The following is a 129,719-nucleotide window of genomic DNA, read 5'->3' as shown; positions in this document are numbered from 1 at the left end:
TGTGCCAGAGAGCATTCTAGGTGCTTCATGTGGATGGGCTCAATCTTGCCAGTCTCTGGGAGGCAAGGCACCATTTTACTAAGAAAAGTGGCATAGAGATGATAAGTAGCTTACAGAGCCAGCTAGCTAGTGAAGAGTGAGCCACAACTTGAATTCAGGACTCCCCTCAGTGCCTCAGGAGATACTAACAGTAGCAAGACTGGGCCCCTGCTTCCAGGAGTTGGCAACAAACCAGAGGCCCTTGCCTGCTCACTCCAGGGTTATGGTAAAAGTTTGGCAGTTTGACCTGCAATGTACTACTACATGACCTACCCAGGACATGTCTGCCTGGGTAGAATTGTCTGCTGAAACCCTTACCAGCATCAACGTCCTGCCCGTGGCACTCCGGTCAGCCCACGGGCTTAACCATTAACCAGTAAGCCCACTCTCCCAGCCCTACAAGGTTTTAATCACAAGCTCATTAGCACCTTGAGAGCTGCTGGCTTAATATGAATGGATACCACCCCTGTGTGGAGCTGGTGCCTGAATGTGGGAGCCTGGAAGTGCCCACCCCATTGTGCTGGCCATAATGCACTGCCTGCTCAGCCTTCCAGAAGGGCTGCTACACTTCCCAAGCACCTGCTGTGAGCAGGCCCTGCTGTCCCTGTTCTCCCAGTGAGGAAACAGGCACAAGAAGTGTCCTGCACAAGGTCCCATAGCTGCTAAATGGCCCAGGCAGTCTGACAGTAGAGTCTCTCTGTCTGGGTCACTATGATCTTATTATTTTAAGTGAAATCGATCTTTTCCCAAAAGTTTGCAATAACATCATAAAAATACGTTTTTCTCCAATTTCCACATTATAGAAAACTTAAAAAAATTCTTTTCCTAATTCTAAAAGTCATGTGTGCCCTTAGATGCAAACAAATTCTAAAAAGCATCCTGGCCCCTAGGCGTAGAAATGGACAGGGGTGTGAAGAGGCCTGGCGGTCAAGTAGTTAAGGAAATGACAATTTCAAGATTTCCACAAAGCTCCTTTATTGATAGCCCAGCAGGTGTTTCTTCCATTAAAACACTGAATATTAATGGAGCCCTTGATTTACATTCTAAGCTTGATTTACATGATGGTTTTGTTATGCACCAGCCTTTGTCCCCAAGTATTAATTCTGTTAAGTATTTCCCAGCCAGTTGCTTCTCCATCTCCCCAAGGAATGAGCAATGCAAATACAGCCTGTACCCCTTATTTTGCCAGTAACCCCATTTCATCAATTTATGGCAAGAAGTAATGTTGGCAAGTTCAGAAAGGAGAGGAATGTACACGGTTTGAATATTTCCGTCTTTCCTCTAGGGAGATGGAACCATTCTGCAGATGTTACTTAATTCTTGTTTGTGCCACTCCCCAGGAAAGTTGTGAAGCAACGTAACAAAAAAACAAAACCCAGGTCTCAGTGTGAACAGCAGAACCTGAGCTCCCAATGGATTATTTCCTAAGTCATCCTATGCAAGGCATCGTGGTTCCAGAGAGCACACTAGGGGTTAAGCTTTTCATATAAGTCAGCTCAGACAACCCAAGGTGTGGGTGCCATTATGAAAGCATCTCACAGATGAAGAAACTGAGATGCACAAAAGACAAGTTGTTCGTCTATGATCATATACCTGCTAAGTGGAAAACTGATTCTCTATTCAAGGTCCTAATCTTTCCACCAAATTATACTGCCCCTGGCTACTGCAAGAAATACTAAGTCATCAAGACACCTGGGTTTCAGTTCAGCTGGATGTTAAGCAAATCACTGTGCTCCTTGTATGTGTCTTCCTTGGAAAATGGGTATCTCTTTCAAACCTAAAGGCTCCTGTAGCTCAAAGGCTGACTCAACCAGTCGTCACTCCTGGCAACAAGATTGACCTGAGGTAGCCTAATTCAGGAGATGCGGCACCTGGTCTGCAATCAGGCAGTTTTGCCAGTCAGATGGGTTGCAGCAGGTTAATTCCCACTGCAGGCTTGTCTCCCATCTGTGAAGTGAGGGCTGGACAAGCAGGCCGCAAGCTCTCCTGTTCTACAGTTCCATGATTCTACCTTACCCTCAAATCATTCCATATCATACACATTTATGACAGTTTTAAATTAATTAGTTCTCTATTCCCTGAAGCTGGTTTTTAGAAGTGCTTATTCTTACATTAGGCTAGCCTTCCATAAAGTATGCTTATGAAGCACAAATTTAAATTTAAAAAAATATTTAAAGTGCTCATTTGTACGTAATTCTAATTTCTCTACTTCAGGCTAAGTTGATCAGACATACATAATCCATTTTACTTACTGGAATCATCTTGCCCAGGCAGAGGCCACGCAATATAGTGAGACAGGCACAGATTTTGGTCAGTACCCAGATTCTAGCTCTGATACATAATAGCTGTGCATTCTTAAATTGCTTAAATGGAGCTTCCAGTTTCATCTGTAAAATGAGGATTTCACAGCACTTACCTTGCACAGTTTTAAGATCTGAACATGGTATATATAAGTGCTGAAAGCAGAGAGCTCATGTCAACCTGATAATGCACAACTGAGATGACTCAAACGTTCATCCCTGCAATGTGGGCTCAGAGGACACTCCACAAAGTTGGCAAATTAGAATTATCTGGGGAATTTTAAAACTGCTGACGCCCAGGCCATACCCCAGAACAGAACCTCGGGGTGGGACCCAGGGGATTCCACTGTGCACCCAAGAGTAAGATCCTTGTCTTACAACCCAGCCTCTCTAGGTTTGCTCTCTGAATCCCGTCTCCTGGCCTGAATGCTGGCCCAGAGCCCAGCGGTAGCCTGGGAGTCATTAGGGCCTGGCGTCTACATTCATTAGGAACCCTGATGGTGTGTGCTGAGGGTGAGGTTACTCTGGCAGAATCAGCGGTCACAAGCTGCTGGGAAGCTGTTTGGCAGGCAGAACAACAGGCCAAGACAACACTTCAGTGCACTAGGAGTCAGCCTAGGACCCAGGCTCAGGGAGCTGACCGTCAATGACAAGAGGCTGGCAGCCAAACAGTGAGCTGTGTGCGCCCAGTGAGAAGGGTGTCGGTGCTAGTAGGAGAGCACAGGGGATGCCAAAGACAGAAACCATTGCCAGGAGCTGCCGAGCATGTTTCAGGAGGTGATGGCTTTGAGCTTAGCCCTGAAAGATTCTCCTTAGGTATGGACAAGCCGTGACACCAGGGGCCGAGGATGGAGAAGCTGATCCTGCTCCTGGGGGAAGGAGCAATGAAAACTCAAGCTTGCTGCCAGTTCTCCCTAGCACTCAGGCAGTGACCTTCTACTAATAATTCACCTTCATCATGCATGGCTCTAGGATCCAACTCTGCAGCCAGGACGAAGTCACTGTAGCACTGGAAGCCTGCAGACACTTGACGGAAGAAATGGTATAACACGCATTTTCCAGTCACCCAATTTTTTCTTTTTCCAGTGGAGAAGTAGAAAAAGGAGAGTTTCCAGGCAAGAAGCTGCTGCACTGTTAACTTGGCAGGTGTTACCACTGTTTCCAAACCTCACCCCAACAGTCTGACTTTATTCAATCAATATAACATGATCTCAGTGCCAGACCAACTCAAGAGGGAGAGCCACGTCTCTGGACATGGTTTGGGGGCCATTAGCTAATTGTTTTAACTTTCTGGGTAGGTTAAACGATGGAGGATGAGAGGAACCAGATCTGCCTGTCATAAACCTCTTGAGGAACCAGCCAGTCAGCTGTGAGGACTTTACAGATCTAGTTCCATTTTCTCATGTCACAGATGGGGAAACTTGAAGGCCCCAGCAGGGGAGGGGTCATGTCCAAGTCACTGGTGACTCAGTGGCAGCCAGGTGTCCTGATTCTTGTCCCCAGACCCTCAGCCCACTTCTCAAAGGAGGACTGGCCGGCTGCCTCTCTGGACTGAATGCAGCAAGAGGCCCAAGGTCAGACTGCTGCAGCTGGGAGGGCGTCGGCCATCAGGAGGCCCCCCCAACCTACATGTGGTGTAGGAAACTGCTGAGAGAAGGGAAGTGACTCTCCTGAGGGCCAAGATGACAACTTGGCTCCTTCTAGCCACTACCTCCAAACAGAAGCTTCCACAGTGGAATATGAAAGATAGGGTATGTGGCGGCACGGCCAGCCCAGACAAAGGGATCAAGGTAACAACTTTAAATACAGTAGTCCGAACAAATGACTACAACTCGCTTTCCTAACATGGTCTGACCTTCCACAAGCTGCTCTGTTTCTGGGGATACCAGCTCCGGAGAGCAGTATAGGAAAGGCAGCATTTCAGTGAACACCAAGGCTGTGAGATGCAGTGGGAGGGGTCCAGGGGGTGGTTAGACAACCTGCACTTGGCTCAGTAATTCCAGGACTCCTTCTCTGGTGAGGAAGACCACCTCTCCGGTATTCTGGCACCAAACCTCAAAATGTGCAGGGTCGTCCAGGGCCCTCTTGGCTGCAATGATCACAAAGGGGTAGCCCAACTTGTTGGCGTCTTTCAGTCTGTTTCCAATGGTCAGATGGGTCCTGTCATCCAGCAGCACCTCCCCTTGGAGCTGTGGCACCGCCTCTGTGATGTGGTTGTAAAGATGCCCTGCGAGCTCTGCAGCCGCCTCCTCCTTACTGCCCTTCTTGGGGGGGATGAGGCAGACTTGGTAAGGGGCCAGGAGGCCAGGCCAGCGGACGCAGTCTTCTGTAGAGAGAACTTCAATGGCAGCGGCCAAGATCCGCGTCACGCCCAAGCCATAACACCCCATTTCAGCCAGGGACGGCTTGCCATGGACATTGATGAACTGGGCATTGAAAATAGAGGAGTACTTGGTGCCCAGGTAAAACGTGTGCCCTACCTCAATGCCTTTGGTTTCGGTCAGTGGCCCCTGGCAAGCGGGGCAGTTTGTCCGTGACGAGTCCAGAGTCTCCATGTTGGCAGAGAAGTGGCAGCTGGGACAGACTACAAGTCGGTCCTCTCCGACGTCCACCGGCAGCTGGAACTCGTGGGACACCATGCCCCCGATGCTCCCCACGTCGGCCTGGACCTTGATGCATCGCAGCCCCAGCCTGTTGAACAGACTGCTGTAGGCATCACACACCAGGCTGTAGGTCAGCTGGGCGGCCTCAGGGGAGGAGTCGAAGGTGTACATGTCCTTCATGTAAAACTCTCGGCCACGGAGAAGACCAAAGCGGGGTCTGGGCTCATCCCGAAACTTCCTCGTCACCTGGTACAGCAGGAATGGGAGCTGCTTGTAGGACAGTGTCTTCTGGGAGGCGACCAGGGCTGTAATGGCTTCCTCATGGGTTGGTCCTAAGCAGTATTCCTTGCCGTGTCTGTCTCTAAGTCTCAGCAGCTCCCTGCCCATTGAGTCCCACCGCTTGGTGGCTCGCCAGAGCTCTGCTGGGCTGAGGCTGGGCATGTTGACCTTCTGTCCCCCGATGGTCTGCATCTCCTGATCTATCACTCGCACCAGCTTCTCCATGGCGCGGACAGTGTAAGGCAGGAGGTGGTAACATCCGGGGCTTGCCGGGTGGATGAGGCCCATCTGCAGCATCAGCCGCTGGCTCTTACAGGTCAGGTCGCCAGATCTGCCCTCGAGAGAGAGCACCTGGTCTTCCCGAAGTTTCTGGGGCTGGAACATGCGGGACAGCATCAAGCGCTTCCCTCTCCCGGGGGCACAGTGGTGAAACCTCTGAGGAGCATACTGTGAGAGCTGATGGCTGCAGGTGGCCAGGGCGGGCAGTGCTCTGCATCTTGTCAGCAGCCCTTCCATGACACCCTGGCACAGGGAGGCACTTGTGCCTGAAGAAAAACGAGTTGAGTAGAAATACGTGTTAACTGTGATCTGACACCCTGCAGCAGTCAGCACAGATCGGCCTCCAATAAAACTTCTATGACAGCCACCAATTTTGCAGATGCAAAAGGATATAAACTCTTTCAAGGTTCTTGATTTATACTGCCAAACTTGGTGAGTACCCCTAATCATCAGCACATCCCACGGAACAAAAGCTCTCCGGCAGTATGCTGAGAACAGGTTACTAATTCCCCTCAGCTCTGGGAAGCTCAAATCCCCCAGGTGCTTTCCTCCAACTTTCAGCAGCCTCAGTCCTTCAGCTGGTCCCCTTCAACTTCCAGGAGCTTCAACAACTTCCCCTGGGCACTGTACAAATATTATCATTTCCTTTATGGCCCATGACCTGAAGACAGTTGGGAGGCATGGCCACAGAGCCCTAGTGTGCCTGCGAGGAAAAATGGAGGCCCTGGAGGCAGGACACATGTGGCTCACACATGGAGCCATCACTTAAAGTCCCACCTCAGGCCCGCGGCTCAAGCCAGAAACTCCTTCACCCTTGTCTCCTCCTCAAGCAAATGAGTCTGTCTCCAAGACTTCTCTCAAGTCGACCCCTCACATTACAGTGGCCCAGTAGTTGTGAAATTTCAGCAAGCGTCAGGTCACCTGGAAAGCTTGTGGGGCCTCATCGCCAGAAATTCTAAGTCAGTAGGTCTGAGGTGTGGGCAGAGAACTTGTATTTCTCACAAGTTACGGGTCACAAAGACCCGAGGCACACACAAGGAAGTCCTGCCATTTCACAATGGAGGAAACAAGACTAAGAAACAAAAATTATTCAAGAGTTTATGTGATTGTGGCCCCGCCCCAATCTAGGGACGGGATGCAAGTGGAAAAACTGACACCAGAGTCCTCGGTCTCCGCGCCCAGAACCGAGCCCGCTCTTCTTCCGCAGTGTCCCGCCCGTCCCTCAGCCCTCACTGTTACCCCATTCACCAACCGTAGTCCCATGGAACGTTGCCCACGAAGACACCGCCACACAAACCACCGCGCCTGCGCCAGAGGCGTGCCAGCACAAGCCCGCCCCTTACCCTTCCCACCAATCACAAAGCCGCGCTCTCGGGGCCTGGTCCCACCCCACTCTAGACTCCAGCGAAAGGTATGCCGGAAACTTAGCCAAGGAGAGAGAACGCGCTCGTTGATTGGCCTAGGCCGCAATAAGTAAATCACCGTCCGGGAAGTGCCCTCTAGGATTGAGGGAGGTGTAACTCTATGATCAACGCCGAGCCGGGTAGGTTTTGGAGTCTGGTGTTCGCGCGCTAGATCCCAGGGCCCGCCTCTGTGTTGGAATGAGAGAACCGAACTGCTGGGGAGTGTGTAACCATAACAATGGGCAATGCGGCTTCGAATCTGTCCTAAGATTTTACAGGCTTTCAATTTAAAATGTTAAATAATTGAAATAAGGCATTCTATTTAGTCTTAACGACACTAAGTCAAACTTCCACGAAATATTTTTGAGCAGCTACCATGTACCAAAAGACCCTAATGCTGGGAAAGATTGAAGGCAGGAGGAGGACGAGATGGTTGGATGGCATCACTGACTCAGTGGACATGAGTTTGAGCAAGCTCCAGGAGATGGCAAAGGATAGGGAAGCCTGGCGTGCTGCAGTCCATGGGGTCGCAAAGAGTAGGACACGACTGAGTGACTGAAGAACAGCAACCAGGTACCAGCCCCTTGTAGAAACTAGGAATAGTAAACGAAGTAGACAAAGTTCCCTGCCTTCAGTGTGGTTTACATTCTAGTCAATTATCCAATACGGTGAATTTTAAGGGGCGGTCAAAGAACTCAGGGATCAAGACCAGTGGTTTTTTAATGCAATTACCTTTTATTTTTCAAATTTTTATTGGTATGTAGTTGATTTACAATGTTGTGTTAGTTTTGATGTACAGCAAAGTGAATCAATTATACACATACATATATCCACTCTTTTTTAGATTGTTTTCCCATATAGTTCATTTACAGAGTATTGAGTAGAGTTCTCTGTGCTATGTGGTAGTTCCTTACTAGTTATCTGCTTTACACATAGTCGCTCAGTCTTGTCCAACGCTTTGCAACTCCGTGGACTGTAGCCCACCAGGCTCCTCTGTCCATGGAATTCTCCAGGCAAGAATACTGGAGTGGGTAGCCATTCCCTTCTCCAGGGGATTTTCCCAACTCAGGGATCAAACCCAGTCTCCTGCATTGCACACAGATTCTTTATCATCTGAGCCACCAGGGAAACCCATGGACTGGTGGGCTACAGTCCATGGGGTCACAAAGAGGCAGACAGACTTAACGACTCACACTTTCTCTTTCAGTTTATATATAGTAGTATGTCAATCCCTGAATTTTTAAAATTAATGTAAAAACTCCATGATAAATTATAACAATTTTGTATAAAGACAGGACCCAATAGTCAGATGGTTTTAAATGCTATGGAGAAAAACTAATTAGAGAAGGGAAAGGGTTGGAGGTCGAGTGGTTACTATTCAAAACAGAAGGATCAGGAAAAGTCTGGGGGAGAAGGTGACATTTTAGCAAAGACCTGAAGGAGCTGAGAGAGACTTGCAGATATCTGGGAGAAAAGTGCTTCAGACACAGGGAGCAATAAGTGCAAATGCCCTGAGGTGGGAGTTGCATATCATATAACTCTATCTAACTTATAATTGTTACAGTTTATTCAGAGCCTGAAAGATACCAGACCCAGTGCAAGACACTGGTGGTTCTGATACTGACCCCAAGAAGCTCTCAGCCCACCAGGATCTGCCAGGAACAACACTGTGTGATCAGTGCTACAATAGGGCTGAGAACAGTCCTGTGGGAACACAGGAAGGAAGGCTTCCCTGAGGAGGTGAGCTTCAAACCGAGCCTAAAGGATGGGTGAGGTTTGGCAGCACAAGAATGGCAGTGAGAGTGAAGAGGAATGTCCAGGACACTCCCAGGCACTGAATCAGGAATGATGAGCTGTTGTGAGGGGAGCCCTGAGTGTGGTAGGGTTTACATGTTCAATTTTCTACAGCTCCCAATACAGCGCCTGATACACAAACCAAAGCAGTTGTTCTTAACTTTGAACTGGGAATCACTGTGTGCCCCCAGTCCCAGCCCCAAGATGCTGGCCAGTACTTATAGTCCCCCACGATCCTAACATGAAGCTGGGGCTAGATCTGCTAATGTAGAGGAAGGACATCAGACACACTGGTGCTGGGGCAGGAGGATGGTAGACACATGTCATCATCCGGGTCTTACAACTGAGGAAAATACTGCTTGATGAGTTCCACAACTGGCATCTGCTCACATGCTAGAAGCCGGGCAGACCTGGGCTGGACCTGAGCTCTTTTGTGTGAAGAGCGTCACTTGGCCTCTGCAGCCTAGCACTGTGCTCTGGGCTTTCCCAAGGAATGCAGTCCCAAAGGCTTTAGTGGGGCAACTGTCCCCGCACTCTTCCCTGGGGGCAGAAGGCAAATAATCTTTAGTATATTTTGGGATCTAAAGTAGCCTTATAATTCTTCCTGCTCTCCATGCACTTTATTACATCCCTTCCAATCCTAGAAAAGCCAGGCATCGTCCTCTGCACCCTGAGGTGTTAATTATTTCTCAATTAGCTCTTCCCGGTTGTATAGCCTCGTGGTGTGGAGAGGCCTAATGAGTTGCCGTGTTTATACACCTCCACGTCTTCAGAGCACTTTACCAATGGTAACTAATTAATGCTCACGACCCCCTTGGGAGGCAGGCCGAGAACTGCCGCCTTTTACTGGGAATTTGCAGGAGGCTCTGCAGCCAGGAGCTGCAGGTCCACTCTAGCTGGCTGTGGTCAGAGTAGATTTACTCCCCATTGAGAAAGTCCAGGGTGGTGGAGACCAGAATATAGCCCTCTCGCTGCTAGCCACCTCGTGGGTGACATCTCAATCGATTGATTGATCAGTCATTTATTGAGTGCCTTGATTTACAGAGCCCATTCATGGTTACAACCTCACAAGTTCCCTAAAAGAGAGAGAGAGAGAAATTCATTCATTCATTCATTGTCATCCACAACAAAGCAAAAGTCAGGTGCCTTGGTGCCCCACAGCCATAAGCTTAAGACGCATCGTAAGCTTAGTAGTTTCCACTGGCCACTGGTCAGACTGGGAATCCCTTGCAGGCAGGCACAGGTCTGGCTCTTTTCTGGATCCTTACCTCTAAGCAGAAGGCCTGGCCATGTTGGGTTCAGCAAGAGGTTTTGCTTTTCGCTTGTTTTAATATATCAATCAGTATATGAGTGGATGGTTTGTCTACTTGGGGTCAGAGCTCCTCTTAGGACATGCTGAGTTGTCTCAGCAGCCACAGTGCTCACAGCCTGGCACAGAGAAGGGCTCCTAGTGTGTGCTGAATGAACAAGGATGGCTGAGTTCATGGTGAACTCCCTGACCTCAACTTACTCCTAACCTCCTGGAGGTGTCTCAAAGTGAAGGTCACAGCAGACTGTGGTAAGAAGCTGTGAAGAAGGGAGAGCAAGATGCTGGGAGGGGAGCACTGCAAGGAGGGGTGGAATCCAGGAGGGCTTTGCAGAGGAGGGGAAGAGAAATTAGACTTAAACAATAACTAGGAGTTTTGCAGGTTAAAAAGTAGCAGAGGGTGAATAGGAAGACAGTTCTATTCAGAGGGGCAGCAGGTCACACTGCTGTAAGGAAAAAGGCTTCAAGATAGTTCTGGCTGGAGTATAGAGCACCCCCAGGTGTCAGGGAAGCACAGCTGGAAAGGCAGTGGGCACCACTGTGTCAGGGCTTGCTGGAACAGACTGTGGTTCTTATCTTGAGGCTGCTGAAATTGTTTCTGTGAAGAATGCCCCCACCAACGTACACGCATCTGTTTTGAGGCTTAACCCGAAACAGCTCCTCCTCTGAGAAAAATGCCTGGACATTTTGCATTGCACTCTAGAGCATGTATTTGTTATAACTTGAAAACAAGAGTAATCGTCACTTCAGAAAGATGGCCGCCTCCTCTGCTGAGAGCGCTGACCAGTGTGAGAGGCAGGCTTGTGGGTAATGGAAGGGTTTTATACCAGAGAAGAACGTGGTCAGTTGTGTTTCTTTGCCTGAGTGAGGTGTGAACTGAGATGGGAGGAGGGGGATGGAGAAAGAGGCCAGATGGGAGACTCCTGTAATGGCCCAGACTGATGAGGGGAGAGGAGGAGACAGACTCCAGAGAGCCACTGGGACAGGCCACTTGTTGGACTCCTGAACCCACCCCCTAACCTGTTAGCCCAGACTGGCCCAGACAGACTAGACTGGAGGTGGGAACGTGGCCTTGCCTGGGAATGCTGCCCAGCCAATTCCCAGCCTTGAGACCTTGGGCCGGTTGCTTCCTGGTTTCTTCAGTAAAACAGAGCACCATGTGAAGCTGTTGTGACAGGCCCTTGAGAGACGTGACTGAAAGTATCTGGTTCAGCCTTCAATCACTCCGACTCTCAGGACTGCAGCTGCCCTTGCCCACCGTGAGGAGACAGCCACCGTTCTTCTGCCCCCGCTGACCACTGTGTGGAACACCAACGCCCTTCTGTCTACAGGGACCTCGTCCCCCTGGGCTCAGAGTGCCCACTTGTTCATTTGCTCAGTGTCCAAGTCTTGGATGATTAGACATTAGAAGGGAGCTGAGAAAGTGGGCCTCGTTTTTTAAATCGAGATTCCTCAGAATGGAAGTGTGGCACCAATTGTCATCATCATCATCACTGTTCATTATGTACCAAGAACAGTATTAGACACTTTACACCTGTATGTGATTAAATCCTTACGATAAAACCCCCAGAGGTATAATTATCACTGTTATGTCCATTTTGCAGATGAGACAACCAAAGCTTGGAAAGGTTGGTTGGCTTGTGCATGGTCAACACAATTAGTAACAGGGAGAGAAAGGATTAATCTCCAGGTCTGTCTGATGCACAGCCTCATCTCCCTACTCAGAGCCTCCAATGGCAACTTGTTTGTAACAAATATACAGTTCAAGTTGTGGAGCAGTTACCCAAATAGACCCTTTCTGTCTGACTGGATACCCTCTGCTGGAGGCTCACTCTTTGGGGACCGTCTCAAATGGTATCCTGGTATCCTCTTGAGGAACCCGCCCTCGAAGCCTCCTCTAGCAGGGCCTCTCCACCTCCCTTTTTTTTAAAAATTTATTTATTTAACTGCATTGGGTCTTTGCTGTGGCACACAGGATCTTCAGTTGCAGCATGTGGAATCTATCTCCCTGACTAAGGATCGAACCCAGGCCCCCTGCACTGGACCACCATGGAAGTCCCACCTCCCCCTCTCTTGAGACCATTCAGATTTTTTCCTGACTCTCCTCTGACCTACTCTCCCTCTCTGGTGTGTCATAGCTGAGTGTGTATATGTGGTGGGCAAATAGAGCTGAATGCAAATGCTCGCTTTGTCACCCACTTACAATAAGCCTGGGGGTGAGATACTCAATGTCCCTGAGGATCAGGTGCCTTCATCCTGAAGATAGTGATGATATGTCCATGGAGTTGTGATGAAGACACAAGGAGTTAGCCCAGGTACAGGGCTTAGCACAGTGCCTGGTGAGTATCAGGGTTCAATAATGTTTGCTGTTATTACAATTATTCTTTAAAATTTGTATTTACTTATTTACCGCTGTGCTCGTTCTTTGTTGCCGTGCGTGGACTACTCTCTAGATGTGTTACACGGGCTTCGCGTTGCAGTGGCCTTTCTTGCTGTGGAGCACGGACTCTAGGGATGCAGGCTTCGGGAGTTATGGCGTGTGGGCTCAGTAGTTGTGACGCATGGGCTCAGTTGCCCCTTGGTATGTGGAATCCTCCTAGACCAGGCATCGAACTTGCATCCCCTACATTGGCAGGTGGATTTTTAACCACTGGGCCAACTCAGAAGTCCTATTATTAGGATTATTTTTAATGATGAAAGTGCCCTGACTAGCACAAGGCCTGGCACACAGTTGGTCCTGTAGCACATACAAAACACTTGTCTCCTCACCCCCATAGGCTGCAAGCTCCCAGAGAGGAGGACCTATTTCTTGTTCATCTATTAGTCCCTCTCGTAGTAAATCTGATTACTATGTAGAAAGGCTTTGTACATGGTAAAACTCAATTTTTCTCCACATTGTAATTCTCAGTACATATTTGTTGAATTAATGTCTTTCTGAATGATTGCTTCCGTTCATAAGAAAGCCTTGCTAAAAGTGCAATGAAACAGAATCTCAGCAATAGTTAATCTGTCAGTCAACAAGTCCCTTCTGAGCCCTTGCTTTGGGGTTAACACTACACAGCACTGGAAGGCTGGGACACGGTATAGATGCCCCAAGACAGAGAGAATGATCACATTTGTGAATTCCAAGGATGACTCCAGCAGTTTACCTGGTCACTTTCATCCAGAAGGATGACAGTAACTGAGTTCCTTCCAACAAGCCTTTGCCAACTCCTAACAAGGAGTTGTTAGGTGTGAGTGGACCAGGTGGAGTTTACACCCTCCAAGACTGGTGGCTTAGAGAGAGCAAGGCCGTGTCTAGAGGCAGATAGAGCTGGGCTTGCTTTCCAGGGCCAGCATTTACTGGCTGTGTGACCTGGGACAAAGGACTTGACCTTTCTGGGTTTTAGCTGCCTAAAATGGGGTCAGTAACCTCTTTGAAATGCTATGAAGAGTAAACGAACAGCACTTTAAAATAACTATGTAAATGGAAAGCTCTGTCTTAATAATAGAAATATCTTCAGATCATTTTTTTGTAAGATTAAATGTGTAATGAGGTGATAACTTTTAAATATTAAATGAGATTATGTATGTAAAGCCTGTGAAGGGCACATGGTAACTAACGCTTGGTATAGGATGAACTATTGTTAATACTCCAGAGTGGCCCTCCGTCTGCTGCTCCACTACCCAGAGGCTCCTCCCTGCCATGTCCACATGGCTTACTCCTTCACCTGCTTCAGGTCTTTGCTCAAATGTCATGTTCACAGCCAGGACCTCCTGACACCCTAATTTTCACCACAATTCCCACCCCTGCTGGCAAGCGCTCCTGATACTCTCTCTCTCCCTTTGTTTTTTCTCCATAGCATTTATCATCATTTAACATACTAAATATCTAGTTTTGGGTTCATTGTGTTAGATTTCCCGCCTTTGGCCCCTGACTACCCCAGTGGAGTGGAGGAGGCAGTGATCTTTGTTTGTTTTGTTCGCTGCAGCAGCCCCAGTGCCTATTCCACGGGGCACCAAACTTTTTCTGCAAAGGGCCAGATAGTAAATACTGTTTACTGTTACTGTTTACTGTGTTTTACAGGCCATATGGTCTCTGTCACAAATACTCAACTCTGCTGTTATAACAAGACAGCAGCCATCAGTTCAGTTCAGTCAGTTCAGCCGCTCAGTCGTGTCTGATTCTTTGAGACCCCATGAATCACAACACACCAGGCCCCGCTGTCCATCACCAACTCCCGGAGTTCACTGAGACTCACATCCATCGAGTCAGTGATGCCATCCAGCCATCTCATCCTCTGTCGTCCCCTTCTCCTCCTGCCCCCAATCCCTCCCAGCATCAGAGTCTTTTCCAATGAGTCAACTCTTTGCATGAGGTGGCCAAAGTACTGGAGTTTCAGCTTTAGCATCATTCCTTCCAAAGAACACCCAGGGCTGATCTCCTTTAGGATGAACAGGTTGGATCTCCTTGCAGTCCAAGGGCTCTCAAGAGTCTTCTCCAACACCACAGTTCAAAAGCATCAATTCTTCGGACCGCAGCCATAAACATACGCAAATAAATGAGCACAGCTGTGTTTCAATAAAACTTTATTTACAAAAACAGGCAGTGGGCCTAATTTGGCCTATGGACCATAGTTTGCCAACCCCTGGCCTAGATCACCATCTGGCACATTATAAATGCTCAATAAAGATTTTATGAATGAATGAATGATCATTAATTAATGTTAATAAATGAATATTTACTTAAAAGTGAATTAAGTTAATGAATAATGTGCATAAGACACCTGGTATAAGGCATAGTACTCAAGAAACACTTATTTCTTCCTATTTTATTTATTTTTAAAATTTTTATCTATTTTTTAATTGAAGGATAATTGCTTTACAGAAATTTGTTGGTTTGTGCCAAATATCAACATGAATCAGCCATAGGTACACATATGTCCCCTCCTTCTTGAACCACCTTCCCATCTCCCTCCTCCTTCCTATTTTATACTTAATAAATACTACAAGGCAGGCCATGGTGTATTTATTAGAGGCACAAAGAAGGTGCCATGCGAGTACTTGGAGGTGGCAGAGTCTTCCTCTTGGGATGAGGAAAGGCTTCAAGGGCATCTAAAGCTTGCCCCCCACCCCTGAAGCAGGTCCCAAGTGAAAGATCTGAGGGCACACGGGGCTTCCCTGGTAGCTCAGCTGGTAAAGAATCCGCCTGCAATGCAGGAGACCCCAGTTCAATTCCTGGGTCGGGAAGCTCCACTGGAGAAGGGATAGGCTACCCACTCCAGTATTCTTGGGCGTCCTTGGTGGCTCAGCTGGTAAAGAATCTGCCTGCAGTGTGGGAGACCTGGGTTCAATCCCTGGGTTGGGAAGATTCCCTGGAGAAGGGAAAGGCTACCCACTCCAGTATTCTGGCCTGGAGAATTCCATTGACTGTATAGTCTGTATAGTCCATGGGATTGCAAAGAGTCAGACACAATTGAGCAACTTTCACTTGTACTTACTAGTTTATTTGGGAGATGATCTCAGGAAACACTGAGAAGAGAGTAGGGAAGTGAGAAGAAAGAGCTTGAAATGAATACAGACTGTGATAAAAAATGAACAGCTTACTTCTATGGGCCACTGGGCCTTAATCTCACATTCCTCCAAATTATCCTATCCCCCCACCCACCCCGGCTTATGAGGCTTAGGTATTTATGCAATTCCCATGCCCCGCTGGTTGAAAGCTACTCCCGGGGTGTCAGCTACCCAGTGCTTCCAGACAGGTGGAGAGTGTCAGGAGCTTGCAGTAGGATGACCTTACTGGGTACCTGGTGGGTGAGCAGAGAGGGGACACTGAAGTAATACATGAGCTAGTATTGGAAGATAAACACACAGACTTGTTTAAGATACTATTTCAGATCTTTGATGGCCACAGTTCAGTTTAGTCGCTCAGTCACATCCGACTCTTTGCGACCCCAGGGACTGCAGCACACCAGGCCTCCCCGTCCATCACCAACTCCCGGAGTTTACTCAAACTTATGTCCATTGAGTCAGGGATGCCATCCACCCATCTCATCCTCTGTCGTCCCCTTCTCCTCCTGCCTTCAATCTTTCCCAGCATCAGGGTCTTTTCCAATGAGTAATCCTATCAGGGACAGTTGCTAATAGCTGTTCCAGCAGATAGACTGAGAGCATCTTCTGTCCTTTGCACCCAATTGGAAAACTCTCTGGGAAGGACTCTGATTGGCCCAACCTTGGTCACGGCAGCGTTTGCAGTCAGGGGTGGGGTATTATGGTTGAGTGGTTAGTAGCCCAGGAAGGAGAGGTGCTACTCCCAGCAGGGAGGCACACTGGGCAGATGATGGAGGTAATCGCTCTCCACCACAGTAGGGGTTCTTCTATTGGTTTCTTTGACTTTGTGGATTACAAATAAAACTCACAGAAGACCTGCAATTTAATGAAACAATTTACATGCTAAGATAGAACAAGTCCCAGCATAGAGCTATTGACTAGTTTGGAAACAAACATGAAAAGTGCATTCAGTTTTTTTTTAAGTGTGCAGTTAATAGAGCAACATATGTGATAGAAGAGAAAAAGTAATCTAAACTCAAAACAGTTAAAAAGTCATTCATTAGTACTCTTTAGCCTGCCTGCCTTGAGGGACCTCAGGAAAGTTATTGAACCTCTCTGAACCTCAGTTTCTTCATCTGTAAAATGCAGGCAGTGCTAATACATAGCTCCTGGGCTTGGGAAGGTTAAAATGAGGTGAGGTGTGTGAAACATGAGCCATGGGGACTGGCCAATGGAGAGTTCTCAGTAAATAATAGTTTTGATGATGACAAGGACAACTTTAAAATGTTATAAAAAATTATTTATTTATTATAATTGGAGGCTAATTACTTTACAACATTGTGGTGGTTTTTGCCATTCATTGACATGAATCAGCCACAGGGAACAACTTTTTTTTTAACCTCCCTGTGGGAACCTTCTGCACTCAAATTGTTCTTCTGTGGCCACCTAGAGGCCAGCCGGAGCTTTTCCACAGCTCCGCAAGTTTTTACTCACCACTGGTGGCTCAGATGGTAAAGAATCCTCCTGCAACGCAGAAGATGTGGGTTCAATCCCTGGGTCAGGAAGATTCCCCTGGAGGAGAGCATGGCTGCCCACTCCAGTATTCTTGCCTGGAGGATTCTTGGACAGAGGAACCTGGCGAACTTCAGTCCATAGGGTCACAAAGAGTTGGTCACAACTGAAGCGACTGAGCAAGCTCTCTAAGAACCCGCCCCTCCCACCTCTGCTCCTCCTACCTCTGCTCCTCGTCATCTCCAAACTAGAGAGGTCACATCCCAGACAGACCTGGTGTACAGGAACGGTGCAGGTAGGTGGAACACAGTGACCAGAGACAAGAAGCAGGCAATGGGGGCCAGAACTACCAACGACGTGCAACCTGGAGGGGTTGCCTGTGGGAGGAGCTGGGGTGGGAGGGAGCAGGCGGTGTCCTTCACCCCATCAGCAAACCTTGCCAGTAACTTCGGCCCTATGGAGCCAGAGCTAGAGCCAGGGAGGGTTTCTTGCTGGAAGCATGCCCACGATGCTGGGGATCTGTTTCCATCTGCTCATTTTACTGCTGAGTTGTAAAGTGCTAAATGTCATTATCCTCCCCTTCCTTAAACAAGAAAAAAGTTAACAGCCTGAGAAAAGGAGATATTTCACTTCATTTGGCATCCAGCCACCATCATCCACACAGGGTGTTCCCTCGGGGCTTGATTAAGGTTGGGAGAAGCCCTGTTCTGTTCTGCTTTCAACTGCTAGCACCGCTCTGTGTCAGCTCCAGGCTGGGCACCGGCGGCTGGAGGCAGGTCAGAGCTGTGCCTGGCTGCCAGGAGAATAGGCAGCTCCCACCCTCTGAACACCTCAAACACCTTACAGAGAGAATGGGGGCAAGAGCAAAGTGACTTGTTCAAGGTCACAGACTGCTTTTTAGCATCTGCTCCTGGTTCGATTCCTGGGTCGGGAAGCTCCACTGGAGAAGGGATAGGCTACCCACTCCAGTATTCTTGGGCTTCCCTTGTGGCTCAGTTGGTAAAGAATCAGCCTGCAATGCAGGAGACCTGGGTTCAATCCCTGGGTTGGGAAGATCCCCTGGAGAAGGGAAAAGCTACCCACTCCAGTATTCTGGCCTAGAGAATTCCATGGACTGTATAGTCCATGGGGTCGCAAAGAGCTGGACACAACTGAGCGACTTTCACTTTCACTGTGTGGTGAAGGTGAAACTTGAATCAAGACATACAAATTACATAAAATAAGGGTTCAACGCAATAGAAAGACAAACTCAGAAGACTTAAAAAAAATGGACTGATGCCTTCAAGAGGTAGTGATCTGCCTGTCTACCAGAGGCATGCAAGTGGTTTAGATACTCTCTCAGAACACTCACTGTTGAGAGGAGTTCTGATTTAGATGGAGAGGCTGGAAGAGGTGATGGCTGAGATTATTTTCAATGTTGAGCTTCTAGAAACCTATAACTGAAAAATCTCACCTGTTTTCATGATCTTAAACATGCCTTGCTCATACTGACTCACAGGAGTTTCCAGCATCTGATGTTGGCTGCTAGACACAGAGGAAGGAATGGGCAGGCAGCACAAGGTGCGATTCATCTTCATTACTCTGATTATGGGGTCATTAAGGCTTTTACTCTGCAGTGCTCCCCTAAGGAGTGCCTGCTGCTTCAGCTACGTGACAGACAGTTGTCCTCCCAGCCGCCCAGTAGGCAGGGGTGTTTCACAGGACTTGAAGCTGTAATTGAATAAAGATCACCCACCCACTAGCCTCCCACTACAAGCCAGAGCTGTGATCCCAGGTGCCTGCTAGGCCTGGCCTCTGCAGTGCCTTGCTGAAGAGGGGTGGCCAAGGCCAGGTCCTGAGCCCCAGGGATAGCCACCCTCTCCTCCCCACTGGGCTGGGGGAAAGGCCACTAACACAGAATGAACGTGCCCAGGGTGGAGGGTGGGACACACCTCTAGTTTACACCTCCGAGAGCATCACATTGGGTCTTCCACAGTCCCCACTGTGGCCCACAAGGCCCTGCACGACCCACTCTACATACTCCAGACTTTGAGCTCCCCGAAGGCGTGGGCAGGAGCTAGTCTGCTCTCCACTTAGCCCCAGAGCCTGGAGCTATGCTTGGCGCTTAACCAGTGCTTGATAAATGTTAAGTGAGTGACTCGAAGGCCTATAGTCTTTCTGAACTTGACAGAAGTAAACTTGACAAAGGAGGCAGCCCAAAGGGCAGAGGTCACTGGCCCGAGAGTCTGGAGGTGGGGTTCAAGTTAGTATCTGTCATTGATTCATGGTTTGACCTTGGACAACTCCTTGCTCCCTTGCCTCAGTTTCCTTATCTGGGCCTCGGCTTCCTGGCCACAAATTTGGGGATTTTGCCTAAAGCTGGAGAGGAGGTGGAAGGAAAGCCCATGCTTTCTCCTTGAGCTCTAGCCTGCAAAGGTCCCTAGGGGGTAGTCTTGGTCCCATCCTCAGCCCTTGTGGACCTGGTGATGGAGTCACCTGTTTGGGACTGAGGTAGCCACGTCCCTGCTGTGAGTTTACTCAGTACAGTAACCCAAACTGAGCCTCTCTTATGTGCCAAGCTCAGTGCAGGGCCATGGGGCTGGATCAGATGTGGCCCTTGTTGAACAGAACCAGAGTCGAATGGGGACAACAGACATGGTGAGATCATTATGGTGCAAGGATAAAGCAATGTAAGCAATGCAGTGAGATACAATGCCCTGAGAGTATACACAAAACGGAGTGGCGGATGAGAGCTGCAGGATTTGGCAAGACTTCCTGGAAGAGGCAGGTTTGAACTGAGCGCTAGAGATAAAAATGATAGGAAGACAAGTCAGTGGAGGAATAGGATGTACAAAGATACAGAAGTAAGGCAGTTTGTGAGCAGGGAGACTAGTACACTGTGGGGAGGGAGCAGGGTGGTGACAGGTTGTGTTGGTGATCCCAGGCCCAACTCTAGACCACTCATGACACACCTCCCAGGAAGGGCTGTGTCCCAGGAAGCAGCATACAACGGGGTAAGTCTGGTTCAAAGCCTGGCTCTTCCCATGCTTATCTGCGACCTTGTTCAGTGTCTCTGTGTTCTCATCTGTAAAATGATGATTGCAATGCCTACTCTTCAGGACTGGCGAGAGAACTGAATGAGTTTATGTGTATGAAGTGCCTTGCACATAGGAGGCAGTCCTGGAAGTGGGGTTTCTTTTCTCTTTTCGGCTTTTGGCTAGTATGCAGATACTCCTGACAAAAGCTCTAGTGGGTATTTGTTAGTCATTTATATGATTAATGTGAATGAGATTACCAGAAAGAAAGTTTATTGAAGAGTTTTGGCAGGAGGAAGAGGCAATGGAGGGAGAAATGCATAACCTTGGGGACAGGAAAAGCAAGAAAGAAAACAAACTGGGAAGCCTGGGGGAGGCAACAAACCTCACCAGCTTCCCAGCTTTACCAGCAAACCACTTTGAATTCAGTTTGACTGTCTGGGAAGTAGGAGAAGAAAGAGATGGGTTCCTGTCTTCCCTGGTGGCTCAGTTGGTAAAGAATAGGCCTGCAATGCAGGAGACCCAGGTTCGATCCCTGGGTTGGGAAGATCTCCTGGAGAAGGAAATGGCAATCCATTCCAGTATTCTTGCCTGGAAAATCCTATGGACAGAGGAGCCTGGTGGACTACAATCCATGGGGTTGCAAGAATCAGACATGACTGAGCGACTAAACCACCACCATCTGTCCTAGGGAAGGTCACAGGTCACTGTCACGGGTAGACAAGGGATGCGGGAGAAGTGGGCAGGCTGCGTGTGCTGCCTGTTGTCCAGTCACCTCCCGGACTCTGCTGCAACGGAGAGGAAGGAAGGAGGGAAAGGAAGTCTTCATGAGTCCTGGGATGGAACTCAGAGGCCTTGGGTGGCCTTACTTTCCAGATTTCACAGGAACCTGGAATGACAGTATTATGCCAATGGATATCACCCAGAGGGCCCTGGGTGACAGGCGACACATAAACACTTAATGCTTCAGTGTTATCAGTTTATTAGTAGTTTTCCAAACCTGAAGAATGCTGTAAGTAAGTTGGAGGGACAGGATGAGGAGGCTAGGGAGTGTGACTCTGAGCAAGCCTCTTCCCTTCCAGGGCTCTCAGTCTTCCCAGAAAGAGAGATCTCTAGGGACCACACTTCTCAGTCTGTTCTGCATCTATCACTGGGGACATGAGAACTAAGGCAGGGGTGCTGGCCTACCCCTGGTACTGTCTAAGTGTCAGGAAAATGAGTGAAGCAGCGAGTAAAACTTTTTTTTTTTTAAGTGGGGGAAGGAAATGCAAAATAAATCACAAACCATTATGGACCGGTGTGGGGGTGGGGTGTCTTGCCACTGCGATTACATACAACCAACAGTCTTGTAGTCTGGAAAGAACTTGGTTTTTTAGAGTTTTAAGTTAAATTAGCAATGGCAACCCACTCCAGTACTCTTGCCTGGAGAATCCTATGGGCAGAGGAGCCTGGTAGGCTGCACTCCATGGGGTTTCGAAGAGTCTGACTTGACTGAGCAACTTCACTTTCACTTTTCACTTTTATGCTTTGCAGAAGGAAATGGCAACCCACTCCAGGGTTCTTGCCTGGAGAATCCCAGGGACGGGGGAGCCTGGTGGGCTGCCGTCTATGGGGTCGCACAGAGTCGGACACGACTGAAATGACAGCAGCAGCAGCTCTTGTTAGTAAGACCATAAGAATCTAGCTTGATGGTTCCCAGATTTGCTAACAATCAAAGCTGAAGTCTTTGACAATAAAATTCTACATCTATGATTCTATAACTTCGATTTCAAGAGTGTAAAATTCCAAGATTTTCTTCAGTGTCTGGTAGAAGGTTTGAGACTGGGCACAGGGGGCACTTCCTTGAGTGGGGCCCTTACATTCCCCAAAGAATAGAGAAGTCAAGGGAAGATTCTACCAATGGGCCTTATTTCAGGGAGTTTGAGGGTCTTTCAGACCAAGTTGGCCAAGAATGAGGCCTGCTGGAAGACTGTTAAGAGGGCAGGAAAGAGCGCTGAGCAGCCAGGTGTAGGCTGCGGCCCTGCCCTTATCTGGCAGCTGTGCCCTCTGCTCTAGCCACGACTTCTCCCACTGCCAGACCTGAGACCCACTCCAGTAGAGGAGGCCTTATTATAAGGATAGAGCGTGGCTCACGGGAGTCCAGTAACAGGCTCCTGGGTACTAGAGCACCTGCCCAAATGGAGGCAATTATCTTCTGCATCTCTTGGGAGACGCCATGTTACTTTTCTGCATATTTGCACAATTTGGGCCTTCCCATTGGCAGTTTCCCACTGGCCCCTCGCGTCTGCCCCCAGCCTCCCTTGTTCTCCTGGATCAGGCTCTTTTGCCTCCGTGTACACGTCCAACTGTCCTTGTGTCTCAAGGTCCCCATTCCAACTCCCGGAAGAGTCTGATGGGCTCCACTTACCCGCCAGCCTATGGCACAGCGAGCCGGTTTCCAGCGCCTGGACCAGGTCCAACCATCTCCGAGCGGTGGGGAGAGGGGGAAGACTCAGGGACCCTCAGACGGAGAACGCGCGGCGGTCCCGCAGGGACCTCGCGCCCTCGCCCTTCCGCTCCATGGTCTCGAAGAGCAGCCGCACCAGCGCCGGCCGTCCCTGGGCCACCAAGGCCCGGGCCAGCCCCAGCACCTCGTCCGTGTGCGCGCGCCACACGCGCTGCAGCTCCTGCCGCAGGCGCGCCGCCGGGTACTTGTCCTGGGCGCGCCGCAGCCACACGTCCACCTCTCGGCCCACCTCGCCGTCGCTGAGCTGCGCCTGGCTCCACTGCGCCAGCAGCGCCTCGAGCAGGCAGCCGAAGCCCTCCGCGTGGCTGCAGCCCGCGTCGTCCAGCTCCACGGCGCGCTTGAAGCAAGCCGCCGCGTTGGCCTCCTCGCCCTTGATGCGCAGGCACTTGCCGCGCAGCAGCTGCAGCTCCGGCAGCGTGGCGCCCAGCTCCGACTCGCCGGCCTTGGCCAGGAAGACCAGCGCCTGGTTCAGCGCTGCCTCGTCCACCGCCAGCAGCTCCTGCACGGCGTCCACGCCCATGTAGTAGTAGACCTGGGGTGGGGGCGGCGGCGTGAGCCTTCCTCCCCGGCTCTCTCGCTGCTCCCCCTTCATTCCAGTCTCACTACTTACTGTTTTAAAAATTCCATGCATTCATTCCCACCCTCCCCGCCTTCAACAATTATTCATCGCAAAGTTTGGTCTCCCTCTCCTAGAGAAGGAGACAGTGCTCTCTCTGATTCCAGCTCCAGCCCCACGAATCTCGGCCATATAACCTTGAGCGGGACCCTCTCAGGGCCGCAGTTTTCTCTCACAAAAGATATTGTAATCTCTCGGTGATTATTCCCTGGGCACAGAAGGAATCAGAATAATGGCCCACGCTTTCCGAGCTCTTAGAAAGAACTGGGCCCTGTTCTGAATGCTGTTGGTGCATCACCACCTATAACCCTCCCTGTAGCTGTAGGAGGCAGGTACTACAGGCAGGTTATCAGGCACAAGGATGCCCCCGTATGCTTCTGTGTCCTCAGTGCCCTGGCGTGACATAGAGTTAATAGTTTTTGTTTAGTAAGCCACTGACTACCCAAGCCAAGAGGCTGCCTTACCTGGCCGATGTCCAGGTAGGTCTTGAGGCCTGGGCACACCTTGACCACTTCCTCGAGGTCAGCCTTGGCGCAGGCCAGGTGGTTCCTGTCAGGCATGCCCCCAAGCCCCAGCTTGCCTCGCTCCAGGTCGTGCAGGTAGGCTCTGATGTGGATCTGCCCAGAGAGAGTCAGCTGAGGGAAGATGCTCCAAGCCAGGACCCCTGCCCTCCTTGCTGTTGTCCATAAAGCCTGTGTTTTTTCCCTCGACAGCAACTCAGGGAGTTTCTGTGGTGCAGTTGAAAGCCCCTGAGACTGGGACTCAGAAGTGCTGGATCCTGGTCCTGTGCCAGCTTGGACCAGCCTCTTTCTGGGCATTAGTTCCCCTCTCTGTGCAATAAAGGGGGTTGGATGAAGTAAGAGCCATTCATTCATTCTCTCACTCATTCATTCAACAAATATGTCCTGAGTGCCCACCATATACCAGGCCCTGTGCTAGGTACTGGAGTGCAGTGGTGATAAGACAGATGAAGTCCCTGCCCTGGCAGAACTTAACATTCTAGTAGGGATGATGATCATAAACAAGTAAACGGTACCACTTCAAGTGGTGACGAGTACAATGAAAAAATAAACAGGTGATGGGATACAGCTGACTAGGGGAGGGAGTTATTTGAGATGGGATGGCAGCACCGATTTTGTGAGGGTCTGTGTAAGCAAGTAGTGTGGGAAGAATGGCAGGTGGCCCCAGCTTACAAGCATCAAATTACAAATGATTCTAGACCCTTGCTTTCATCACCACTTCCTCCTTTTCCCCCCACATCTGTTTGGAGCATTTAGAAAATCTAGAGGTTCGGGAGAGGTAGGGAAGAGGTGGAGAAAGAGCAAGTAAGAAAAAGGGGTTGTTGTCATTGAAGGTATTAATACTTTATAGCCATCAGTAGGCTCTGGTTCTAAGGTAGCTTTAAGGTGGGGGTGGGGTGGGGGTGGGAATCTTTGGCTTTGGAGCCAGTTGAACTTGGCTGAATTCCAGCCCTTCCTCCCCTTCATTTACATGACCTCTGTGAGCCTCATTTTCCACATCTGAAAAATCAGTACACTAAGATCTTCCTTGGAGAGTTACCGTGACAATGGAGAGAACATGTTCTAGCCGGGACCTAGCAATGGTGGGTGCTCAGTTTATTCACTCATTCAAAAGATCGTCAGGAGCCTGCTATGTGCCAGGTACTGTTCTAGGATATATAGTTGAGAGCAAAATGGCAAATTCCCTGCCCTCGTGGAGCATGTATTTTACCTGGAGGGTGGGGGGAGAGAAATAAACATAAACCAGAAAATAGTATGTTAGGGAATGATAAATGCTAAGAAGAAAAAATAAACCAGCACAGGAGGACACGATGTGCTGGTGAGAGGCTGGCATTTTCAGGAGGATGGCTGCTAGCAGCTACCTTTTCAAGCCCTCAGTGAAGTGAGGGAGGAAGCCAATGGGACATCTGGGAGAAGAGCCTTCTAGGCAGAGACCCTAACTAGTAACTGCTGGCAACATGATTATGTCATCAGGACCAAGACCCAGGGAGCAGATTTGCCCTCATGTCCCATGAAAGGTAATAGAGAAGGCTGTTTAGCCTGGAGCAATGTAAACTCAGAGGTCCAGATCTCTGCCCCCAAGCAGTGCATTCTGTGGGGACTCCTGAGGGCAGATCTGAGACCAGTGTGGGGAAGCCAGAGGCAGGCAGCTCTTGGTTAAATTAGTAATCTGCGGAGCTGAATGACCATAGTGGACTGCCTTAAGAGACAGTGAGCCAGTTAAAAATATACCTAATAATAGTAATCAACCACTTATGAACTCTTACTATGTGCTCAGTACTGAGTTTTACACACAGAATCTAATTTAAGCCTCATAACAACTCTGTGAGGCAGGTACAATTACCTTCAGCCTGTTTATAGATGAAGAAAGTGGGGCTCGGAATTTAGGCAAGAGTGTAAGTGATGATGTGGGATTTGAACCAAGGCTAGCTGTGTTGAGAGCCAGAGCTGTGCTTTACGACATTAGATTTCCTCCAGTATACCCTCTGCCTTCTACGAGCACCTCTCATACTCCTGGCATCTGCTTTAGATGTGACCTCACTTAGTCTTCTGACAACCTGTTAACACAGATGTTATGATCCGTATCTTCCAGGTTTGGGAATGTAGGTTTGGAGCGGTAAGTGGCTCACTTGTCCCAGGTCCCACAGTGATAAATGGAGAGGCCAGAATTCCACCCAGGTCAGTCTGACTGCCCGAGGTGCTAATCAGAGAGGGGGCTGGTAGGTAGCTGGCCAGGTCATTGTAGAAGGGATGAGCAGTGGGTGGTAAGCTCCTTCATTCTCTACCTTGATAATCTTAGAGAACACAAACTGCGAGCCTTGAAGACACCTAAGCGCCCTTCTACCATGAAGGCACCCTGACCTCTGGGCTCTGGCCACGGAGCCTTGGCCCTTGCTCTCTGATTCTCAATGGCAGAATGAGGCAGAGCTGCAGGCTGACTCACCTTGGCCCTCGTGCAGTATGCCTGCCAGTTGAGCTCTGGATCTCGTAGGACGTCCAGGGCCATGTTGCAGGTGCCAATGGCCATGTCCTGCTTTCCGAGGAAGTGGAAGATTTTGGCTAGGCGATTAAGGATGGGAAGTTGGTCCTTGGCAATCTCGATGGCCTGAGTAAGGGACAAGGGTTAGAGCAAACCATCTGTCTGGCTGTTTGCTAGAACTGGAATGTCATCTCTCAGTAGGGCCATATCACCCCAAAATTTTCATCCACCTTCCAGCTCTAAGTGCAATCATATCATGGGGCCCAACACTTTGGGGTACAACTCATTGACACTCAACTCCCAAGAGCCTAACTCACTGCCATGCTCTCTGCCATTTTCATGGACATGTCCGGTGAATCCCTCCAGACCCCAGGTCAACCCCTCTCACTCAGACATATCAATGTGTGCTCCCTCATTTTTCCAGGACAGGTGGGAAGAGGGGCCAGAATCAGCCTCTACATCCCCCAAACTCACACAGTGTTTCTACCCGGGCCACAGCACTTGCCCCAATCCTAGTACAGTTACCGACAGCTCCTGCCTTGTGTTTGTTGCTGCCCCTGAGATAGTGAACTCCTGCAGGGCAAGGGCCCCATCTCTCCGCCTCTGTGCTTGGCACAGAGTAGGTTCCCAAGGAGGGTCAAAGGCAGTGTGTTAAATCAGACACAACTCTTGGAGCACACGTGAACTAGAGTTTATGCTCCACTCTGTTCTGAGATCTCTCACCAAGAAACTGCTCATCACCCATCAGCCAACACTGTGACCTGCCCCAGGGCATCATGCTGACTGTACAGGGGGATGAGAATCACAGGGTCCCTGTCCTCCAGGAAAATCTTAAAAAACTGAGCTCAGTGCGAAAATTGCCACCGAAACAAGGTATCAAGAATAAGGCTTGAACAGCACTTTAAAGTTTACGATAGACAGTTTCATCTACTACCTTCTTTGAGCCTCTAAATATCCTAGAAGGTGGACAGATCACATAATCAACATATAAGGAGGTTCAGGGATGGAAGTGACTTGTTTTAGGGTCACAGGCCCTGTGAGCAGAGCTGGCATCTACACTGTGCCAAGCTCATTTTCTCTCCACTGTGCCATGGGGCTGCAAAGGGGAAAAGCCTGAGGGTTCAGTTCAGTTCAGTTGCTCAGTTGTGTCTGACTCTTTGCAATCCCATGGACTGCAGCATGCCAGGCTTCCCTGTCCATCACCAACTCCCGGAGCTTGCTCAAACTCATGTCCATCGAGTTGGTGATGCCATCCAACCATCTCATTCTCTGTCGTCCTCTTCCCCTCCTGCCTTCAATCTTTCCCAGCATCAGGGTCTTTTCCAATGAGTCAGTTCTTTGCACCAGGAAGCCAAAGCATTAGAAAATTGCAACTAGCTTAGAAGATAGGCCTGGAAAATGGGGTAGGCCAGACCAGGTGTCGGAGAAGGCAATGGCACCCGACTCCAGTACTCTTGCCTGGAAAATCCCATGGATGGAGGAGCCCGGTAGGCTGCAGTCCGTGGGGTCGCTAAGAGTCAGACACGACTGAGCGACTTCACTTTCACTTTCCACTTTCATGCATTGGAGAAGGAAATGGCAACCCACTCCAGTGTTCTTGCCTGGAGAATCCCAGGGACGGGGGAGCCTGGTGGGCCACCGTCTATGGGGTCGCACAGAGCCAGACACAACTGAAGCAATTTAGCAGCAGCAGCAGCAGACCAGGTGTTGGGAGGGTCTGACTCACTTTGCTTTTGTTTGGGATGGAGAGAAAGGTGTGGTGTAAGGGCACTTCCTGAGCAGGGCGGGGAAGTAGGGAGAAACCCGGAGAAGCAGTTGGTTCCAGGGAGAGGAGGCTGGGGTGTCAGGCTTTGTCCAGGTTTGGAGGGTGATTGTAACCAGGGGCACATACCTTGCCAAAGCAGTCCAGGGGATCGGTTCCCGAAAACCCGCAGTCATGGACACCCATGGGCGTGGTGGAGAAGGTGTCCTTCCTCTCCAGCAGCATTCCAAGGTAGCACCAGGCCAGAGCTAGGGGGCGGGGGGAGAGGCGTCTCAGGGAGTAGCATGTGGGGAAGGGGAGAGCAGGCAGGGGCCAGCACCACCCAGGTGTCAGCCCTGGGAGGACAAGGTCAGGGGCAGGGGCAGAAATCACTGCGGGCCACCCAGAGAGAAAGACAAACAAAGGAGGGCAGAGGGGACTTGCGAGTGAAGGGGGAACGATTCCAGTGCTTGTTTTGTGTTTTCTACATCCCCTAGGGGCCCTCACGGAGGGTGCCTTCTGCTGTCTGACCCCAGCTCTCCCCCAGCTCTGGTCCCTGTGTGACAGTGACCCCTCCCTCCCGTCTCCAGAAGGGCCTTCATTCCCCCACCACAAAACGGGGATAAGAGGCTGAAATGGGGAGAGCTCTGTCTCTCACACTGGGTTGCAGACAGGCCTGGACATGTGCCCTTGGAGTGATGTGCAGGCGCATATTCGCTGGGTGACGGGTGTGAGCTCCTTGAGGGGAACAGGGAGTGGAGGGGACAGGCTGAGGGGGAGAGAAACAGAACGAGAGGCGGGGACAGTGACAAGACTGGGAGGGCTGCTGATGCGTGTAGGGAGAGCCCACCCCCTTCCCACTCCCCGCTGCCGCCCCCATGAGCCCGACCTCGGGGGTGGGGGTCTGAGGACTTGAGGACTTGCTGCAGCAGGGCCAGTGTGCGGTTGAAGGCTGGCAGCCTCTTCTGCTCCTTGCTGCCCAGCTCCAGGAATATGCCATCTAACCTGTGCCCGAGAAGGGGATGTGGCTGATCAGGACCCTCCCAGTGGTTCCCAGGTTGCCTCGAGTCCTCCCCAGGGTAGTGGCAGGGAGGGGAACTTGGAGCACCCTTGCCATGGAGATTTCCCCCCTGGGTTCCAGGCCCCACTTTTCCCCCTCGTCCCTCCCCACCATCCCATCCCCACCCCCAGCCTGACCTGATGAAGAGCGTTGCCATGGTGAAGTACCAGCCCCTTTTCTCCTCCATTGGGATCTAGGGAAGCAGAGAATGGCTTGTGCTGCTGCTATTGAGGCACTGGGGACATTGTTCATAGAGTCCCATGCTTTCCCTGAACCCCAAGAAGCAGCAAGTACACTCTTGATCATAATCCTGCCTGGTTCTGCCACTGGCTGGCTGGGTGAGCCTGGGCAAGTCACTTCACTTCTCTGACTACAGAGAATTTGACAAGATGACCTGAGTGAATGCCCCAAGCAAGGGGCCCATCACAGAGCAGGGACGGGATCCATTTCCTCCCCTCCCCTCCCCTAGGCTCCTGATCCCCCCACCGCAAGGCCCATACTCCACTGGTCACCTTCTCTCTTCCCCGCCATCTACCTGCATCTCCTCTTTGGCCCCATCTCTCGCCTTCCACCTTCCTGAGAAGCCCCTTTGGGCATGTGAGTGAGTTCAGCTGAAGCCCAGGAAGCCCCCCCCCAACCCACCAAACTTATTTCCCATTATTATTCTTGCCAACTTTGCTGTGCATTTAGACTGACTTGGGCACCAGATAAAATATTTATGCCGTTATTTATGGGAGTAGCTGCTCCTGCCTCTGGAAGGAATTTTAATGAAAACCAATAAAACCCCCAGTGCATATCAGCAGCTCTGCCTCAGGCTCTGGCCCCTCCCTCCAGATTCATCTCCCGTGGTTGATTTCCAGGCTCCATTCTGCACTCCCCACCCCCCACCCACCATGGCCTTCTCAGCTTAGGGTCCCATTATGCCTCCACCCCCCACCCTCAGTAGTCAGAACCAAGTCTTCAGTCAAGCCAGCATTTCTGGGTATCTGTGGTGTGAGGCCCTGTGTTGGGTGCTTATGGGCTGTGGCACTGAATGGGACCCGCACCCTGGATGGATCACAACCTGCCTGGGAAGACAGACTCAGGCATGAATAATAGGGCTTGAAGGGGCACCTGCCATGTGCCAGGATCTGACACCCATCATCTCAATCTCACAACCCTAAGAGGTAGGCATCACTCCCACTTTACCAAGGCACAGATTGAGGCTCAGAGAGGTAGAATGACTTGCCCAAGGTCACACAGCATGCAAGTGTCAGAGCTGGAATTTGAACCCCATTTGTTAGTCTCCAAAGCCCTTGCTCCTCTCATCACACTGGCTTACCAATAGCTATAATATGAAGCAGAGTTTGATCAAGACCAAGAGGTGGATCTAGACAAATGGAGCAGGAGGGGGATGCCATTTCCAGTCAGAAGACTCAGAAGGTCTCACAGAGGGCTCAGATAGTAAAGAATCTGCCTGCAATGCAGGAGACCCAGGTTCAATCCTGGATTGGGAAGATCCCCTGGAGAAGCGAATAGCAACCCATTCCGGTGTTCTTGCCTGGAGAATTCCATGGCCAGATGAGCCTGACCAGCTATAGTCCATGGAATCGCAAAGAGTTGAACGCGACTGAGTGACTAACACACACCACACACACACACACACACACATACACACACAGGGTGGGCTGTAAGGTGGGTCTTGAATTGGAGTGGTATTTCAGAGGGTGGGGTGGGGCACAAGGGCATTTCAGATGGAGGCTCAGCCTGGACATGTGTGAGCAGTTGAGGAGCATGAAGCACAGTGAGTAAGAATGGAGGCAGTGGGGAGCTAATGCTGGCAACTTAGGCTGTGGCTGTTCTGGGGTGGCCTGTTCAGAGGAAGAGAGGAAGGGGGACCTGTGAGTAAATCCCAGTGAGCTGTGTGACTGCTCATAGGAGAGAGGTGTGAGCCCAGGCCCAAGCCAGGTCTGGTGGGAAAGCCAGACTAAGACACAATGAGCAGAAGGGATACCAGGGGCTGTGGGAGGACGTTTCCTATATGATCCAGGGGGACCCCCAAGGCTTCCAAAGGAGGGCATGCTGGAGCAGGATTCTCAGGGACAAGTAGGAACCACCAAGGTGGATATAGCGAGAGAGGACATCAGATGGAGGGCACATTTGTGCACAAGCTCAGAGATGAGTGAGCAGGTGTGTCAGGGGCTGCATGCAGCCTGGAGTGACCAGCATCCCAGTTATAAGGGGCAAAGGGAGGAGCCAGCAGGGGGACATCAGGAGGGGCCCCCAAATGCCAGGCTCAGAACCTGGAAGTCATCTGCAAGGCAATGGGGAGTCATAGCAAAGGTTTGAGCTGGGGAGTACCAGGATCCCATGTGTTTTTACATCCACATCACCTTGGAAAGTTACCCTGTTACTTATGTGGGAATATGTGTATGGGGGTTTTGGCTGGGAACAGGGCTGTCTGGAAGGGAGAGCAGCAGGTCTAAGGATTAAGGGGCATCCATGAGAGCTCAGTGGAGAACACTGACCAAAGCAAAAAGCTGGGATAGGCTGCTGGATAAACTTAACCTGCTGTACCTACATAGGACCTGGGACATGGGAAGGGGACTCAGGTTCATAGGCCAAGCTGGCCAAGGACCTTGGCACAAGGTCAGCACCTGTCCACATGAAGGACCAAAGCACGTGTGCTTCAGGCTCCCTGGCTGCCTGTGGGTATGATCCCATGACCTCTGGTTTCATGCCCACTTTGAGGTTGGCTAGGCTGAGTCATGGAGACACAGAACCCGCTCCCCTTTTGAGGCTCCTGACAAGGAAACATGACCATAGAGACAGCAGTTGTACTAGACAAGGAGAGGGCTGCAGTGCCCAGAGCAGAGGCTCAGTGGCTAACAGGCCTGGCCACAAGAGGAGGGTGGCCCTGGGTGGATGTGTTACCCCTTAGAGGCTATATCCCTATCTGCAAAAGGGCACTGTGAGGCAGTGCCCAGCCTTCCACAAATATCCATAAATATCTGCCCCCTTTCTCCTGGTTTGGGTTAGAGACGTGCAGGGTTAGGAGTGTCTGGGAGGCTTCTTTGCCCTATTTCACTTCTAGATGGAGCGTTGAGGTCTCAGGCTCTGGCATACAGTCATTCTGCCTTACCCACTTTCTAACAGCCCCACCACCACCACTGTGCTCCTGGGGCTTCAGATGCCCCGTAGGGTCCACAGGTTCCCAAGGTTGAAGAGCAATGTGCTATTCTCAGGCTCTGCCTGGGTCATAGCCACCCTCTTGTTTGGTATTCAAGATGCAAGAAATTAAGTTATGTGTCCAAATCACACAGTTAATAAATGACAGAGTTGGGACATAAACTCATGCCTTCATAGTTCTAGCCCCAATGCCCGTCAACAGCACTCAGTTGTTTTGATCTATCCCGTTATTATATCCCTGAGACCACAAAGGTGAAGCAGCTTGCTCAGGGTGACACACTGGTTACCATCAAGACTCGAAACCCAGTGGTTTCACCACCATTCTGATAGTCTTTAAGCCTGGTAATAGTTTGCACTAAGTAAGCAATACTACCATCTAGTGGCAGACTGCCTGAATTGCCGGGGCAACTCCTGAATGTTAACTCTCTTCCCTTCTACTTGAAGACTAAAACTGATTTTCAGAGAAGTAGCTAGCTGAGTGACATCTCTCTGATAAATTCCAAATGGAGCCCCTCCTCAGATCCCACTCAAGGTACCATTTGAAGGAGGGCTTATAGGGTTGCAAATTAGAAGTGGAGTTAATGGTATAAACAGGCCTGGCTTGAGGCCTCCCTGTGCTTGGGTTCCAACCTTCCATCCCTAGTACAGAGAGAGACCATTCACTCTGCTGTGCAATTCTGGTCCTAAAATGAGCTGTCTCTTTAAAAATCCTTCTGGTTGTAACTGAAGCAGCAGCTGAAGCTGTTACCAAGGGCAACCTGGCAAGCCATGGTGCGTTAAATTAAATTAAACAGGCCTCTGACTGCCCCCCGCCTCCCCTCCTGAAGAAGGGAGGGGGTGTTCTTCCTCTCTCCTGGAGAATGAAGTTGCTGTGAAACCTCTGATGGCTGCAAGGAATTCACTTCCAGAGTTGATGGCTCCCAGAGGCAATATATTTGGAGGCAGCCCCCTGGAAGGGGGCTGACAGGACCTCTGCCAGGAGAAGAATGTTGACTGGGGGCCGCCCCGGGTGAGCTGGGGCAGGACACCCCACCCTTTCTGTTGTTCATCCTCATCAGAACCCCGTGGGCTGGGGGCTCCAGGGTCTACAGGGGGTGCTGGCCAGTAGGAGAGTCCGCCCAGGCTTCAAGCTGGACGGGCTCAAGTTTGGTGGCTGCTCCGTGGCAGACCGGTGGGAGGGGACGCAGCAGGGCCCCAGCTCCAGCGCTGCCCTGCAGTAGCTGGGTAGATCCTGGTACTAGCTGAGGGTGAGAGTGAGGCACAGGCAAGGCTTCTCAGGACGTTTCCCAGCTCCGCTGAGGCCCTCGCCAATATTTCCCTCACTTTAGAGATGGGCTCACAGAGGCGGAGTCTCCTGATATTTCATGCCAGGTCTCCCTCTTCAAATTCCTGTTGTTACCCCCAACACCTCGCTGCAACTCTGTATGGTGCTTACCGTTTACAAAGTGCACTCATTGCAGATGCCAAGTGATCCTCAGAAAGCCCTGTGTGGAATGTAAAGTGGGTCATCATCACCCTGTTAGTACATATAGGAACACTGAGGTAAGATGATGTCCTCAAAGACACACGACTAGTGTGACAGCCTGGACTGAAACCTGGAAATGCTGGTTTTTTTGCTATATGAATAAAAGTGCATTTTATTGAGCACTTACTATAAACGAGGCACATAATTTACATGGGTTATCAAGAATTATACAATTATCCCGATTTTACAGAAGAGGCACCTGTGGCCCTAAGTGGCCCTGCTAGACGGTAGCAGACCTGGGAACCCAGCAGCTTAGCCCCAGAGTCCCTGCACCTAACTACTCCAGATGCTGCTGCTGCTGCTGCTAAGTCCCTTCAGTCGTGTCTGACTCTGTGCGACCCTATAGACGGCAGCCCACCAGGCTCCCCTGTCCCTGGGATTCTCCAGGCAAGAACACTGGAGTGGGGTGCCATTGCCTTCTCCAAACTACCCCAGATGAGTGGTTCTCAAAGTGGGGTCTCGTGACAGTAGCATCAGCATCACCTGGGAACTTGATAGAAACACTGTACGAGACTCTCGCACTGTGGAGAGCGGAGGGAAAATGGCAGGCTAACGTATCTCTTTTTAACAGAGCCGAAGGATCAGCAGTTGTGATCCACAGGGTAGCCTGAAGATCCATGCTGCCACAGCTGGGTGGGTAATCGACAAAGGTGGGTGATCTGGCAGAACCTATAGTGAATATCAGGGTTAGGATGAGACCCTACAGAGCAGGTGTGTGCTAACTTGGCAGATACAAGGATGGGTCTCAGATGGCTAGTCCGTTTACTTCAAAAGGTGACCCTCAAACAAGGAAATGGGCTCAGCTGGTAAAGAATCCGCCTGCAATGCGGGAGACCTGGGTTCGATCCCTGGGTTGGGAAAATCCCCTGGAGAAGGGCAAGGCTACCCACTTCAGAATTCTGTACAGTCCATGGGGTTGCAGAGTCGGACACGACTGAGCGACTTTCACTTTAGCTACTTTAGGGGATTTCAGCAGAAGCTCTCTTAATATGCCAATGGCTTATTAATCTACATGTGTCTGCACAGGCTCTCTGTGTGTGCACAGGCTCTGTGTGTGTGCACGTGTGCTCAGTTGCGTTCAGTTCTTTGTGACCATTGATTCTGAAGGAAAATGTCTGCCTTGCAGTTCAAACTTTGCCCCTGAGGACTTTGTAATCTGTGTTTCAGAGTCAGTTCCTGAGAGCTGACTAATTCTCTTTCAAGGGAGGGGCAATGAGAAGGAGGAAAGAGAATGAATATTTCTCGACCATTGACTGTCCACTGGGCACTTCCGTGCACTGTGGCCCTGAACCTGCAAAGCAGACTGAGAAGGTGGAACACATCCTCCTCCTTTTACTGGTGAGGAGAGAGAGACTACGAGAAGAGCTGCAGCCAGCCCCACAGGTCAGGGGGAAAGTACCAAGATTCAAGTTCAGATCTGCCTCCCTCCAGCGCCCCTGTTCTTTCCACCTCATCACACGGACCCTGTGGAGGCTGATGCTGCAGAAATAAAAGTCACCAGGTGGAAGGCCTCAGAAATAAGCTCTTCCTGCTCAACTGGAATGTCCTCAGTGATGACACAGAGCAAGCCTCTGGGCTCTGCACGCGGAGCCCCACCCCACCCCACCTGGCTCCCATGGGGGCCTGCCCCAGAAAGGCAGGGCAGGTGAGGTTCCTACTCACCCAGCTCCTGCCTCAGTGGGGGTAAACAGAGGGCTGGGATGGGAGTTGCCCCCCACTGCCTCTACCTCCCCCAGAGTTCCTGGAAAGCCTACTGGCCCAGCCTGGGCCTCAGTTTCCACGTCTACAAGCGGGGATGATGCACTGGTCTTGCCTCTCACAGGTGTGTGGGTGAGAGTGGTCCAGCGTGACTGGGCAGAGGGGGCTGGGGGCTGGGTGCTGAGCCATGGAGGTGAGCTACCTGTTCAGCCCTGACTGGGTTCCCTGCATGGTCTTCATGGATTTTAAGATCAGAGCAGATGGACGGTAGCTCCCCATTGTCACCCCCTTTCTGGTCCTAGATCCAGAGCCATTTCTTTAGTCCCTGGTCCCTAGAGAAAAGGGGCTCTGTCTAGTCCCAGGTCCAAACCCGACTCTGGCGCTGGGTGGATCTGACGAAGTCTCCTGCCCTCTGTGGTAATAACAGTGATGCCTGCATTTTCTCAGCTCCTCCTGTGAGTCTGGGCTGTGTGCGCCCTTAACACACTTCTGTCTTTCCTCCTATAAAGAAGGCAGTTGGGTCAGAAGATGCTAAAGGCAGCTTTGGCTCTGGGGTCCTGTATCAATGAGGAGGGGAGAACCAGTTTTCCAGATGGCCAGAAACAGAGGGAATGAAGCCAGCAGCAAACTCAGAAAGTGCTGTTATGGCACCGAGGCCATTAGAAGGCTGGGACCAGAGCTCGGGAAAACTGTCCCTCAGCCAAGGCTTTGTGTTGGAGAGACCTGAGTCCATTTCCAGCCAGCCACTTATGACTGTGTGCCCTTGAGCAAGTTCCTACACATCCTGGAGCCTCAGTTTGCTCATCTGTAGAATGGCGTTAGTAACAGTTCTGATTCCCCAGCATTTCTAGGAGGTGCAAGTGAGATCATCTGTGAAGAGCACACGAGTGCACAGTCTCTAGCTCATTGTCCAGTGTCAGTCATCCAGCTCCTTTTCTAGCGGAACCCAATCAAATCACTCAGATTTGTGGAGCCATGAATGTATGTATACGTGTGTGTGTGTGCGTGTGCACGCGTGTGCCTGCGTGTTTGCAAGCACCGTGGGAGGAGAAACCCTGCCCATGATCTCAAAAGTTGGAGATCAACTCTGAAGTCCTCAAAGCACCATTCCTGACGTTCCCCAAGCTGTGGTTTCCTCCCCCTCTGTGTGTTTATGTGTTTTCTTCTGCCAGGAGGTTTGTTTCTTCCCCCACCTCTTGCTCTCAAAGCCCTTCCTGTCCCTGAAATCAGCCTGGCCACCACTTCAGTCCAGTGACGGAGGAGGACTTTCCTACCTCGCACAGCCACTCAGGCAGGGCTAAGTCAGGAAACCAAATCCTGAGCCCTGGCTCCCAGTGGGGTCTTCTCCCAATTTCATTGTTCTTTTCCCAAAGCTGGCTCTGGGCAGAGTTGAGGGCAAGCTCAGGGGCAGGAGGAAGCCTGAGGAGGCAGAGAGGAGGGTGGGTGCTCACTTAGAAGGAGTCTTGGCTGACCCATCAGGGGTTGAGGATGAGCAGGCCACATCCAGCCAGGCTTGCTGGGGCTGGCCTTCCCTCTGCGACCCCGTTACCTCCTCCCACACCCCCCGTCAGGCTGGTACCACTGTCTCCATTTCACAGAGGGAGACACGGACACTTAGAGAGGTTGCACAGCCGGCCCAGGTCACTCAGGGTGTCCTGCAGCTGGCAGACTGTGGGATCCCAGCAGTGCCTCTGTGTGCACAGTGGGCCCAGTCGCCAGGGTCTTGGGCAGCTGCATTGCTGCGGGGGGATGACTGGGAGAGTGGGAAGGGAGGCTGGGGGAGACAGGGATGTGGGGAGAAGAAATCTATTGAGAGGGCAGCTCCTTGAGGAGTTCTCTGGTCCTGGCCTCCCTGATGGTGGCAGAGGTGTGTGTGTGTATCTCCCTGATGGCGGCAGAGGGGTGTGTGTGTGTGTGTGTGTGTGTGTGTGCCTCCCTGATGGTGGCAGAGGGGTGTGTGTGTATCTCCCTGATGGCGGCAGAGGGGGGTGTGTGTGTGTGTGCGTCTTCCTGATGGTGGCAGAGGGGTGTGTGTGTGTGTGCCTCCCTGATGGTAGAAGAGGGGTGTGTGTGTGTGTGTGTGCGTGTGCCTCCCTGATGGTGGCAGGGTGTGTGTGTGTGTGTGTGTGCGTCTTCCTGATGGTGGCAGAGGGGTGTGTGTGTGTATGTGTGTGTGGGTGTGTGCATACCAGGGACCCTGGATGTTGACCAGCAGTGACCTCTTGGCCCTTCCTGCTAGGTCCCAACCCGCTGGGTGCGGCGACAGTGTGGAATGCCCACACCTTTGTTTGTGAGGCTGGCTGTTGGGCCTCCCAGCACCGGCTCCGTCCTGCCCGCCCCAGCTGGCCAGGTGAAATCTGGATGGCCTGTGTGTCACCTTGAGCCTGTTCTGTCCTCTGTGCGACAGACAATCACAGCACCCAGCAGCAGTGTGTGTGTGAGGTTTGATGTGCTAAAATGAAATGTGCTAATGAACGTAAAACTCAGCTCCGCGCTGGTTCCTATTACACCCAGAGCCAGCCCTGGTCCAGAAGCAGGGATGAAAGCTCTGCATGAGCGTGTGTATGTGCATGTGGGTGAGTGTGTGAAGCCACCAATATTCTAGGAAAAGGGGGAGGAACTCACATAACCGAGTCAGCTTGGGACAGAGATTTTGTTTTCAGAGAAAAATAAGTTTGTTACCTTATTTTAGAAAAATAATAGGAATTTTAAGACTAAAAAACCAAATTAAATTTATCAACAGTCACAAATTCCTCTTAGGTCCAACCCTGTGCCAGACGCTGGGAGGCAGATAGAGACAGAAGGCTCACCCTCTTGGGGGCAAGAGAGAAACTGCTTGGTGATGAGTCAGAGGCTGAGAACAGCTCTCCTGTGGAGCAAAGCCCAGGGCCGTGGGGGCCCTGGATGGGGCGGGCAGGCAAGGGGCTGGGCCCCACCGTGATCTGCACTCCACCTGGAGCCCTGCGTAGTCTCTTTCTTACTCCTCACAGCAACCCTGTGAGATGATGTTAGAATCCCAGCTTGCAGATAAGGAAACTGAGGCTCAGAGAAGTGAAGTGACTTGCCCTTAACCACCTGGTAAAGGAGGAAGAATTTAAACTCTATCTGTCTAACTCCAAAGGGTTTGCTCTTAATACCTCTCAGCCTCAAGACTCCACCAAGAAACCATCTAGGACTGTGTGGAGGGCTGACGGGGGAGGAATGATGGATAAAACAATCTGCCTCATCATATTTTTGTAACTTGAAGATGAGGAAAGAGAGGGAACGAAGGGCTGAGAGGGAAGTCATAGACACCCACTCGCACACGGATACGCTGCTTGTTTTTGGATTATGGGCTGAATTACTAACTTTTATAACGTTTTCTCTTGTAATTTTAGTTAGCAGATGAGCAGCTGTCATTGATTCTTTGGCTGACCTTTATTCTTTGAGGTCTGGGGGTCTCCTCCCTGCCTGGGATAGTCCCAGCCCCCTCAGGATGAGGAACCTCTTAGAGCCGCTGTACTGGGCAGGTGGGACCCCCCGTCACGGCTCCTGTGGGTGGCAACCCTCTCAGTGATGGGTTCCTCAGCTGCTGCTCCACTGTCCCTGCTTCTTCGCCAGCCCAGTGCTGACTTCACCTCTGCCCTCATCCTGCCTACCCCCTACCTGCACATATGGCAACCCTAGGTTTCCAGGAGGCAGCCCTGGCGGGGGGCTCCCCTCCCCACCCCACTGGCTATCTGCACTATCCTTATTGCACCCCACTTCTCCAACTTCTCCAGAAAGAGCAAAGGCTTTGGAATCAGACAGAGTGGCGTGAACCCAACTGCCCCTTACTAGCTCTGTAGTCTTGGGCAGGTTACTTAGCCTTGCTATGCCTCAGTTCCCACACCTGTAGAATGGGATCAGAGGGATCTTGTGAGGACTAAGATGAAATTCGCAAGGCACCCGGAGAAGAATATTCTTCTGCATGCTGAATGTGCTGAATATTCAAGCAGAATATTCATGAATATTAATTATTGTGTGAAAGTGTGCATTGTACGAAGGAAGGCTTCAACATGGAGGTGAAATTTGAGCTGGGTTTTGATGAATGGAGCTTGCTTTCTAGGCAAAGAGAACAGTTCCTGCGTTGGGAGGTGTGAAATAGCACAGCATGTTTGGAGAAGTATGAGTAGTTTAGAGTCCCTGGGAAGTAAGAGTAGGGATTCCCTGGCAGTCCAGGGGTTAGGACTTGGTGCTTTTTCTGCAGGGGCTCTGGGTTCAATCTCTGGTCTGGGAACTAACCTCCGACAAGCATGGCAGCCAAGGGGAGGGCGGGGACAGGAAATGCAGCTGAGGAGGGCAGGAATCAGGCTTCAGAGTCCATATCAGCAGGGCCACACTCTCCTCCCCCTGGGAAGCTTCCAGCCACCCTCTTTCCAGGCCTCACCCTGTGCTCCAGTTCAGCTGTCACCAAAGGACCTTTGCACATACCACGCCCCTGCCAGGAGTGCCCCCCCCACCGCCCCAGATTCCTGCCAGGACACTCCTGCTTCTTCCCGAAGCCTCCCCCAGTCACCTGTACTGAAAGGAACTGTGCCCTCTCTGAAGCTCAGTTATTGTCACTCTATGCCCAGGACCTCAACTTGCCAGGTCCCCATTGATTCCAACACAGGTCTTGATGTCCCCAAAGTGGATTTCCCTTGTAATCCTCTGGCGGGGGGTGCGGGCGGTGTCCTGTTTTTGGTTCAGAAACTATGGTCTCTGGTGTACAGAGATGGAAATACCAGATCACCTGACCTGCCCCTTGAGAAATCTGTATGCAGGTCAGGAAGCAACAGTTAGAACTGGACATGGAACAACACGTCCAGACTGGTTCCAAATAGGGAAAGCAGTACATCAAGGCTGTATATTGTCACCCTGCTTATTTAACTTTTACGCAGAGGACATCATGAGAAATGCTGGGCTGGAGGAAGCACAAACTGGAATCAAGATTGCGAGAAGAAATATCAATAACCTCAGATATGCAGATGACACCACCCTTATGGCAGAAAGCCAAGAAGAACTAGAGAGCCTCTTGATGAAAGTGAAAGAGGAGAGTGAAAAAGTTGGCTTAAAACTCAGCATTCAGAAAACGAAGATCACGGCATCTGGTCCCATCACTTCATCGCAAATAGATGGGGAAACAATGGAAACAGTGACAGACTTTATTTTCTTGGGCTCCAAAATCACTGCAGATGGTGACTGCAGCCATGAAATTAAAAGACGCTTGCTCCTTGGAAGGAAAGTTATGACCAACCTAGACAGCATACTAAAAAGCAGAGACATTACTTTGTCAACAAAGGTCCATCTAGTCAAAGCTATGGTTTTTCCAGTAGTCATGTATGGATGTGAGAGTTGGACTATAAAGAAAGCTGAGTGCTGAAGAACTGATGCTTTTGAACTGTGGTGTTAGAGAAGATTCTTGAAGAGTCCCTTGGACTGCAAGGAGACCCAACCAGTCCATCCTAAAGGAAATCAGTCCTGAATACTCATTGGAAGGACTGATGCTGAGGCTGAAACTCCAATATTTTGGCCACCTGATGCAAAGAACTGACTCACTTGAAAAGACCTTGATGCTGGGAAATATTGAAGGCAGGGGGAGAAGGGGACGACAGAGGATGAGATGGGTGGATGGCATCACTGACTCAATGGGCATGAATTTGAATAAACTCTGGGAGTTGGCTATGGACAGGGAGGCCTGGCATGCTGCAGTCCATGGGGTCACAAAAAGTCGGACACAACTGATCAACTGAACTGAACTGAACTGGTGTACAGAGCTGAGAGACAATTGTCACCTGGCACAGGCTATGCAATAAATATCTGTGACCTCAGCCAGTCATAGACACATCTGACTCATCCCTTTGCACCACTCCCCTAGAGACGGGACTCCAAGAGGTCTAGTTAATGAAGGAACAAATGTTTGCTCCTCCCTTTGTCCATGAGCTTCTGAAAGGCAGGAGTTCTTAAAGATAGGGCCTGGCACACAGTAGGTGCTCAATAAATGTTAGGCTGAGCATGTGCCTCTCAGACTTGTCCATAATTTACCAGTTTATGGGCACCTTTACCCCATGATTTGATTGGATAACCACAGTAAACTATTGTTTAATGTTTATAAAGCAGACATGAGGCCAGAGATGAAAAGTGACTTGTCCAAAGTCACACAGCAAAATAATAAGAGCTGGGTGCTTTAACTCAAGCCTTCTGCTCTAACTATACAAAATCATCATTGTCTTCCTGATTGTGACTATTTCTTGAGCATCTGCTCTGTGTAGATAGTTTATAAGCACACGCATGTGTGCGTGTTAAGTTGCTTCAGTCGTGTCCGACTCTTTGCAAACCTTTGGACTGTAGCCCACCAGACTCCTCTGTCCATGAGATTCTCCAGGCAAGAATATTGGAGTGGGTTACCATGCCCTCCTCCAGGGGATCTTCCTGACCCAGGGATGGAACCGGTGTCTCTTATGTCTCCTGCATTGGAAGGTGGGTTCTTTACCACTAGAGCCACCTGGAAAGCCTATTTATAAGCATGATCTCTCCTAATCCTCAGATGATGAAATGGAGGGAGGACTCCAAATCCCCAACTGTCTCCTGGGATTGATGGGGGCTGACCACAGCCACTCTGTGCAGACCTGGGGAGCTGCCACTGGGCCAGGCACAAGGATACGGCACAGGGCCTGGCAGCCACCTCCCACCTGAAGACATTAGTTCCCTCCCTGAAGCATTGGGCAGGGCCCCGATTGCCATTCTCGCTGGCGGTCCCTAAAGAGGAGGGTGTGAACACACCATGGTGGGGCAGACCAGCAGCAGGGAGGGAGGAGTCAGCCTTTATTCCATTTCTATGCCCAAACCTCTGCCTCCCTCCCCACTTCCTCCGGGACGCCTTCCTCCAGTGAGCCCCCTCCTGAGAGCAGGAAGGAACCTTGGAGACCATCCAGTGCCCCCTTCCCACTCCCCTTTCGCAGTGGGGAAACTGCAGCCCAGACAGGAGAAGGCCCCAAGGTGGGTGGCTGCAGCTGAGATGAGAACCCAGGCCTCCTGGTCCCCAGTCCAGGGCTCTTCAGGCCCCATTCTGAGACTGTGACCACAGTCAACATATACCGAGCTGGCCAAGTCTTCCCTGGAGAGCAGCTGACATTCAGGGCCTCAGACTCAGGCTTTAAAACAGATCTGGGGTCGTCTGTGATCCTGCTGTCCCTGTGCAAGCTCTATTCTAGGTGCTTTCCAAACATCAGCTCTTAGTTATGACATCTACCAAATGATGATGTCTCCATTTTACAGATGAGGAATCCTAGGATACAAGTACCATTATTATCCCCACTTCATAGAATGGGAAGCCCAGTGATGCTAAGGACCAATTAGAGGTGAGAGCATGAAGGACTGGGATTGGGACCTGGATTGTCTGACTCAGCGCCTACCGTCTTAACCTCCACCCTGCGCTACTCCCTTTAAGTCAAGCCCGTGCCTCCCACATAGCACTCCCTGAGGTCTTAACTCCACATTTCCTCTTAAGCTTTGGTGGAAAATGTTCCAAGGGGGTGTGCAGAGGCCTTGTGAATGCAGCCATCCTACTCATGTGAAAGCTTGTTGTCATTTAACTATCACAAACCTAAACCATGATAAAAAAAAAAAAAAAGTCATCATTACCAACTCAATCCTGCCTGTGCTATGCCTTCAAGGAAAAGTCACGGTACCTCTCTGAACTGTGGTTTCCTCTTCTGTAACAGAAGGATAAGGCCCTCTATATCAGTGTCAGCCATCTAATGCAAGCAGCCTTTGGGATGGCCCCCAGTGATCCTCATCACCTGGTATTCATGTCCCTGTGTAACCCCCTCTCTTTGCATGGGGGCTGGACCTAATGACTTGCTTCTAATGAAGGGAAAACTGATGGGATATCCATGAGAGAAGGACCTGTGGGAGGTCTCTGACCAATAGCCAGTGAGGAATTGAATTCTGCCAACAGCCAAGTGTGTGAACTTGGAAGGAGATCCCCTCAGCTCCCCCAGGCTGAGCAAGCCTTCAGATGAGACTGCAGCCTAGAGGCACCTACTGAACCATGCCTAGGTTCTTGAGCACACACACTCTGAGACCATCAGTGCTTGTTGTTTTCAAGCTGCTAAATTTCAAAGGATGTTTGTTATACAACAATGGGTAACTCATATACCCAGGATTTGTCTGTTTAGTGCCAGGCCTACGCCACACGGACGTTCACTCAAGAAAGCGCTGCTGTGTCCAGGTACCATGCCAGGTACTGAGTTTACAGACAGACATCTCTACTCTCAAAACCTCAAGGTTGAGCTGGGGAGACAGACTTGTAAACGGACAGTGTGAGCAACATTGTAGGAGCCCCAAGGATGTCCTAACCCAGCCTGGTGAAGTCAGTGGAGGGGATGTCTGAGAATAAGGAGAACCTTCCAGGCAAGGGTGGAGCAAAGGGCACTTCAGAAAGAGGCTGAAGACGTGCCAAGGTGGGCTGTAAGGAGACCTGGCCCACAGGAAGCAAGGGCAAAAGCTTGACTGGAAGGGGGAACATAGAAGAGGGAAGGCAGACAGCAAGATCACAGAGGCTCTCCAGTGCCCACCAGAGAGCCTGAGACTTATCTGCTAGGCAGTGGGGAGTCACTGGGCGTTGTAAGCGGCTGAGGGATGTGACCAGAAAGGTTGAGCAACATGAACACTGGCAGCAGGGTTGGGGCAGAAGGGTCAGGGCAGAAACCCAGGCAGGATGATGGCGACCATATTGGTACAGGCAGGGAATGATGGAGGATGGGCTGGCGGAGGGAGGCATTAGAGGAGTGGATAGGCCACGGGTATATGAGGAGGTGGGATGGACGGAATCTGGGGTCTGAGTGGATGGGGATGGTGGGTGAGGAGGAGAAAGGAGTCAAGAATGCTGCCAGTTTCTGGCAGGATGCAGAGCTGTGCCTTATAGAGAGGTGGGTGCACACAGATGCAGGGATAGGTACTTGGAGGAACAAGACGACAGGGGTGAGTTGGTGTGCTGAGTTTGCGGTACTGCCAGCAAAGAAACCTAGGCAGGCTAACCGGCTGGAATGTGGGTCCACTCCCTAGTCCAGCAGAGAAAAGCTACAAGCCCAGTCTGGGACTCAAGACGGGAGAGGCACACTGGAATGGTGTTCCGGAAGCCAGCGGGCCGGGGCCAGGGGAGAGTGTGGGGCCATGGGCGTCCCTGTGGACGTTAGGGGCCGCGACCCCAGCCAGCCCTCCTAACCTGGAGACGTCACCTACCTGCTGCGCGTAGCTCAGCGCCTTGTCGTAGAGCGCGATGCCAGCCTCCAGCACGCGAGCTCGCTCCTCCGGGCTGGCGCAGCCCACGTCGAAGCCGTGCGCGTAGCCCTGCTCCGCCAGGCAGCGCGCGGCGCGGAGCTGGGGGTCCTCGGCTGCCCCGCGGTCCCCCGCCAGGCCCATGAGGCTGGCCAGCTGCCCGGCGCACGCCTCCTCCTCTTCCTCCTGCCCCAGCCGCCCGTACACGTGCGCCAGATTGGCCCAGGCATTGAGGTTACCCGGATCCTCGCGGGCCACCTCGAGGAAGCGCTCGCGGGCCTCCTCCAGCTCCTCCAGGTAGAAGGCGAAGGCTCCCAGGAGGTGGCGCACGGCGGGGCGCTGCGGAGCGGATGCCAGCTCCAGCTCCTGCCGCAGTCCCTCCCGCTGCAGCTTCAGGTCCCGGGCGCGGAGCGAGACCGGCGAGCGCGGCTCGAAGTTCAGCTGCATCTCCAGGTGGAAGTGGCCCGGGAGGTAGTCCAGGTCGTCGATGAGGGCGTCCAGGTCCTCGGCCGCGACCTCGGGCTCCGCCATGGCTGCCCGGCGGCTCCCCGGGCCTGGCCCCCAAGGCTGCAGTGGAGGGGGGCGCCCCTCTAGCGAGCCCGGCGCGGAAGGCGCGGGTCAGCTCGCAGAAGCCTGGGGCACAGCCACCTCCCATCCCCGGCGCCGCCCGCCGGTGGGTGGGTCAGAGCCACTCAGGAGCGCCCTGTGGGTGTTTCCGCTTTCGCTGCTCAGCGGCTTTTAGACGCCTGCATTGCACAACCAGGTGTGCCTGATACACTGATGTAGTGCCAAATGCGGGGCGTGTAACGCCCAGTACCTGGCAAAAGGTGTGCTTTTACTCTCTCTGCTCAGCAGATGAGAAAAAGTGAAGCTCAGACGAGAAAAGTACTTGCCCAGGTCACAGAACTGGGTGTGCCCAAGCAGGCCTGGAACCCAGTCTGCTGAACCCCAAGCCAGTCCCTTCCTCCGTGAGCACTCCTCCACCCTGCGTGAGTTCACCTAGTCAGGCCTGGCCCTTCCAGTCAGCACCAAAGCTGCCCTCACTCCTGTAGCTGTCCCAGTTCCTCAAAGCTCCTCAGTGTTTGCTTTACCTGTCCCCTTCTGCAGATCTTCCTTAGCTGTTATTCATCAGGCCTCCCCACTTGGGATTTCTCTGCCTCCTCTCTGCCCTGCAGTGGGGCCCCAGTGGAAAGACAGGGATTCCTGTGCTGCTTTTAATCCCTGATACCGTGTGAATGGGGCTTCCCTTGTGGCTCAGAGGTAAAGAATCTGCCTGCAATGCAGGAGTCGGAGGAGATGCAGGTTCGATCCCTAGTTCGGGAAGATCCCCTGGAGGAGGGCATGGCAACTCACTCCGATATTCTTGCTTGGAGAATTCCATGGACAGAGGAGCCTGGTGGGCTACAGTCCATAGGGACGCAAAGAGTTGGACACAACTGAAGTGACTTAGCACAGTGTGTGAATGAGTGACGCATCCAATGTGTGAATGAGTCTCTAGATTTTTTCACACTTTATTCTTCCCTCATCTGTGACATGAAGGTGATATTCCCTCCCCCAAGACCAGGGTAGATATCTGGGTAAACTTTGTAAATGTCACTCTGGATAGCTACCAGCTCCCACTCATTCTGCACTCTGGGTTTTCTTGCTCTTGCCAGTGTTCCCCCAGGCCTGGCATTAGCCCCTGTCCTCTAATAGAAGGGCTATGCTCCCTGCCTCAAAGCTGCTAGTCCTCCAGGACTTGGATTTTTCAGGTCTGAACTTCTGAGTTCCTCCTACCCTTCATTTCTTCTGGGGCTGGGCTCCTAAGACCCTGTTACTTTATCTTCATGAAAAAAACTGATCAGCATTTTCAGAAGGGGAAATAGAGCCAATTTGTAAACTTGGAAAAAAATATTTGACTTGAGCAATAAAATGGCAAATTAAAACAGCATTCTGGAGATATTTTCCACCCATAATTTAAAATGTGAAATTTAATGATCTTAATGAAAAGTTGTTACTATAAATTGCTGGTGATCATGAGGTGAAACGTGGGCTCCTGCTCTGCTTGGGAAGATCAGAGATGGATTCCTGGGGTGTTTGACTTTTCCCCCCTCTTTTCATTGTCATAAAATTACCATTTTAACCATTACATAAAATTTACCATTTTAACCATTTTTAACTGTACAGTCAGTAGCACTAAGTATAGTCACATTGTGCAACCATCACTACCATCCACCTCCAGAACTTTTTCATCTTCCCAAACTGAAACTTTGATTCCATTAAACAACTCCCTATACCCGCTTCCTCAGCCTAGCAACCATCATTCTAGTTTCTATGAATTTGACTACTTTATAGTAGTCAAACTGACATAACTCAGGGTTCATCCATGTTGTAACTGCGTCAAAATTACCTTCCTTTTTAAGGCTGAATCATATTCCTTTGTATGTATATATTATATTTTGTTTATCCACTTGTCCATCAATGGCTATTTGGGTGGTTTCCACATTTTAGCTCTTGGGAATAATGTTGCTATGATCATGGGTGCACACATATCTTTTTGAGTCCCTGCTTTCACTTCTTTTGGGTATATGCCCAGAAGTGAAATTGCTGGGTCGTATGGTAATTCTATGTTTATTTTTCAGAAAAGCTGCTATACTTTTTTTCCCCCATGGAGCTTCACCATTTTATATTCTCACCAACAATGCACACAGGTTTCAATTTCTCTATATCCTCACCAACATTCGTACTTTGTCTCTGTTTTTGCTTGTTTGTTTTATAATGGCCATTCTAATCGGTGGCTTTGGCATTGGATCTGACTCTGAGAAGATGAATAGGAGGTGAATGGGGAGGGTAGTTTGCTGGTGCATTTCAGCAGCAGCAAAGGCACATGAAAAGGCTAGAGCTTTGCCAGGGCCAGGTATGCCTAGGGACAGAGCATGGGAAAGAGACAGCAGCGGATGAGGACTGAAGGCAGCAGCCACAGCCCCGTCTCAGAGGCCTGAATCCTCTGGCTCAGAAGCTTGACTCACTTTGTTGACATAACTTATGGCACCGGAGGATGGGTTAGAAACTCTAGCACACTTTACTTATAAGCTTTGTATCTACTGTGTGATGCTCACTAGATGTGACCAGGACAAGTTACTCTCTCTGGCTGATCCTCAGTTTCCTCTTCTGTTCCATATGGGTTGGAGAGGATTGCGATTGTACCTACAAGAGAGAGTTAATTGCTGTGATCAGGAAAGTGCTGTGATGGGGATGCTTTGGGCTGACTGGAGCCAGCTGCCTTGCTGCACCGCTGACTCACCCTGGCCTGCTCTGGCCTGCCTGGCAGCCAGAACTCCCAGCCCAATGGACCTTGGCTTATATCCTGTGGCTTCTCCTCCATGAGTCCCAGAGCCAAGGTGCTTAGGCTGGGAGAGAAAGAAAGTAACCCCAGGAAGGCTGGGCCCAAGAACACCTGAGCAGCCCTGGGTCTGGTTGCAGGGCCTCCCCAGCTCATAGAATGTGGTAGTGGACACAGCCACTTGTCACTCATTCCTCAAAACAGCTCCTCCAGAATGTTGCAGTCACATGTCACAGACAAGGAAATTGAAGCCAGGGTAACTCGTCCGAGGCCACCAGTTAGGAAGCAGCAGGGCTAGGATTTGAAAGCGATTCTCTGAGGATTTATGCATTTCTGGGAAGTTGGATTAGATTCATTTATTTGTTCACTAGTCATTCAAAAAATATTTGCTAAGCACATTCTCTGTGCCACATACTGCACCAGCAGTGAAGGACACACAGTCTCTGCCCCGGGCCTTCTGTAAGGTCCCTTTCCAAGGGCTAGGAATGACCTCTTATTATGCTTCTGCTATGGAGCGTACCTAAATGGCTCATTTAATCTTTATAGCAGTCTGGAGACACAGAGATTACTGGCTTTATTTTAAAGGTAAGAAAGGTGAGAAGCGGAAGAGGAAGTGACTTGCTCAAGATTGCACGTTGGGAAGGGGCAAAGTCAATGCTTGGATGACCTGGGGTGGCTGTCCTGTGTGTGTTCCTGAGTACTGATGCCTCCGACCTTCAGCTCAGCAGGGCAGCACGGATGCTCCAAGTGCTGTGGTCATGTGCCCGCCCAGCTTGGGGCCTGTGAGTCCAGATCATGGATTAAATGCTATATTGGGATGGCAAAAGGGTGTTGGGTGGGGCCTGGAAGGAGACCCACTGATCTGGTAATCCACTTCCACCACAGACTGGATGCAGGACCCCTAGGAAAGTTCTGTTTCTGGTTTCAGTCTTGTTTTCATCAAATGGTATATGACTCTTTGCCCTGCCTCAGCCTAAAACCCTTGGGAGGATCAAAGGCGATCACAGGAGATGATATTAGACAGTCTGTAGCATGACCCCAGGCCCTGGTGGAAGGTAAGGGAGGTTGAGAGGAGAGAGCTGATCATGCCTTAGGGGGGGCACATAACCTCAGTTCTTTTCTTTACCAAGCAAGATATACACACTCTTTAATGTTGAGTTTGAAATTCTTCTCCTCCAGGAAGAAATTCTTCTCCTCCTCCTCCTTCCCCAACCTACCCACCACCTGCAGTCTGGGTCAGAGACCTCCCTATCTTCTGGACCTGATCACACTGTGCAGTCACTGTTTCCCTCCACTAGACTGTCTGAGAAGGGGCCACATCTGGGTCCCAGACACCGTGCACATTGTCTGGCCAGAGTGGGTGTCATGGTGGGGGTAGGGTGGGTAATGGGGAGGAACAGAGTCCTGACTCCATCCCTGAAACACCTCCCCCAGCACCGATTTCATTCCTACCTTCCACGCTCTGGCTCCCTTTGCCTGTTCCCTCTTTCTCCTTCTCCTCACAGAGTGGAGAAGGAATGGGAGGCCCTTTGCCTAAGTCAAGACCTCCCCTGTGGGTCTCACTGGTCCCAACAGCATAAGGTGAACATTAAGAGGCCTTTGCTCTCCATCAGGCCCGGTGCAGGGTACTGGCATAAAGCAGGAAATCAGAATCAGTTCCTCAATTTATGGGGCTTCCCTGATGGCTCAGATGGTAAAGCGTTTGCCTGCAACGCGGGAGACCAGGGTTCCATCCCTGGGTCGGGAAGATTCCCCTGGAGAAGGAAATGGTAACCCACTCCAGTATTCTTGCCTGGGAAATTCCATGGACGGAGAAGCCTGGTAGGCTACAGTTGATGGGGTCGCAAAGAGTCGGCTGAGCGACTTCACTTTATTTCCTCAACAAATGACTCTAAAACTCTACCAAATGGCATCCATATTAACCACCATGAGCGGCCATTAAATCTACCGGGCTCGCCTGGAGGAAGGATGTCTGGCAAGGCAGCAGTGAAAATGTGCAGAGCCCAGTGGAAAAGTCGGGAACCTCGCGGGCGTGCCTGCCGGGGCGCTGCGCGGGCAAAGACGCAACACACACAGCACACGGGTTCTGGCGGATCACAAATCACAAGGCCTGGGTTGCCGTGGCAGCGGTGGCTGCAGTCGGCGGCCAGCTCGCGAGGCTGGCGCCGCGGAGGAGTCCCACGGCCCGAGTCCTGCGAGGACTTCGCCGCGAGGGGGCAGGCTAGCATCATGGCCACCAAGTGGTTCACCGGCGCGCCCTTCGGGGTGCAGAGCCACAGGTGGGGTGGGGTCGGAGGGGAGGGGGGAGCGGGAAAGAGGGCCTGTGACTGGAGGGCCTATGAAAGAGGGCTGGAGCCTGGGGACAGGGAGCGAAAAGTGGGGAGGGCTGGCAGTCAGGGGTGGCCCGGCGGGACTTTATATCCGCCTCCAGGCTCTGTGTTTCCCAGCCCAGAGTCCTTTAATTATCCTATTAAGTTGTTTAAAATCATTTCTGAAGGACCTACTATGTGCTGCTCAGAGAGACCAAGTGGCCTGGCCCATAGTAGGTCACTCAGCCCAAAAATCGCGCGTAGAATTTCAGCCCAGGTGTCTTTCTTCATTCATATGTATGATATGTATGTTGGGTATCAGTTCAGTTCAGTTCAGTGGCTCAGTCATGTCCGACTCTTTGCGACTCCATGGACTGCGGCACACCAGGCTTCCCTGTCCATCAATAACTCCTGGAGCTTACTCAAACTCATGTCCACGGAGTCACTGATGCCATCCAACCATCTCATCCTCTGTTGTCTCCTTCTCCTCCTGCCTTCAGTCTTCCCCAGCATCAGGGTCTTTTCCAATGAGTCAGTTCTTCACATCAGGTGGCCAAAGTATTGGAGTTTCAGCTTCAGTATCAGTCCTTCCAATGAATATTCAGGACTGATTTCCTTTAGGATGGACTGGTTGGATCTTCTTGCAGTCCAAGGGACTCTCAAGAGTCTTCTCCAACACCACAGTTCAAAAGCATCAATTCTTTGGTGCTCAGCTTTTTTTATAGTCCAACGCTCACATCCATACATGACCACTGGAAAAACCATAGCTTTGACTAGATGGACCTCTGTTGGCAAAGTAATATCTCTGCTTATTAATATGCTGTCTAGGTTGGTCATAACTTTTCTTCCAAGGAGCAAGCGTCTTTTAATTTCATGGCTGCAGTCACCATCTGCAGTGATTTTGGAGCACCAAAAAATAAATAAATAAATAAAGTCAGCCACTGTTTCTAATGTTTCCCCATCTGTTTGCCATGAAGTGATGGGACTGGATGCCATAATCTTAGTTTTCTGAATGTTGAGTTTTAAGCCAACTTTTTCACTCTCCTCTTTCACTTTCATCAAGAGGCTCTTTAGTTCTTCTTCACTTTCTGCCATAAGGGTGGTGTCATCTGCATATCTGAGGTTATTGATATTTCTCCTGGCAGTCTTGATTCCAGCTTGTGCTTCTTCCAGCCCAGCATTTCTCATGATATACTCTGCATATAAGTTAAATAAGCAGGGTGACAGTATACAGCCTTGATGTACTCCTTTCCCTATTTGGAACCAGTCTGTTGTTCCATGTCCAGTTCTAACTGTTGCTTCTTGACCTGCATACAGATTTCTCAGGAGCATCTTGGTGTACCCAAGATATATATATATATATCTATATCTTGGGTGTACCATATATATATATCTTGGGTATACCATATATATATATGCACTATGCTGTGCTTAGTGGCTCAGTGGTGTCCAGTTCTTTTCGACCTCATGAACAGTAGCCTGCCCAGGCTTCTCTGTCCAGGGGATTTCCCAGGAAAGAATGCTGGAGTGGGTTGCCATTTTCTTTTCCAGTGGATCTTCCTGACCCAGGGATGGAACATGCATCTCCTGCGTTAGCAGGTGGATTCTTTACTACTGCAGCTATTGGGAAGCCCCATCTATATCTATGTTTATATCTATATCTCTATATAAATGTCACCTACTATGTGCCAGGGTCAGTTCTAGCATCTGGGAATGAAACAACAAAATAGCAAAACCCTTGCTCATGAGCTTGCCTTCTTATGGGAGAGGTGGCTGGAGTGGACAATAAGCAAAAAGAAAGAAAAATATATAAAGTACTAGATAGTGATAAGGGCTATGGAAAAACAGACAGTGGGGAGGACGAGCTGGTAGGTGCTGGAGCGGGGGTGGGGTTGCACTGAGAAGGTGACTTTTGAGTGAAGGTCCTCAGCAGGGGGTAGGTGACCAGACTAGGGTGGAGTCTAGGGAGAGGGAACAGAAGTACAAAGGCCGAGAGGAGGCAGCAGCCCTGTTCATCTCATCTTTCATGGGCCAGCTCCAAAGTCACCTCCCCTGGGACACCAACTCCCTTCCTTGCCCCCTAGTCTTCCCTCATCAGGGCTGGGCGCCTTTCACTGGGTGTCTGTCCTCCCAGGTTTGATGTCTCTGCTGTTTATCCCAACCAGAAGAAGCTAAGCACCTTCACGGAAGCTCCGTACTCCAGGGTTTACTCTGTGGACGTGGTAAGTTTGCCCAGCTTCCTGACTCTCCCACGTGGTCTGGGCACTGTCCCTCTGAGTCCCCCACCATGGCAGATGAGCTCAGCTCTGAAAGGGGCATGTCTCACACCCCTCGGTGCCTCAGCCCACAGCTCAGGGCTTGGCTCAGAGCTGGGCTTTCAAGGTGTTTGATAAACACAAGACTGAATGAAAAGAGTGTGGGTTGGAACCACAGAGACAGTGGGTTCCACTGGCAGCTCTTGCACAGAGTGGCCACGGGCCCTCTCTGAAGTGCAAGGGGGCTAGCGACAGAGGATGTCAGGGTCACACCTTGAGTGCCAGGCTGGGGGCTGCAGGAGGGGCCCCACAGACATTGCCTGTCCATTCTCAGGTCAGGGTGACAGCATGGCAAGGACTTGCTCTGCGGATGGACTGGTGGGTGCGCCTGGCCCCGCTCTGACTCCATTCTGGCTCAGTCCCACATAGGACCTGGGACCTATGGCTTTAAGGAGACCTGCTTCAGCAACGAGAAACTGAAGAAAGAGGTGGGCACAGGCTGGGCCAAGGCCCAGGAAGCCACCCGGCTGACCCAGCTGCCCCACTTCCAGTACCAGGCCATCATGAAAGAGAAGCGGCAGCAGGTGAGGCCCCTGGGGCCCCATCCCGCCCCGTTCCGGGCACCGGGTCCTCCCGTGCAGCCCTAGGGTGGCCTGCAGTGTCCTTCCATGCCCAGGTAGAGCTCCTCCTTTAAGGAACACACCATCCCCTGGGGTCCTGCCCACATGGACACGGGTGTAAAGTTCTTACCTCTTCTCTGTTCTCCTGGGGCAGAAGGAAAAGCTGGGGCCTGGCTCGTACAACTTCAAAGACTTCCTAGAAGAGCTGCAGTCAAAACCAGGCAGCACTCGTGGGCTGCTCAGCTCTGGGGAGATTCGCTTCCGAGGACTCATTGGGGTAGGTGTTCTCATATGTGGAGTGGGAGCCCTCCCACTGTCTCCTCTGGAGTATGCACCTGGCTGGGGCTGGAAGCACACTTTCACCTATGGTCTCCTTGCCAGGCTTGGCTAGGCTCTCCTCTGAGACCCCACAGCCCCTCTGCTTCCAGCGCCACCTCTTTGAGCCCACTGGCTGTCGTAGGGTCCTATTGTCTCCCCCACCAGACCAGGAGCTCTCTGATGGCAAGAAAGGGTCTGGTTCATCTTTGAGTCACCAACACAAAGCCAGGCACACAGTAGGCGTGCAGCAAACTCATCCATCTCTATAGCCATCTATCCAGCAAATAATGATGGAGCGCCCTCTAGTGCCACATACTGTTCTAGGCCCTGGGGTTCCAGCAGTGACAATGACAAGGTCCCTGCCCCCATGGAGCTCTGGTCCTAGTGGTAGTAACAATAGTACAAAGAAGCAAATCACATATAATCTGAGCCATGAGGGAAAATGAGACAGGGAGAGATACGAGTGATGGAGGTGCCATTTATAGGGTAGGTCTTCCCTGACTACCCTATAAATGGCACCTGGCACCCCACTCCAATACTCTTGCCTGGAAAATCCCATAGACGGAGGAGCCTGGAAGGCTGCAGTCCATGGGGTTGTGAAGAGTCGGACACGACTGAGCGACTTCACTTTCACTTTTCACTTTCATGCAATGGAGAAGGAAATGGCAACCCACTCCAGTGTTCTTGCCTGGAGAATCCCAGGCACGGGGGAGCCTGGTGAGCTGCGGTCTATGGGGTCACACAGAGTCAGACACGACTGAAGCGACTTAGCAGCAGCAGCAGCAGCAGCAGGGAAGACCTCTGGAAGGAGGTGGCATTTGAGCCAAATCTGTGTAGGTGCTCAATGGAGACTCATGGAATCTGTGAGTCAGGGTGGAGGAGGCGAGAGCAGAGGGGTGAGGACCCAGACATGAGGACCTTTGACAAGGTGGAGGCCCCAGGTTTGATTCCAGGTGCTGCTGGAGGACAGTGGAGAAGGGTTTGATGTTGGGGGGGGTGGTTGGAGGCATTCAGATAGGAGGTGATGGTGGTGAGAGGTGGGGGTGGCAGGAGGGCTGCATGGTGTCGTGTGGGTAGGGATGGCCATCTCATGGGGGGAGGACACTGAGTGGGCACTGCCTCTATAAGGCAGCAAGGGCAGAGATGGGGTCACACCCACACTGCCAGCACGCCCCCCTCCCCGGCCCCCATGCTGTGCTGGACACCCCATCCTCCTCCCTCCTCCGTGTGCCATGAGCTCTCAACACGGGGGCTTTGCTCCTGCTCTTGCCCTACCAGCAATGCTGTTCCTCCTCCCGCAGCCCCTTCACCTAAGGGCTCCCTCCACCCCCCTCAGCTCTCAGCTCCGAGGTCTGACCTGACCCTGTGAGATGCCACCCTGTCCCAGGAGCCCCGACTGTGGCTGTGTTCAGTGTGTCTTTCTCCCAGAGCACAGCAGCCCCCAAGGGTGGACACATCTGCCCGGTTGATTCGTTGCAGAATTCCCTGGTCCTGGCAGCACCTGGCACATAGTAGGCACGAGGTAGGTCTTTGTGTACTAAGGGCACACCTGCCTGCTAAGTACCCATTCTCTGAAACACTCTTGATTTTTTTTTTTATAACCACTCCAGACCAGTCCTTGGAGGCTCAGAGAAGATAAATGTCTTGCCCCAGTGGGCCAAGCAGGCAAGGAGGGGGGATGTCCAACCACAAAGGCAGGGCCTTTCCTCCACACCTCTTCACCGTGAAAACACTTATGGAGCCTGGAGATTATTCGTTGCCCCATTCAGGGGATGTACACATGCATCCTCAGGTGCAGAAGCTGTAACTGCCCTGTAGGAGAGGGGCTGTCTGGAGGCATTGAAAAATGAGTCACTACCTTCAAATCTAAAGCAATAATAGCTGACACTAACACAGCACTCGACACGTGCCAGGCACCGTTCTAGCACCTGAGTATACTAATTAATGTAGTCCTCACAACAACCTATGAAGCAGGCACTATCATCTCCACTTTACAGACAGAAAATGAGCACAGAGAGGTTAAGTGACTGCCCTCGGTCACAGAGCTACTCAGTGGCAGAGGCAAGATTGAATCCAAGGTCTCCACGTATAACCACTGCACTTGATTCACTTGCGTTGTCCCTTGACGATATGTGGAGGACAAGGTCTGATGTCAGAGCCCAGCCCTGTTGAAGGCAGAGGATTTGGGGGAACAGATCAGATGCTGGCTGTTTCCTCCTGGTCCTCAACACTGGGGCTTCTGGGAGGGCTGGCTGAGCAGGTGAAGGTCCCATGGCCTGTCCCTCCCTTCCAGCTGTCTCTCCTCCCCTCTGGTCCCCATATCTGCTGCTGCGGTAACTCACTAGGCCCTGCGGGATTTCTCTGAGCTGCCCTCCTGGGCTCAGGGCCAGACAGTGAGTTTCAAGGAGGGGGCACTGAGCAGGGGGAGCTCACATCCAAGGCCTGCTTTTCTCACTGTCATCTTGCTGTGAGTCCTGGACTGGCCTCCTCTGGCCTCTGGTCCCTGCAGTCGTACCCCCACTGCTGGTGGGACAGGCCTACAGATGCCACCTGTACAGGCTGCTGACTTCCCCGTGGGGGCCTCCCCAGTGCCAAGGTCAAAGCTCTGGGTGCCTGCTTGAGGGCCTGTGAATCCTTCCCCAGAGAGGATAGGGCTGATGAGCCACACCCTGCAAAGTCAACGCCTTCTCTGCTGGCCTGGGATCTGCCTCCATCCCCCTCCTAGTACGCTCTGCATTCCCTGGGCTGTGGGGACACCAGGATTCCCAGCTTTGGAGTCCCTTCATCAGTTTCTCTCCTCGGCTCCTCTTTCCCAGGCCCCACCCTCCCACCACCCTCTTCCTTTTTTTTTCCTCCCTTGAGACAGCATCATGCTGCTGCTAAGTCACTTCAGTCGTGTCCGACTCTGTGCCCCATAGACAGCAGCCCACCAGGCTCCCCGGTCCCTGGGATTCTCCAGGCAAGAACACTGGAGTGGGCTGCCACTTCCTTCTCCAATGCATGAGAGTGAAAAATGAAAGTGAAATCGCTCAGTTGTGTCCGACTCTTAGCGACCCCATGGACTGTGTAGCCCACCAGGCTCCTCCATCCATGGGATTTTCCCAGGCAAGAGTACTGGAGTGGGGTGCCATTGCCTTCTCCAACAGCATCATACTTGTTTTTTATTTATTTATTTTTGCTGTGCACCTTCTTAAGCACCCCCCACCCCCCATACCTCAGAATCAAGTCTGGACACCCTGCTTGGCTTTCAGGGCCATCCCACTCTCTTCTAGCGTACCTCTCCCATTGTCTCAAAGGCGCTCTTCCTGCCCCCTCTACCTGGGGGACCTGTCCCTCCCCGTTCATCTTCTGGGATCCTTCTTCTTCTTCACGGTCCAGCTGAAAAAAATTACAAGTGACAATTTCTCCATTCCCACACACCTCTCCCCCCAGAATTAATCACTCCTGCTTAGGTCCCCAAGGCCTGAAACAACATTCTAGCTAAAATCAGGGGTGTTTACACCAGCCCACATGTGTTACTGCACCTCTGATCCTGAAGGGTCGAAGGGAGAGGTGGCGCTTTGTTGACAGAGTGCCAGCCCTGGGCTCTTCTTGGCCTCTGAGCTCCCTGAGCAGCTGCTCTTGCTGCTTTGTTATGACCCGCACGTCTAAGTTCTCCCCAGAGGTCATGATGCTCACTGTCTGGGAAACAGTAGAGGATCAGAAAGATCACACATGGATTTAGAAGGTAAAACCCTTGCACTGGCGCTAGTGGTAAAGACCTCACCTGCCAATGCTGGGGATGTAAGAGGCCTGGGCTTGATCCCTGGGTCGGGAAGATCCCCCGGAGAAAGAAACAGCAGCCCACCCCAGTATTCTTGCCTTAGACAGGAAGAGTGGCAGTAACAGCACTCCCCACTCCCAGCAAGGGCAGGATAAGGCTCTTTGTGCTAGACGGGGAGACTCAGGCTAGCCACGCAGCTGGAAGGGGCAGAGATGGGGTCTGAACCCCGGAATGCTGTCTGGCTTCACCGCTAGTCCCTTTTGTCAGCACCAAGGGACTGGTAGGTTGCAGTCCATGGGGCTGTACAGAGGTCAGACACGACTGCAGCGACTTAGCACGCACACACACCCCTTTCCAGAGGGGGGACCTTGGACACAAGGTTTCCCTCTCTGAGACTCAGTTTCCCCATCCGTTGATTGCAGTGGCACTGATCCGATCTCATCAGGTTGCTTCTAGGGCCAAGATGTTAAGGCTTGTAAAGCACCTAATACTTGATGCCAGGACCCACTTTCCTACTTTGGGGCTTTTCTCCTGAACACATCTGGAAACCCTGGGCCCTGGAAGAAGGCAAAGAGCAGTCTTGCTCCTCTGAGGGTGAACAAATCTGATGCCCTCTGTGGCCTGACTCTCCCAGCAAAGCTCCCTGTTCTCTCTGCCTGGCCTAGTTCTGGGCTGCTTTCCGGGAGGTTCCAGGGCTGGAGGGAGGCAGGGCTGAGCCATCATCTGTGGAGCAGCAGCGACTCCATGTGGCTAAAAGATGCAATGCAGCAGCAAACATCCTGCCAGATCTTTACCCAAAGATGGCCCCTCTCCCACCCACCCACCCACCCGTCTACCCACCTACCTTGCAGGGTGGCTCTCTTCATTACACCTAGAAAGGCCATACCTCTGACCCTGGCAGTTGTTGCAGCCAGGGTCATTCCGACCCAGATGGTCATTCCACCCATGACCAGTTCTCAACCTCTCTTACCTCTTTCTCCACCACTTCCCACTCCCCCAACCCCCTCTGTCAAGATAGCTACCCGACTCTGACTATCAGATATTGGCATGTGCTATGGGCTGAGAATGTGCAGGAGGCTCTAATGACATTATTTCCTTTCATTTTCATTACCCTGGAAGAAAGTACCACTGTCCCTGTGCTTACAATATGGACCATGAGGCTAAGGAGGGTCTTTAAGTGGCATGCCCAAGATCACTCAACTAGGAAGCAGAGGGGCCAGGATTCGAACCTGGGACTCCAGATACCTCCAGGTCACAGCACTGTTCACAGAACAGTGGAAAACCCATTCGTATAAATGCAGGGCTACGACACCGGGGTATGTATAATGGATGGGATTTCTGAGATCACCAAAGCAAGTGGCTGTCTAAGAGAGATGACATTTGAGCTGACTTTGCAGGACTAGAATCTTCCAAGGTCAAGAAGACAGGAAGGGTGGCAGTAACGGCACAAGCAAGCAAAGGCAGGGAGTTTGGCAGACTGCGTATGTTTGAGGACCAGCAAGAACCTCACTTTAGCTGAAGTGTCAGACCTAGGAAGGGAGCTGTGAGGGATAAGTTGGACAGACTAGTGGGGCCTCAGGGAAGAATCTGAGCTTTTTTATTTCTTATTTTTTGTGGCTGTGCTGAGTCTTTGCTGTGTGCAGGCTCTCTGGTTGTGGTATTCAGGCCTCTCACTGCAGCGGCTTCTCTTGCCGTGGAGCGCAGGCTCCAGGTGCACGGGCTTCGGCAGTCGCAGCCCAAGGACTCAGTAGTTGCGGTGCACAGACTTAGTTGCTCCGCAGCATGTGGGATCTTCCGGGACCAGGGATGGAACCCGCGTCCCCTGCACTGGCAGGTGAATTCTCATCCGCTGTGCCACCAGGGAAGTCTCGAGAATCTGAATTTCGGAACTGAAGTCTTGAGCGGTGGCAGAGGCCCGCAGGCCCGCAGTGCTGTGTGTTTCTGGAAGGCAGTTAACATGCAGGGTCTCTGACAATCCCGTTCCCCTCTGGGGGGCATCTCTCCCTCAGGTGCACACAGTAGCACAAGGAGTGGGACTAATGGCCTTTGTATCCCTCCCCCACCCCCAGAACTACTATCCAGGGCCTGGAAATTATGGGGAGAAGGGCAACCCATTCACGAAGCTGGAGGAGAGTGCCTGGAACCGGTCTCACTCCGAGGGCCTCATGTGCAGAATGGCCAACAAGCCGCCCCCCTTGGCTCATCAGGTATCCCCCTCACCTGGCCAGGCCTCACCCAGCTTCCTGTACAGCCCTGGGTGGGGGGAGTCCCAGGGCAGATGGGGAACCTGAGGCCCCAAGAGGGTGATGTACCTGTAGGGATTGTCCTCTGTGTTCTGTTCCAGGGGAGTGGTCTGGCACCGGGCACGTACACCTTTAAAAGTGGCATCGAAGTGTGCCTGGCAAAAATCACGGGCACCCGTGGCCCCTACGACATTTTCTCTGGTGACCGAAGCAAGCCCCAGCCTTACGGACATTACTCTGTGCAGGTGTGTGCCAGACGGGCTGTGCCTTCCCCGGCAGGAAGACCAGCCTCGCTCATCCACAGCACCTTGTGTGCCAGGCTCTGCGAGGGGGAGGTGGGGGAACAGGGGGCCCTCCCCATATCCTGCTCACTCCCCACTCCCAGCAACGGAGGGATAAGGCTCTTTGTGCTAGATGGGGAGATTGAGGTTAGCCACGCAGCTGGAAGAGGCAGAGCCGGGATTTGAACCCCAGGACGCTGTCTGGCTTCACCACCAGTCCCTTCTTGTCTGCACCAGCGTGAACTACAGAGGAGGTGCAAGTGGTCACAGTGCCAGGCCTGGAGGCCACCAGGCTTGCTGAGACCTGGATGGTGCAGCCTGGGTGTCCTGCTGTTTTACAAACACTTGCAGCCACCGCAGACCCAGCTAAGCTGTCTGGGTTAGTGGCAGAGAACTGGAGGGTCAAGAGAAGAAACTGAGGTAGAATTTTAGCTTGGTGCAACCATTTCCTGCACCCACCAAATCCTGTTATGTGATTCCCTAGCACCCTGGGCTTTGCTTTCATAGCAACTGGAAGAATCTGCCTGCATTGCAGGAGACACAGCTTCTATCCCTGGGTTGGGAAGATCCTCTAGAGAAGGGAATGGCAACCCCCTCCAGTATTCTTGCCTGGAGAATTCCATGGACAGAGGGGCCTGGCGGGTTGCAGTCCATGGGATCACAAAGAGTTTGACACGACTAAGCGACTAACACTTTCACTTTATCTAACTCCCGTTACGCATGTAACTCATGTGTACCTTGGTCCAGGTAATTGCCTAGCTGCAGGGGAACCTCCCCCTGTGGTACTTACATTTTAATGCAAAAAGAAACACAATCACAAGTGAAAACTAGGCAGAGTGTTAGCAGGAGGTGGAGCCTACGATCAAGGCCTCAGGAGTGCTAGGACATGAGGGGTGGTGGGTGGTGGTGAAATGCTGATATACTTTTGGCCCCTCCCTGCAACCTGGCTTCTCCCTGTGGTCTCCCAGTCCTCCTGATGACCAGCTGATAAGGTGTCCTGCACAGCATAGGGTCCTTGGACCCTTCTCAGGCCCTACAGCCAATGCCCAGTCCACAGGATAAGATTTTGTGTTATTGAAAAAATAGGCATTTTCAAGAGCAGTTTTAGGTTCACAGCAAAACTGAGCAGAAAGTACAGGTTCTCATATGTCCTCTGCACCCCCTACATGCACAGCCCCCTACTATCAGTAATCCACACCAGAGGGGAATATTTGTTACAGACAATGAGTCTACATGGACACATTATCACCTGAAGTCCATAGCTTATGTTAGGGTTCACTCTTGGTGTTGTGTGTTCTATGGGTTTGGATAAATGTATAATAACACATATCTACCATTATAGTGTCATACAGAGTAGTTCCACTGCCCTAAGAATCCTGAGTGTTCCCCCATCACACTGGTTTGTATGTATTTGGACTATCGCTCCTGCTTAGAATAAATGTCAGTAAATGTCCACGAAGCAAGTGGAAGAAGTAGATGAAGGCAAGCTGGGCTGCAGGGTGTAGCACACAGGAGGGGCTGTTCGAGACCCCCACCTGCCTGCCCCGCCACCGGCTGGACCCCCTGCTTGTCTCTGTGGGGAGGCTCTGGAAACACAGACCTTGCTTTTCTTGGCATAACAGATCTCTTTTATCCCCCTCTGTTTCTCAGAAAAAAAGACCCAGGGAACTGACGAATTTCCAGAGCTTCGTGGAGGAGCTTAACCTGCATCACAATAAGAGGCGTGGAGTTTTTTCAAAAGTTCCTCGCAACCCGCAAACCCCTACAGAAAGAATCTACTGGACCACCCTTAGCCAGTGCCCCCGAAAACTAGTCAGTGTCCCCGCTGTGGCCTTCCTTCCCTCTTTTCTTGGAAGGGGACTCCCTATGCAGAGGCAGGGTGGGATGGAGGTGGCTATTTCAGGGGAAAGCCCAGGTTTGGGTCCCAGACTCACCTAGTTCCCAATCCTGGTCTGGTACTCACTGGTCTCAATGGGTCAGTCTCTCTCACTCTCTGAGCTTTGGTTTACACACTTGTCCTGTGAGAGTGACCAGGTGGCTGTGAGAATTCAATGAGGTTAGTACTAGAGTCTCTAGCAAGGAGCCTGGCAGCCGGGAAGTGCTCAGCGGGCATTTCTGCCCCTCTCTCCCCTGCAGAGAGGATGAGGGGAAATCTGGAGGTGGGCTGAGTGTAAGAAGCACACACCTGTTCCGTTCAGAGGAGTGGTGGGCTCCTCTCTGAGGGCTCAGCAGCCAGTGATCTGAGTAGCTTCTGGACTTTAGTTGACCCCCACGCATGGTCTGCCCCCCATAGATCGCTGAGGGCTTGGGAAGGTGAGGGGGTGGAGAGGAATGAGCAAGGGTACCAATACTTCCTGAATACCTGCTCTGGGCCAGGCACCTTTCAGCCTCCTTGAGGAAGGGATTGTCTTTTACATTTCATGAAAGAAAACAGGCCCAGAGATCAGAAGGGATTTGCCCAGGCTCCCAGCAAAGGGGAAAAGGAGCTGGGAGTGGAGCCCAGCTCAACTAGCTCCAAAGTCTGAGTGGCTTCCGCTCCCCAGGCTGGGTTCTGGAACACCTCTCTGGACCCTGCCAGACCCGGAGGGCCCCCACCCCGGGAATCTGGAAAGAGGTGTCAGGCTGATGGGCAGGGACAGAGCGGGTAGCAGGGGTCATGAGGGCACCGCAGGGCCCCTTCACCCCTAGAGAATGGGCTCCAGGTGAGTTGGGGGTAGCTGGGTGCCTCCCAGTATTCTTGGCTCCAGGCCCAGGGCTGCCAGGTAGGTGAGGTCACCTGCCCTGGCCCCAGGCTGACCAGCGCCTGCCCTCTCAAGCTTCCGGCCTTCATTCCTCTCTCCTAGGCTACATCTGGTCCTGGTATGTGGCTTCCTCCAGAGAAGGAGTGCAAACGCACCAGCCAGCCTCCCTTCCTGCTGTCCTCCAAGCGGACAGGCGCGAAGGCCTACCAGGTGATCACGGGAAACTGGGCGAGTAGGTCTTTGTGGGGGGCACACAGTGAGGGGCAGGGAACCCTCTCCAGGTAGCCCTGGAAACTGATGCTCCGAGGGAGTGGATCCCACCTGCTTTTCCGACCAGGTGGGTGACTAACACCTACCCCCGCTGTCTCATTGCTCTAAGGCAGTGGTTTTTCAAACTTGGGTGGGCATTAGCATCACCTGGAGGGCTTCCTAAAATACAGATGGCTGGGCTGCAAACCAGAGCTTCTGATTCAGTAAGCCTGGAGCGGGGCCCAGGAACATGCATTTCTAATGAGTTCTCAGGCCATGCTGATAGTGCTTGTTCCAGGGACCAGTTGGAGAACCACTGTGCTAATGGACATCACCCAGAACCATCACACTCTTATTTTCCAGGGGAATGCTCCCTCCATTGTCTTTGTGTTTGTCTTGGGGCCTCAGGGATACCTGAGGGAGTTGGCCCATTTCTCGTCTCCGGTTAAGCAAGGGCCCTCCTGACCCTTCTCCCCTCCCCACCAGTGGCAGCCGCCCCGCGTGTAAGATGTCATCGTCAGCTTGTTGGTGTTCCTGTAAGACAGCCACACTCTTGAGCTCGTGTGCCGGCCTTCTGCATTTGCTAGATGGCATTGAGTATTCTGTTTCTCATTCCTGCCCTTCACTTTCCAAGCCCGCCTTTTCCTGTGGTCTGATAACCATAAAGAAATGAGCATGAGTCCTAAATGAGTAGCTCCACAACAGGTCACAAAATGGACTCATTGTGCAATGGTCCCCCAGAGGGTTGAAGAACGTTTTCAGCCCCCCAGGGCCACCCCCTCAACCTCTGTCCCCATCAGGTGGTTCCTGTCCTGACTTCCATTAGCACAGGTTAGTTTTGCCTGTTTCCAAACAGCTGGGTATTTTTTTTAAATCAGTCAAGATCTTTTAATAGACAGTGCAAACTATAATTTCCTCTGAATATAAATGTATGCACGTTTCCAATAAATTACCTATCACTTATCACAAATGGCAACAAGGACCTTAGAGCCATGTTAGAAAAATGTCTAGCGGGAATTTAACAACCTCACGTGCTCTCAAGAGAACACTGTCCATTTCAAATTAGCGTCACAAACTCCAAAAAGACTGGGGGAGTGGGAGTGAGGAGTGGGCCAGAGTGGGAAACACAGGGGCCAGTACACAGGTGACGGACAGAAATATAGCTCTCGAGGAAACCAAAATCAGACGCATTATTACAGTTTAGGACAAGGAAAAGCCTTGGTTTTAGGAAAAAAAACAACAACCCAGGGCTTCTCTGGCCCAGAACAGCTTCCTGAAACTGACATGGTTGCTGCTCCCGCGTGGCTAGCGCCACCCCCTGCCCCTCCGCTCTCTGCAGCTGTGTATTTTTAAGCTGTGTATTTCTCCAGGTTTCCCTGGGAACATCTTGCCACTAAGCTCTTCCTGCCCCATCTCGCATCCCCAGACCCCAATTCTCCCCCTTCTGCTCCACCTTTTCATCTCCCAGTGATATCTCGGCCCCCGTGTGCCAGTACCCCCTGCCCCATTCTGTTCTTGTGAGGTCGAGCCAGTCAAGGCCCCACGTCTTCCTTTTCTCACCTCCAGCTTGCACCTCCTACAGGGGGAGGGTCATCACTTGGAGACCCAGTCTGACCTTGGGACAGATTCTGTACGGATAGCGGGTTCCTGTCCTGCCTTCCTCCTGCCCTCACTAGTCACAATGGACAGGCAACATCTCCCCTCTGAACCTCTCCACGAGGGCTTCTTATACCTACAACCCAAGTTTCTGGGTGGGATGGGGTATTCAGTTCAGTTCAGTTCAGTCGCTCAGTCCTGTCCGACTCTTTGCGACCCCATGAATTGCAGCACGCCAGGCCTCCCTGTCCATCACCAACTCCCAGAGTTCACTCAAACTCACGTCCATCGAGTCGGTGATACCATCCAGCCATCTCATCCTCTGTCGTCCCCTTCTCCTCCTGCCCCCAATCCCTCCCAGCATCAGAGTCTTTTCCAGTGAGTCAACTCTTCGCATCAGGTGGCCAAAGTACTCGAGTTTCAGCTTTAGCATCATTCCTTCCAAAGAACATCCAGGACTGATCTCCTTTAGAATGGACTGGTTGGATCTCCTTGCAGTCCAAGGGATGGGGTATTAACTTCCTACATAAGGTAGCAAAGCTGCCATAACAAAGTATCACAAACCAGATGGCTTGAAACAACAGAAATTTACCCTCTCACAGTTCTGGGAGCCAGAAGTCTGAAATCCAGGTATCGACAGAACCACATTTCCTCTGAAACCTGTAGGGGAGATCCTTCCTGCCCTCTTTCAAGCTGCTGGTGGTGGCTGGTGATGCTTGGAACTGCTTGGCTTGTAAATGCCTTGCTGCAGACCCTGCCTCCATTTTGAATGGCCATCTCCCCACTGTGTGTCCCTGCTTATGAGGACACTGGTCACATTGGAGGAAGGACACACCCTACTCCAGTATGAGCTCATCTTAGCCGGTAATACCTGTAGCTATTTCCAGATAAGCTCACACTCTGAGGTACTGGGGGTTAGGACTCCACCTATCTCTTTGGGGAACATAATTCAATCTGTAACAGATGGAATAGGGAGACGGGGGGGAGACTGGAGATTGAGTCTCCAGGCCAGGCATCCAGCTTGCTAATGTCCTGCCTCCTGTCTCTGGTGCAGAACCCCGTAGGGGTGGGTCGCTACCTCAACACTCAGCTGTTGGAGACAAAGGACTGTCGGCAGCGATACCGGTCCCTGTTCATGGGTGGATCCAAGCGCTACCCCTCGGACCCAGTGCGGGAGATGATCATGCAGTGAGTGTCGCTGGAGCTCCAGCAGAGGGCCAGGGCACGGAGGGGCTTACTCTGGGCTGGGCGGGGGTGTGCTCATGCTTGGTTCCCATGGGAACACAGCTGCTGTCCCTAGGGCCAGCCAAACAGCTGTGGCAATGGAAAGAGTTCAGATGCCAGCTCTGATGCGTACTGGCTGTGGGAGGTAGGGCACATCAATCAACCTCTCTGAGCCTCATTTCCCTCAGCTGTCAAATGAGTGGAGGACTGTGAGATACTCTGTCCATAGCTGGTGGTAAGGAGGAAAGGAACTCGATGGACACGGACTCCCTCACCCACAACCCACACAGTCTAGGATTGCCTTGAGTGCCGTCACCATGGGGCGTCTATTTCTTGGTGTTGAAAATGGGGTTGGTAAAACTCATCTCAGGAAGTTGGGAAACCTAAGAAAAAATATGCATGAAATACCATGGCTGACTGTCAAACTGTGAATGTTAGCTGCCTCCATGTTTTACTAAACTAAGATGCTGTGCCACCAGTTGCCATGCAATCTCAACTTCAGGAATGTTAAAAGGTGAATAAACATGAACTTAAGAATTGGAAATTCCATTGCTGGAAATTCTCGTGTGGGCATGAAGACCATATTCCATGGGACCAGATCTCTCAGGGAAAACCAGCTTTTGTATATAGATATATATGTGTCTTTAATCAAAGTGGACCCATGTCTTCCTTCTTGATTGACACCCATGCTTTTATGGCTTCCTTAGAAAGGATAATGGGAGGTGACATTGTTGATAGGCTGCATGCCTGAAAAAGATTCTTTTTCCTCCCTGCACAGCTGATCAGTAGTTTGGTTGGAAATAAAATTTTAGTTGGAAATAATTTTCCCTGAGAATTTTGAAGGCTTTGCTCCATTGCCTTCGACCTTCAAGTGTGGTTGTTAACAATTTCAATGCCATCGTGGTTTTCCTGTCCTTTGTAGGCAACCTGCACCTTCCTATCTGGAAGTTTGTGGGATCCTCTTTCTGTCCCTCTGTCCCTTGTGTACTGAAATTTCATGATAACAGGTCTGAAAAAAGTGTGAAAGTGCTAGTTATTCAGTCGTGTCCGACTCTTTGTGATCCCATGGACTGTAGCCCGCCAGGCTCCTCTATCCATGGAACTCTCCCGGCAAGAATACTGGAGTGGATAGTCATTCCCTTCTCCAGGGGATCTTCCCAGCCCAGGGACTGAACCCAGGTCTCTTGCACTGCAGGCAGATTCTTTACCTTTTGAGCCACCAGGGAAGTCTTAGATGATGGGTCTAGTGTGAGTTTATTTTCATCCATTGTTTTGGGTCCTTGATGCGTTCCTTCCTTCTGGAAGCTTAGGACCTTCTATTCTGGGAGAATTTTTTGTGTTTTTGTCTTTGGTGATTTCCTGTCTTCTGTGTTCTCTCCTCTCTTTTTTAGATGAATGGTAGACATTCTGGCTTGATGCTCTGTTCTTCTTTTTTTTCCTTGTTTCTTATTTCTGCCTTTTTTGTCCTACTTTTTTTTTTTTTTTAACATTTCAGACCCTGCTATTGCCTTTTGAAAATTTGAATCTCATCTTTTTAAGTTTCCGAGGGTTCTTGTGCAGTGTGGATTCCTTTTTTATCTTCTCCTAGCCCCTGGTTCTGCATGCAGGGTGTTCTTTCATTTAAGGACGACAATGACAGTCTTCTTTCCTTTTCCTTTTGCTCCCTGCATTGTCTCCACTTCTTCCCAGTTCCCCTTTTTTCTTTCACTTGTTCATATTTGAGAAGAAAGCACTAAGAAATGCTATGGGTCTGGGTAGGGCTTCACTGGGAGCGAAGATGGGGATCTGGTCATTTCATTGGGAGACTCTAAAGTCAATATTTCTAGGCATTTTCAGTGGCACCTTTTAGCTTCTCTAGACAAGAATCCTATATCCTGAGGGGTAGGGATGGTGGTGAATGTGATTGCTGGTGTTTAAGGGAAGGAGGGTTGAGGAGTCCCAGTCAGTATATGGACTTCACCTACTCCCTCTGTTCTTACTATAGTGCCTGTCTGCCCACCATCCACTGAGCTCCCCCACTGCCACCCTGACTCTCTCTCTCAGTAATAACCCTCCAGCCTCCTGCTGGGTGGGCGAAGTGTGTGTGGTGCAGAAGGTCTGACTTTCCTCTTGTTTTCAGCAGTTTCGCTCCTGCGTTTTGAGATACTTGTGGCTCTAATTTCCGGGCGTCTCTGGGGTTTGTGGCAGGAGCTGGCGAGCTTCTCATTGGCTTGCCTGCTGCAGGCAGCTTGCTCTTAGGCCCTCTCAGCTCTGCTCATGACTCTCTGCACTTTGCATTTCCTTGAAATTGTAAACATCCTTGTCCCCTGATACCTCTTCTCCCTTTCTTGCTCGTCTGTTTAAAAACAACTCCTTTATAGTTCATTCAGTGAATTGCAAGAAGGAATAGAGGTAAATGCACAGATTCATCTTCCTTGTTTAACTGAAAGCCACGCGGACTATTTTTGTGTGCAAAAGTGTGTTGCCCTTTCTAAACAAGGTGGCTAGCCTTCTTCTACAGGTGTTGAACCAGGACCTGAGAGTGCAGCAACTTGCCCACGGTCACACAGCTGATGGTGATAGAGCTGGGGCTAGGCTCCAGGCCTTTCTTTCTAGTTCAGGGCCCTTTCCACACACCAGTGCCCATGTAAGGGTTTGGGGGATGGTGAGCTGGGAAGAGTGTGATGCTCTGATTCTGGCAAGGCCAACCCTCCCCTGCAACCTGTCAGCAAAGCCCCATCCTACATACTGTTTGCTCAGCAAAGGGCTCTAGAGGAGAGAAGGATGGCCCACTCCCACTGGACCTTCAACTTTCTCCCCATGCACATCTGCCTCCCTTCCGGTACAAATTTTTCCCTTCACCACTGTTAAAACACCCAACATTTAGGCCTGTGCGAGTTATAGGATTTCCCTTTTAACCTGGCTCAGAATTCTGTGTCTCCTACACAGCTGTGTGGCATGAGACATGTTACTTGGAGACAGACTTTCATCTGAAAAGTGAGAGTGAACAAAATTACCACATTGTAGAGTCTGCGTTAAGTGTTAAAGAAGATCATGCATGTACATGCGCCCTGCCCTGTGGATGACACTCTGTAGGCATGTTTAAGTGCTGGCTTCCCCCCGCTTAGCTTCTGCGGTACCTTGACAGAATTCTGTCTTGTTAATACAAGGGTTAAGTTTTTACAGAGGCTGGAAATGCACATGATCCAGGAAAAGAAACCACAACGGCTTAAACCACCCTCTGTTGTCTAAAGACCCAAGGAAAAGCTTCTACTCAGACAGATATTTGATACAGACTGTAGAGAAATAGGGAGACAGTTGAGTCCTGAGGGAGGGTGGGAGCTTTGAAAGAGGAGGTCAAAAACTTTAAATGTGAGAGTAAAATACTAAAGATTTCTCCTGAAGTCAAGAACAAAACAGAGATGCTTATATCACTGGGAATGTTCAACATTGTTCTGGAGGTTCTAGCAAACATAGTAAGACAAGGAATAAAAATATTAATAAAGGAGCAAAATCATCACAATTTATAATGATATGTGTGTTTACCTAAAGAAATCCAAGAGTTCATTTTAAAACTGTAACACCAGGGAAGCTAGTGCTGTAATGTGTATAAAGTTTCCTCTGATACCACAACAAATAGAAAACTTAATTGAGAAGAAGAACAGGATTCCATTCCTATTAGGCACCCAAACAATAAAATGCACTGGGATAAACTTAATAAGTATATTTAAGGCTTAAATGAAAAAAAAAAAAAAAAACCTTTACTAAAAGATATTAAAAAAAAGGCCTGAATAACTGGAGAGAATACCATGTTCATGGGTGGAAAGATGATATTGGAAAAATAGTAATTCTTCCCATTGATGTACACATTTAATGCCATTTTTATCAAATTGTAAGGGGGTTGGTAGGGTGAATTGAATAAATTTATTATAAACTTTGTTTGAAAGAGTAAGTATGTGTGAATATTTAAAAAAATAGAATAACAATCCATTAAAGATGCATTGCCAAAGTGAGAATTTTTGGCAAATGTTTTTAAAGTAGTGTCTTTAAAGGTAATGGCTCCTTTATTGGAAATGCTTTGTTTATTAGACTTAAAGAAATCCTCATAACAGTGTGAATGCACTAAATGTGGTTAGTTTTATGATATAATGATTGTACTGTAATAGAAAATTCTCCCCCACTCCAAGCAAATCATTTTTTTCTACCTTGGAGATTCTGACTAGCTTCATTTAACACCAGTTGCTTTTTGTGGTTATTGTTTAACATTCAACTATAGTGGCGTATTAAATGTATAAAGGAAAGAGAGGAATTTCACCTTATTTTTTAAAAATGCACTGCCCTATGCATAGATAGCACTATGGAGGACTAGGCCCCAAAATGTTGACCATAGTTAAACCTGGAGGGTCTTTGGCATTCTGCCTTGTTTTATTTCTGAAATGTTTGAATTTTTCCAAATAAACGTGACTTTTATCATTAGAATAAAAAACAACAACAACAAAAGCAGGAACTCTTGAAGCTGACCACACAAATTATGGGTTCTCCTTGTAGACCTGTCTCCAGCCAAGAGTCACCTTTGTCTTTTAGACCTCAGTTTTTTCATCTGTAAAAGGGGAATGCTTTATACCCTATAGGACATGGCCAGGTATAATTAAGGCTTATGAATGTTACTGAATGGGAGCTAATCAGCAGATGCCTGTGAGAGTCTGATGGTCAGGCTGGTATATGATTCTCCCCGGGGCTCAAGTTCATTGTTCGTGAAGTCCTGACTCAGTTGGGCTCTTGGGTATGGAGGACTGTGCCATGAGGCACAGAAGGTAGGTCATACATTGGGAAGAAAGATTTCTTTATATGCTGTTTCATTTATTGGTTCATTTGAAAAGCCTAGTCTGTTCTTGGTTCTGCCCTGGGTACGACTGAGCTGTTTTCAGGTGACGAGAAATATTCTCTCATTCATTCACTGAGGTTTTCATTTCTGAGTTCATATTTGAATTTCTAAGAGTTATGTTTGTCTTCTGAATGTTCCTTTTAGTAACAACATACTTTTATTTCATGGACACAATGCTTTATTATCCTTTGAAGATATTATTAAGACAAGTTTTCCTGTCATTGTCTCTCTCTCTCTTTTTTTCCCTGTGTGTTTGTTTTGGCCTCAGTCTTCCATACGAAAAAATGTTCTCAAATATCTGGTAATCACTTTTCTAATTCATTTATTTATTGGCTGCACTGGGTCTTCGTGGCTGCACATGGGCTTTCTCTAGTTGCGGAGGGTGGGGTCTAGTCTGTAGTTGCAGTGTGCGGTATTCTCATTTCAATGGCTCCTCTTGTTGCAGAGCATGGGCTCTGGGGTGCACAAACTTCAGTAGTTGTGGCTCAGGGGCTCTAGAGTGTGGGCTCAGTACTTGTGGCACACAGGCTTAGTTGCCTCAAGTCGTGTGGACTCTTTCAGGACCAGGGATTGAACCGGTGTCCCCTGCATTGCAAGGTGGACTCTTAACCGCTGGACCAGGGAAGCCCCTCTGGTGATCCTCAACTGTGCACTCATGTCCAAGTGAACATCCTGCTGAAGACTCTGAGGCAGTTTTCATTCTCTCCTGGAGCACCTGTTCGTGGGTTTAACCGTAACATGACCAAGCTGGGTATTTTCACTGGGGGAATTTCAATGTCAGTGATGTTAGATGTTTTCCTCTTGGCCTTGGCCAGAGAAAGTTCTGGGAGATGTAAACCTGGGTGCCAGAGCTTTATGCTGGGGAGAAGAACCTAGAGGTCTCAATATTTAGTGACCGAACTCCCATTTGATTCCCTGTTTTATTAATAAATAGGATACTCATAACATTGACTCTGCCTGGTGTCATCCTGTACAGAGAACTTCTCTGTCTCCAGAGAATCAATTCTGCAGTCTTCATTTATTAAGGGCTCTCCTCTGGCTGCAGAGAGTGGAGAGGGAAGCTGATATTACACAGACTTTCCATCAGTAGCCCTGTTTTGGTTCTGCTTTCACTCCCACTGCCAGAGGTACCAGGCGCTGCCAGTACCTAGGTTTTTGGAGTGAGGGAATTCTTAGCTTTAACTTCTGCTGCCTTGGGATTTAGCGTTCTTGAGTATGTTAACATAGTTACTGTTCTTCCATCTGCTTTTCAACTTCCAAAATATTCTTACTGCTGCTGCTTCTATTCTTTTTGTCCTTGTGGGTACATGATTTCAAATTTGTATTCCTTTACTCCTGTTTTAGTGAGATTTCAGGAGGGATGGGGGTTAATATATGCATTCAGTCCACTAAAAATGTAGTGAAATTTCTGAGTTTCAAAGGTAAAATAAAAATCTTACAAATATGAGACCTAAGAAGACAACCTACAATCTAAATAAAAGGCAATCAGACATATTTTGGGCCTCTCCTCTGAAACATGAATGATAGAAAACACTGTTTATACAACATGAAAAAGACTTGAGGCTGTAGAATTCTCTATGTAGCCAAACCATCATTCATGTGCAAATAGAGATGCACAGGGATTTGGGATGTATACCAAATATATCTTTTCTGAAAATATTACTGGGGGATATACTCCAATCAAGTGAAAAATGAATTAGCATAAGAGCCCAAGAAAGGAGAAGATGACATGAAATATAAGAATATATCTAGCTGTGATTTGCCAGGATGGAGGCATTCTCATTCTCAAACAGCAAAAAGAAAAAGTGGTAATACAAATACCAAGCAAAATAGAATTTAAGGCAAAATACTAAATGGGACAAAGATGACTGCTGCTGCTGCTGCTAAGTCGCTTCAGTCGTGTCCGACTCTGTGTGACCCCACAGACGGCAGCCCACCAGGCTCCCCGGTCCCTGGGATTCTCCAGGCAAGGACACTGGAGTGGGTTGCCATTTCCTTCTCCAATGCATGAAAGTGAAAAGTGAAAGTGAAGTCGCTCAGTCATGTCCGACTCCTAGTGACCCCACAGACTGCAGCCTACCAGGCTCCTCCATCCATAGGATTTTCCAGGCAAGAGTACTGGAGTGGGGTGCCATCGCCTTCTCCTACAAAGATGAGTAGTTGCAGTTATAAACACCATGAACCTTCACACACCCAAAATACCAGTGACAAACTTGCACAGTCATAATGGGAATTCTTAATAGACCTGTCTGAAAATTTGACAGATAAGGACATAAATATTTATTTGGAGGATTTGAATAGGTATGTTTTACTCCACATTATTTTCAGATACTCATGGAACATTAATAAAAGTTGATCTTCTAAGAAGATCTCATTAAAAATATCTAAATTAAAAATACCCTATATAGAAAATTTTAGGTTACTCTTTCTAAACAAAGTACAATAAAACAAGACTTAACAATAAAAGGATAACCCTCAAAACCAAGTACTTGGAAAATAGTAAGAATTCTTCAAAGTTATTGGGTCTAAGAGAAAATCTAGTTTGACATTATAGTTCATTTAGAAGTCAATTGCAATGAAAACTCTGTATCAAAACCTATATAATATTGTCAAAATTCATAGTTTTAGAATTCATAGTTTTAATTGCTTTTAGTATTAAATAAGAAAGATTGAAACCAACAGAAGCAATCATTTGATTCTAGAAGCTTAAAAAAATTAGAGTAAATTTAAGGCAGAAGAATTAATGAGAACAAATGGAGTCTGGAAGGATGCAGGCTTTCTCATTGCTGCTGCTGCTGCTGCTAAGTCGCTTCAGTCGTGTCCGACTCTGTGCGACCCCATAGACGGCAGCCCACCAGGCTCCCCCGTCCCTGGGATTCTCCAGGCAAGGACGCTGGAGTGGGTTGCCATTTCCTTCTCCAGTGCATGAAAGTGAAAAGTGAAAGTGAAGTCGCTCAGTCGTGTCCAACTCCTAGCGACCCCGTGGACTGCAGCCCACCAGGCCCCTCTGTCCATGGAATTTTCCAGGCAAGAGTACTGGAGTGGGTTGCCAGGCTTTCTCATTGGACCCTCACAGCTCCTCTGTGTTGATGTGCTATTGTTAATCCCTGCCTTTGGCTCCAGAGTGGTAACCACAATCCAGTGTGTGTGGGTGGAGAAATGTAGAGCTCACAGACTATGGGGATTGTCAGGGCTATCTTTGCATGTGTGTGCATGCGTGCTCGGTTGCTTCAGTCATGTCCAGCTCTTAACAACCCCATGGACTGTAGCCCACTGGGTTTCTCTGTCCGTGGGATTCTCTAGGCAAGAATACTGGAGTGGGTTGCCATGCCCTCCTCCTATCTTCCCATATAGGGAGAAAATGAGGTGCAGAGGGGTAGAGGTGATGCAAATGGCTCAGAGGCCCGCAGCCAAATAGCAGGCAGGGTGGGGACCAGGGCTCTGAGTCACACCCTGAACGTCAGCATCTCCTCCTTGGCAGGTTTCGAGAGGCCATGGGTGTGGCAACCCACTCCAGTATTCTTGCTAGAGAATCCCATGGACAGCGGAGCCTGGCAAGCTGTAATCCATAGGGTCGCAAAGAGTTGGACATGACTGAGCAACTTACGACTGGGTAGCAACACAACATGGCCTCGAACAGTTTGCTGTCTTCAGTCCAGGCGAGGGAGGGTGCATGTGTGCGGAAGAGTTGTAAAATCTCCTTCTGGAGTGTAGTGACAGCCAATCTTTCTCATCTGTCACTCCCAAGCCTCACCTGCTTCTTCCTGCCAAACCGCAGGTTCTGGGTTTCCAGCTAGGCAGCCTGGGATTTGACTCCTGTGTGGGAAAGGCAGCCTTTTGTTCTTCATTTTTTAGACCTGTGCACACCATAGCTGCTTCTAAAATGTGGTTGACCAACCAGTGGACCAAGTTCCCCCCCACCCCCGGTCACCTTTCTGGCTCTTACAACCTGGTTGCTTTACTCCATCTGGCCACCCTCTGGCTGTGTGGACATGCCCACTTTGCACTCCGGCCAGGCCACGCTGTGTACCACTCTCTGTGCTTTAACCACACTGTGATCTGTTTTGAAACACTCTTCTCTTAGTTTCTATCTGGAAAATTCCTATTTATCTTCTACAACTTCACTTAAATATGAAGCCTTCCCTGATTTTTCCAGATGACGTCTCTTTATTTTCAGCCTCTTGAGCCTTCCCAGATTGGAGCGTTTTCCCATCATATTTTAATTATTTATTCATATGCCTGTGGTCCCTACTGAACAGAACTTCTCTATTCTCCAACTCCAGTATCTAGCTGGCACGCGTAGAAGGAGCTCAATGCATATTTGTTAAAGGAATAGACTCTGATGAAATGGTTCAGAGTCTGGATAACTCTATGCAAGGAAACATCCAGTTCAATCTGTCAGAAGCTTATTTTTCTTAAGTTTTTCAGTTGATGTTCTATTATGAAAACTTTTAAACATACACCAAAATAGAAAGGATTTTGCAGTGTATCCCTATACATGCATCACTTATATTCCAGTCATTAATGTTTCACTCTTCTTGCTTTCTGACATATCTTTCTATCTACCCATCTATTACTCACCTGTCTATTGTCTATCATCCTTTTGAAAAGTGAAGTCGCTCAGTCGTGTCCGACTCTTTTCGACCCCACAGACTGTAGCCTATCAGGCTCCTCCGTCCATGGGATTTTCCAGGCAAGAGTGCTGGAGTGGATTGCCATTTCCTTCTCCAGGGGATCTTCCCAACCCAGGAATCGAACCCAGGTCTCCCACGTTGCAGGCAGACGCTTCACCATCTGAGCCACCAGGGAAGCCCAGGATGGGTATCATCCTTCTACCCATCTCTAATTATCTTCAGTTCAGTTCAGTCGCTTTGTTGTGTCTGATTCTGTGACCCCATGGACTGCAGAACGCCAGGTCTCCCTGTCCATCACCAAATCCCGGAGTTTACTCAAACTCATGCCCATTGAGTTGGTGATGCCATCCAACCAGCTCATCCTCTGTCATCCCCTTCCCCTCCTGCCTTCAATCTTTCCCAGCATCAGGATCTTTTCCAATGAGTCAGTTCTTTGCATCAGGTGGCCAAAGTACTGGAGTTTCAGCTTCAACATCAGTCCTTCCATTGAATATTCAAGTCTGATTTCCTTTAGGATGGACTGGTTGGATCTCCTTGCAGTCCAAGGGACTCTCAAGAGTCTTCTCCAACACCACAGTTCAAATGCCATCAATTCTTCGGTGCTCAACTTTCTTTATAGTCCAACTCTCACATCCATACATGACTACTGGAAAAACTATAGCTTTGACTAGACTGACCTTTGTTGGTAAAATAATGTCTCTACTTTTTAATATGCTGTTTAGGTTGATCATAGCTTTTCTTCCAAGGAGCAAGCGTCTTTTAATTTCATGGCTGCAGTCACCATCTGCAGTGATTTTGGAGGCCAAAAAAATAAAGTCTGTCACTGTTTCCATTGTTTCCCCATCTATTTGCCATAAAATGATGGGACCGGATGCCATGATCTTCGTTTTCTGAATGTTGAGTTTTAAGCCAACTTTTTCACTCTCCTCTTTCACTTTCATCAAGAGGCTCTTTAGTTGTTCTTAGCTTTCTGCCATAAAGGTGGTGTCATCTGCATATCTGAGGTTATTAATATTTCTCCTGGCAATCTCGATTCCAGCTTATGCTTCAACCAGCCCAGCATTTCTCATGATGTACTTACTCTGCATATAAGTTAAATAAGCAGGGTGACAATATATAGCCTTTGCGTACTCCTTTCCTGATTCGGAACCAGTCTGTTGTTTCGTGTCCAGTTCTAACTATTGCTTCTTGACCTGCATACAGATTTCTCAGGTTGTCTGGAATTCCCATCTCTTGAAGAATTTTCCAAAGTTTGCTGTGATCCACACAGTCAAAGGCTTTGCTGTAGTCAATAAAGCAGAAATAGATGTTTTTCCTGGAACTCATTTGCTTTTTCAATGATCCAGTGGATGTTGGAAATTTGATCTCTGGTTCCTCTGCCTTTTCTAAATCCAGCTTGAACATCTGGAAATTCACGATTCACATACTGTTGAAGCCTGGCTTGGAGAATTTTGATCATCACTTTGCTAGTGTGTGAGATGAGTGCAATTGTGCAGTAGTTTGAACATTCTTTGGCATTGCCTTTCTTTGGAATTGGAATGAAAACTGATCTTTTCCAGTCCTGTGGCCACTGCTGAGTTTTCCATATTTGCTGGCATATTGAGTACGGTACTTTCACAGTATCATCTTTTAGGATTTGAAGTAGCTTACCTGGAATTCTGTCACCTCCACCAGCTTTGTTCATAGTGATGCTTCCTAAGGCCCACTTCAGGATGTCTGGCTCTAGGTGAATGATCACACCATCGTGATTATCTGGGTCATGAAGATCTTTTTTGTAGAGTTCTTCTGTGTATTCTTGCCACCTCTTCTTAATATCTTCTGCTTCTGTTAGGTCCATACCATTTCTGTCCTTTATTGGGCTCATCTTTGCATAAAATGTTCCCTTGGTATCTCTACTTTTCTTGAAGAGATCTCTAGTCTTTCCCATTCTGTTGTTTTCCTCTATTTCTTTGCACTGATCACTGAGGAAGGCTTTCTCATCTTTCCTTGCTATTCTTTGGAACTCTGCATTCAAATGGGTATATCTTTCCTTCTCTCCTTTGCCTTTAGCTTCTCTTCTTTTCTCAGCTATTTGTAAGCCCTCGTCAGACAACCATTTTGCCTTTTTGCATTTCTTTTTCTGGGGGATGGTCTTGATCATTGCCTCCTGTACAATGTCACAAACCTCCGTCCACAGTTCTTTAGGCACTCTTTCTATCGTATCTAATCCCTTGAATCTATTTGTCACTTCCACTATTGTGAGGGATTTGATTTAGGCCATACCTGAATGGCCTAGTGGTTTTCCTTTCTTTCTTCAATTTAAGTCTGAATTTGGCAATAAGGAGTTCATGAGCTGAGCCACAGTCAGCTCCCAGTTTTGTTTTTGCTGAGTGTGTAGAGCTTCTCCATCTTTGGCTGCAAAGAATATAATCAATCTGATTTCAGTATTGACAATCTTGTGATGTCCATGTGTAGAGTCTTCTCTTATGTTGCTGGAAGAGGGTGTTTGCTATGACCAGTGCCTTCTCTTGGCAGAACTCCGTTAGCCTTTGACCTGCTTTGTTTTATACTCCAAGGCCAAATTTACATGTTACTCCCAATAATTATCTTACAATTTGATAAAATTTGAAGTGAATGGCAGACATCAATACTTCCTCATGATTACTTGAGTAGGCATACTGACTTTTTAACAGTTGAAACTGAAGTCCCATTCCTTGTCCAGGAATCTGAAACTGAATCATAAATATCCATTTTTATAATAATAATAATAATAAATTCTTATATTATTGGAGTTTATAATATTGAAAGTGATTTTATATGTATTTACTGTACACAGTAGCTTTAAATATTTATTCATTATTTATGTGTCTGTGTCGGGTCTTAGTTGCAGCCTGCAAGATCTTTTGTTCAGCCATGTGGGTTCTTTCATGGCAGTGCACGGACTCTGTAGTTGTGGTGCATAGGCTTAGTTGCTCCTTGGCATTTGGGATCTTAGGTCCCCGACCAGGGATAAAACCCATGTCCCCTGCATTGCAAGGCAGATTCTTAATCACTGGACCAGGGAAGTCTATACAGTAACTTTAAAAGGTAGGAATTACTCTCAATATTTTTCAATTGGTCCACTGAAATTCAGAGAGAGAGAAAGGGACTTCCTAAAGTTGCTGCTGGGCAATAGCATTCATGTGTGCAGTCTTCAAAAATTAATTGAGCACTTACTAAATGCCAGGTGTATCCTGGCTACTAGGACATTGTAGAATAGAATCAGAGAGACAGCGGTTCTGTCCCAGAGAGGCTCCCAGCTTTCTGGGGAGGGCACTCAACCCCTTCTCTAGAGTTATAGGGCAATATGAGGAGGAGGGTGAGGCAGGAGGGCCCAGGATTTTTCTACATCCAGGCTGTAGGGGAAGTTTGTTAAGCCTATAGCCTTCTGGAGGATGAGACCAGGAGGGAGGACCCTTTGAGCCTAGGAAGGCTAAGGCAACAAATAGCCTTCACCATGATCCGCATTCTCTTCCTCATCTCCCCTGTCCATACCTGGTCACTCCCTTTTACCTCCTAGGCCTCTGTGCATGCTATTTTGGTGGAGATTTGGAAGTTTGGACAGAGGACTCAGGAAGTTCAGTGCAGAGTCCCCTTTCCCCAGGGCTCCTAGCTATGTTCTTTGCACGAGGGTTCACTTCTTTCAGGGAAGAGGAAAAAAATTAGAGAGGAGGAAAGTGCATGAGCAAGGGAAAGGAAGCAAAAAATCTCAGGGCATGTCTGGAAAACACTAGACGGTTCATTTTGGATGATGTATGCAGTGCGTAAAGGGCAATCGTAGAGAATAAGCCTGGTGGGGTTGGCTAGGTCAGTTCTTAGAGGCCTTGATTCTGAAGCTAAGCTGCTCTGACTTTATCTGACCTGTGAGAAGCCACAGAAGAAGTTCTGTAAAAGATTACCTATAGCCAGTAAAATTCATCCTTTTTAGGTATACAGCTGTATAAATGTTTTCCTGTTCGGTGAGTTTTGACAAATGCATATAGTCATATCAAAATAAGTGAGATATAGACTATGACCATCGCCCTCAAAAGTTTCCTTGTGCCATCTATGGTCAGTTTCCTCCCCCTTTCCCAGTTCCGAGCAACTACTGATACGATTACCAACACTATAGTTCTGCCTTTTCCAGAGTGTCGTATAAATGGAATCATGCTGTATATAGAATTTTGTCTGTTTCATTTTGCATTGTTCTTGAGATTAATCCATGTTGTTGCTTGGATCAGCAGTTTGTTCCTTTCTAATGCTGACTTATGTTCCATTGAATGGATGTACCACAGCTTATACACTTTCAAGGAGAGGGACATTTGGTTGTTCTCAGCTTGGGCAATTTTGGATCAAGTTCTACAAGCAGTCCCATATAGGTCTTCATGTAGACACATGCTTTCATTCTTCTTTGATGAATGTCTAGTGTAGAATATCTAGCTCACTTGGTAAATATATGTAAAACTTAATAAGAAGCTGCCAGACTATTTTCTGAAATGGTTGTACGAGTTTGTATTTCCACCAAAAATATATGTAGGATCTAATTGTCCTACATTTGATATTATAAGGCCCTTTTTGCTTCCGGCTTTAGACAGCCTAATTAGGGGTATTTCCTTGTGGCTTGCATTTGCATTTCTTTAATGACAAGATGTTGGACATCTTTGCATGTACTTCCTCCATATCTCTTGCACATTTTAAAAAATGGTTGCTTATTTTCTCGTATTAAGTTTTGAAAGTCCTTTATATATTCTAGGCATGCATCCTTTATCAGGTATGTGTTTTGCAAATATTTTCTTTTGGACATTCAAAAGGGGCTTAACAGGAAGTAGCTCTTGTGTTTTAAAGAGGTGCTCTGTGGCCTTGTGGGTGGAGGAGTGGGATGGGGCTGGACGGAGGCAAGGAGGCTGTCTTAGCGTCAGGTGAGAGCCGGGGCTCTGAACAGGCCAGGGCGGTAGACTGGGGAGGAGTGGAAAGCAGAAGGCCTGGAGACCCACCAGATGGCTGTAAAGGCCTCTGTGGCCCTCTGAGCCCTCCCTCCTGCCTTCCTTCCTCTGACAGATATTTGTGGACACCACCTTTCAAGGTGGACACTACCTGAAACAGTGTAGGCAATACAATACAGAAGAAATATCAGTAAAGAAATCGAAGTCTTGCCTTCATCAAGTTTACGTCTTGGTGGGGAAGACAGACAACGAGCAGACACACACACGTGTATGCCGTAATGGCTGGCAGACACTGTTAGACACACAAGGCAAGGAGTTCTTATGAAATGCCTCCTTCACAATGGTTACTGAGAGTGAACCAGAGAAGAGTCTTCACGTGTTCCACTCTCAGGAAAGAATCCGAGCAATAGGAAGAATGCTGGACTGTGGTCAGGGGCTCTGGGCTGGAATCCTGGGCATCAGGGTGACCTTAGGCAAATTCTTTCATTTTTCTGACCCTCAGTGTCCTTATTGGAATGATCTTTTAGGCACTAGGATTTTGTGTTTGAAGTTCTTACAAACCAGTTGAGGGTCTGATGAGCCAAAGTAGGTACCTAGCAGAGGACTGCCCTTAGAACCAGGCTGTTTTGTTGGAAAAACTCTAGAGGTCATCAGTTTGGCCTCTCAGTCAGTGTAGGTTCCCCTGGGAAGTACAACCAATAGGTACCTGTTCCTCCCCTACAGGTGCCTCTCCATGGATGGGGGGCTCACATCCTTCCCAGGGACCAGTTTCATTTTCTCTTTCTCTGTGTCTTTTTAAAGGGAAAGAATCACACCTTTTACTAAGGGGAAGTGTGTGCCAACTGTGGATCATAATTCAGATCCTTAAAGCTGCCCATGAAGGACAACCTGCAGTGACTGGAGGACCTGAGAGCCTGAAGACGAATCTGGGGGTGGGAGGGTAGGAGTGGGAATGGGGGTTCTTGGAGAAAGGACACATGGGGGTGCCTGGGAGAGGGGGAAGGGTGTGGTGGGGTCACTTTTGCTGGAGACACCTGCCAGAAGGTCACGGTGTCTTCTGGGACAGCAAGGCCGGATATCTTTTGATACCAGAGATCGATTATCCTGAGAATTCAAATTGGCCAGTGACATGAACACGGGAGCCAGATAGCAGATGGACTAAAGGAGTGGGATGTGGTTGACCCTCTTGGAACCCCTCCTATTCTAAAGCCAAAATGCTGACTCCCTGTTCAGTAAAATCCAAAGAGAGTTGGCAGAGTGTAGCATATGTCCTAAGGCAGCTGTATGCCCTCTCTGGGAATACTCCATCTCCATCCCAGGATGCTTCTGGAAGCTTGGCAGGGCCAAATGCCATAAGAAGTTGCTGACCTCCTGGGAACATGCAGCCATTGGGAACAATCAGTTACACCCCTCAAGTCAGACCTCACGGGCATGCCAGTCCAGCCCAGTGGTAGGTCTGCACAAGTTGGTCACAGTATCCTGAGCTTCTGCCCTCACTGTTTTCGAACAGAGAGAGATTGGGTGGGATGGCAGGAGTGTGCTATTCTTAGGGAAAAGGAGACAGGCTCAAGGCTTCAGTCACAAAACCCACATCATGATAAAAATACTTCAGACACCTTGAGAGCATGGGTGCTTTACAGAAAAGCAGTTACTTCCTCGCTCATGTCAAAACGACTGTTTCGGAAGAAGTAAAACTGTTATTATTCACAGGTGCATTGTCTACGAAAAAAAAGTCCTGTTGAATCCTCAAAAAGGCTGATAAGCCAAACTAGGTGCACACCAGGTCTAATAAGTCAGCAGTGTTTCAGGAAATAAGATCAATATACTCAAATCAACAATTTCTGTACACTAGCAATAGAAATTGAAAATGCCATATATAATAACAACATCAAAATGTGAAATACCTAGGTATAAATCTGACGAAAGATGTGTAAGATTCATACAGTGAAAGCTTTAAAAAGCTTCTGAGAGAAATTAAAGAAGACCTAAATAAAAGGAGAGATATACCATAATCATGGATCAAAAACTCTGTTCTTAAGATGTCAGTTCCCCTATATCATCTATAGATTTAATTCAATACTGATCAGTCCCAGTAATATTTTTTAAACTGACAAGATGCTCCTAAAACTTATATGGAAAAACAACAGACAGAAAATAGCCAAAATAACTTTGAAAAAAATGAGTAAAGCTGGAGGACAAACATTACCTTACTCCTCCCTGGTGTGGAATGGGATCAGGATAGACGAATTAATAAAATGAAGAATCCAGGAACAGACCCACTTATCTATGGACAACTGATTCTCAACAAAGGTACAAAAACAATTCAGTGGTAAAAGAATAGTTTTTTCAACAAATGGTGCTATAACTATCAAATATCAATATGTAAAAAACAATGAATTGTAATCAGTGACTCACAGCATAGAAAAAAAAAAAAAAAAGTCAAAATGAATCACAGTCCTAAATGTAAAACCTAAACTATAAAACTTCCCGAAGAAAACATGGGAAGAAAACTTTTGGACTTCGGGTTAGGCAGAAATTTCTTAGATATAAATGAACAGTAGACCTTTGAACAACAAAGGTTGAGCTGTGTGGGTCCAGCAGTTCAAGTGTGAGCGATCTGTGGATACAGAGGACTGACTCTAAAGTTATACATCGTTTTGACTGCACAGAGGGTCAGAGACCCTAACTCCCATACTATTCAAGGGTCAACTGTATTTGTTCTTTTATAGATCCTACTTTGGTACGGTATGAACAAATAGTTAAATTGGACTTAATTAAATTTTTTAAAATTTATTCTTCAAAGACACTGTTAAGAGAATGGAAAGACAAGCCACAAAGTGGGAGAAAATATATCTGATAAAGGACTTTGCCATGAAATACCAAAGTAATATGTGTTATAAACCACTTTGGAAAAGTTTGGCAAGGGACTTCCCTGGTAAACCAGTGGTTAAGACTCCTCGTTTCAATTTCAAGGGGTGCAGGTTAGATCCCTGGTTGGGGAACTAAGAGCCACATGCCTTGCAGTGTGGCCCCCGCCCCCCAAAATCCACTGAGCTCAGGGATAGTTTATTATCAAAGAAAAATGATGGAGCAAGATTAACCATGTGTGTGACCTTAACAATAGAATTAAGATTTTAAAAAATGAATAACTGTGTGTAATGGGGAACAGACCCCAAAATGAGATCTCAAGTTGCCCTACAACCAGCATGAAAGGAGAATCATAACCCCAGGAGAATAAGGAGAAACCACACCCAAGTCTAAATTTTTTAAATGAGTTGTTTTTTTTTTTTTTTTTAAACAGTTTGGCAAGTTAAAAAGTTAACCATATACCAACCACATGATCCAGTCATTCCTTTCCTGAGAGTTACCCAAGAGAAAGGAGAGCACGTGTCTGTACAAAGACTGTACAGAAATGTTCCTAGCCACTTCATTTGTGGTAGCCCCAAACTGGAAACAACCCAAATGCCCATCAATAAGCCAAGGAACAAACAGTTGTGTATATCCATACAAATGTCAAAACTAACCAAACTGCACACTTCTAATATGTGCAGTTGATTATGTGTTAATTGTATTTCAATAAACCCTTACAGCTTAGGAGAAACTAAGGAGCAAACTCCGGGAGATACTGAAGGGACGGGAAGCCTGGTGTCCTGCAGTCCATGGGGTCGCAGAGTCGACATGACTTAGTGACTGAACAACAGCAGCAACAAAGGAGAAAACAGCTAAATGCAATGTAGGAACCTAGACAGGATTTTTGAAAGAAAGGCAACATTAGTGTTAAAATTGGTGAAATTCAAGTAGGGTCTGTGGTTCAGTTAATATTATGCCAATATTAATTTCTTATTTTTGATCATTATACTATGGTTATGGGTCTTCCCTTGTGGCTCAGCTGGTAAAGAATCCACCTGCAATGTGGGAGACCTGGGTTTGATCCCTGGGTTGGGAAGATCCCCTGGAGAAGGGGAAGGCTACCCATTCTAGTATTCTGGCCTGGAGAATTCCATGGGCTGTATAGTCCATCAGGTCACAAGGAGTCAGACACAAGACAGTGACTTTCACTTCACTTCGCTTCACTATGGTGATGTAGACGATATTAACAGAGGAAGTTGGGCGAAGGGGATATGAGAACTCTACTGTCATTGCAACTTTTCTGTAAATCAAAAATTAATACAAAATTAAAAAGTTAAAAAAATATACACAATAAAACTTGTTTGAAGACTGCTTTATCTTATAGAATAAATATAATTTAAAAATATATCTTTAACTTACCACATAACTCAAAGTCACTGTCACCATAGAGAAAGTCAGCAAGTTAGGAGTATAAGAAAAACCTGTGTACTACTTTAAATTGGGCAGTTCTCAAGTACTTTGCTGTGAGATACCAAAATACTGTGTGTTACCAACATCACATACACTGAAAAGGGACATCTACTTATGATGGAGCAGAAGGTTCTCTGGTGCCATGGAAGGCTTCTTTTCATGGAAGGTTGGAAGAGCCACGGAATTAACACCCTTCAGGAGCTGCTCTCAAGCTGTGGACCAATCAAAGTTGAGATATAGACACCCAGCTCCCTCACCCTCTGTGGGATATAACTTTGAGGTGCATGTTTTACACAGGCTTTCAGAGTTTTTTCCAGTGCAATTAAAGTCAAGTTGCCCACAGTGGTAAGCTTTTTTTTTTTTTAAATATTGTTTATTTGGCTGTGCCAGATCTTAGTTATAGCACACAGGATCTTCGATTTTCATCGTGGCACGTAAGATCTTTAGTTGCAGCATCCGGGATCTTTAGTTATGCCTTGTGAACTCTTGGTTGCAGCATGTGGGATCCAGTTCCCTGACCAGGGATGGAACCCTGACCCCTGCACTGGGAGCAAGGAGCCTTAGCCACTGGGCCACCAGGGAAGTCCTGTAGCCTGCTGATAATGCAGACTTCATTGACTGTCATCCTTGCCCATCCCCCTCCCAGTGTTTTCTTCACCTTCCAAATAAAACTAGTCGCACCAAATCCTTGTCTCAGGGTCTACTAATGCGGATACCCTAACCCAAAGCACTTGTCAGTATTTTTCCAGCATCCCAGTGTATCACCTTGCCCACTCCTCCTCTTTGGGCACCACTGTGCCACTCCACACAACTCCCTGTCTGTCCAGTCTCTCCCTGCACACCCCAATAGGGGTTGACTGTGCAGTCGACAGCCTAAGTCCCGACTTACCAGGGAGCTCTCCGGCAGCAGTCCAGATAGTAAGTGCCTGCGTTGAAAAACCCAATCTTTCCTCCTCAATGCCTCCTTTACTATCACTCATAATACTCACACTTCTGATACCAGATTGTGGGGTTTTTCCCACACCAAGTGATTCTCTGTGACACCAGCTGAGTGTCCTACAATTTAACTGAATCCTGACAGTACCACATGGAGATAGCATCAGATCCCACAGGGTTAAGGGCTCAGTCCCACAAGGCTGCCCCCCACTTCAGATGCCAACTGCAAGTAGTATATCCCCTAGTTACTCACAGCTTCAAATTGGAGGCTCCCATGACCTCCTCCCTGCTTGGTTTCCATTATTTGCTAGAGTGGCTCATAGAATTCAGGAAAATACTTATATTCACATGTGTACTAAGCTTCCCCAGGTGGCTCAGATGGTAAAGAATCTGTCTGCAATGCGGGAGATCTGGGTTCGAACCCTGGGTTCAAAGATCCCCTGGAGAAGGGCATGGCAACCCACTCCAGAATTCTTGCCTGGAGAATCCCCATGGACAGAGGAGCCTGGTGGGCTATATAGTCTAGAGAGTCACGAAGAGTTGGACATGACTGAACTGCTAAGCACAGCACAGCACATGTGTACTAAAGGATATGATGAAGGACACAGATGAAAAGATACATAAGGTGAGGTCTGGGACGGTCCTGAGCACAGGAGCTTCCATTCCTGTGGAGTTGGAGTGTGTCCTCCTTTCAGTACATGGGTGTATTCACCAACCCAAAAGCTCTCCAAAGCCCCATAATACTGGGATTTTTAGAGAGGTTTCCTCACATAGGCATGATCAATCATTAACTCCATTTGCAGTCCCTCTCCCCTCCCTGGAAGATGGGGGTGGTGGTGGCGGTGGTGGTGGTAGGGGCTGAAAGTTCCTAGTTTCTAATCATGGCTTGGTCTTTCTGGTGACTACCCGTATCCAAGAGCAATCCAGGTGCCCACCCATAGTCATCTCATTAGAGCAAAAGACATGCCATCACCCAGGACATTCCAAGAGATTTAGGAGCTCAGTGTCAGGAACTGGGAGCAGATCTATCAACCTATCTCTTTATCTATATATGGATATAAATAGATATATATGGATTTATTTCTACCATCTTGCAGTGCCCCATTTTCCCCTTATCATTTCCTTGGATCTGCTTCCTAAAGGAAACCCCATGGGGAGGAGTGTGATGGGCAGAGAAGGATTCTGCTATTTCTGGGTTCCTTGTCTCAACTATCTTCAAACCATCTGTCTTCGGCAGTTCAGGCAGCTATAATAAATTACTATAGATTGGGTGGCTTATACAACAATTTATTTTACATGGTTTTGGAGGCTGAGAAGTCCAAGACCAAGGTGCTGGAAGATCTAATGAAAGCACTCTTCCTGGTTTGCAGATGAACATCTTGTACCCTCAGAGAGGGCTAGCTAGTTCACGTGTTTTCTTAGGACACTACTCCTATCATGAGGGCTCCAACCTCATGGCCTAATTAACCTTCCAAAGGCCCCATTTCCCGATTCCACTATGTTAGAACATCAACATAGGAATTTGGGGTGGGGGGGACATAAACATTCAGTCCACAGCATCAAAATGCCACCTCCTAGACCTCATAAGGGCTTCCCAGGTGGCTCAGTGGTAAAGAATCTGCCGGCCAAGCGGGAGACACAAGTTTGATCCCTGGGTTGGGAGGATCCCCTGGAGGAGGAAATGGCAACCTACTCCAGTACTCTTGCCTAGGAAATCTCACGGACAGAGGACCCTGGCGGGCTACAGTCCACAGGGTTGCAAGAGTCAGACATGACTTAGAGACTACACAGCAGCAGACCTCAACAAAGCCTCCCAGTCTTTCCCAACGTAGCATGCCAGGCAGTCACCTGCAGTAACTAGACTTGTCCCACAGGAAGAAACCTGTGGGCCGTCTTAACACCAGGACGCGACCAGAAAGCATAGTTTTGAAATACGTCTACATTCAACTTGGGTAGTGTGTGTGTATGTGTACATGCACACACACACACGTGATCTTTCTTATATCAGCCAATTTTGGAGAACCAATTGTTGCAACTCTGGCATGAATGGTGTCAGGACACGGCCCATGTAGCTGAGGGCGTGGTCAGGCAAGATGGTTCCCTGGCAGAAGGAACTGCTCTGGGTCAAAGCAGAATCCTCTGCTGATTCCTAAGCGACTTCCTTTCTGAGCCGAGTTCATGCAGAGATCCCTGATTCCCCACCACGTCTGGGGCTCAGCCCAGGGTCTGCTTTCACTGTTTCTGGCCTGGAGCTACTCTCAGCTGGCTCCGGGTGAGGCTCGTGAAGCATTTTGTTGTTGTAAGACTAGATGCTGAGTCTGCATCCTTGTTTAACTCAGTAAAAAGCCTCGATGTGACCTCCAAGCAAATCACTTGACCTTTCCTGAGCTTCACTTTCCTCATCTATAAAATGGGGATAAAACTGACCCGCTTTTGTTACAGGACTGTGAGGATTAAAGAAGATATTTTATGTTATATGCTATTCATATGTAAGGTGATATTTAAGGCTTCAACTACAAAATCTTTTTTTAGGACATGAAAAGATTTCTCTTCCTTCAAGGAGAATTTACAAATCCTGATTTGTGAAACTCAACACCTGGAAAAAGAATTTCCTAAAGAGTTCCTCTCAAATAACTGTAGGACGGGACCCTGACATCACATATATTTTGGGACAATGTCCATCAGGTATATCTAGGATTTGCATAAAGCTTTATTGCCCTAAACTCAACCCTTATATCTCTGTTCATGTAATGAGGGTGAGTGAATCTGTTCTAACAAGTAGTCCTGAATAGGCAGTGACACAGCTACAGTAAAAGTTTATTTCTTGTTCCCCTAACAGACCAGGCCAAAGTCCAGGTTGGTGGGCAGTTTTCCAGACAGCGATTAGGGGATCCAGGCTCCTTCCCCATGTGACTTTGCCACCACCAATGGCCGGGTTGTCACCAGCATAGAAGTACCAGAAGACAGGCGACCCTCACAGAGGGTTTTCCCACTGCAGCTCACATTCTCTTGCAGAGACTCTTAACACAAGAGCACACCAGAGGGCAAGGGAGGCTGGGGAGTGTGGGCCAGGGCTGTGCTCAGAGGGAGGAGTGGGTTTTAGTGGACAGTTAGTAGTCTCCACTGGTCTGTAGACGAGGAAATAGTCTCAACAGGACTAACTGATTTGCCAGAATTAGTCAGGTCATCCCAGTGACAAAGCCAGGACTGCAGCCCAGAGCTTCTGACAGTCATGTTTGATGCCTTAAAAAGCACAGCCCCACTTTGAGTCATCACCTCACCTATTCTCACTTGTCTCCTAGCTTCCCAGTTTCCCCCTGTAGTCTGTTCTCTACCCTGCAAATAGGAAGATATTATTAACATCCATGCCAGATCATTGTGACAAAGATAGAAATTCAAAAATGGGGAAGAAAATTACCCTGGCCCCTCTACCCTAATACACCTGTCCCTCCGCCATGCCATCATCCAGACCTGGGTGTGCAGGTTCAAAGGGAAACTGGCCCGGTGAGGGGCAGAGCCTGCGCTTGAACCAGGACTGCCTCCACATCGTGGTCCCCAGAGCAAGAAATGACAGAGGCTACTTTCCAGGTCACACTTTTATTTTTACAGAAGGAGCAGCCACACAGCCACAGGGACAGGAAGTGTTCCGGACAGCAGGCACAGCACCTGCAGCTGTAAGAGCCTGATAGAGGGACCACACCTTTCTCTGTGGTCCCCATGATTTAAGAAAAATACCACACGTCACACACTGCCACCCCCATCCCCACCCCCTCCCTTCCCGTAACAGCTAATTATGCATCCTTCCAGCCAAAGAAACTGGCTAGAATCTGGATCTTACAGAAAAACTTTCATGCAGCCAAGAAACTCAGGGTTCTGGAAGGGAGAGGCCTCTTCTTATACTTTTCACACGTGCTCCCTGCACCCCACCACGTGCCAAGTTTAATTCCACCTGAAACCACCACCTGGCTGGATAGTGACAAGACTGGCTGCAAGAAAGAGCTGGCAACTCAGCTCGACATGCTTGGAAGACTGCCCCTTTCTAGGCAAGATATCACTGAAGCAAAACATGACCCTGAGGCTGGTGTGACCCCAAGACCCTCCCTCCCAGCCCCAGGTTCTGGGCAAGGTCTGAGAAGGGCAGGATTTTGGTTTGTAGGACTGAGGACAAGAGGCTGCTGGCATTTCTGGCTGCACTCCCAGGGGTCCCGGGACAGAGGCCCCACTGCTGAAAGGATGGGGCCTTATCTTGCTCGGGTTAACCCTTCCTCTACAGCAAGTAGGATCATCAGTTTACCGATGAGCAAGAAGCCCACAGGCCTCACTGGGGGAGCTAGTGCCCGAGTTCACATGCTTTGCATACAAGCGAGAAAATGAGGTTTCTGATTTTATGCCCCCTCCAGAGGCCAAATGGGTAAGAGTGGTTCTTCCGCCTTCTGAGTGCCCCGAGTGCACCTGGCACTCCCAGGACCACATCAAGACACCATGGTGAGCCAAACCTGGGGTGCGTGGAGTGAGCCTTGGCAGCCAAAGTGTGACCCTGGGAGGCTTCTGGCAACCAGTGGTGACAATGACACTTCCTTGCAGGCCACAGATGTGCCTTTCTGAAAAGATGAGAGCTGGCCGTGGGCTGAAGGAAGTATCTGAAATGGCAGACAACCCCCACCTGGACCATTTACTTTCCCTCTGACTTTCCACGTAGCAAGGCTTTCTCGTGGGGTTCGCAATCACGGCTGTTTAAGACAGCCGTGCACTTCTAAAGCAGAAGAGCCTCGGGTAGTCTTGTGTACATGGATGTGACAGATGAGGAAACTGCAGCTCAGAGGGACAAATGACTTGTCCATGGAGGCAGAGCTTGTGAAGAATACAGCCAGGACTGAAACCCAGGCCTCCCAGCTCCCAGCCAGTGCTCTCCTCTATTCCAGAACATCACTGCCTGGCCCAGCTCACTTAATTCCCTTACATAATTCCCTCTCAGAGTCTGGGTTTTCAGCTGAGGCTGGGCAGTTCTTAAGATGGAGCTGCATAAACAACCAAGCTTTAATAGGTGGGCAGGGGCCTGGGAAGGTTTCCTTCCCTCTGGAATAGACACGAAGCTAACTTTTCTCTGAGCTTAGGATTTGTAAGGCACTAAAATTAACTACAGCTGGGGGTGGGGAGAGGAAGGAAAAAAAAAAAGGAGGGGATGAGTGGTTGGAGAAATCAAGTTGATGCTGTTTTCTTTCAGCGCCACAGTGAGGATCCCCACGAGACCTAAGGATGACAGGCTCCATTTTCCTGCTTGGTGTGGTCCCCCCACCCCGAGTCCCAGCCCCACTGCAGAGTGGAGGGCACACCCCAGCAGGTTGAAGCAGGGTCTGGGGACAAGCGGCATGGAGGGTGGAGAGGCAAGAATGAGCCCAGGTCCTATGGATTCAATTCAGAGCCAAAACCACTCACCCCACCTGCCCCAGGCCCAGACAGGATTCCACCCTGAAGTGTCTTCTCCAAGCACACGGTCCTCTCTGAGTGGACTTGGGCAATGGTTGCGGTGGGCCTGCAAGCCTGAGCATGAAGGAAGAAGGGGCAGGGCGTCACCAAGGAAGACAGAGGGAACTTTGGAATCAGACCTGACTTTGGCACAGCACGTCTTGGGCCCGCCCACCCCACCTGTTGCCCTCCCAAGAGCCCAGCGATGGAAAGGAACTTTCTTTCCTTCCCTCCGCGAGGAGCTCTTCTGGCTGACAAGTGATGGCAGAGCAACTCCAGGGCACCCCTTTCCACCAAACCTGAGCCGGGCAACCTGATGTGGAGCCTTCCCGGACTCAACCACGGAATTCAAAGCACTTTAGTCTGATGTCATGCTGAGCAGGAAGCTGCGCTAATAGTAGCTGTCAATTCTTTAGCACATCTACTGCAATGGGTGCTTGACTTAGATGTCACAGCAGGCAGGGAGCATTACCCACCACAGCTTTCAACAGATGAGGAGTCGGGCTCAGAAGGGCTCAGTGACTCACCTGGAGTCACACAGCTAATGAGTGGCTGAACTGGGAACTGGACTCAGGTTTGTCTGACTCCAAATCTCACATCCTTTCCACTCCACCCCGCCGCCCCTGGAAGCTGGGAGCAAGCCGTCAAGGCCATGTGGGTAGGGGGTGTCTCTGGAGGGGTTTCTTTCTCAAAGTGTGGATCTGGCAGAGCAGCCAAGCTTGAGTGAAGGGTAGATGCCTTCTGGCCCTGGGGACAGGGTCCCCCCTCGCGTCTGCCTCCTCCTGGACGGGCTCCGGCTCAGTGCCTGGCAGCCTTGCAGATCTTGTCGTAGACCTCAGGGAAGGCATCCTGGCAGCCGAGCTGCTTCCGCAGCCTGTGGTACAGGGAGCCGTCGAACATCTCCCAGAACTCCTCCCGGTCCATGTAGCAGTCGGCATACAGCATCTGGAACCTGCAGTGCAGACACAGGGGTGAGGGCTCAGGGGCGGGGCACAGAGGCCCCAGGAGGGGAAAAGGGTGCAGAGAACTCCAGTCACCCCTAATGCGCCCCTAGTGCACTGCCTGCTCTGCAGGGCAGGGCGAGCTTTTGGGGGATTTCTCTTGTTTGACCCCCCCACTAACAAGCTAGTGGTTGAGGTTGGGGCATGAATTTTAACCCCATTTTGCAGACGGGGAGTCTGGGCTCAGGGCGTTAAGTGGCAGCAGAGGAAGAGTTAGAAGGATGCAGTGTGCTGCATGTCTGCTCCCCTGATGCAGTTGCCAGGCCGCTTTCTTTCCCTTTTTTGACATTCAATAAGCTGCACGTGATGAAAGCATATAGCTCAAAGCTATACGGATACATTGTATAACACGGGAAATAGACCCACTATTTTATAATAACTATAAACAGGGCATGTGTTCATGCTAAGTTGCTTCAGTCCTGTCCAACTCTTTGGGACCCTATGGACTGTAGTAGCCCTCCAGGCTCCTCTGTCTGTGGGATTTTCCAGGCAAGAATACTGGTATGGGTTGCCATGCCCACTCCAGGGGATCTTTCCAACCCAGGGATCCAACTCGTGGTTCTTATGACTCCTACATTAGCAGGCGGGTTCCTTACTACTAGGGCCACCTGGGAAGCCCATAAATAGAGCGTGACTTTTAAAAATTGTGAATCACTATATCGTATACCTGTAATATATAATATTGTACATCATCTAAACTTCAACAAAATAAATATAGACAATAAGCAAATTTTTAAAATACATTAAAAAGGAAAACCACAGCTTGATAAGTTCGATGTTATATAATGTCTATAACCTTGAAACAGTCACCTCAGTCCAGACAACAGCCATAGCCATCCTCACAGCCTGAATTCCCTGGTGCCATCCATCACCCTCCACAACCCCAGGCAGACCTGCCTTCTGTCACTATGGGTTCAACTGTGTTTTCCAGAATTTTATATAAACAGCATATATATATATATATATGTATATGAAAATAGAACCATAGAGTACTCTTTTTTCCTGGCTTCTTTCAGTCAGCATAACTATTTTGAGATTCACCTACAGTGTTTCAGGACATTTCTGAACGATGCTCTGCCCAGGCCTCTGTGTGGCTTTCATGGTCCTGAGTCTTCCCTCCTCAGTTTTGGTGTCCAACCTGGAGCGGGAGCCCCTGGCTATGTCTAAAGCACTCCCATGGCCTGCCCTGCAGTGGGGAGCAGGGTAACTCCTGGGTTTCTGGCTCTAGCAGCTAGGGTATACTGTTGGGATACTCAGTGGAGGGGCGGGAGATGCAGGTATAAGGGAAGGCTAAGAACACCTGTAATTCCACCTCCTTAGAATCTCCCAACTCCCTTCCTGAATCTGAGGGGTCGTTCAGCACCCAAGGGTCTGGCCATGGAGCTGGCGTCTTGGCCTTCCCCGCACCCTCCCAGGACACTGTCCACACTCTGGGCACTTGCTCACCCGTGCACACTTCGGACAAACTTCTCCAACTGCCTCATGCAGGACCGGGCTTCAAAATGCTTCACACGTGGCTCCCCGTAGGCACCGATATCGACATAGAGCTCGGCCTCATCTCCCTTGGGGTGCACCAGGCCCGGCTGGCTGGGCAGGATGAATGGGCACAGCCAGATGGGGTAGACCTGGGGGCCGGAAGGGCAGGTCAGTGCTTTTCCTCACACAGGTGGAAGGCTTGCAGCCAGTCCACCCCGCTCCTGATCAGAGGATGGCTGCCTGGGGCCCCCCGCTGCCCAAACAGCCATCTCTCCCCTGCTCCCCGCAAGCCCCAGCTGAGTTCCCAGCCCCACTCACGTGGATGTCGTTGTGGAAGGTGTGCAGGGCCTGCGGCAGGCACTTCATGGGCACCAGCATGTCCTGTACCACGTGGTGCTGCTCGTACAGCTTGCGCAGCGTCTCGCCCTGGGTCAGCTTCAGCAGGGAGATCTTGGGAGGCACCATCCAACCAAAGAGGTAGCGGAAGATGGGGTTGTTGCCAAAGGGGATGATGTCCTGAAAGATGAGGGTTGGGGATGGAGAGAAGGAGCCCAGCAGGGCCCAGTGTCCCCCTGGGCCAGGACCTCCCTGGGGGCTTCACAGAAGTACGACGGGTCCACTCCTATCTGCAGGGGCAGTGGTGGTACCCAAGGTTAACCCAGCTGGATCTGGGTTTGATTCCCGGCTCTGGCATTTACGAGTTGTGATATCCGTGGGCTGGTGACTTGACTTTTCTGAGCTCAGTTTCCTGATCTGTAATATGGGACTTGTGAGAGTGAACAGTGAATACCAAATGGAAGGCACTCAGCCTGGGGCAAGACGACAACGAAGCCATCATTGCTGTTCTGGTTGTTGAGGTCACTGTGGCGGACACAGTGCGGGTGTTCCATAAATGCTTGGGAAATAAACGCTGTTGACTGCCGAGACAGATGGATACCCACAGAGCTTAAGCAACTTTCCCTAAGGTAACACAGCCAAGTGTGTGTGGCAAAGGTCTGGCGCAGGCCCCACGAGCCTTCGGTTGACAGCATCTCCTGAGGCTTTCTCTGACACCCCTATTAAACTGTCACTGCTCCCCATCCTTCCATACACACAACTGCAAGTTCTTGCTCACCTGTCAAGGCCAAGCTCAACAGCTATCTTCAACTCTAGGCAGAACTAGATGCTTCCTCTTGTTCCTGTGGCCCCTCATGGGGCCACCCGCCTGCCTCCCCCAAGCTGGCCTCTCAGGAAACCCCCCTGAGCAGGGCTGGCCTTCCTCTTCTGTGCCTCCAACTGCCATGCGGGAGGAGCCACTGCTCACGATTGTCCTCTCTGCTCCCAGCTTGCCATCTTCCTCAAGGTGACCAGCGTCCATCTGGCACCCCATCCTCACAGCTCCCGGGACCTTGAAGCCAAGGGATTCCTTCCTTCATTATGTAATGATGAGGTGCCTATGTGCTCAGGTGCGAGGTTCTGTGCTGGGTGCTGAAGATACCCAGGTCACCAAGACGTGGTCCCTGACCCCAGGTGTGGAAGAGGTGCAACAGAGAGAGGCAGCACATAAAAGGGTCCACGTCAGACTAGGGTCAAGGGCAGCTTCCCAAAGGAGCCACCATGCTAGGCTTCGGAGGCTGTGTGCCCCTCCCCTCCCCTCCCCTTGAATCGCCTCCTCTGATTGCCAGCCCTCTTCCGCAAGGAAGGGAGGGGCCTGTCTGCTTTCTTCTCTGTTCGATTCCAGCTCCTACACCAGTTACTGGAATACAACAGGAGCTTAGGAAATAGCGTGGCCTTTACTATTCTCTTGGTTGTCTTTGGAGAAGCCACACAGCAGAAACAGCAGAAACACTCGGCAAAGGCCCAGCCTCCTTCCACAGCCCTGACCACTCATCATTCCTCCTCCATCCCAGTCTCATTCCCCTCCCCAGAGGCAGGCATTGTTAGGAATTATTTGTGTCCCTTCCTAGAGACATTGGTGCACAGACAAGTCTGTGGGCTTAAAAAACCTGCAACTCACAATTGGCAGCATCTGCTAGGCTCCTGCTTATCACTGGACCCTGAGCATCAGCACACAGGGTGCTACTGCGTTCTTTGTCCTGGCTTCCTGACCCTGTACAGACTGTCTTGTTTTACTGCACTTCTGATCTGTGACCAGTGGTCTCTGACATCATACTCTGACTCACTGACAGCTCAGATGATGGTTAGCATTTTTCAGCACCAAAGTATTTTTAAATTAAGGTATATCCTTTTTTTTTAAAAGACACAATGCTGGTGCTCACTTAATAGACTATAGTATACTATAAACATAACTTTTCTATGCACTGGGAAACCAGAAAATTTGTGTCACTCACTTTAGTGTGATATTCGCTTTATTGCAATGGCCTGGAACCCAACATGCAATGTCTCCAAGGTGACCTTTCATGGGCTTGGGCTGCAAAGTCCTGGCTCCTGGCCTCAAGGGGAGACAACTTGGGAGGATTACACAGCTGCAGACCTCCCTGTGGCTTGGCTAAGGTCTTTGCTATGACTGTATCACACCTCGACTTGTCTCTCCACCCACCCCTACTTGCATTTTCTCTCGCAGCTGAGGATCACCAGAGTCCCCGCAAATAAACTCCCTGTGTGCACATCTCAGTAGTAATACACCCATCCTTTCAGATTCTTCCTTTAACTTCAGGCAGTAAAGGCTAGTGTTTAGCAGCAAGAGGTGGAGCTTAACTCCCCCAACCTTGAGTGACTGGAGACTCCACTCTAACAGGAGAATACGGAGGGAGTCGCAAGGTGATAAGACTGGGTCAGGGAAGGCACTGAGGACCCCTCCATGGTCTCTCTGGATCACCTGCTCTGGGGGAAGTCTGCTGCCCTGTGGTGAGGCACGTGAGCAGCCCAGGTGGCAATGAACAGAGGCTTCTCATTGACAGCCACCTTAGGGGGCCTTCCAGAATGCAGATTCTCACCTTCCTAAAGACTCTAGCACACCAGCCTGACCGACACCTTGACTGCAACTCTGAGCCAGAATGACCCACATCATTGCTCTCCAATCTCTGACCCTCGAAACTGTGTGGTAACAGATGGCAGCTGCTTTCATCTTCAGAATGTGGGGTGAATTCATTATGCAGCAATAGATAACCCTTACTATTACACTCTATCCCTTACTGAGCTGTGTTAATTTAGACAACCTAAACCAGCTTCTTCATCTGTAGAAGGGAAATAACACCAGGACCTACCTTTCCAGGGTTGTCAGGAAGACGGAGAGAGCGGCATAAAGTGTTTGACATAAGAACTAACACATAAGGAGGGATTAATGTTAACTACTGTGACTCTCATTCTGGGCTCTCATGTACTTTGCTGGCTCCTCTTGCCTTTCCTGTCTCTTAAATATTCCTGCTCACACCTCCCACAACCTTAACACTGCTCTTGGCAGGGATAAAGGAGGAGTTGGGAGTTTTCTGCCTTTGGCAAAACTTTCCACCAAATGCTCTGGGCCTGGACACTCCTTGAAGCAGGACTAATAGGGATGGAGGAAGCCCAGGGTTCCCCAGGCCTTGAGGAACCAACCCTCTCTGCCCACTCCTGCACCCCTCACCACTGCCCCACATTCTGCCCAGAGACCTCGCCCATGTTTAGAACTGGCCCGACACCCCCTTGTAGGACACCACCAGGTGTAAGTCTTTCGTGCCTGACTTTCCTGTTTATCTTAGCTGCTGTGGACTTCTGGGTATCTCTAACCAGCATCCTTGCTGTGCTGCAGCCATGCAGTATCTTTCCATCTGATCCCACCAGCCACTGTTCCCCATCTCCCAACCCCTCCCCTGTGCTCTCTCATGGTCTAACAGCAGCAAACCTGTTCCATCCTCAAGTTATTCTCTCGACCATCTACTTGTCTCCGTGCTCTTAGCTGATACCTGGCTGCAGCCCTCTGGCGTGGTGTCATTTTCTCTCCATGACCCTCTGGAGTAGATGGAGGTGAGGTGGGCTCCTCTTGGCCCCTCGTTACTGCTTCGAGGTCTCTGCCCCTCCTTTCTCCGGAAATCCTCAGCGACATCCCCACCACCTCCACCCCCACCAGCCCCCAAATGCCCGGATCACTGCCACCTTCCCCAACACTGATGCTATCACTGATATGGTTTAACACCTGCCCCCCCGATAATCCTGTTTGTCCTCCCTTTCACCTGGCCTCTGCACTGACTTTCGCATCACGCTCCTGAGCAGAGGATGACAAACTAGAGCATGTGGGGATCGGTCTGCAAGTGGATCCAGCCCACTGGCTAAATCCGGCCCCTGCCTGTGTTTATATATAGTTTCACTGGAGCACAGCCACACTCATCTGTTCAAGCGCCGCCCAGGGCTGCTCTTGGGCTACAAAGGCAGGGCCGAGCAGCTGTGACAGGAAGTTTGATCTGCAGAGCCTAAAGCCTTTGCTATTTGGCCCTTTAAAGAAGTTTGCTGACCTCTTGATGTTATATTCACTACCTCTGTTGACTTGGGGGGAAAGAAAAAAAATAATGTCAGAGCTATGAGTTGAGTTTATTCAGTGTCTCACTGAGACTGCAGCCCAGAAGACCCACTCTCAGTGCTGTGAAACTGTTGTGAAGAGGTAAAGGTGAGGTCAAGATGTATGTGATTTTGGCAAAGGATACATGTCATCCAGAGCTTCTCTGGTGGCTCAGTGGTAAAGAAACTGCCTTTCAATGCAGAAGACTCAGGTTTGATCCCTGGGTCAGGAAGATACCTTGGAGAATGGAATGGCTATCCACTCCGGTGTTCTTGCCTGTGAAATCCCATGGACAGAAGGAGCCTGGTGGGCTACACTCCATGGGGTCACGAAGAGTCAGACATGACTCAGAGACTAAACAATTGTCATCAAGCACATCTCTTGGTTGAAGGTTGTTTGTAGTTACAAGGAACAGATGTCTTATTAATGGTTTTATTGCTTTACTAAGTACATGAAGATGCAAGAGTTTTGGAAAATTTTCTCCTCAAAATATCTTCTAACTATGTGAAGGTCTGTTCTGGTAGTTTGCCCAGAGCACAGACAGCGTCATTCTTGATCTTTACCCTGAATTCCTTTCAGGGTGTGTTGAAGGTCAGCTTCTGCAGGGGCTAAGGACTTCATTCCTGCAGAACCGGATGTCGGGGAAAACACCACAGTTTCCATTTCACGCATTGGTCCTCTGGCCACCACTACCTCTCCCTTCCTGCTGCTTACGCCCTCCAGTGCTCTGACATCAACTCTTCACCCCAAGGGGCACCCAGGCCAGCATGTCAGTCCCATCAGCCCCACATATCCTCACCACCCCCTCCCCCAAGCTGGCTCCGAATTCATCACGATCCTGTCCCAGCTTCTCCAACCCTGCCTCACTTGTCTTACTCATCCGCAAAATCTCAACCGTGGTTAAATCTAACTTTCTCCTTATTCTCTGTCCCATCTACACAGCTGAATGTGTGAAAACCTACAGCCACCAGGGCCGGTCTCTGTAAATGCACGCTCAGGAATCTTTGGCAGGCCCACTGTTGCCTGGCAACCCTATGACATTTTCCCAGTCAACTCATTCCCACTCTCCAAGGGACAAGTTCCCAACTCCTCTCTTCTCAGTCCTTCAACAACCCCTCGCCCCCTCATCTTGGCTGAAGTCCTTGCTTCCTATTTCGCTGAGAAGCAACTGGAAGAGAAGGCCCACATCCCATAGCAACTGTTCCATTAACTGTCCAGGGGTGACTCTCCAGGCTCTCACTAAGGGCACCCTCTCCACCCGAGCGCAGGATCCGCCACGCTCAAGGCTCACCCTGCGAGCACACCCTCTTTCCTGCACTGCCAGCACATCAACATGCAGTCATTTCTCCTTCTGTTGTCTCCTCTCGATCCCACATCCCCCTCCGGCTACCACCCTATTTCTCTGCTTCCCCCGATACTGAGCCTTCCTAGATCTCTGTTTTCACTGTCCCCACTTCCTTATCTCCGTTTTCTCTTTAACTCACATCAGGCTTTCAGCCCCATGACTCAAGGTCATCAGTGACCAGAGGTCAATTCTTTGTTCTCGTCTCACTCAGGGACATTTGACACAGTTGTTCATCTTCCTTCTTGTCACACTGTCCAGGTTGCCAGTTCTCCTGGGTTTCTCCTTCCCTCCGACTGATGCCGCATTCTCCTCTCCTGGCTGGTTTCTCCTCCCCTGACCTGTAGGGCTTGGCTCTGGGACTTGTCTTCTTTACCTTCCCTCACTTGTTTAGTCCCATGACTTTAATTAACATCTCTCTGCTGATAGTACCCACAGTGGTATGTGATCCTTCAACCTTTGAAGATCTGACATTTGTGCCAACTGCCCACTTGACATCCCACCTGGATGTCTGAGAAGGATCTCACGCTGACATGTCCCAGACCAAACTTCTAATTTTCCTTCCCAGACCCCTTACCCACATTGTCCATGGCAGTCAGTGGCACCTCAGGTCACCCAGTTGCTTGGGTCCCTAACCTTGGAGTCATACTCTGTTGGAAATCCTGTTGGTTGGTTCAATCTTCGCAGTACCTCCCAGATCTGAGACTCCTTTCCTCCTCCACTGCTACCACTCCAGACAACAGAATCCTTCTTTCTTCTCTTCCAATCTAAGTCACCCTACCCCATCCACTCTCCATCCAGCTGTCAAAACTATTGTTTTAAAACAAAAATCAGGTCATGTCATTTTTCTGTACAAAGTCCTCCACTAGCTTTCTTATCACACAAAGCAAAACAGAAAGTCCTCCCCTGAACTACAAGGACCTACATGATCTAGGCTCTAACTGCTATTCGACCTCATTCTCCACCATGGGTCTAGCTAAAGGGCCTTCTTGCTGTTTTTTAAAAACATGCAGACTTGCCGTGACAACTTGCATCCTGCCTTGATGTAAAAAAATGGAGTTGGACCCCCACCTTTCACCAAATATACAAAACTTGAAATGGATCAAGAACCTAAATATAAGAGCTAAAACTATAAAGCTTTTAGAAGATAACACAGGAATGAATCTTCATGATTAATGCTAAATCTCCACTGGATTTAGCAATGGATTCTTACAGATACGACCTTTAAAAGCATGAGTAACGCAAGAAAAACTAAACTGGACATCATCAAAACCAAAAACTTTTGTAAATCAAAAGACATTATCAAGGCAGTGAAAGACCACCTACAGAATGCGGGGAAATATTTGCAAATCATGTGTTTGATAAAGGTCTAATAATCCAGAATATATACAGAACTCTTAAAACAACAAAGATCAACAACAGTGTAATTAAAATTGGGCAAAGGATCCGAATAGATAGTTCTTCAAAAAATATACAAATGGCCAACGGGCACTGGAAGGATATTCAACATCATCAGTCATTTGGAAAATGCAGACCAAAATTACAGTAGGACTCTACTTCTCACCCACTAGGATGGCTACAGCAACACACCAGAAAACAGCAAGTACTGCTGAGAATGCAGAGATATTGGAACCCTTGCATGCTGCTGTCAGGAATGTAAAACGGCTCACCACCGTGAAAACGTCTGGCAGTTCCTCAGTAAGTTAGACACAGAATTATCACACAGATCCAGCAGTCCCACTCCTAGGCAGAGACTGCCCCCAAACCAAAAACTAGTATCCAGATAAATTTGTGTACATGAATGTTTACAGCAGTGCTATTCACAAAGCCAACAGGCGGAAACAACTCAAATGTCCACCGGCAGATGAGTGGAAAAACAAACTGTGGTTCATCCATACAATGGGGTGTTTTTCAGCCACACAAAGGAATGATGTACGGATACATGCTACAGCGTAGATAAACCCTGAGAACAGCCTTAGTGAACAAGCCAGACACAAAAGGCCATGTGTTGCGTGATTCCATTTATATAAAATGTCTAGAATAGGTAAACCCGTAGAGATGGAACACGGACCACTGGTTGCCAGAGTCTGGGCAAAGAGAATGCGGAGTAACTGCTTAATGGGTACAGGGCTTCCTTGCAGGGCAATGAAAATATTTTAAAACTAGATAGAGGCAGTAGACACACGATATCAGGAATGTACCAAATATACTGAATTGCATACTTTAAAATGGTTAAGTTTATGTTTTCACTTCAATTAAAAAAAAGGAAAACAGCAACTCAGCCAGCCCACTGAGGAGCCGTGCTCTGGTTCTTCCTCTGCCTGGAGCACTCTCTTGAGTTCTGCCTGGTGTGTCTTCCCCATGCTGGTCTCTGCTCATAAGGCAGCTCCTGAGAGGCCTTCCCTCACCCCCTATTTAAAATGTCACCACTCCCCATCTCTCATGGCACAGTAGCAAATTCTTACCCACAAGTTAAGGACACGCCTGACAGCAACCCCCAGCCCTGGGCAGGACCAGCCACTTCCTGTGGCCCTTCTCAGGGCCGGCGGCTGGCCGCTTGGCCAGGCTACAGTGTCTCAAGGATGGGACAGGTCTGAGTTCCCCAGAGCACCCAGCCAGGGGACCCACTTTCTGGCTGGTACTCGGGGAAACTCTGCTGCTTTATGGAAGGCGGCCATTTCCGCAGAAGGAGACACTGCACTGCCCGGTGAGAGGCTGCTCCGGTTCCTGAGGACAAAGCCACTCTTCTCCCCCAGGGGAGGGGAAACTGCGCCGGTTCCCAGCCTGGCCAGGAGGAGCCAGGACTACTGGGAAATCCGAGCCTCACCTGGAGCTCCCAGAAGATGCTGCGCGTGTGGCGGTGATAGTAGTGTCTCAAGGGGATGTACTCCAGGCCCTCTCGGTTTGTCTTCAGGTAGTTCTCCACGTGCTTGAAGAACCAGGGCTTGTAGTAGTTGCCAATGCTGTTCAGCTGAAATGCCAGAGGGCACTGCTGTCAGGCTCCAGACAAGCCCCAGAGGCCACTGGGGTGTAACAGAGATGCCTGGCTTCTGTTTAGCACTCCTGGCCTCCCTAGAGCTCTTTCATGTCTGTTAATCACCTTGGAGGCTCTTGAAAGCTGGATGAGGTTAAGCACAGCGGTTTTCTCTAGCAGAGAGAGCAGAAGCTCACGGAGGTTAATGGTGAGCCCAGGGCCCAATGGTGAGCTCCTGACAGTCTCGAGAGCTCAGCCCCCTCCTTGTCAGGGAGAGAACTGAACAGCTGATGCCTACTGAGGTTGGCCACAGTGCAGTGGTCCGCACAGACACGTTCCTCCCTGCCTGCCTCCCACGAGGCCAGTGTTGGCACAAACACAGTGGGGCTCACCCGTCCCACTGGCTCCTCGGCTGACAGTGTTTACTGACCAAAACGCTTTCCCTGCTGCCCTGGACCAAGCTCCACATCCTCTGGCCAAGGCATTCCCCCCACAGACAGCCAACATCAGAGGGAGATGCTCACTGTAAAGCTATGGCTTCCTGGCATTGAGCCCCGCCGTCTCCAAGCCTCAATCTTACGTTTAGCTGGTGTCTTCTTCAGTCTTAAATGGTTCAGGACTTTACCTACTGTGTGCCCTGGGGTGACTTAGCTTCTCTGGGCCTTAGCTTATTCACCCATGAAAGAGACTGTGGGTCGATGTTTTCAGAGAGAGAGAGGCAGGGCAGCCGCCCAGAAAGGTCACAGGCTCCAGGTTGGGTGGCTGAGGCCTGGCCCTCGCCTAGTAGCCCACTAGCTGTGTGACACTGAGCAGGTCACTCTGAGCTTGTTTCTTCACATGTTAAATGGCAGTAAAAATAGATACTTTGTGGGAGATCTTTGTGCCTGTTAGAAATTACATACATACACACTGCAGACGCTTGGGCCCATTCTCTGGGGGTGGGAGAGGCACCCAGGTTTTATGGGGCAGGTGAGATAACAGCCAGCTGGGGCTCAGCAAATGGACAGGAGGAAGCAGAGAGTGAAGGCCACATAGGAGAGGGGACCATTGGATAGGATAAGACAGGAACAGAAGCAAGAACAGAAGAACAGAAGCAAGGCCAGGGTCGCTGGAGAATAAGCCTAGCATGGGCTAAATGCCCACAAGGGAGGCGGCCCCAGCACCCAATGTGTTCATTCTTTACCCCCTCCATGGCCTTGTAGACACGCATTATCTCCTCCAAAACCTCCCACAAAAGAGGTGTCCCTGTCTCACTAACCAGGAGAAAGAATCATCAAGGTTAAAGAGACTACCCAAGGCCACAAGGCTGGCGAGAGGCAAGGCAAGGACTCAAGCACATCCCCTGTTGCAAAAGAACGCCAGGGCTGGATGGCAGAGAACCTTGAATGGGAGGTTCTGGAATGTGGGCATTATTAAGAAAAAAACAGAAAAACAACTATTAATTTTTTTTCCTGAATCTAAAAGCAACACACGCTCCTGGTGAAAACCTTAGACACTGCAGAAATATGTAACCTGAAAGAGAGACGCCCCTGTAGCCTCACCCTCCAGGGGGAACTACTGAAAGCTAATATGTGTTCATTAGGTTTTATTTTCATACACACACATGGGTTTATAGAAATGGGACTACCCTGTTCCTGCTGTTTGCCAGTTTGCTTTTTCCACTTTTGATGCACTAGGTTGATCCTGGCAGGTTACTTAACCTCTCCAAGCCTCATTTTCAGTACAGGCAAAATGGTTGGAAAGACTGAAACAGATAATATAGAAAGTGCAAAGCACAGTGACTGCCCACAGTAGGGGCACAGTATTCAGTTCCTGCGCCCTCTCAACGCCCTCAGCTCCTTGCCAGTTCCTTCCTCCCCAGAGCCAGGCAGCCTGTGCCTTCCATCTGTGGCAGCCAACACTTGCAGCCCATCTAGGTATCGCCCTGTGTGCAGGTCCACTCAGCTGAGAGGTCACTCTGCAGGGAGTAAACAGGACCACAAAGCACAGGCTTTGAGCCTGGGCTCAAATGCGCTAAAGAGCCTGTTGGTGCAAGTCAGTCAGAGCATGGAAGCAGAAGTCGCCATAGGCTGGCCTCCACCTGTGTATGCAGAGAGGAGTCAGGCACAACAGGAACAGAGCAATCTGACCTGACCCCAGGCGGGCCTGGCCCACATACATGGCAGTGGCACCAGCCGCTTGATGAACCCGAGACTTGGAGGTACCTACACACAGGTGCTCATGACTCATCAGGAACTATTTGTGTCAGAGAAGCCCAGGATGGTACGAGTCTCCCAGGGCACATGGCAGCCCACTGGCAGCCGAGAGACCACAGGAGCTCCAGTACCAGCCCGAGCACTCAGATTACAAGCCACTTCCTATCTCTGGGCCTCCCCTGTAAAATGGGTGTGGACCGGCTCCTCTCAGGATCTGCGGGGTGGACAGGCCGCATCCTCACCGGGTGGGCAGTGCCTGGCACCCAGGGACAAATTCCTGAGCAGCCTGCTGAACAGGCATGTCGGGGGAATGCGCTCCTCAGATGACACGTGCACACGTCTCTGGCATCCACCACTCTCCCCCGGCCCAGTTTCCATGTGGAAACAGGGTCTTGTTCATGGGAACACTTTACAAAGGTCTGTGGCCTTAGGCCCAGGCCCTCTGCCACGGATACCAGGCAAGCCTCTGGAGAAGACCCTGGTCTTCTTGGGGAAGAAGAGAACTGGTCAGAGTGTTCAAACATTTTCAAAGCTAGGCAACCCTCTGGACACAATCTCAGCTTTAGGCATCTAACACATCAAAGAGATGACTTTTGGTGGGGAGATGGGAAGTGATTCCCCTTGGTTCCTGCCCTCAGCTTATCACCACTGGCAGTCTCCAGGGGAGTGCCTCAGAGGAGAGAAAACCTCTGGATGAGACCTCCTTGCCAGGTGACTAGGTTCAGATTCCGAGTGACACGCTGCCTGGGCTTTGGCCCAACCTGAGCTCAGGCAGAGTGAGCGCGTGGGGGCACCAGAGCATCTGCGCTTGGTGTCCGAAGTCCTGTTCCTGCTCCCGGATCCTCATCCTCCAGTGCTCACTAGTGTCTCACTAGTAGGAACGGTGCTCGATCAAAGTTTGCAGATGATGCTAAATTCTAGAAGCAGGTATGAGGGTAACAAACACTCAACCAGGAGTCAGGGACCCAAATTTAAATCTGTCCCAGGCCTGCTGTGTGTCCTCAGAGAAGCCTCTTTCCCTCTCTGGACCTTCATGCCTTATTTGGAGAGTGAATCATATCTGATGATTTTTGAGTCCCTTTTGATTTTAAAATGCTTTAAGTACATAGGGACCGATAAGAGCCTTAAGATGGCCTATCATTTGATTCTACTTTAAGGCATTACTCAAATTACAGGCGAAAGATGTCCACTGCTACGTTAATTAAAATAATGAAAAACTGGATGCAACTTTCATTCCAACTACGGGGCAGTGGTTTAGTAAATGACAGGGCATTTGCTCACTGCAACGTTTCTGCAGTCATTAAGTATGAAGGCAATGTAACTGACATGCAGAAATGCTTATCACACTAAACCAGAAAACTAACAATTTTATACCAGTGAGCACAGCTGAAGACAAACCGAAGCTCTACAAAGAGATGGTAACGTTGAAAGTACCCGAGAACCGCAAGATAAAACGAGCTACTATTTTTAACCTTATCAGATTGGCAAAAATGAAAGAGTGATGCTATCCAGCACTGGCAAGAACGTGGAAGAAAGGTGTCCTCACGCACCACTGCGTTGCTGGAAGTGGACAGAAACACATGTTTTCCTGGGGGGCCACTGGTCGTATCTATCAACATTCAATGTGTTCAAACCCCTGGATCAGAAATTCCTTTTCTTGGACTCAGTCCTTCAGAAATGCATGTACAAGAGGCCAAGGATAGATGCAAGAGAATCTTCAATGTAATCTTACTTGTAAGAGCAAAACATTTTAAGCAAAATACTCATTGGGAAGCAATGAGTTGGGTCAATTATTTGCAGGCAACAATGGAAATCATAGGACAATACGAGAGCGTGTGTTTGCATAAACACACATGCACACATACAGGCCTCAAAGAGTGCAGTGTTACAAGGGGTTACTCTGGGTGCATGCTTGGGTAAAGAGATGCACTTTAACTATTTCAACACTGTTACATGACTTTGTAAAGGCTTTAAAAAAATCTATATATTGAAAGAGAGGAGATAAATCCGTCAAACAGGTTAGCAAGAGCTGGCTTGGGTCATGTTTATGCATGGAGCCTTTCTTTTTACTTCTGTATACTTTCCAAGCCTCTCATCAGACACAAATACTTTCTTAATGGACAAAGATTGGCTATTAAAAAATACACAGCAGGGTCTTCCCTGGTGGTCCAGTGGTTAAGACTCTGCCCTTCTACTTCCAGGGGTGTGGGTTCAATCCCTGGTCAGGGAACTAAGATCCTGCATGTTGGGTGGTGTGGCCAAAAATAAAATAATAAAACTTAAAAAAAAAAATTACACAGTGTCAATCTGGATTCTGAAGCATAAGATCAATTACTTTGTCATCTTGTGGAAGTTAACATGGCCTCTTGGAACCTTAGTTGCCTCATCTGTAAAATGGGGCTACTTCGAGGATCAAAGATTATGCCTGTCCCTGGCAGGTGGTAGGGACAGAGGAAGTGGATGCTTTCTTTGGTCGCTGCCGAAGATGGCCAACTACTGATGCTGCTGCCTGAACCCCAGGTGGGCTGACCCAGGTCACACCCTTGAAAAGGGTGGCTGCCAGGGTCAGGGTGGGGATCTGACTCTGCTCCCAGCTTGCCTGGGCCATCCTCCTTCTGTCCTACCTTGCTGGGCTCTGCCTCGTCCGTCATGACCCCCGTCATGATGACGGCCTCGTGCAGAGAGTAGAGCAGCCCTTCCACGAAGTGGTTCTCCGGCTGCTGGGACTCGCGGGTGAACTTGTCACAGATGGCCTCCAGGCCGCGCACCGGCTCAAACCGCAGCTTGATGTACTTCTTGGCAGGGATGATGCGGATCTCGGCAGCCACCAGGAAGCCCAGAGTCCCGCAGGACCAGGGCACAGCGTAGAACAGGTCTGAGTTTTCCATCTGCGAAGCAGAGTGGACACATGCTGAACATCTGACCCCCGGACCCTGTACCACAGCGTGTCGTCGGCAGTGGGGTGCAGAGAACCCAGGGCCTGGGCTAAATCCCTCTCTTGGCACTACCTGTGTCAAGGGCAGGGAAGTAATTGAAGAATGTCTGTCTCCTCTCTCTGCTGGTAAACAGGTTAGAAGGCGGGGCCCAGGCGAGGGTTTAGGGAAATACACTGAACTGCTATGAATCCTCAAAGAGGTATACCTTGTTCAGACCAGAACTCTTAAGCCTGGAGTCCTGCTCTGGTCTCTGTGAGGTCAACAGAGTGACTCTCAGAAACATCTACTTCTAAGGGATCACTGTTCCTCCCATCCCAGGGGCCCCCTCATATGCTCAGAGAGATCTGAGCTGATTTAAAGTTTTGATCCTGTCCTGCTCCTTAACTGTTTCCATCCTACTTGGGGCAGTGGAATTGCCTCTTTTCTCCAAAGCAGCCCCTCTTATTTTTCTCTACAACTCACCTCGGCATAGAGTGTTGATGCTTGGGCCTGACTTCAAGACAGTACGGTGACCTGGATGGCTAAGGGCATTGACACGGGAGTCCAATAAGCAGGGTTTGAATCCCAGCCGTGTGGGATTTACTAGATATGTGATCTGGGAAAAGTTTATTAACCTCTCTGTGCTTTGGTTTCCTATGTGTAGAATGTGGCTAATAAAAGTTGTTGGTGTTGTTTAGTCACTAAGTTGTGTCTGACTCTTTTGCAACCCCATAGACTATAGCCCACCAGGCTCTTCTGTTCATGGGATTTCCCAGGCAAGAGTACTGGAGTAGGTTGCCATTTCCTTCTCCAGGGTATCTTCCCAACCTAGGAACAGAACCTGTGTCTCCTGCATTGGCAGGAGGATTCTTTACCACTGAGCCACCAGAGAAGCCTGGCTAATAACAGTACCCATCTCATAAGATGGCTTAACAACTAAATGCTTCAATATACATGAAGCATTTATAACAGTATCTGAACACACCTCAGGGGCTATAGGAAACTGTTATTATCACGAATACAGACCTAGACTGGACAGGTGTACTTTAAACGAAGCACCCCCGGGGGAGATACCTCCCAGGGGTCCTTAATGCCCAGGGCAGGCTGGTGGGGACATCTCCCACCTCTGAACTCACCGGTGTACATCGCACAAAGCTGCCATCAGCCAAGACCAGCTCATAGGCGGTGCAGATGTGCTGGAACAAGCCATACCTATGGGACGAAGACTCGATGCCTGTGCCCATGATCAGTCCTCCTGCAGAGACACGTGTGTTAGCTAGGCAGAGCTGGAAGGGGTTGGGGGAGAGCTAGGAAAAGACACCTCGCTAGAGCCCGGGACGCTCACAGCATGAGAGAGGCACCTTAGGGCTGGCATATCTTAGGAGAGATGTCCCATCTCTGCAGATGTGGAGAGCAGGAGAGAGGAGGAAGGACTGAGATGTGAGCGTGAGGGCTTGTTTAGAGGTGGGGGATGGGTGGGAGACACACCACCACCTCTGGCCAGACCCAACTTAAGGCACATTCATTTCAACAGGAACCTTGACGGAAGGGGGGTTGGTTGGGTGGGGGAAAGACTTGCAAACAGCTAAAGGACCTGAAGGGGTTTCCTTGGAGAAGAAAAGACTCTGGGACTTGGAATCCTATGGAAGGAGAGACTAGACTTGCTCTGTGTGTTCCACGGGGCAGACCTGGAGCAATGGGTGCATGTTACAGGGAAGCAGGTTTGAACCAGAGATTGAAACGTGCTGTCTGATAACACTTGGGGTTCAGACACATACTGGCAGGCAGTGTGCACCTGGACTTTGGAGCTGGGCAAGCTGAGACAGGGTGACTTCCATCACAGATGGTATGAAAGGTGGGCCGAGGTCCCTTGGCTCTGATGCTAGGACTGTCTGAGGGCTTACCCACTGTGAGGTCATCCAGCTCGGGCAACACAGGCAGAGTCCAGCCAATGGAGGTCAGCAGGGCAGTCACCTGACCCATGGTCACCAAGGGCTCCACTCGGACAATCTATTGACACAGAAAAGAGACCCTGGGTCACAAGGAAGCTGTCAGGCTGAATGAGGGATTCTGCCTGCAGAAGGTGTTGTCCCAGACCTTCCCAAACAATCACCATGGGGATTCCTGGATGGCCTCTTACAGCCTCTTTCTAGAGCATTCCACAACCTCTAACTTCATTGAATGGGGCCTCTGGCACTGGGTTTGCTAGGGTTTAATTTTTATACTTCTATATTTATTTATAATTTAATCTTTATACTTAATAGTTTATTTTTCTTCTAGAAGAAATACTCATTTATTTGGAAGAAACAGCATACACAAAGAAGATAAAAATCATTAATCCTAGTTCTTTCAAGTATCAATTTTAATACTGACTATATCTCCTTTCAATATTTTTCCATGCATATCTATATTGCTATTTTTTGTTTTAATACAACACACACACAAACACACTTCTAACATGGACATTTTTGTCTTTTTATAAAAAAATTCTATACTGTGACATCATTCCTTGTCATTAAATGCTCCTGGAAAACACGATTTTTGTTCAAAGGACAGTACAATATTAATTCAGTATCTGGCATCACTGATTTGTTTACTTGGCTCTGTTCATGTTAGACCTGGTATTTCCACTGATACAGTATTCCTGTAATTTTTTACACTGTTCAGTTTAATATAACCTTCGAGGCAGATCCATCTTTTCTGACCCTAAACATGGTCTTAAAGTAAGCTGCTTGAGGAAAGTGAAAAGTGAAAGTGAAGTCACTCAGTCGTGTCCAACTCTTTGCAACCCCATGGACTGTAGCTTACCAGGCTCCTCCGTCCATGGGATTTTCCAGGCAAGAGTACTGGAGTGGGGTGCTATTTCCTTCTCCAGGGTATCTTCCTGAACCAGGGATCAAACCCAGGTCTCCCGCATTATAGACACTTTACCATCTGAACCACCAGGGAAGTCAAGCTGCTTGAGGAAAGTGGATCACAAAGATTGCAGTAGGGGAATTCTGAAGTGTGTCCATATTCCCCTGGAGATCAAAGAAGCCCAACTAAAAGAATTGTGGACCGACTGACATGAAAACTGTGGGTTGAGCAAAAATTATTTTTGAAAGGGGTATCTTGAAGATTATGACTCAGACATTGGAGGAACCAAGATGATTGGCAGTAGAAAAAACCAGACCATGTGAAATTCCTTAAAAATTTGTTGACTTGAATAATTTTGCCTGTGTCACCATAAAAACAAACTTTTACACTAAAAAAAAACCAGACACATGAATGTGTCATCAAGTGGTCTTCTGCTTCCCGTCAAGATGGAGCAAAAAGAACTAGTTTAACCGTACTGCCTAGGAAAAAAAGGACAAAATAAATGAAACAGGAATTTTCAACATAGTGAACATCAGACAATGAAGTTAATGATCTCAAAGAGACAGAAAATAAACAGGGTGAGTTCTGTGGCTGCCCCAGCTAGCCACCTGGAATTAGGCAGTACAGGAAGGGGAGTCCTGTGGACTCTGAGTTGAGGGCCCAGTAAGACAAAGATGAGCAGAGTCTGCAGGACAGAGTACTGGGGAAGAGAGAGCTGCAGAGAGAAAACTCTGAAGTACTGCCAAAGTGCCCACGGAATATTCAGCTGGGAACTGATGGGTACACAGGAGGAAATTACCCAAGGCTGAGGTCAGGGGAAGAGCCTGGAAGGTGACAGAGCCAGGGGCTCACACAGGGCAGGAAATACTATTCATTCCCACAATCCAGACTGGAAAACTTTATGACTCTTAGGGCAATGGGTAGAGTACTTCTAAGGGTCTTGCCTCAGCAGCAGGGAATAATTGCCCCTAGATTACATGCCACTTCAACCCCACCTGAACACTCAATACCCAACTAGGTCAAACTCTTTCCCAGTAACTCAGCTATATCTCAGAACAAAGCTCAGGAAGATTTACAGGGGTACAGAAATATTCAGCACCTGACAAGGTAAAATCCATGATGTCTAGAATCCAATCAAAGTTCACTAGGCATGCAGAGAGGCAGGAAAATTCAACCCATCCTGAGGGGAATAATCAATCTGTCTTGATAAAACAGACCCCAAACTGATAGATATTAGAATCAGCAAATAAGAGCATTAAAATAATTATTACTAATAATCCTTATGTTCAAAAAGTTAAGCAGAGATATTTAAAAGGCAGTAAAAAGATCCAAATCAAACTTCTAGAAATGAAAACCACAGTGTTGGAGATGAAAAATACACTGGTTAGGATTGATGGCAAATTAGACACAGCAGAAGAAGACACTGTGCATTCTAATACACAGCAATAGAAACTGTCCAAAATGAAATATACAGTGCGGTGGGCGGGGGGGGGGGGACTTTTATGAACAGCGTATCAGTGAGCTGAGCTATGAAACAACTTCAACTGGCCCAACTTATGTGTAATAGCAGTCCACAAGGAGAGAGGAAGAGAAAGAAAAACTACTTAAAGAAATAATGACCCTTGAATTTTAAAATACGATGAAAAATTATATGGCTCCCAAGCACAAGAATTATGAAGAAAACTATACCATGACACATCATAATAATTGCTTAAAACTAGTTACAAAGAGAAAATCTTAAAAGCAGTCAAAGGAAAAAGGTATGTTACATACAAAGCATGAGAGATTTCTTATTAGAAATAATGCAAGTAAGAAGATGCTGGAGCATCTTCAAAGTACTGAAGGAAAAAGACCCGTCAACCTGGAATTCCATACCCACTGAAGATATCTTTCAGAAATGAAGGCAACCTCATAGCCCTTAGGATGGCTATTATTAAACACAAAACAAAAACAGAAAATTACAAGTGCTGGTAAGGATTTAGAAAAATTAAAACCCTTGTGCACTCTTGGTAGGGATGTTAAATGGTGCAATCACTATGGAAAACAGTACAGCCATTCCTTAAAAAATTAAATAGAACTGCCAAGTGAGATAGCAATTCCACTTCTGGGTATATACCCAAAATAATTGAAAGTAGGGTCTTGAAATGATATTTCTACACCCATGCGCATAGCAGCATTATTCACAATAGCTAAAACATAGAAGCAACCCAAGTGTCCATGGATGAATGAATGCATAAGCAAAATGAAGTACAATATACAATGGGATATTATCCAACCTTAAAAAAGGAAGAAAATTCTGCAATATGCTATAACATGAATAAACCTCAAAGACATTTTGCTAAGGAAAATAAGCTAGTTATAAAAGGACAAATACTGTATGATCCACTTACACGAGGTACTTGGAGTGGTCAAAATTATAGAGACAGATAGTAGGAAGTGGTTGCCAGGGTCTAGGGAGAGGGAAGATTAGGGAGTTACTGTTTCACGGGTATAGAATTTCAGTTTTACAAGAGGAAAAGAGTTATGGCAACGGATGGTGGTAGTGACGGAATGACAGTCGCATGGATTTAATAGCACTGAATGACATGCTTAAAAACGACTAAGATGGCAGCTCCCTAGTGGTCCGGTGGCTAGGAATCTGCCTACCACTGAGGGAGACACGGGTCCGACCCCTTGTCTGGGAAGATTCTACCTGCCACACAGCAACTGAGTCCATGAGCCACAACTACTGAAGCCTGTGCTCTAGAGCCCGTGTGTCACAGTAAGAGAAGCCACCACAATGAGAAACCCACACATTGCAATGGAGAGTAACCCCCGCTCACCGCAACTAGAAAAACCCCATACAAAGCAATGAAGACTCAGTGCAGCCAGAAATTAAGTAACTAAAGATTTTTTTTTTTTTAAGTGTCAAAGGAGGTTCTTCAGGCCGAAGGAAAATGAAAAAGATGGAAACATAAATCTTCAAAATGAAGAAATGGTAACTATACAGGTAACTATATAAGATTTTTCTTATTTAAATGTCTTTAAAAGATAACTACTAGTAACAATAATAATGTAGTGTGGGGCTTATAACACACATAAAAGGATGACAATAATAGCCCAAAGGAGGGAGGAGAGAAATGGAAGCATATTAAGGTTATTGCAGTACACATCAAATGGGATACCATCACTTGAAGTAGATAGTGACAAGGAAAGTATACGCCATAAATCCTAACACAACTGCTAAAACAACAAAGCAAAGACTTACAGCTTTAAGTCAACAAGAGCTAAATCAATCATAAAAATGATTCACTCATCCAAAAAAACAGACAGAAAAAGAGAACACAGAACAAATGACACAAACAGAAAACAAAGGGCAAGGCAACAAATTTAAACTAACTCTTATCAATAATAACATTAAATGTAAGTAGCCTTAAATCTGAATTAAAAGGCAGAAATTCTCATGTTAGATAAAAAGCAAGACTTAATTATGTGCTATCTACAAGAAACTCTTTAAATATAAAGATACAAATAGATTAAAAGGAAAATGATGGAAAAAAAATACACCATGCTGCCACTTAGACAAAGTAGATTTCTGAACAAAGAATATGACCTAGGAATAAAACACGGCCATATGTTTACAGCAGCACTGTTTACAATAGTCAAAACACAGAAACAATTTAAATGTCCATTGACAGGTGAAAGGATAAAGAAGATGTGGTATATACATACCATGGAATACTGCTGCTGCTGCTGCTAAGTCGCTTCAGTCGTGTCTGACTCTGTGCGACCCCATAGATGGCAGCCCACCAGGCTCCCCCGTCCCTGGGACTCTCCAAGCAAGAACACTGGAGTGGGTTGCCATTTCCTTCTCCAACGCATGAAAGTGAAAAGTGAAAGTGAAGTCGCTCAGTCGTGTCTGACTCTTAGCGACCCCATGGACTGAAGCCCACCAGGCTCCTCCATCCATGGGGTTTTCCAGGCAAGAGTACTGGAGTGGGGTGCCATTGCCATGGAATACTACTCAGCCATAAAAAAGAGTGAAATAATTCCATTTGTAGCAATATAGATGGACACGCTGCTGCTGCTCTGCTAAGTCACTTCAGTCGTGTCCGACTCTGTGCGACCCCATAGACAGCAACCCACGAGGCTCCCCCGTCCCTGGGATTCTCTAGGCAAGAACACTGGAGTGGGTTGCCATTTCCTTCTCCAATAGATGGACATAGAGATTATCATATTAAGTGAAGGGAGTCAGAAAAATACCATATGATATCACTTATATGTGGAATCTAAATTATGACACAAATAAACATATCTATGAAACAGAAAACAGACCCACAGACACAGAGAACAGACTTGTGGTTGCGACAGGGGAGGGAAGGATTGGGAGCTTGGGATTAGCATATGCAAACTATTATACACAGAACAGATAAATAAGGTCCTATGGTACAGCACAGGGGACTACATTCAATATCCTGTGATAAACCATAATGGAAAGGAATATGAAAAAGAATACATATATATTTATATAGAGACACACAGCTTGACTTCCCTGGTGGCTCAGATGGTAAAGCGTCTGCCTATAATGCGGGAGACCTGGGTTCGATCCCTGGGTCAGGAAGATCCCCTGGAGAAGGAAATGGCAACCCACTCCAGTACTCTTGCCTGGAAAATTCCGTGGACGGAGGAGCCTGGTAGGCTACAGTCCATGGGGTCGCAAAGAATCGGACACGACTAAGTGACTTCACTTTCACAGAGACACACACAACTGAATCATTTTGTTGTACAGCAGAAATTAACACATTGGAAATCAATTATACTTTACATTTAAAAATGACACATATATACTTATCTATGAAACAAAAACACTCACAGACAGAGAGGACAGACTTGTGGTTGCCAAACCGAGTGGCAGGGCAGATGGATGGATTGAGAGTTTGGAATTAGTAGATGCAAACTATTATATTTAGAAAGGATAAACAACAAGGTCCTACTGTATAGCACAGGGAACTATACTCAGTATCCCGTAATAAATCACAATGAAAAAGAATATGAAAAAGAATATATACATATAGTTGGGTCACTTTGCTGTACAGCAGAAATTAACACGACACTGTAAACAACTGGTCTTAGATAAAAGAAATTTTTTAAAAAAGGTAATTCACAATGATAAAGGGATCAATTAATCAAGAGGAAATAAAAATCCCAAGCATTTGTATACCTAATAACAGAGCTTCAAATTATATAAGCAAAGCTGTAAGAAGAGCAAGAGATAAAAACAAATCTATAATCACAGAGATTGCAATATTGCCCTTTCAATAACTGATAGAATAAGTAGAGAGAAAATTTCATAAGGATATAGAAAACTTGGACAACACTATCAACCAACTTGACCTAATTGAGACTTATAGTACACATCATCCCCAAACAGAATATACATTCAAAAATGAAAAAAAAAAAAAGGTTCAAAAACAAAAAAAAGGTACAAGGAACATTTATCAAGTAGACTGTATTCTAGCCCATACAGTAAGTCTCAGTAAGCCAAAAAGCATTTTAATCATATAAAGTATGTTTTCTGACAACTGTATTAAATTAGAAATCAGTAATAGTAAGATCTCTGGAAAATTCCTAAGTATTTAGAGACTAAATAACATGCTTCTAAAAAACCTCTGGGTCAAAGCAGATATCAAAAATGAAACTAGAAAGTAATTTGAATTGAATGAAAATGAAAAGGTAAGATATCCGATTTGGGGACAGCTCTAAAACAGTGCTTAGGGGGAAATTTATAGCACTAAACATCCATAATAGAAATAAAGAAATGTCTAAGTCAATGACCTCAGCTGTTACCTTAAAAAACTAGACAAAGAAGAGTAAAATTAAATCCAAAGTCAGCATAAGAAATTAGCAAAGATCAAAGTGGAAGTCAATGAAATAGAAAACCAAAAAAAAAGAGAGAGAGAAAAATCAATGAAACCAAAAGCTGGTTCTTTGAGAAGATCAGTAAAATTGATTAACTTCTAGTCAGATTGCTAAGGAAGAAAAGGGAGCAGACACAAATGATCAGTATCAGAAATGAAAGACACGACATCACCACAGATTCTATACATGTCCACAAGGCAGTAGGGGGATATTACGAATAACCTTACGTCAATCAACTATACAACTCAATGAAATGGACAAATGCCTTCAGAGACACAAACTGCCAAAGCTCACCAAGAAGAAACAAATAAATTGAAGAGCCCTATATTTATTTTTAAAAAACTTAATTTGTAGTTAAAAACTTGCTTGCAAAGAGAACTCCAGGTTCAGAGGGCTTCCCTGGTTAATTCCACTGACTTTTAAATACACAAAACCAATTCTATACAAACTCCTCCGGAAAAGTGAAAAGGAAGGAAAAATTCCCAACTCATTATTTTGGACTTACTAATATAAAGCTATAGTATTCAAGACAATGTGTTCTTGGCATACAGACAGGCAAACAGATCAACAGAACGGCAGAGTCCAGAAAAAGACCTGAAAATACGGACAAGTGATTTCAGCAAAGGTGCAAATGCAATTTAGCGGAGAAGGGATTGTCGTTTCAACAAAAGAAGCTGGAACAATTGGAAATCCACATGCAAAAAAAAATTCTGGACCCATATCTCATATCAAATGCAAACTCAAAATGAATCATAGTTCTAAGTGTAAACCCTAAAAGTATAATACTTCTGGAAGAAAACAGAAGAGAAAACCTTTAAGACATGGCGTAGGGCAAGATTTTTTAAATAAAACATTAAAAGCACAATCTATAAAAGAAATTACTAAACTGGACTTCATCAAAATTAAAACAACTTCTGGTTTTCAAAAGACAAGCCAAAAACACCAGGGGAAAATATATGCAAACCGCATATCTGATGAAGGTCTTGTTTCTAGAATACACAGCGAGAAAACAAACAACCCAATTAAAAATTTTTAGCAAAAGACTTGAACAAGTACTTCACCACAGGCATAAAAACAGCAAATATGCACATGAAGAGATGCCCAACATCATTCATTAGTCATTAACAGTTAAAAATCACACTGAGATACCTACAACAATTGAATGGCTAAAATTAACTATACCAAGTTTACAATGATATGGAGCAACTAGAACACTTGTGGAGATGTACATGTTACAACTACTTTAGAAAATAATTTGGCAGTTTCTTCGAAAGTTAAACATACACCTACCATATGACCCAGGGGCTCCACTGCCGGGTATTTACCTCAAAAAAGGGCAAATGTCCACACAACAGTTTGGACTATATCCAAATGTTCCTCACCCTTTTACTTGTAATAGACCCAAACTGGAAACAACCCAAATGTCCATCAATAAGTGAAAGGATAAACAAGCTGTGATTGGAATACCACACAGCAATAAAACAGTGTACTTCTAATACATGGATGAATCTCAGAATAATTATGCTGAGTGAAAGAAGCCATACAAAAGAAGAGAGGGTACATGGTACATGTTCTATGTATAAAAACTCTATGTACAGTTTATTATATGTCAAGTATATGCCAATAAAGCTGTTAAGGGGGAGGAAAAGGCACAGGGAAATTAAGTAACTTGGATAAGGCGTCACAACAAAATGCTATCATGTCTATCATATATATACCATATATAACAACTCCCTACTATTGAATATCATATTGTCTTTGATTAAAAATAAAGTTGTAATATAATATCCCTCTCTTTCTCTGTTGTCTTTATTTCCCTTTTCTGAGAGCCCGGTTTCAAGTAGTAGAAATACTAGATAGACCAAAGAGGATGCACACATTTAGGGCTATTAACAAGTGGGTCCCCAGAAAGCTTGGAATGAGGCCTATCCTCTGAGCTACCTCCACAGTCCCATTTTCACCAGCACACTTCCTTACTGGGAAGAGGTAAACAGGTTCATTCTTGCCCATGATTTCCCCATCCCTGTCTTCTGTGGAGTGGCAGATAAACAAAGAATCACCCTGAGCTCTCAGTCTGCCCGCCTGTGAGATGGGGCTATGACCAATCTCTTCCAAAGCTGTGACCAATCTCTTCCAAAGCTGTGAGGCTCTGCAGGATGACAATGGTGGGCAGAGCCTTCTATGATGACCGAGGGCCTTGGTCCTGTTCACTCTGGGATGCCTTTGGTTAAAATTATCTCCCTGTGAGTCATCTGCACCAGGGGCAGTGCCCCACCCACTCCCAGAGCCAGAGAACCATGCCACTTCTCTCACCTGTTTCTTGGTGTCCACCTCCAGAATGTCCATCAGGTTGATCATGATGTTTTTGTGTGTCTTCTTGTACTTCCCAACCCGCAGTGAAACAGTGAGCCAGCCAGGCCGCCCCGTGCACATGAAGGTCTTGCTGCCCTGCTCCTTCCATTCCCGAACCTGCAGACATGAGCAGAGGCTGAGCTGGCACCCGCAGGGATCCTCTGGCAGCTTATAGCCCTGCCTTCAGCAGAAGGGGCGGGGAACAGTGCCTTCACTTGTCAGCAACCATTTACAGAGGCCTGAATCCTTCCAGACACCTGGGGGAGTGGGATGATGAAAGGCCCACTGGCCTTACCCTCTGGACTCTCCTTGGCTAGTGAGGCCGACAGAAAAGTCAAAGTGTTGCTACACCACAAAGCAAAATGAAGAAAGAGCTGGAAAGCAGGATCAAAGTGCTTTGAAAACATTTATTCTAACTGCAAAGTTCAGGGCAGGTGTTATATTGGAAATAATAACAACCACACAGGGACAGAGGAGCCTAGTGGGCTGCCGTCTACGGGGTCGCACAGAGTCGGACACAACTGAAGTGACTTAGCAGCAGCAGCAGCACACAAATGGTAATTATTGGGTTGGCTGCAAAGTTCGTTCAGGCTTTCACGTACCCAGCAAATTTTTTGTTCAACCCAGTATCTACTAGCTGCACCCCCTGCGCCAGGCACCTGTTGTGTCTTGTTTCATTTAATTCTCACAACAACCCAGGTGTTTGGGATGATCTGCCTCCTTTTGCAGATGAAGAAAATGAGAGGCAAAATAACTTGCCCAACATTATGCAACTGCTGAAGGGCAAAGCCCAGATTCACCATCAGATCAGATCAGATCAGTCGCTCAGTCATATCCGACTCTTTGCGACCCCATGAATTGCAGCACGCCAGGCCTCCCTGTCCATCACAAACTCAGGACTACCCAACTTCAGGCCTGGAAGGATAAACGGGCTTATATTAATTGGCAACAGAGTAACAGCTAACACTTACTGAAGCTGATTATGTGCCAAGCCCTGTTCTAAGCATCTGTGCATATTAACTCATGTATCACTCTGAGCAGGAGGAGACCAGCAAAGGCGGCCAGATTCACCATCAGACATGGAAGGAAGAACTTCTGCTAAAGCTCTGCTATAAGAGACCCGAGCACAAAACACACAGAACAAACGGCTCAGGAGGAACATGGGAGGAAGCAAACCCTTCTTGCTGATGGAAAATGGCAGGGAGGTGGACATCTGCTGCTGTGACCTGCGACCATCCATGTCCTCTTCATCTGCTTCTAACAGTCCCATCTTTCTTTGGTCCGGGTGATGCTGATTGCCCCCAGAGATGGGCATGTGACTGAGGTCTGACTCCATTCCCCTGGCCACAGTGACCAGTTCAGGGACAGGCCTATGATCCAAGTTAAGCCAATGAAGACCAATTCCAGAAGAGGGCCTCTCACTTTACAGGAGTTGCTAGGCTGGCTGGATATAAGCCAGACACTGCTGGGGCCCCTGCAGGGAGACAGCCTCCCTGAGAATGAAGTCAACTCAGAACAAAGCAGAGCCAAGAATGACAGCTGGGTGGAAAGACAGAGACTGATGCTGGATCCAGTGAGGTCTGAGCCGCTTTTTTTCCTGGACTTTTCTCTCTTTTTTTGGCCAGACCCTGTGGCAGGTGGGAATCTTAGTTCCCAGACCAGGGGTCGAACTCGTGCCTCCTGCATTAAAAACTCAGAGTAAGAGCAGAGGCTTAACCATTGGATTCCCCGGCAAGTCCTACTTCGGGACTTTTCAAGACCTGGGTCAATAAAGTCCCCTTTTGCTCAAGCCAGTTGGAGCTGAGTTTCTGTCACTTGCAATCGAGAGTCCTAGAATAGGCTGCACTGAAACTCATCAGGCAACATGGGGAAGCTCAACATGGGGAAGAACTGTTCTGCGATCAGAGAGGCCAGAGTCCCATGTGAAGCAGAGGTTTTGCACAGAGGGGTGTAACTGAGGAAGGGATTCCTATGAGTAGGGTGTGTGACCAAGCAGACTTTGCCCCTGCCCAACTCTGCAGTTCCAGGACTTAATACAAACCTGGAGGTGGGCAGGATGCATTGGGAGAGCTGCATGCAGCCAGGAATGGGAACTGGGGGTGGAGGACGGGACTGGAACTCCTGTTGTTCCAAGCTGGAAACACTGGTTGGGATGGATTCTGATGGGAGCCAACCAAGATTTTGGGCAGGGAGGTAATCCTGTGGCACCATGCCCTTATGGCAGGGCAAGCCAGAGAAAGGTGGGCAGGGCCCAGGAAATGGGCAACTGGTCAGGTAGCTATCACCACTTTCCAGGAGTGAGGCAACAGAACCAGACCTCCAGGGTAGAATGGAAAGGATTGGGAAAGAAGCAACGCCAGAGTTCAGGTTCAGAGATTGCGCTGACCTGGCTTCCAGACCCATTTACTAGCTATACCATCTTAGGCACATCTGTAGAACAGGTGCAAGATCTCCCAGGGTGGTCCTTTTCTGGTAAGTGGCCAGAGGTGACCTCTGAAAATGGTTTACTATTTACTTGACCCAGAAAACTCCACAAAATTATGCAGCTCAAGAGGCTTGAACCTTCGTGTTCACTTTAAGAACACCCGTGAAACTGCCCAGGCCATTAAGAGTATACATATCCGAAAAGCCACCAAGGATGTCACTCTACAGAAGCAATGTGTGCCATTCTGCCGTTACAATGGTGGAGCTTGTAGGTGGGCCCAGGCCAAACAGTGGGGCTGGATGCAGGATTGGTGGCCCAAAAAAGAGTGCTGAATCCTTACTGCACATGCTCAAAAGTGCAGAGAGTAATGGTGAATTTAAGGGCTTAGATGTAGCTTTTCTGGTCATTGAGCCTCAAGACGCAGCTCAGGACTTACAGAGCTCTTGGTCGGATCAACCTGTACATGAACTCTCTCTGCCATACTGGGATGATCCTTACTGATAAAGAGCAGATCGTTCTTCAACCAGAAGAGGATGTTGCATGAAAGAAGAGGATACCCCAGAAGAAACTGAAGAAACAAAAACTTATAGTCCAGGAAGAAGTGCCACCAAAAAACTAATAAATGCAAAAAACCCCCACAAAGACCTATCAGCAATGCGGTGAGGATGAAAAATAATGAACATCAGTGGCACAGAGTGTGGCACAGGGTAGGGCCACAGCAGTGAGTTGGTCTGGCAAGACCCCTTGTCTTCCTGTCCCTAATGTTGCTGTTTAGTCGCTCAGTCGTGTCCAACTCTGTGACTCCAGGGACTGACTGTTGTAGCCTGCCAGGCTCCTCTGTCCATGGGATTCCCTAGGAAAAAAATACTGGAGTGGGTTGCCATTTCCTTCTCCAGGGGACCTTCCTGACCCAGGGATTCTGCATTGCAGGAAGATTTTCTACCACTGAGCCACTGAGGAAGCCCTTTGGTTTAGCTTAGGTTCAGAAGTGCTCACTGCGCTGCTTTGGGCCAGGACTCATTGGACAGAGAGGAGTCAGCAGTCTGCCTTCAAGGAGCTCACACTCTGATAGGGAAGATAAGCAGGGAAATTGAGAATCTGAGCACATAGAAAGAACTAGGAAACAGGACCGAAAGTCGGGAGGGCTCTGGAGCTGTGACTGTGACTAGCACAATCCATGGCAGCCTGAGTAAAGGGCTTCCAGATGCTGCCTGCTCCCACGGGGTCCAAGGTCTATCCCTCCCATCGGTGGCTCTCCGCATTCGTCTTCACGCTCTTATCGGCAGCACTCAGCCAGCAGCAAACAGAACATGGAGGCTGCAACACCTGTGGCGAGGGTGGCTGCAGGAAACAGAAGCTCTGTGCAACCCGAGGCCAGTAAGAAAGGAACATACGGAGGGGCAGAGGGCGCCAAGAAACTGCCCAGGCCTGATGTTCATGCCTGATGTCCATTCTGGCGATGGCACAGAAGGAAAAGGCTCGGCTGTGAGCTGCAGCAGGCATACGGGTTCTGTGAGCGCTGACATAGGGAAGGACACTGCCTTCTTGAGTGAGCGCCTGGCGCAGGGTCTCCGAGGCTCCCCACCCTGGTGTGGTGTTACCTTCTTTAGTCACTTTAGTCCTCTAATCTAAGCGCGTGAAAAGCTCCTAGCTACAGAGTAAACTCCAAACTGAAGCCCCCGCCCGCAACCTAGCTTCAAACTGACTTTCGGACCTTCAGCCCCTCCCCTTATATGCTCACACGTTCCCCGGATCATTCCCGCTACTTCCCAGTCACCAGCGCCAAGTGCACTTCCTTGAAGCCCGGCTCCTCCTCTGAAACCATCTGGGCCTGGTGAGAGCTACCTAAGTACGATTCTTTACATCTCGCCAGATAACCCGCACGTACTCTGCACACAGTAGGCACTCCATAAATGTCGGAGCAATGTTCTATTCAACGCCTTTGCTTACTCCGTTCCCTCTCAGGAAGCACCCCCGCCCCCATCACATTTCTGTTGAGTTCAAATCTCGCTCAAATGCCACCTCTTCAAGGAAGCCCTTGCTCCGCGCCGCGCACCACTTCGCGCCTGGCTCCCGCCCCACCCGGCGCCGCTCACCTGTTTCTGGATGTCCCGCACGCGCTGTTCGTGCAGCCGCGGTGCGCTGCTGAGCTTGAACACCACCCAGGCGCGCACGTAGTAGTAGATGTCGAAGATGAGCGAGAGAGGTAGGAGGAAGAGGCACACAAACACCCAGCGCTGGTGGATGAGAACGAACTCCAGCCCCTTCACCCGAACCCAGAGCAGGAAGAGCAGCGCGCACACGGCCAGCGACACAGCGGGCTCCATGGTGGAGCCGGTGGCACGCCGCACGCGGGAGGCGGTTTGCGGGCTCGCGCCGCTTGTCACCGCCACCGGCTCCTCGCCTGCTTGCACTCGCAGCCGCCCGCCTCCGGCTCCCCGCGAGCCTAAGGACCCCTCGCCGTCTAGCGATTGGCTCGGGTCGCAAAGGTTCGGTGGGCCGAGACCCTGGTGGCGACCAATGGCGAGCCGCGCCGGGGATCGGACCAGGAACCCGCTGGTTTTATTGGCTGCGGGAGCCTGTCCGCTCCACCCTCTTCTCCTCTCGGACACGCTGGGAGGGGGTGGTCGGGGACCAGCGTGCTGGAGGGGTCTGCTGCGCTCTGGTCTGCGGGGGTCTTCGGGGAGCGGGCTGCGGGATTCGGATGTCCAGGCCCTGGAAACTGAGGAGTAGCCCCAACACCGAGGGGAGCGGTTGCAACCTCCACCCCTCCTCCTTAGGTGGCGCCTCTTCGAGAGCCGCGCTAAGCAGTCACGCGTAGGGTTACCTCCCAGGGTGTCGGTTCTGGGCGTCCCACGCTCTGGGATCGATCACCCTGCACTTTGGCCGAGGATGCCCATCTGGGCCAGGGAGGGTGGAAACCTGGCCTTGAAGTCCACGGGTCAAGTCAGTCTACCCTCAAGGCCAAGAAGCGCACCTTTTCATTTTTCCAGGCGCTTTCTCTAATTCGAGTTACGCAACAGTTCGGCGCGGCGGGTAGTTATGAACCCATTTTATGGACGAGGAAACATCCTAGAAGGATGACGCCTGCCTCTGGAGGACTTTCGAAGCGCAGGCTAGGGCTGGCGCCCTTCCCCCTCTCCCGCTGGACAGAGCGGAAGGGGAAGACTTGAGGAAAGGACTAAAGGAAGGAACCGGCTCTGTAAACTTCTAGCGCCCTCTCTACCAGGCAGTGTTGCAGACACTGGGGCAGGGTGGTGAGCATAGCAGATGGCCCTGCCAAGAAGGAGGAGCTAATCCAGAGGAGCACGACTGTTACCAGCAAAAGCTTAAATCCAGTATCATTTGCATTCCACAGGATCTTGCAGAGAGACAATTATTTCTGAAATTTTAGGAAGTGTAGTTTTTTTTTTTTTTTTTTTTTTAATTTCAGAAGCCTAGCATGACTCACTAGGCCTTTCACTGGCTCTGCTTACCTCTCCACTTTCCTTTTTCACCTTTGCCCTAACAGGCACTCTTTAGCGGTTGCCGGGGACCCCCATCCCTCATTTCAGGCCTTTGATCAAGCTGACACCTCTGGCATGCCCTTTGCCATTCTATTCGTAGCTAACATTACAGGTCCTTGAAGTCAGCTCAGGGCCACCTCTAAAACTACATGTCCTTCCCCTTTCAGGTGCCCATAAAATAGAGTGCGTCTATTCTGTGTCATGGGGCTTCCCTGGTTGGTTCAGTGGTAAAGAACACCTGCCAATGCAGGAGACATGGATTTGATCCCTGGGTGGGGAAGATTCTCCTGGAGGAGGAAATGGCAATCCACTCCAGTATTCTTACCTGGGAAATCCTGTGAACAGAGGAGCCTGGTGAGCTACAGTTCATGGGGTTGCAAAAGAGTTGTATTCTGACTTAAGAGACTCAGTAACAACAACATTCTATGTTACAATTCTTTTATATTATTTCATAGCCATCTCTGGGTGTCTCTCACCATCACAGACTGTATTTCCACTTTCTAGCATAATACTTGGTGCACAGTGGACATCCCAGTGTTTGCTGACCAATGAATGAGTGAAGAATGTAGATAGAGGCTTGAACATTCAAAGATCAAAATCAAATAGTGAGAGGGTGTTTGCACTGGGTTTCAAAAATGAATCATCTAGACCTGTACAGTCTTAACACAAGAGCTACCAGCTACTGGTATGCGGCTGGTCCAGACTGAGACATTTTCAGTGTAAAACACGAACTGGATTTCAAAGACAGTACAAAAAAGAGAATGCAAAATACCTCGTTATTAATTTTGACTTTGATTATTTTCCTTTTTAAGACTGAATAATATTCCATTTTTTAAGGTACCACAGTTTGCTTATCTGTTTATCCATTCATGGACACTTGGGTTGCTTCTATGTTTTAACTCTTGTGAATAATTTTGCTATAAACATGGATGTGCAAATATCTTTCTGAAACCTTGCTTTTAATTCTTCTGGCATGTATCCAGAAGTGGAATTGCTGGATCGTATGGTAATTGTGTGTTTAATTTTTCAGCTGCCGTATTGCTCCACTGTTGCTGTCCCAATATTTGTTGCTTTCTATTTTTTTTTTTTTTTTGACAGTAGTCATCCTAATGTTTGTGAGGTAGTATCTCATTGTGATTTTGATTTGCATTTCCCTATTGATTAATGATGTTAAATGTTTTTTTCATGTGCTTTTTGGCTATCCCTATGTCTTCTTTAGAGAAATGTCTATGAAATCCTTTGCCTATTTTGAATGGGTTTTTTGTTGTTGTTGTTGAGTTTTAGGAGTTCTCTATGTACTTTAGATATTATCCTTTATCAGATATACGATTTCTCCAGTTCTGTGAGTTGTTGGGCCCATTAATTTTTGCCCAAATCAAGGAAGCTCTCTTTGATAAGGAGTCTACTCACAAATTGTTGTTAATAAATGTGTATTATTTTCATGGAAACCTAGTTATAATGCTTAGGAATAGGATGTTCTGGTTAACAAGTACTCAGGTTAACCGGGAATTAAGCAAAATCCCTTTTATAGTTTGGCCATGTAACACTCTTTTTAAAATGTGAATGAATAGACCCTAAACAACACAAATAATTTTACTTATTAAGGAGGTCAGTAAACACCAGAGTTCTAACAAAGAGCATTTTATTATATTTTTACAGAACAGCTACTGAGATCATTCTGGTCTTTATAACCAGTCTGAGGACTGGCAATGCAGAGAACTGTTAATCTGAGTTTTTAATAAATGGGGACATTTAGACATAGAGATCTTAAGAGACTTGCCTGATCAGTGTCTTAGTCTAGTGAATAGAGAAGTCCAGATATGGCTCCCATCTTGTGGATCTTTCCATCACTTGAATCTGCTCCCTTGATTATTATGTGAAACATCATTTCTTATGGTTAGGATCTAGATATACAAAGTGGAAGCTTTAGAATAGAGTTTCTTGAAATGTATTCTGAGACAATCCACATCAGATTACTGGCTAAAATGCAGATTCCTGAATCCCACCACACCCCACTGAATCAAAATCTCCCTAGGTGAGGCCCAAGAGTCAGCTTTTAAAAAAAGTCTCCAAGTAATGCTTACATGTGCTAACATTTAGGAGATTGGATTAAATATGTATTGACTCTGAAATGTCTCTAAGAATATTTATCTTTGGTTTTAAATGAAGCCCTAGTGAGATTGTTTTTCCTTGCAAAGTGCAGTTTTTGCCTAAAAGTCCAGTTTATCTAGAAAACTATAATAAGAAATAAGAAAACTGTAATCTCGCATCTAGATTATCAAGACTTTGCTTGTTTTATCACCTTGAGTGTCTTAAGAACAGTAAGCAGTTTTTGAAGTCTCCAGGACAAGACTTTAACTCCATTCTAGGGGAGCTGGCTTTCTTATGCTAGTGGTCAGAGTCATTCATTCTTTGATTTACTCAGTTTCTCACTGGTCATGCTTTCTAACTCAAACACCAGCAACAACAAGGGTGTTTATTTTCTCATATAGCCAAAAGTCCTAGTGTAGATTGACCCAGAGTTGGTTAAGTCATTGGCTCAATGACAGCTTGAAAGACATTATTCTTCCTGTTCTGCTTACTCTGTCTTTCCTGGGTTAGCTTCCCAGATAATGGCCAGAGTGATCACGGTTCGAGGAGATCCATCAGATACAGCAACATCCTGGGGGAAAAAGGGGGATCATTCTTAGATGGATATTAACCATATATTCAGTAATTGTTGACATGCAATAATTGTGCAATGTACTGGGGATACTGTAGCGAACTAGATACAGCCATTGCCCTGACAGATCATTGTGAAGGACCTGGACAGATGAATAGGCAATTGTGAAACAGTGTGTTAAGTACTATGGTAAGGAATTATAGGGTTCTATGAAAGCACATGAAGAGTTGTATTTTATATGTATGTGTGTATATACAGATGACCCTTGAACAACATGGGTTTGAACTGTGTGAGTCTACTTATATGTGGATTTCTTTCATTAAATATATACTATAGAACTATCTGATTCCCAGTGGATTGAATCTTGTACTTCCCTCAAATGGCTTATCATCAAAAGACAACTAAAGTTCCCATATTCATAAACATCTTCCTAGATATAACTCTGGCCCCATATACATATACATACATACATAATTCCCTGAAGGTCAATTCAATGAGAGCTTTACAATTTGCTTTATAAAAAATTAACCATAAGCTATAGACATTTAAAATGGTTTCCTTATATTCCAAAGTATGTGTGTGTGTATGTGTACAGGTGTGTGTGTGTGGCTTAACTTATTTAATCAATCCTCTGTTGAAGGATCTTTATTTTGTCATGACAGGCAAAGTTCCAGTGAATTTCGTTATCATCCATGTTTTTGAACACAGTACACAAGTTGCACATTCAAGGAACAAGGGACTTCATGAGGTCCAAAGCCTCCTACTCAAAATGTGGTTGTTGGACTGACCGCATTGGAATCACCTGGGAGATTGGTAGAAATGCAGAACCTTAGACTCCACCCTGGACTGACAGAATCAGAATCTTCATTTTAACAAGATCTTGTCTGGGGGAGAAGGGGACAGTTTCCCTGACAAACCTGAAAAGTGAACAGATACAACGCAGGCAACAATTTGGGGTGAGACTGGTCAAGATGGAGGATATAGCCTCTTGGAAGGAAGGCCTTGGGCCTGGGAGGACACATAGGAAGAAATCCTGTGTGGCTGGAGCTTAAGGAAAGAAGAGTGGAGGAGGCAGGCAGGAGCCAGACCATGGTACTGACTCTGCACTTCACTTGGGAGCCAGAAAAACTATTAAAAATTTCAGAGTAATATACTCAGAATTTTATTTTAACAAGCAACCTGTATAAACAACAGTATTTCCAGGTTTCGTTGCATCTAAGTTTTCTCTTTTTTGGCTGTGCCACACAGCTTGCAGACTCTTAGCTCCCTGACCAGGACTGAATCCATGAGTGAACCTCATGAGTGGTCCAATTACACAGAACACTTAAAAAGGAGAGAAAATGTTTCTGGCAGAACAGAAGAGAAAAAGGAGAGGAATTGAGCACGGTTGAATCAGGTCAGGCATGACATCCATCATCTTAATATAACTTTCAAAACAATACTGTAAATTAGGCCTTGATGTGCCCTTGATGTGTCAGTGTTTGGAGAGGTAAGGGAGCTGGACAAGGAAAATAAGGTGCTGGGCACTTGACCTTCTAGGAAAACTATCATGAACCAGGCACACACAACTGGTGTGGGTCCTGGCTTTGTTCAATTTCAAACAAAGACCACAAGCATATAGTTCAACAGGCCAAAGCACAGTAAAAGTTTTTAACAGAATAAGCAGTTTCCTGCTTCTCCCGTCCCATACCCAGACCTGCTTTCCTCTCTTGCAGCTGGACTGTGAGCTCCTGGGGACAACAGGGCTGTCTCCTAGTTTCCCAGTGCCACAGAGCCAGTGTCTCCAAGTCAGCTGTTGGAGACACAGAGCCACTGTCTCCAAGTCAGCTGTCCCCCAGCTTGATTCTTGAATCAGAATCATTTCCATTTCTCCCAACAAAATTAGAATGTCTCTTAAAACCTATCAGCAAATTAAGTATCACTACAACAACTAACATCTATGAATCTTCATTTATTCAGTGCTCAGATCTCCAGTCACTCAACATTGGAAAAAACCCCTAAAGGCAGGTGGATGTGTTAGTTGCTCAGTTGTGCCTGACTCTTTGTGACCCCATGGACTGCCAGGCTCCTCTATCCATGGAATTCTCCAGGCAAGAATACTGGAGTGGGTAGCCATTCCTTTCTCCAGGGGATCTTTCCAACCCAGGGATCAAATTTGTGTCTCCCACATTGTGGGCAGATTCTTTACTGTCTGAGCCACCAGGGAAGCCTGGAGTAGAAGTTAACAGTACCAACCTCATTTCCATAGTTCTGACTCCTCCATATATTAACCTTGGGCTAGTCACTTGACCACTCGAGATAAGTCCTGATATGTGGTAAATTCCCAGTGAATATTATCTGTCATCATCTTCCAGAAGATAGGGGTAAATCTCTTTGACTGTGTTCTAGGCCTATGGCTTCATTCCTTGGCAGAGATAAATGGTCCCAAAGTCACAGTCACCAATTTAATGTGTAAAGTGAAACCACTGATTTCTTAAGTGTGGTGGCATGACATTGTGTGGGCAATAGGTGGAAGCACAGGCAACAGCGAGATGGCGTGAGAGTGAATTGCAGAGGGAGCAGGACAGCTCACATGCAACAGAAAAACAATGTGGGTGGTTTAATGAGGGCTAAACGGTCCTTCGCTAAGCAGCCTTCCTGAGGGCAAGGTTGTGGGCTTGACAGCTCTTTATAGGAATAGATTGCATAATAATCACTTGAAGCATCAATAAAAGGTCAATTATGTTCTGAGTAAGCTGTTCAGCCAGGCAAGGAGGCGTGTAATGCCTTTTTAAAAGACCCCTGAGCTTAACGTTGGATGGCACCTCTTAGAGAAACTCAGTCTAAGTTCTTATATGCACAGGAGCAGTATGTCCTGGATTTTAGAAGTACACAGACCAAAAAGATGTTTTTAAAAACTGAAGACCAT

At 48.6% G+C, this 129,719-nt stretch overlaps 4 protein-coding genes and 1 non-coding gene across 5 annotated transcripts; 2 read left to right on the top strand and 3 right to left on the bottom strand.

Moving 5' to 3' along the window:
* Positions 1-989: 989 nt before the first annotated feature.
* Positions 990-6,850, bottom strand: PARS2 (prolyl-tRNA synthetase 2, mitochondrial). The gene is made up of 2 exons (XM_027537143.1): positions 6,753-6,850; positions 990-5,766 (listed from the first exon to the last, which is right to left on the bottom strand). Exon 2 carries the CDS (start codon positions 5,735-5,737, stop codon positions 4,310-4,312), a length of 1,428 nt encoding a protein of 475 aa, XP_027392944.1. The 5' UTR covers positions 5,738-5,766; positions 6,753-6,850; the 3' UTR covers positions 990-4,309.
* A 14,173-nt stretch (positions 6,851-21,023) lies between these two features.
* Positions 21,024-45,321, bottom strand: TTC22 (tetratricopeptide repeat domain 22). Its single transcript, XM_027537142.1, has 7 exons — positions 44,619-45,321; positions 29,119-29,174; positions 28,811-28,926; positions 28,072-28,190; positions 26,145-26,306; positions 23,645-23,797; positions 21,024-23,096 (listed from the first exon to the last, which is right to left on the bottom strand). Exons 1-7 carry the CDS (start codon positions 45,183-45,185, stop codon positions 22,560-22,562), a joined length of 1,710 nt encoding a protein of 569 aa, XP_027392943.1. The 5' UTR covers positions 45,186-45,321; the 3' UTR covers positions 21,024-22,559.
* Positions 45,184-80,989, top strand: LEXM (lymphocyte expansion molecule). Its single transcript, XM_027538250.1, has 11 exons — positions 45,184-45,327; positions 50,104-50,255; positions 52,420-52,507; positions 52,960-53,124; positions 53,315-53,437; positions 59,311-59,448; positions 59,586-59,729; positions 61,416-61,577; positions 62,609-62,734; positions 65,406-65,539; positions 80,815-80,989. Exons 1-11 carry the CDS (start codon positions 45,184-45,186, stop codon positions 80,879-80,881), a joined length of 1,443 nt encoding a protein of 480 aa, XP_027394051.1. The 3' UTR covers positions 80,882-80,989.
* A 7,858-nt stretch (positions 80,990-88,847) lies between these two features.
* Positions 88,848-123,104, bottom strand: DHCR24 (24-dehydrocholesterol reductase). The gene is made up of 9 exons (XM_027537141.1): positions 122,740-123,104; positions 118,180-118,335; positions 109,017-109,122; positions 108,249-108,367; positions 106,822-107,085; positions 101,856-101,999; positions 93,531-93,728; positions 93,183-93,361; positions 88,848-91,687 (listed from the first exon to the last, which is right to left on the bottom strand). Exons 1-9 carry the CDS (start codon positions 122,968-122,970, stop codon positions 91,534-91,536), a joined length of 1,551 nt encoding a protein of 516 aa, XP_027392942.1. The 5' UTR covers positions 122,971-123,104; the 3' UTR covers positions 88,848-91,533.
* Positions 109,603-109,753, top strand: LOC113890608. Its single transcript, XR_003510566.1, has one exon. It is a non-coding gene; the product is annotated as a small nucleolar RNA SNORA8 (small nucleolar RNA).
* Positions 123,105-129,719: the final 6,615 nt, after the last annotated feature.

The sequence above is a fragment of the Bos indicus x Bos taurus genome, chromosome 3, assembly GCF_003369695.1.
Source record: "Bos indicus x Bos taurus breed Angus x Brahman F1 hybrid chromosome 3, Bos_hybrid_MaternalHap_v2.0, whole genome shotgun sequence".
Taxonomy (NCBI): Eukaryota; Metazoa; Chordata; class Mammalia; order Artiodactyla; family Bovidae; genus Bos; species Bos indicus x Bos taurus.
Note: the sequence above shows the minus strand (reverse complement) of the source record. Positions and strands in the feature narration are given on the sequence as shown.

What these genes read in the sequence shown, in the direction of transcription:
- PARS2 (XM_027537143.1), bottom strand. Translation starts at nt 5,737, where the DNA reads ATGGAAGGGCTGCTGACAAGATGCAGAGCACTGCCCGCCCTGGCCACC.
- LEXM (XM_027538250.1), top strand. Translation starts at nt 45,184, where the DNA reads ATGGCTGCCCGGCGGCTCCCCGGGCCTGGCCCCCAAGGCTGCAGTGGA. An exon ending in TTCGGGGTGCAGAGCCACAG is followed by an intron (nt 50,256 to 52,419) that starts GTGGGGTGGGGT and finishes CTGTCCTCCCAG; the next exon opens with GTTTGATGTCTCTGCTGTTT. An exon ending in GCCAGTGCCCCCGAAAACTA is followed by an intron (nt 61,578 to 62,608) that starts GTCAGTGTCCCC and finishes CCTCTCTCCTAG; the next exon opens with GCTACATCTGGTCCTGGTAT.
- TTC22 (XM_027537142.1), bottom strand. Translation starts at nt 45,185, where the DNA reads ATGGCGGAGCCCGAGGTCGCGGCCGAGGACCTGGACGCCCTCATCGAC. An exon ending in CTCAGACCCCCACCCCCGAG is followed by an intron (nt 28,191 to 28,810) that starts GTCGGGCTCATG and finishes CCCGCCCCCTAG; the next exon opens with CTCTGGCCTGGTGCTACCTT. An exon ending in CCCTGGACTGCTTTGGCAAG is followed by an intron (nt 26,307 to 28,071) that starts GTATGTGCCCCT and finishes TCCCTTACTCAG; the next exon opens with GCCATCGAGATTGCCAAGGA.
- DHCR24 (XM_027537141.1), bottom strand. Translation starts at nt 122,970, where the DNA reads ATGGAGCCCGCTGTGTCGCTGGCCGTGTGCGCGCTGCTCTTCCTGCTC. An exon ending in GCATCTTCTGGGAGCTCCAG is followed by an intron (nt 93,729 to 101,855) that starts GTGAGGCTCGGA and finishes CTCATCTTTCAG; the next exon opens with GACATCATCCCCTTTGGCAA. An exon ending in CCTTCCACAACGACATCCAC is followed by an intron (nt 93,362 to 93,530) that starts GTGAGTGGGGCT and finishes TCCGGCCCCCAG; the next exon opens with GTCTACCCCATCTGGCTGTG.